This window comes from Anolis carolinensis, chromosome 2 (assembly GCF_035594765.1).
Source record: "Anolis carolinensis isolate JA03-04 chromosome 2, rAnoCar3.1.pri, whole genome shotgun sequence".
NCBI lineage: Eukaryota > Metazoa > Chordata > Lepidosauria > Squamata > Dactyloidae > Anolis > Anolis carolinensis.
This window is the reverse complement of record NC_085842.1, coordinates 256,360,362-256,504,540: the sequence shown is the minus strand read 5'-3', so window position 1 is coordinate 256,504,540 and position 144,179 is coordinate 256,360,362. Positions and strand designations below refer to the sequence as shown.

Genomic DNA, 144,179 nt, shown 5'->3' with positions numbered 1-144,179 from the left:
TTCAACAGGGGGAGAGTAGGTATATTGGTTGTTGACATAAGTGCATCCCAGGAAGTAACATGATTAATGGTTTGGCTGTAAATGTACCTGGCTGTATTGTACTATATTTAGTCCAAAATTTACATATCAGTGGGAGACGTATTTGTGACCAGACCATTAGATCACTATGAGAAACAACTCTTTCGACTATCGACCCCAGTGAGTTCTTTAGCTCATACATAACCGGTAATAGAAATACATAAATGTCAGAGGAAGGATATAAAGATAGCAAGACTGGCGGGATTAAAATGCAGCAGAGAGCAATTCTGCAACATGCATGGGAAATATACTATTTCCTGTCACAAACAGGGAACCCAGGAGCTCCATAAACTTTGTGGCAGTTGTATTATGCTTTCAGAAAACACAGCCGACTGATTTGTACACTTTCTCTTATCAGCCAAACAGCATAGTATGAAGAAACATAGTGCAGATTGGGGCTTTAATATTTTGCTATCATTCATACGTTTGTGTAATAATTTGCATCCTCAATTGTTGTTAAGCATTGGGAGACTGAAGAATATCAATCTGATGTGCTATATCTGTTTTCAGAGCAGTAGGTTTATCTCTGAAAGCAGCTCACAGTTTATCATCCCATTACCAGAGCTCTTAATGTGACTTCTTTGTATTACACCTTCCCAAGTCCCCCAGACATCATGTACAGTGATGTGCTGGTGCAGTTTTGGGGAGCTGTAGTCCAAAAAAGTCACACCTTCTATTTCTGGGTCCTAAAAAGACATAGGCCTCCCAATCCAACAATGCCGTAGTTTCCACTAGCCTAACCAGTGACTTTGCTGGCAGGAAGATTATAGAAATTGTAGTCCATAAAGTAGCTTTTGCCTTTGTAGTGTTGCCAGGTCAGCTACATCCCATTCCTTGAAATGCCCCAAACAATGAAGTAGGTTCTTGTGATGTCAAGATCTTCAGGATGATGTCATAAATATGATCTTTGTGGTATCACAGGAAAGGGTCAGGCAAGAATAAGAAGGTGAAGAACTGCTTCTGGCTCAATTGATTCTAGAAATGGGGAGGAGGAGAATCTGGTTAAATTAGCACAGAAATTAGGTAAAACCCAGCTTTGAGATAATATAGCAATTTACAGACAGAAGTGGATTGTGACAAAAGCCAACTTTCAGTGACTCAGCAGGTGGCACAAGGTGCTTTGTAGCTGCTGCAGTTGTTACATTTCTTGTTAGGGTTTACCTGTATGGCATTATCTACAGCATGCATAGAATAATAGAATCATAACTTGCAAAAGATCACATGACCCATCTAATCAAGATATAATCAGTACATGTCTGACAGATGACCATCCAGCCTTATGATATATCTGGAGTGTTTCCAAGCACTATCCTGTTGCTGGGGTTTATTGAAAAGTCACTTCTAGCTCAAGGAGTTTTATTCCCTGAATCCTTGTAACCCTGCCATTTATGGTTAGAATATCAACAAACTCCTACGCTATGGCATGGACACCCCACTCCCTAAAGAACTTAAATTCAGTGCTGCTATCTGAGTTGGAGTCTGGAGCTGATATTCAAAACCCTATTCAAAAAGGGCAAGCTGCAATGGGCAAACACTACTAATGTATGATTTGCATGAAGAAACAAAATCAATGCACACTACCCTCTAAAAATCCCCACTGTGAAACTCAAGCTTCAGTTGAAATGACTGAATTCCTGGAACCATTCTCAAAACAGGAACCCCTTTGTGTTCTTGTGTCTATTCCCCTTTCACATCTCAGTGAGAAGCTAGCTCTAGGTATTCCCCTGCTGAGTCTGAGATGCTGTGGCCAAGGGCAGAACCTCAGAGGGAGTGAGCCCAATATGTCACCTACCTTTTCACTGATTTCCCCAAAGAGAAATTAGGCCAACATGGGGATAAATGTAGCCTGTATTTAATTCAAGGAGAGGGATCAACAGGTGTTTCAGAAGTATTTTTCTCTTGACAGCATTACAGTGTAAATTTGTGTTTATGTGCAGAGAGCAGTAATTGGGTGACAGAGGCGATAGGTCAGTGGATGCAGGTTCTACATGAGTCTTCCAGACGATTCCCTTTCATGTGCCACAAAGACATACCTGCAACCCTTGCTGTGCTGCCTCCAGATGTGGTGGAGGACCCTATTCCATTTTTAATGAAAAAGTAAATTTTTATTGTGTCAGAAGCGACTTGAAGACATACTGCAAGTTGGTTCTGGTGTGAGATAATTGGCTGTCTACAGAGACATAGTCCAGGGTACGCCCGGATGTGTTACCATCCTGCTGGGAGGCTTCTCTCATGTCCTCGCAAGCTAGAGCTGACAGACAGGAGCTCACTGCATCTTACGGATTCGAATTGGCAACCTTCAGGTCAGCAACCCAACCTGCAGGTCAGCAGTCCAGCTGACACAAGGTTTAACCCATTGCGCCACCATGGCTCCACCATGGCAAATGAACATTATGAAAAGTAATGTTCATGTGCCAACCTAATCAGATTCTATACAGAGAATATACAGTAGTATATATGTGTGTTTGTTTGGTATTTCCATTTTCCAAGTCAGCAAAATATCTTGTATATGCCAAAGTCTAAATCCCAAATGTCTCTAACTAAACAATATGAACTAGATAAATCTAGGTGAGATGATGGATTAGGTGTACTTGTGCCAAAGTTCTTTTTATTTCCTTAAATAACTTCTTTTTCTTTAGTGTTCTGTTCTAAATTAACATTTGTAATCCCCTTCCTTTTCCCAAGCATCCTTATGGGTTTATTTAACATCTGTTTATGTTCCTTGCCCCATATATTTTACTAGGGAACATTATTCTTTCTGATGCCTATGTGATGCAGCTTAAAGGAATGGCTATTGCAACCAAAAGAGTTCAAAGCACTCTATAAACAAAAAGAAAGGGTTTGTTTTAGCATCATCCTCATGCCTTTTCAAGGTCTTTGCCTTCACCTAATGTAGAAAAGTTCAGTTTCTGGAGGCAGTTGTTTAGTATACAGGGTGTATTTCTCAAGCTATAAATAACACAAAGCAAGATAAATTTACTTGGTAACCTAAAGGCAATGGGTTTTCAGCTGCATCTTGAAATCAACAGTTATACTTGTTCAAGCATAAATTATGACGGGCCATCTGTTACAGATATTATCCAAAAAAAAAAAATCAAGTGATGTGATTCCTATTTATTACAGTCCTTGGGAACCAGTGTGGAAATGGCTTAAAGCCCAGTATAGCAATCTCCACAAGGATATGATAAATGCTTCTGTATGACAAATCTATTTGTCTCACCCTCATGCAATGTTCTCGTCATCAATAGTAATCTTAGATTTTGCAGCACCATCTAGAATTTTCACACTTCGGAATCTAGTGTGCATAGATGCAGCTCTGCTTCTGACTGGCAAGGAATGGAAGATAATTTCATTTTTAAAAAAAATCAGAAATGTACCTTTAAAATTGGACTGGGAAGAAATTAAAACTGACAGGTTTTTCTTCTTCATCCAAGTTCATGGCTATGAGTGAAAATGCTGATATTGACATTTGGTTTCTTGCAGAAATTTGTACATTTAGGGTTTTTTGTGTGTCAGAAGAATTGCAAGTTGCTTCTGGTGGGAGAGAAATTTGCTGTCTGCAAGGACGTTGCTCAGGGGATGCCCAGATGTTTTGATGTTTTTACTATCCTTGTGGGAAGCTTCTCTCATGTCCTGAAGTCACTGAAGAGGACTGTATTTGAGTTCTCCTTCATGTCTTGTAGTGAATATGACTTCTTGCGTACCTGAAAGGAGAGCATGATGTTCTGGGGGAGGGGGGGGGATGGATTGTATCTGAGGATACAAGATGCTTTAAAATAATTGCTATCTGCATTGGTGGAAGGTCTAGCTGAACTAATGGAATCATATATATTTGACATATGCAAGGGGACTCTTAGGGCCCTTCTACATAGCAATGGATGAAAAACACGTTACAAAGGTCTGCTTATATCCCAATTTTGTCCAGAAAATGTGCATATTTGTATCACTGTATATTTCTGCATTTCGAATAACACGTGTTTCCCTTCCCTCCCCCCTATGTAGACTGCTTCAGCAAACATGCGCTTTTTAAAAGACTGAAACAGCTGATCTGCTGATTGGGTTATCAAATGAAGACACAGGTGGCTCAAGGGAAGCCCAAGGGGAAAGCAAATAGCACTCTCTGATACTCATTATTTTTAACTTTATAATCTTTTTTTAGATTATAGACAAACTGGAATACTTCATATGACAATTGCATTAGTGTAGATACAGTATATCTCCCAAACCTAACCTTTTAATCTTAAACAGATGTTGAATTATCAATTGGGGGAAGAGATCCAACAGAAGTTTTTTTAAAAAAAAATCACTCCGTTATGTGCTGGACCTCATATGCGCACATGTGAATTTGTTTATATTTATATTAAGATATTTGCATGTGCACATATACAGTCCAGTGCATAACAGTGTGATTTTTTTAAAAAAAAACTACCTTCTGTTGGATGTCTCCCGTCTGCCCTCCATCTTGTTCTGATACAGAGGAAGCCTCTGAGGATGGTGAGGGACCCAGTCCCAGGACTAACAGATTTGTGTGGGGACCTGCAGTCAGATCCCAGGATTCTTTACCTCCCATTTAAAATGCAGATTTTGACGCTGTCTGGAAGCACACTTAGATGTATGTCTCTTTGAACAATGACCAAGTTTGAGAAATGGCATGGTTATATCCTCCTTCTTCATGGGGTACCACTTCCTTCTTCTTGGAGGTCTGGAGGAGGGGATGCAAGTCTTTCTACTGTGTTCCCTCCTTCTTTCAATCAGGCATCATTGGCAGATTTTTGGGGAGAGGTAAGAGCAACCCACAGTCGCCCTGGTACAGTGCACTTGCCCCCAGTTTGATGGCAGCCATTGCCATGCTTGACAGTGCTATTTATGAATGTCATGGTAGAATGGCTGCTTTGAATTACAATGATTTTTATTCCTGGGGTTGTTGTATGTTTTCCGGGCTGTATGGCCATGTTCCAGAAGTATTCTCTCCTGATGTTTCGCCCACATCTATGGCAGGCATCCTCAGAGGTTGTAAGGATGCCTGCCATAGATGTGGGCGAAACGTCAGGAGAGAATACTTCTGGAACATGGCCATACAGCCCGGAAAACATACAACAACCCTGTGATCCCGGCCATGAAAGCCTTCGACAACACATTTTTATTCCTCTTTGGGGGATTTTGTTGCTATTTTCACAGTGTACTAATTTCAATACATATTTATTCATTTTTACATTGCGAGTAATTCTCTGAGAGACTTGGAAGAGGTGCCCAGAAAGAGGTCTAATTAAAAGATAATTTGAGGAGCACTATCTTTATAAATGTGACCCTTATGGCTCAAGTGAAAAGGCATGACAGAGAGCCTAGATCAGAGCTGGACAACTGTGGGAGACTAGGAGGTTGAATGATGCTCCCCCTCCCCGCCCAGGAGTCATGCAGGACGTTGCTCCCAAATGTCCCTCAATGCCCTCTGGGACACATGGAAGGCTTGAGGGCCATAAGAAAACTGCCCTGAGGATGACATTTTGTCCACTCCTGGCCTAGAATATAGAAGAAAATAGCAAAATGCTATAGTTGATTATTCATGTAGACTTCTGAATTCTGTCTGTTGATCATAGTACACTTAGATGTTGCAATAAAGAAGGCCACCCTTTTATACTCCCTCATTTGGACCTTAAATCCTCAGTTTTCAGAGAACACTCCCCCCATCCTGGAGCCAAAAAACAGTCTTGTTCCACCTTGCAAAATTGCTTTTAAAGGCTTTGTCAGTCAGCACATCTGTGACCATTCCATAACATCCTTCCAAGGCAGATTTTCCAAACATAGTGCCTTCTAGATATTTTAGATTACTGCTTCAGTGATACCTGACTATTGGCCAAGCTACCTGGGAGATATAATCCCAAATATCTGGTCCCATAATCTGATATGTCATACGTTGTCCCATTCCCCTTTGGCTTTCATTCATACTTTGAGTTTGTAAGAATTATCCATACCCCCATGTTTCTAGATTTCCTGAAACTACATTTATTATAGTTGTCATGGGAACACAAATGAACTCCAAGTGAATGATGATATGTGTCACATTTTTTGTAAAGGTTGTGCTATATTTGTAAATTTGTTTCATAGGAGGAAAGGAAAGAATGACATGTTAAGAAAAATAAACACCCACAGAAGGGCTTCTGCAACAAAACAGCCACCTCTTGATTCCCATCATTAGTCAAAGAATGGCATGATATATTCTGCTATTAGCGAGTCTTTTCCTACAAGCAGTTCTAACAAATGGGACAGGATTGTCTGTTGGTAATAAAACTGATGGAAATTGTGATTCATCTTCTAATTATCTGGGTAAAGAGTCAATGTTCAAAGAAACAGCACATTGCTTTATGTTTAGAAAGTATTTGCGCGGAATAAACTGTTAATGTCTTTGTGTATCATTTGAATTATCTGGGCATAAGGGAGCCTTGGATTCCTGAAACATTTCCAAGTGCTTTCATCAAATTAAACTGGTCCAATACTAATTAGTGGAAAGATTCAAACTATTTTTCTGGCACTTTGGATCAACGTTATTACTAAGTTACAAGGCAAAGTACAAGTGCCCTGATCAAATAGTACTTAATTATGCACTTAGATGGTATAAATCTGGAATGCAGACAGACATACAAATGAATCCTCTTTATTAGCTTGTGAAGGGCAATTGTTGTATTTAAAATGTTAATGGTATAATATGTTGAAATTATTTTTTCTACAGGATACACAAGAACATGAGGAACAACATTTTTTAATTCAGAATGACAAATGGCAAGCCATCTACAATCTCACTGATATTTGGACTTTTCAAATAAAGCTCAGCCTCAGATAGGATGATCAAATACACACACACACACACACACAAATACAAATACAAATACATGCAAATATGGAAATTAACACATACCTTTTTGCCTTCTGAATTGATCTCATACAACTTAGGATAAAATTAGAACCATGGAATTGGAAAGGAATTCAAGGGTTAGTTATTATAACCTGTTCCCAAGTGCAGGAATCCACAGTTAAAGGGTTTGCAAAAGACAGCCATCTAAACTCTGTTTAAAACCCTACACTGAAGGAGAGTCAGAGTCCTAATGTTTCAAGCAGAAGCCAATTATTTCTGTACTGGCCCTAGAATTTTTGAATACTGCATATCTAAAAGTTTTTGCACAGAACCAAAGTTACTCCAGTATTTCAGTTGTGGAGCCATGCCTTCTTACACCCAGAATCATAGTTCAGTTGAACTAGCTAAATACCTTAGTGCTGCCATATGTCCTTATTAAAGGCATCATATCTCATTTGATCTTAGAAGCTAAATACAATTAGTTATGGTTAGTACTTGGATGGGAGACTGCCAATGAATACCAGGTGCTGTAGGGTACATTCCAGAGGAAAGAACAGGAAAAAACCCACCTCTCAGGATTTCTTGCCTAAGAAAAGCCTATGAAATTAATGGAGACATCATAAATTAACAGGCAACTTGATGGTGATTGCATACATATAATTTCTGAGCAGATGGTTAATTAAGAAACAAAGCCGTTTTTGGTTACAGAGGGATGCATTTAAGTCACTGAAGTTCTTCACCTGCCTATGAAAGGATAGCAGGAAAGGCACAAGTATAACCTCTCTGGAAAGGCAGTTTCAGAGCCTGGGAGCAGCCACTAAGGAGGTCCTCTCCCATGTTTCCCCCAGATATATTTGTGAGAGCAGTGGGAGAGTGAGAAGGTAGTCAGAAAACTTCAAACCATGGGCAAACTTACATAGAGCCTTCAAATACCGTGAACTGTATATCCAGTTCTTAGAATGAAATTCATTAAGCTGTTGGTTGGAATGACCCTAAAGACCTACACAGCTATCTGGAATCCAGCTATTAAAATATAGGAAGCTATTGTTTACTAAATCAGACCATGATCTACCTAGCCCAGCAGTTTCTACTATGGCTTATATATTTTATTTCTCATAACACACAAAACAGAAGTGGCATATTCACAACCAAAACTGTTTAACAGACACATATATACTGATAAAAGAGAAAGAATCCTTGCTGCTACGATTAAAGATTGTAACAAAACTGACTGAGTCCATATGATCTGCCTAAGATGCACTTGACATTTAACATCCCCATTGAAAATGTCATCTCTGAATGTCATCTGAATTTTTACATTCTTTTCATTAAGGTCAGGTGTCATATCAAAGCAATTAGCTACTCCCTTTGGTCAACAGTTGGAATACCATTTCCACAGAAGTGCCATTCAAACCTTGGGATAATTATTACACTTCCTCTAAAATGATATATGATAGAAATGAATGCAGTTCAGATGGCTATTAATCTATAAAAAGACAGTGTGTGAGATAATGGCCTTAATCTAGTTGGTTAGGTTAGTCTAGCTATATGTAATTCTATTAAATCAATTTTTGAATGTTGAGTCGACATATAAGTAAATTCATTCATTTCAGTGGATCTACGCTGTTCAAGACTAACAAGTACTTTAAACTCCCACGTACTTTGTAAGTATCACATAAAGTAGAGTCTCACTTATCCAACCTTAGCTCATCCAACATTCTGTATCATCTAATGCAGTCTGCCTCTTGCCCGGATCCACAGCTGTTTCTCTAGGCTGGCAAGGTCCACAGATTTTTACAAATCTTCACAGGACTGAACTGTTTACAGATTTAACTTCCAACAATGTTGTCACTTTAAGTTCATTTTATGCAATTCTATCTTTATTTGTAGTTAAATTTTAGTAGTCAATGTTTTTGTAGTCAATGTTTTCAATACATTGTGATGTTTTGGTGCTAAATTCATAAATAAAGTAATTACTACATAACGTTACCATGTATTGAACTGCCTTTTCTGTCGATTTGTTGTAAAACATGATGTTTTGGTGTTTAACTTGTAAAATCATGATGGAAATTGAGGTTTAATAGGCTTTTCCTTATTCCCGCCTTATTATCCAACGTTTTTGCTTATCCAACGTTCTGCCAGCCTGTTCATGTTGGATAAGCGAGTGGTTCTCAACCTGGGGTTCCCAGATGTTTTTGGCCTACAACTCCCAGAAATCCCATCCAGTTTATCAGCTGTTAGGCTTTCTGGGAGTTGAAGGCCAAACACATCTGGGGACCCACAGTTGAGAACTACTGCTTTACTGTATTGTAATATGCCTTGTTCAGTTAACACCTGGACCTCTTGGTGATTCTGGGAGCTATAGCCCTAAATATTTTCTAAGTGCTCTTCAAACATTACATGCTTTGCTCAACAGAAGTGAAGCATCACTTTGGAAACCCCAAAGCTTCAGAGGTCTCCTCACTGGTGAGCATGGCAAAATGCTCACCAGTGAGGAGCAATAAGTGATAATTATTTTTTTAAAAAACCTTTTTGACAGAATTAGATAGAATTTGTAGTCATATTTTCCTCTTCTGAGTGGATGAAACCTTCCATTTTCAGACAGGTTGAGAGGTTTAAAGTTTGAAATGCCACATTTCTGTAAGATTATACCAACTGAAACTTTACTATCTTTTCAGAGGTGGGACTGGAAAATTAAAACAGCAGTGATGGTGGGGAATACTTTCACTGCAACTTTCAGAATCCCCCAGCAACATGACTAAGTATTGGGAATCCGAGGACTGTACTCCAAAAGGTTATAAATAATTGGGGTAGATAGACTCAGTGTGCATCCACATTGTAGAATTAATGCAGTTCGACACCATTATAACTGCCATAGCTCAATGCTATGGAATTGTGGGAGTTGTATGTTTGTATCTTTAGCCTTCTCTGCTAGTGCCTCATCAAACCACCAATCCAGGATTCCACCGCATAGGGCCATGGCAGTTAAATTGTTGCTAAATTGCCTTAATCCTATAATATAGATGCACCCTCACTCAAAGAAGCCATGAGCCTAAATTTCCCAAATCTGAACAGGGTTGTATTGGGTGCTTTGGAGGTCTCTCACTCATGGGTTTGCCATAAGTCAACGTTGACTTGATGGCAGTAAACAAAAATGTCAAAGTCCCAAAAAGTAACTTTTTAAAGCCCCGGGCAACAATATAAGAAAAGGAACTGTACATATTGATTTAAATAAACCATTCAGTTCCTTAGCAAGTTTCTGGTTGCTGCTGTTATTATCATTCTTACTCTCATTCATAGTATGCTGTGTTTATACAAGCTTCTTCCTCTTTGTATGTTGTCTGGTAGTCAATAGAATTAGTGGGAACTAGTGCCAGATATTACTGTCATTAACTTTGTTTCCCAGAGTTGGAATACTCTGTGGGAATGCAAAGTCCTCGTCAATGAAAGACTCAGTGGTTCCTCAAAAAATCCAAATGGAAATGGCCCGCCAGAGATTTCCCAAAAGAATTGAAGCTCTGTTGTTGCTGTTACTTAACAGTGATGAAAAAATTGCAGACTTTGCAATGCTGACAAAAAGGAAATGCTCTGCAGATGTTTTCCCTAACCCTTAATGTAAAGTGTGGCAGTCTCTCTCTCTCCTTTTAACAGATTGCTTCTTTCTTACACTAATGGGAGTGCTCAGAGTTTTCTGCAAAAAGTCCCTATGAGGCAGAGGGATCACCACAGGAAGTGAGCATCACTTGGAATGTAGTATCCAGTATCTGTGAGAGAGTTTACCTCACATGTGATTCATTTGCTGACCAATGCAGTGAACACCCATAGTTGGTGGCATCGTGGGAAATGCTGCCCTGCCTCCCTGACAGAAATAACTGACCTAATTATGGAATTGGCGGCTGGTTCGCTTGTTGTCTCATCTGCACTCCAGTCACTTCTAATATGAGGAGCCTCCATGTTTGGACTGTAATATGAAGCAACTTTCGTCTCATTGAAATGTAGGACAGGGATTTTTTTCTCCAGTAGTCAACGCCCTGAGCAACATCAGGAAGTGAGGTCAACATCTTCTTTATATCATAGTGACCTAGAGCTGATAGAACAACATTTCCTTGGGGGAAAGAATAAACCACAGCAGGATGTTGCTCAACACTGGGAAGATGGGAGCAAGAGCTAATCCAGAACAGTTGATTTGGGGAATCATGACAAGAAGAGACTGCCAAAGCAATCCAGCTTGTTCCAAAGACTAATGGGGCTTCTGGAGACAGTGATGTCTATCTGGCTCACTCTCCCCACTCTCCCTATTATATGTTTCTTTTCCAACAAAATCCCTTAACCTTGGGCCCAGAAGCAGACGAAAGACTCTCCCTCCATCCTAACTGCCACTGCCTTAGCCTTGGAGAAAGAGAAGAAGAGGCAAGTAGAGTTTCATTATGATTATGCCCAAAAGGAGATAACAGATCCCTTTTCCACCCAAGCTGCTACTGCTCTTGCCTCAGAGGGAAAGAAAAGATAGGCAGAGCTTTATTGTGCCTATGCCAGGAAGCAGATGAAAGGCCCCATCTCTATTCCACCTGCCACTGCCCTAGCCTTGGATAGAGAGAACATACAGGCAGAGATTCATTGGGCCTGGCCCCAGAAGCAGATGAAAGGCCATCCCTCCATCCCAAATGTTCCTACCCTGACTTCAGAGAAAAGGAAGAGGAATTATGCCTTCCCTAACTGCCATCACATTTTCCTTGTGTTTGAATCCTTCATTAGATTGTAAACCCAAGGGCAGGGAATTGTTAAATTGATAATTTGTGAACAGCTCTGAGTCTTGGTGGCTGAGAGCAGAGTGTAAATACTCTTAATTATTTTCCCCAAATAATAATAATACAACTTTATTTTTATATCTGGCCTCCATCTCCCCGAAGGGACTTGGGACAGCTCACATGGGGACAAGCCCAATTAAACATGAGTTAAAAACATAATCAGCAGTTTAAAACATTATATCACATAAAATCACATAAAACAACATAAAACACATCAGTAGCAGTTTATAACCTGAGTAACGTAGTTACTGGAAATTCAGAGGGTCTGAGTTTGTGCAAGGAACTCTGGGTAGATCTTAATTGATGGAATCAAGCAACAAGAGTCTTCTAAGCAGCTGAGGAAAACCTCAAATTACTGAAACTGGAATACTTACTGGAGACAATTACAACAATCAGGGCCCTTCAACACAGGCCCTAAAATGCAAAAGTTACCAGATTAAAAGGGTAGTGGTGGCTAAATGATGCTAGTGCTAAATCCTCGCTGATTCGCAATAACAGAACAAAGGTAAAGGTAAAGGTTTCCCCTGACGTTAAGTCCAGTCATGTCTGACTCTGGGGGTTGGTGCTCATCTCCATTTCAGAACAAAAGCATGTGTTAAAAAGGTGGGCTTATATACTGATTCCAGAAAAAAATGCATATATTCAAATTACTGTATATCCTTGCAGTCACACAAAACATATGTTTTCCTTTCCTTCATTCATGTAGAGTACTCCAGCACACGTTTGCTTTTTAAAAGCCTGAAACAACAAATCAGCTGATCCGGCTTCAAACAGCCACACAGGTGGCTCATGGGAAGCACAAGTGGAAAACAATTAAAACTTTCGGAATCTCTTTCATTTAAACTTTATAATCTTAAATAGAGGTTGAATTAACAATTGGAGGAAGAGAGAGATCTGGCAGGAGTTTTTTTTTTTTAAAATCCCTCCGTTATGTGCTGAACCTCATATGTGTACATGCAAATTTGCTTATGTTTATAGTAAGATATTAGCATGTGTGCATATACAGTCCAGAGCATAATGGAGTGATTTTTTAAAAAAAAAAAATTCTGGGTATTCCTTGTCTTCCCTTCATATTGTTCAAAGGAAGCCTGTGAGGATGGCAGGGGACCCAATTTTGGGACGAATAGATCTGTGTGTGGACCTGCAGTCAGGTCTCAGGATTTTTTACCTCCTATTTTAAATATGGTTTTTGGCACTATCTGAAAGCACCCTCAATTACAACAGGCAGGAAGGGGAATGGAGAATTCTAGAAGATAGTACAGCTGTCTGACTCCAGTACTCTGAACAGAAGGCATGGAATGAATATTCTCTATAATTCATTTCCTAATTGAAAAATGGTGTTCTCAAAACTTAGCAATGTGGATTGAGACAAATAACAGGGCAACAAGACTCAATGTTCCACAGTATTCTGGACAATTGTTCTGTATGTAACCTTTTTTTATACACAATGGCCATTTTCTACACAGAATATGTGCACAAAATGCATTGGAACAGTTTTTTAAAGGATTTTTTTTTTAAAAAAAAAAACAAAACTCCACGATTCCCACAGAATACTTTGAAAAACAAGGAGAATGCTGTGCAAAATTGGGGTTTCTGCATCAGTGGAGAAATCTACAGTAATACTTGTCCTGTTATAAGAGGATAAAATAATCAAGGACTTACATCCCTTACATCATGCGGAAATATTTTGTTGCAGGTCTCACTTGTTGAATATCATAAATAGAATATAACCATCCTGCTCCCTATTTTTTATTTCCTCAGAAAAGATAACAGCTCTTGTTTCCAATCTTCTTTGTAAATCAAAGATGGGCAAGGGATGCCCCCTTCCATTTGTTACCGGACAGCAAATGGCACCATCCCTAAATGTTGACTATAACAGCAGGGAGTTAATGGAAATTGCAGACCAAAAATATCTGAAAGATCACAAACCTTTATGTTATGGGGCTATGGGTATGTGAAAGGGAACCTGGAGCAAAGAATGTTGTTTTCTGTGTTCTGTAGATTGGCTCTTGAGGAAGGATAGGAGGATAGCTCCAAGCAGACTGAACATTAGCTGTTGTGCTCAGTACTAGCAATTCAGTTAAAAGTGTCATATGAACCACCAGGAAATGGAAAAAAACAGCAATAAGAATTTTCAGTGAAGAATTTTCAGTCTTGGGGATACACTATCTATTGATTTCTTGGTGTTGGATAAATTGGCTTACTCTCTGATTCATTTCTTCATTTTAGCATATTGCATTCCTTCAGACATGAGATATTTCCTTGTTCATAGACACTTGTACAGAACCTTCAAATAACAGTACCATGTTTTTCTGATCCTATTCTTTTATGATATAGAGTGAAATCACTTTAAAAAATACAGCCTTCCCACTTTTAGATCTATTCAACTACTAATTTTACTATCCTCATCTACTATGCCCATTTGCTGTGTGTGATGAGAGTTTTAGTCTACATATCTGGAGGATATCAAATCAAGAGAAGGCTGATCTGATATTTCCTCTGTTGTTTTGAATCACTTCTCTCTCTAGGGAGCTGTATTGCTATGAGTGGCATGTTCTTTATGATAGAAAGAAAATAAGTGGAATAATTGAAGTGATTTGGCCCCATTCCCCTCCTTCCCTGCACCAGCCAGTGAGACAGCACGAGTGGACACTGTAATTCTCAGTTTAAGTACAGAGCAGGATCACAGTAGGGTGTGATTTAGTGAAAGGAAAATGACCAAGCATATATTGTAATCTGGTGTACATTGTCTTCAAAGCTGCTTACAAATCATACACTTCAAAATAGTTAGGTACTGTTTTCCTGTGGTTCCAGCGGTTTGGATTAGAACAACATGTGTACATCTGCATTTTATTGGTTGCTTTTGATCTCCTGCCATGTGGGGAGACACAAAAATATTTTAGCTGAACTTATCGAACTATTAAGGAAGTAGCATAAACCATCTCTAAAGATTTAATTTGATGTTACAAGACCAAACCAGACACAGTGTCATTTACACAATTAGCAATCAAGTGCATGCAGGTGCAAAAGTTCTGATTTAGATCAAGGCTTTGATAGCGAGTGGAAGGGTTTATCCCATCTGATCTTGGAAGCTAAGCAGAATCAGGACTGGTTAGTATTTGGATGGGAGAGTGCCAGTGAATACCTGGTGATGTAGGTTACATTTCAGAGCAGAGAACTGACAAAACCAACTCTGAGCAACTCTAAGAAAATCCAATGAAATTCACCGTTAATAGGTGAGCTAGAGCTCTGGTCCATCCCCATAGAATAAATTCCAAAGTTTCACAAGATGTTGCTATGGCAGTTAAATTTTGTAGTTAAGTAAGCCCAGCAACCTGAATATCAAAATGGTGGTTTGAATTGTAAAATACATTGCACTTAAGAAATCAACATATTAGTGAGATATAGGAAGCTTTCATAATCAGAAAAGGAAATGGCTTCTGGGTCTGAAGGAGTTTCTGGCATTTATCATAGAAAATAAGATAGTATGTAAGCGTTTTAGTGGTGACGGTGAGCACAATAAAGCGGTCTTGGATGCTCACTGTGCTAGTGCTACGGAAACAGATTCAAATCTGGTTAAATACAGAGTAGGTCAATCAAATTAATCTTAAAAGATTCATGACAGTGGTTTCAATGAATCTACTAATTTGACAGTTTTAAGTGTTTTAAGTTATTTTAATTGATTTGTATGCTTAATTCTTTTTTATTTGTATGTTGTAGATATTTGTACGTTGTCATTGGAGCTGCTATGTGTCTCGGTCAAGAGGTAAAAGCAGAATATCAGTCAGTCAATTGATAAAATTCTAACTATGACTAAATCTGAATCTTAATAAAAAAAAATAAGAGGGATATTATTAGTTCTACTTAGAGTCATGGCCCAGTATGATTGTCCTTCACATTGAGGACCTAGATTTCTATATGGAAAGCAGACACAACAAGGGTTTGCTTGATGTGCCTTTCTCTTGGCATGTTTGTTTCTTTCACCCTGTATTTCTGCCTCTTCAAAATCCATAGATAGAATACACTTAGAGTAAACCCATGGAATCAATGGGATTTACTTACGTGCTGACTGACTGGTCAGCTATTGATGCAATTGGTCTATTAATAGGATTGAAGTCTAAATATTGCAATCTTCTTTCTCATAAGGGAAAAATAGCATCAACATTATAATTATCATAGACATTATTTATGTTCTACATCCTTCTCAGAGAATCTGTGGGTGGAAGAGATGAAGAGAAGAGGAAAGAATTGACAACATTCAGTATTATTTCTCATCCTTCCCCTACAAACAGCTGGTGGGAACTATGCAGAGACTGAAAGAGTGAGAAATGCTACGGTAGTCCTGCAGACTTCTTTTCTCATTGATTTTCTTCTAAGTGTACAGACTAGAAAATACGCAATTTGTATTCCGGTATAATGATAAAAACAATCAACATGTGATTTGCTAGTAGAGGTGAAAAGTGCTCACATCTTCTCTAACAAAACTCAAATGATTTGTATCCTGCCATATCTAACAAAAATGCTCTGTTGTCAGCATTTCTGTTGACATCGGTGATAATATACGGCAACATGTCCATAAAACACGCAAGCAAAATTTAGCACGGTAAAGCTCTTTCAATTAATTCTTGAAAAGAACATCTTTACTGTGGGAGCTAAGCTGGTCTCATAGGAAATCCGTGAGAACAACACCCCTCCCCCAGCTCTCTTTAATGAGCACATCTGCTTAGCATCTGAATTTCTACATAACATAACACGAAATTGAATAAAGCCCAGCACTAAACCATTTCAAACCACATTGCTGGGGCCCACCGCATGAACAGCATTCTGAAATGCTTCATCTGTTTCTTCACTGGAAAAATGAAAATGCCAGAGGAAAACAATTTCCATGCTACATTTGATATACATTCAGAAAACCCAAGGACATGATCTGGAGCTCAGTTTTGCAGGGTTTCTAGAGCCGCAAAGTAAAATGTTGTGTTTATGGGGCTCAGATTTCATTACAGTTTATCTTTAGAACTGCTAAATGTTAACAAAAGCAATGTCTCATGCAAACAGCAAAAGATGAAGGGCTCTTCACCACCCCCAATCCAGTCCTTTTCAATATTTGCCTGGGTATGGAACAATTTACAGTTCTAAATTTATATAGGAAGAAATGAGGTAGAGTGGATTTTATCATGCTCTGCTTCGAGGTTTGGATGTTACACTTAAAAATGTACCTGTTCTGATTTACAAACAAATTCAATTTAAGGACAAACCTATGTAATCCATCTTGTTTGTAACTTGGGGACTGCCTGTAATCCAGTTTAAAGCAGTTAATCTGGATTCTGAAACTGAGGCTTTCTGTGTTCCATAGAGATCAATGGGGGGAAGCCAGGTGGCAGATGTTTCCCACAGTGGGATGAGATAAGGGGGAAACCAGGTGAAGTGGGGTGTGACGCGTCGGGCACTGCCGGATTCGCCATGACCCGTGGTGATTCCGGCAGAAAATGTGATGAGGTCCTTAGTCTTCATGTCCAATGGGTTAAAGAGTAATCCTCACATTTGGTCACAGTGGTGCAATTTCCAAATAGGAAGCCTCACAGTTGGTGGCACTGGTGGGATTGTTTGAATCGAAAACCCCACAGTTAGTGGGAAGAGGGTTGGAAGGACTCCATATTTGGTAATAACAGTAAAATGGCATGAAAGAGTTCATCCATAAATTAACAGCCTTTTGGGGCCAAAGGGTCTTGTGTCTGTGTTAATTCATTTGTTGCCTGCCCCAGTTCAGAATTCCAATATTTATCAATATATAAAAACACAATATTTAACATTTAACACTGTTTTCATGGCTGACAATCTGTTCCATGAACAGCACTCTGCCTCACTTATTTGCTGTTGTTTTTTTTAAAATCCACTATTTACTGCAGTTTTTATCTAAAGAAGCTTTGATTTGATCTCAGAGGTCGTGGTGACATGAAAAAAAAATCTGCACTTAATTTTTGTTCCCGATTTATCATGTCAACCAGATCCTCTTAATTAAAGGTTACATACTTTTGTGACAGTAGGACAAGGAACCAAAAAGGACCAAAAGGGCACTCCACACCAGGTTTAGCATAATACATCCCAGGAGAACTGTCCTAAACTTCTCATTGAAATACTGGTAAGTTTATGTTGGTTAAAACTATTCTTCATTTTAAATATTGTATTGTTCTTTTATGTTTTTTTTGTACTACAAATAAGATATGTGTAGTGTGCATAGGAATTCATTCACATTTTTTTTCATACTGCAGTCTGTCCCCCCAACCAGGCATGTAGCCGGCGGGGGGGGGGGGGGGGAGTTGAGGGGCTTCACCCCTCCCCCCCAAAATTCTCAGGGTGGTCCGTGAGAAGGCATTACTGGTACGTGGCATGTGGTACGTGGTTATTCATATCATGATCTGATCGCCATGCTCAATATATCCCATACGCATGGGGGTATTGGGATAACAATACAAAAGGTTTGCTAGGGTAGATCCTCTCTCACTCAGACTCACCCCCCCCCCCCCCCCGGAATCAAAATCCTGGCTACGGGGCTGTCCCCAACTATCTGAGGGACTACAAATTGGCTCTCAGCATACAAAGTTTGAGGATCCCTGCTTTAGAGTATTTAAGACATGAAATTCACCCAGTTGACGTGAGCCAATATGATACAGGAGTTAGAAATAAGTTAGGCAAGGATCAGAGGCTAGGTGGCAACATTAGTCTATGAGGAATCCTTTGAGTTTGTCACAAATGACTTCTAGGAATCACGGGGAGCATTGCCATCATGTTTTTGCAGCTCCTTGGTCCATTTATGTCTTTAAAAAAGGAAATAACCATGGTCTCATTCCTGGATACTTCCTGGTTTTAAAAAAGACCTCCTCTCATAACAGAAATCTCCCCAAGCTCCTAGAGGGCGCGTATATATATATATATATATATATATATATATATATATATTCAAAAGACAAAACTTTGTTTTGTTTTCGGAACCACATTTGTTCATTCAGCTGCCCTTTGCCCACTCTTGGAAAAAGGCTTTGACAAAGAATTGGGAAAAGCAGGTTCCAATCCTTTGTAAGCCATGAAGTTCAGTCCATGTCTGTAGACCAAATCCCTCTCTCTTGACCACTAGACAAAATGGTTGAAGGTGGTACTTTATATATGCTACCTCAGGTACCTAATTCATAAAGAACCCAATCAGATAGTCCAAGGATTCCTATAATTAAGTGTATCAATTTGGGTCTTAAGCCCTGCTCCACTCTGGAAGTTCCCAAAGCAAGGAAAAGGAGTATTAGCCTAACAAAATGCGGTGCTCTCATTTTATCTCTTGTAAGAAATACAGATTTCTAGTTCTCTATCCAGTTGGTCCTGTGCCCAGAGGAAAACACAGCTACCCCCTTCCCCCAAATTCTTAGAAAAAACAGTGTATTCACTACTGAACCATAACTGCTAATATGTTTACCTGAATGACACTGACTTCCCATTCCTTAATAATATGTCCTAACAAAGTTGCATCTCCACAAAATACTCTTATATAAGGCCAGCAAGAGGGAGAGAACTGTGGAAGCAGAAGAATAAGGGTCTTTCTGCTTTTCTGCCTGCCCTTTTAACATTTTTCTCTTTTGTACAGATCATACCAAATGCTTGGTTGTAAGGACAAGATATTTCATAAGATAGGCTGAACTTAACTCACTTACTGGATATATTCATTAACCCATCAGGAATAACAATCCTGGCTTTTTGACATTAGATTCTCTGTATGTTACCCCATCACTGTAGTGTCACAGTGACTGTTTCCTAAGAATATTTTTTTTTACAAAATCTCTCAACTTTGGCTTACCAAGGAAAAACATAACCCAATATTTTATTCAGCATTCACCCTTGCAACGGTCAGTGGCCTGTCTCTCTTCCTCAAGATTTATGTTTCTATTCAGACCCCCCCCCCCAGCTTCCCTTTTCTCTGAGGAGCCGCAAATGCAGACAAGACTTCTAAAATGCCAATCATTGACTCTGATGCCTTCCAGAAATGGTCTCTGAGTCTCTGTTTAAATCTAAATGTAGCTGCAGGAGAACTGAAAGCTTTATCCAAATGTTTGTTTGATTTTTAAATAAGACGTGTTGTGATTTGTGTAAACACTGCATCCTTTAACATCTTTTCTCTCTAACCAAACATTAAAGATACTCCCACAGTGTGGATACTCATGTGATTTAGTCTATTAATGTAGTTTGTGTCCTATCCTTGCTCTTAGAAACTTGGCTCTTGCTGATGCTAGAAAGGGTCAGTCTAAAGCATTTTGCTTGGAAGCAGGTCTGTCCCAAGACATTTTGCTGCCTAAAACAGCAAGTGATTTGACTCTCCGGATATATTTAATACAGCAAAGGACTCTGACACAGTGAATGATAGTGCTGATATCTTGCATAATTTATCTGCTCAAAGAAAATGATCAGCCACTAATGATCTGTGATGAGTTCAAATACTCCCAGATATGCCAGCATCTCTTGCTCTGATCAAATTGCAAATGTCTGCTTTTACTTCCTCCTTGAGATGTGTGTCTATCACTACTACCACCACCATCTCCTCCTCCTCCTCCATTCACTCAGTTACTTCTTTCCTCTAACATAGATGTGGGGGGGGGGGGGGGGGAAGCATCCAGATATCTTGTCTATGGTCTTTGGGCCCCAGCAGTTGGATTTATTAAAATCTTTCCATTGATTTCCAAAACCTAAATGCAGCATGGCATCAATGAGGAGTGGATGTCTTCAAAAATGGGAAGACAAAGGTTAACCTTCCCTTCCCCTATGAGCCATGCTGTCCTCCACCAAATCACATAGATTGATGTGATTTGGGTTGAAAAAAGCCTTACACTGAGGCTGATTGCAGTGCAAGCACTAAAAAGCCAAGCTCGATTGCAAGGTTCGAGGTTATGCTGTTGTGTTGTGCTGTATGAATGAGGGAGAGACTTATAATATGGATATTTTGGCCAATTTTGTATTTGGTACTTTATTGTTGCTGCTATTTGCTGCCAAGTTGACTTCAACTTATGGATATCCTAGGAATGAGAGGTTGCCAAGATCCCCAATCATCTTACTGGAGTCCTGCAAATTCAGGGCCAGGGTTTGGACTGAACCAATCCATCAGTGGTGCATTCTCCCTCTTTTTCTGCTGCCTTTTCCCTGACCAAGCCTTACTGTGTTTTCCAATGAGTCATGTTATGACATGTCCAAACTATGACAGTCTCACCTTCACTTTGAGGAAGATTTCAGATTCGATTTTCTCTAAGATAAATTAATTTGCCTTTTTAGCATTTGGTTCCTGGTAAACCCTTCTCCAGCAACACATTTCACATGTGCCAATTTTCAATACATTTTCAGCTTCATGAGACCTAGGCTATGACATATGATATATTTCATAAGATGTTGGATCATATGGGCTTTCAGTTCAGATATAATGCTTTCCAAATTGTTTCTAGTTAAAATTTAATTTAGAAGGAGGTTCCATGAAAGGAAATTTCACATAAGTATTGTCCCACATGAACTATGCATTCATTTCTTATCATGGTAGGATTCCCATGGTGCAAATAATGTATGAGTTCGTGCTTAGACATACAGCATGCCATTTCAGGTTCTGATGTTTTTTTTTCTCTATTTATACTTTAGATTTCATTAGCAGCCTCAAACTAAGTTGCTTTCTCTTATGATTTGTAATGATTTTAGACCAATGCACACAAACAAGCACAGCATGAAGATTGCTTGACATTACTCCCTGTGAACATTATGTGAGCAGTTGATCAGGATGCCAGTTCAAAACATCTTGAGGACCCTAGGCTGGAGAAAACTATTCTAGGAGGAGTTTATAGGAGATGGGGCTACCAATAATAATTATCAGTTTTACCGGGGTTATGCATGTGTTATGAGATTTTATTATTACCTTTATTCCATCCTAACTCAGATATGTACTAGCTGTCAAAGTTTACAAATAGGAAGAAGCCTTTCATGTTGGCTGAACTGACTTTCTGCCAGCTAAGTGAACCTTATGCCATCATACAAAGTACAAAGAATAGCTTATTAACTTTAAAGCCCCACATGATTTGGGTCCAGGTTACCTACAGGATTGCCTCCTCCCATATAATCCCATATACACTGAAGTCTTCTGGGGAAAGTTTGATTCTGTCATCCATGACTATGGCCACCCAGAAGACCTTTCCTTTAGCCACCCAAAGACTATGGAATGACCTGCTGAAAAAGCTTAGGCATCTGCCTGCATTTAAAACAGATTTAAAGACCAGCATACAAGTTAAAACTACATTCTAGGGCCCCTTCTACACATCAGAATAAAATCTAGATTATATGCTTTGAACTGGATTATATGGCAGTGTAGACTCAGATAATCCAGTTCAAAGCAGATAATGTGGATTATCTGTCTTGATATTCTGGATTCTATGGCAGTGTAGAAGGACCCTAGGTTGCGAAATGACAATCACAAACCTACAAAATTGAGGGTTACAAAACCTTTTTCAAAATGGTTTTATAGGAATCTGGTGTTCTAAATCAAAAATTATCTGAGACTTGCTTCTTCTTGCTTTGATGTTTTTATGTTACAATATGCAACTAAATGAAATTAGTAGTTTTATTAGTAATGAAATTTGTGAAAGGACTATGTGTAATATGACACAATGGACCCCAAAATACATTAAATGTAGCTACAATATTCAAAAGGCTTTCTCATCATAGTCCTGTGAATTAGTATAATATGATTCTATAGGGTCCATAAGTTTAAACTAATTTGGTCAGCCCCAGCTAGAGTCAATTATTGAATGATGAACGAACACATAATAAACCCCACTGAGTCAATGCAACAAGCAATCTTTCTTCTTATTTAGTTTCTCTTAAATAAATAGAATTTCGCACTTCATTTTCCTTGTAAGCCATGTTGACTCAGATTTTGCAAGAGGAATAGCTGTTGAAAAAATGACATATAAGTTATGGGTGGTGATGGCCTCTAGCAATCCCACAGTATCCCTCCCTCTCTCCCTCTCCCTCTCCCTCTCCCTCTCCCTCTCCCTCTCCCTCTCCCTCCCTCCCTCTCTCTCTCTCTCTCTCTCTCTCTCTCTCTCTCTCTCTCTCTCTCTCTCTCTCACACACACACACACACACACACACACACGCACACACGCACACACACAAACATATCTTCTATCTGTTCAGTAATATGTGCTCTATTATGGCAATAGTGATACATTTCCTTCAGCAGTTGGCTTCATTACATTTCTCCACATCCTTTCAACTAGATTTCTTGAAATAAATATTAAATTCTGCAGAGATAATCACTGGCTTAGAATGAACCAGCAGATCCAGTAGAAGATGTTAAGGTTCATTGCTTTGCTAATATTACAGCAATAAATAACTGTGGTCCTGGCATTGGGTGGGGGGAGGGGAATAATTCAGCACAATTCAGAAAATATGAGTCACATTGCTAAGCCCCCAGAAAACAATGAATAGTGCCCACTCTTTACAGATTTGCTAGGGTGTTCTTTCTGGGTCAATAAAAGTCAGTCAAGAACTGTGGCAGCGATTGTCTTTATTCACAGAAGTGGATTGTCCAGAAATTTTTAGTTTTGAGAAGACTAGTATGATTAAACCCTTTCACCCTTTTCATCTAAAGTACACACTGTACAAAAGTAGTCTCTAGACAGTGCCTTAGGCCATGTTCCACAGACATCTGTACCATTAGGGCAGGGTGGCAACTGTTAGAAGTTAGGAAGTCATATTGGTTTCCCAGTGGCCTATGAGAGATGTCCCTCAATTGACAAAATTTTATTTTTGCCCCAACCAAAGTACCCCCCCCCCTCCCCCCGTGCCTGTAAGGACTTGGGACAACTTTGCCATGTTTTGAGACATCTTCACCCGGGGCATTTTAGCTCCGTTTTGCCACTTTTGTTTGTGGCAAGAATGGAGCCTGCCATGTGCCATCACACAACACACGGCAGGCTCTGCCCACATTTCTCCGAAAGTGGAGGGGAAATGCCAAAAAGTGCTTCCTCTACCACTACGGGGGAGGAAAGTGTGAAAGAAATACAGCATCAAAGAAATACAGCATTTGATTAAATATCTAGCATTATTTTGCTCTTGTTAGATAAATAACAAGGTCTGTATTACTAGCCTAGTATTATCTGCCCTTATTAAAAACCTCTCTCTTTATGTCATTCGAAGTGTCCTATAAAAATACATATCATTTGTCTTGGAAAGAAGACAATTGGAGCTTTCCTCCCCTCTGAGTTTAACTGCAGCATAACTGGATGTTTGGAAGAACATAGTTAGAGAAGGAAGACATGAACCACTCTTCCCATACCATGTAGTCTTGATGAAACTTACTCTGGGTCCTTCTACACTACTATATAATCCAGAAGATCAAGATAGATAATCCACATTATCTGCTTTGGATTATCTAAATCTACACTACTATATAATCCAGTTCAAAGTAGATAATATGGATTTTATATAGCTGTATAGAAGGGGCCTCAGAAAACGAGGAATGATTTTTTAAAAGTCTCCCATATAATTATAAAAGCATGCAGTCCACAAGACACATGGTGATATACCTCTACTTGCTCCAGTTGGAGCAGGAACAGTTGGGTCAATTTCCTTCTTCGTGACTTTAGTCTACTTAGGTTTTAAACTGCCTGAACAGTTATTGCTTCTCACTTGGTTGGGGTCCAATTTAATATATGCAAATATAAGAAACTCTCAATGCGTACCAATCCCCTTAAGTGGTCCCTACTTCAGTAAAGAAGAATACTTTTAAGCCAAGCAATACAGTTATCGCCTACAGTGTGATATTTGAAGCTCAGCATTGAGTGCTAGATTAGGACTCTGGGATACCAGTTTTCAGCCATGCAAACCCACTGGGTACTTTTGGGCAAGTCATAATCTCTCAGCTTTAGAGAAAGACAAGGACAAACCTTCTTGGGATAAATCTTGCCAAGAAAATCCTATATGGTCACCATATCTTGGAGTCAGCTTGAAAGCACTTAACAGCAAATGGGATACTTATCGTATTTGGCACCTGAAATTCATGCCATTTGAAATGTTTCCTTGGAATGTATTCCCCGAAGAGCTCTCTGTGAAGTGGTTCCAGTAGAACTATTTGGAATTCGATGCACATAATTTTATGTTGGAGAACAGTTCATAAAGCAACTCCTCACCAAGAGTTAGATCCATTTCCAGTGCGAGAGCATTTCAAAGAACAAGAAAAGTTTATTGGAGGTATTCCAGTTTTGTATTATGTTTAACATGCTGAGAAAACAAAACAATTCTAACACACAGGAAATCAAAGCTACATCAGCTATGTATGCCACATCCTGTTGCAAATAAAATTGTGACCCATAGCAAATGGCCTGCATCAGTTGGCAAATGAAACATCAACAATAAAAAATTGTGGTGGACATGAAATGAATATTCAAAGCAATCCAATTGTTAGCCAAAAGTATTGCACACAGATAGTTTTTTAAACAGAACCTATTTTTGTTTTATAGCAGTAAACGCCAAATGGCTCACAGCATAAAGCAAACAAAAAAGGGGGAAATACACAACAGAATAAACTAAGAGCAAACTTGTTATAGAAAAAAATACATTCCCACAAAGCAGCAACATATATAATAGAAACTCAGAACAATTATGGGAAAAGTCTAAAACTCAAAGGCTAGATCTTAACCAAACACCTAATAATGTACAAAGTTAGGTACAACCCAAAACTATTTATTTATTTATTTATTTCCAATATTTCTACCCCACCCTTCTCCCTGAGGGGACTCAGGGCGGCTTACACAACTGGTAGGATCACTACCAGTACATCATAATACAATAAAATAAGAATAAAACAGTTAAAATAATTAAATAACATAGTACAAAACTACCAGTATTGTAATCCCATTCTATCGATGCACATAGAGTTGTCTTATGACATATTTATTTAAAACTCAGAAACCAGGCAATTTACATGAAAAAACAAAAACAAAGCATTTGGTTAAAAGGAATCCAGCAAGAATATTAAGACAGATTTATTTTAACATGACCTTATATGGATTTCTGTCCACATCAGATGCACAGGCCAGTTGCAGGGACCATTCTATCGTAGCAATGAAAGTCCAAATGTAATAGTCTTGATTAGAATGTACCCATCGAATCAATGGAAGGATATAAATATTGACTTAACAACCTCCTATTGAGCCAACGGGTCTGTTTTTATTAGGATTAACAACTGAGTTTAGGCTGAAGTAAAAGTATCCTAGGCTTTATTACACAGTGTGTCAAAGGTTGGAATGTAATTTGCCAGGGTCCCTCTAATTCCAGGAATCCTTGCCCTACGATTGATGTTTCATGGAGGTTATTGGTTTTAACTGCAAGAGATTTGGCTGAAAGTGAAGCAGCCAGATGGGAAGAGAGCTTTCCACAAACATGCTTTACTTGAAGCAGCTGTTCTGTCATTCAATTCTAGGAGAAATGAACTGGATTTTCATGTTCTTGGATCCATTGCAACCATTTCCAGTTCTGCTCAACAAGCATACTTTGTCTTAAATGCAGTTGTTAGAACTAACTAGAATAAAATCATTAGTGTGGTTAAACAATATACATATGTAGATTGTCTTCATGTGAAAAATAAATAGCAATGTTGCCTATAAAAAATCTAAAGTGAGTGGAAAAACCTGGAGGTATTTGATCTTAAAACAACATCTAAAGTCCATATTGCATGATATCTTAACAGGACAGCCAAAAAAGTACAGAACGCATCACTCATATTGCTACAATGCGTTACTTCCAGCTGTCCTGCTTTGGCAAGAACAGTCCAATCCCATTTTTTTCCAGATTGTTTAATCATGTGCCAGTGCCCTTTCACACAGCCATATAACCCAGAATATCAAGGCAGATAATCCACAATATCTACTTTGAACTGTTTATTTGAGAGTGTACTCATATAATCTACTTCAAAGCAGATAATCTTTGATTAGATCCTGGGCTATAGGACAGTATAGAGCCAACCTTAGGGCTCTTGTACACTGCCATATAATACAGAATATCAAGGCAGATAATCCACATTATCTGCTTTGAACTGGATTATCTGAGTCTATCTTGTTGTCTTTCCAGTGAAAACAACAAACACAAGTGTTTTCCATATCATTTGGGTGCCATGCCCTCTTTCTTCTGCCACTATCTGGAAAAATGTTTAGAGATATGCATAAAAAGGCAAGCAGGCATAATGCAGACACAGAAAGTCACCTCGTGAAAGTTGTCTATTGTCTACTATTGTCTACTCTGACTATAAATCCACTCCAGCAGTAGTTTTCCAGGGTTACCATTTGGCTTCCAAGGATAAATGTCCCCACCCACAAAGCTATGGTCCTACATCGATTTCTTGTTCTGGACTGCAGCTGCAGTGCCTTCAGGCAAAGAGCAGTTGGTGATACTACGTGGACAGAAAAGCTGGAAATGCCCTTTTCTCATACCCTATTAGGATTTATTTTGCTGGTACATTTTAAATCAGCTCAGGAATGTTTTGCTGCATATTTATTGCCAATTATATTCCTGACAAAGTACATGTTCTCCTTCACCTCATAAACTGGATCTACTCTAGCATGACGTCTTAATAACATATGGTTTCTCCAGATGTAACGTGCTGCAAACATTGTCAGAGCTGTTTTCGACGACTTTTCAAAAAAAGCTTATATATTTGGTATTTGTCCTTTCTGTGAACTCACTTTGCCATGTTTGGCTGGTATGTTAAAAGGCTGAGCTACAAATATTGCTTTATGTGATGTTTTTAGATGATTTGGAATGATGTTTGTGAATGTAGTGCCAATGGGAAAGTACAGCAATCATTTTAGGGAATTGTAGAAATCTTCAACATGTATAAACATCTATGATTTTATTACAGTTGGTGCAAAATAGTGGATATGTGCTAAAGAGGTAATTGTTCAGATTATGTTGAGTCATGAATATTGAATACTTTTGAGAAGATCGTTAACTCTAGTCTACCTCGCACGATTATAGTGAGGCTAAATGAGAACAGAAACAGCTTTGAGATCAGTTAGTGAGACTATGGAATACTTTCCCCTCTAATTTTTTTTTGTTAGAAAGATTGTGGTGAAATGGCGAAAAAGAACAGGAAATATATTTTGGAATATTTTCTTTTAGAATGATGAACAACATGCGTTAAACAAGGTATTAATATATTTACTTCCCCAAAATTGCTTCTAAAATCTAAATAGCAGGACAACTGTACAAATTTGTTCATTCACCTTAGTATCTTTATCACAACTCGTTTTAGGGAAATGAATGCTTTATCTCTGCTTGAAAATATAAAAGACTAGAGGAGACTAAATATTTTTCTTTGTTTTCTTTGTTGATGGTTTGGTCTTACTGGGGTTTTTTTCTGGTCTGAATAAAGTGGCAAAACCAAAGATATTCCTTATACTGTAGTTCAAGACCTTGCAGCTCCATACATGACAAAAATAATCTTAATTCTTAAATAAAAAGTTTTAAAATATTATTTGTCTAAGCTGTATTTTTAATATGTGCATGTGTATGTGTCTTCAAGTTACTTGGTGAGTTATGCAGATCCCAAGAATTTCATACAGTTTTCAGTCCATAAAGGATGCTTGTTTTTTTTTCTGGAAAAAAGTGGGTCCCTGTATGCCTTCAAAATTTCTGGAAATTTGTCATTCTAGGTGAGTAGTACATAAATAATTTATCTACAAGAGAGACTATCCTTTCTATACATTGATAGTAATTTGCATGATAAAGATTTTAATGATGACATTTATTGAGATAATGTACATGGAAACACTTGTAATACCCAGAAATTACTCAATACTTTTATCAATTAGTTTATTGTTATATGGTGAAATAGCAATTTTTTAAAGACTCAAAGAAAATAATATTTTATTTCTTTGAAATGTTGAAATCTACACTATCATTTAAAGTTTTTGTCTGTTTATCTGTTATACTATAAAATCTACATTTCAGTCAAGATCACCAATATTTTATCTAATGGCAGTAAAATGAAGACTATAGAAAAGTTTAGGATTCAGTCCATCAACTACCTTGGCCTTCTCCCAAACAAAAACATTTTTGACCCAATTTGGTATTGGACATCTTAGGGTCCTTCCACACAGCCATATAGCCCAGAATATCAAGGCAGAAAATCCCACAATATCTGCTTTGAACTGGGTTATCGGAGCCCACACTGTCATATATCCCAGTTCAAAGTAGAAAATGTGCGGTTTTATTCAGCGTAATCATTTTTCACAAGTCATGTTCCTGGTGCCTGAAACCATGTCTTGGGATGTAACCTATAGTTTAGTAGAATTTTTCAAAAATATTAGTATTTTTATCACAGGCAAAATCAACACACACATTTTAAGTCAATGCAGTCTAGATATAATCATAAAATAGAATGTGTTTCTAGCATATCTCCAAGACGTTGAAATGTAGACACGCGGAAACTTGGCATAGATGTTAGGAGTTCCCTTGGGTATGCATCTCAGGATTATTTTGTTTTTGAAAGCAACTAATCAAATTTGCTTAATTAAATTAAAATCTGCTTGTAGCCTGCAGTGCCATCTTTTGACACTAATTTACTCTACCAGGAAAGCTGGAAACAGGCCTGGAAGATTTATTTCCTTACAGGGCTACTGGAAACCTCTTAGATTCTGCTTCCCTTTGCAGGGTATTTTATTATGGGAGGTGTTCTCAGCGTGTTGAAGCACTGGTTGGTTTATGTTTCAGAGGATGCATTTTTATGAGTGGAGGTATAGCATTCTTGACCTTTACCCTTGATTCAAGCCTTCCCTATATATACACAACCTATATCACTAACAGATGTTCCTTTCACTGTTTGAAACCTCCGCTTTAGCACTAGTTGATGCTATTTAGTGAATGTGTTACAGATTTTTGCTTGGTTTCCCCTTTACCTAATAGTTTATTTATGTAATCTATTCCACTGTAGTTTTAGGCTGTCTCAAAGGGCAAAAGGCATGTGAATTTGAGGTAGGTACTTGATGGCTTTTACTTTTTTAATCTACGTGAACAGTCAAAGATGCTCATGACCAGTCTTTACTACTTAGATTGCTGAGCATTTTATATATCATTCTTTTTTATGTAACGATAGCAAAAGCAAAAGTGAAGAAGAAATATATCAATGAGAAAGAAAACAAAAGATTCATGACTTGGGGTCTCTGAGGTTCAACTCCCAAAGAATCATTGACCTTAACTTTTTAAGAGAACCATATCATATTCTGCTGAAGAGAGACCATCTCTCTAATATAACTTTGTCCTTTGTTCTTTTATGCAGTAAAATGCCATCATCTGGATAGCTAGTTTTCCAAATTGATCTAACCAATATAGAAATAAATCATTCCAGGTACAGTATCTCTTACTGCTGCTGTTGTGTGCCTTCAAATCATTTCACTTATGGAGACCCTACCACAGAGTTTTCTTGACAGAATTTGTTTAGTGAGTGTTTGTCCTTTGCTTACTCAAACTGAGAGAGTATGACTTGCCCAAAGTGATCCAGCGAGTTTCCATGGTCAAACTGGAATTTGAAACCTGGATTTTCAGAATCAGATCATTATACTGTTGGCTCTGCCCAGGGCCGGCCGGAGATATTTTTCAATGTTAAGCGGGGGTGCTGAAAAGCGCCCCTGCCACCGGCCCCGCCTTCCACGCCCTGGCCCCGCCCAGTGTGCCCTGGCCCCGCCTCCCACGCTGCGTGGGAGGCGGGGCCAGGGCGAATAGTGCGGGGGGTGGGGCCAGAGTTGGCCCCGCCCCCCACCCAGCGTGCCCTGGCTGCGACCAGGACATAAGGGCCAAATGGCCTATCTGTGCTGTGCGCATGCGCACAGCACAGATAGGCCATTTGGCCCTTAGTCTACAAACTAAGGGCAAAAAGGCCTATCTGGCTGTGCGCATGCGCACAGCACAGATAGGCCATTTTGCCCTTAGTCTACAAACTAAGCCCTTAGTCTACAAACTAAGCGACCAGGAAGTAAGGGCCAAATGGGCTATCTGTGCTGTGTGCACGGGCACAGCACAGATAGCCCATTTGGCCATTACTTCCTGGTCGCGGCCGCCGATCGCCCGGGCGATCGGCGGCCGCGACCAGGAAGTAAGGGCCAAATGGGCTATCCGTGCTGTACGCATGTGCACAGCACAGATAGCCCATTTTGCCCTTAGTCTACAAACTAAGGGCAAAATGGCCTATCTGTGCTGTGCGTACGGGCACAGCACAGATAGCCCATTTGGCCCTTACTTCCTGGTCGCGGCCGCCGATCGCCCGGGCGATCAGCGGCCGCGACCAGGAAGTCAGGGCCAAATGGGCTATCTGTACTGTGCGCATGCGCACAGCACAGATAGGCCATTTTGCCCTTAGTTTGTAGACTAAGAGCAAAATGGCCTATCTGTTTTGAGCGGTTTGGCGCGGGCGCGGGGATTGAAGCCCCGCGCCAACAGCGGAGGCGTCGGTGGCGCTACGGGCCGCTGTCGACGCCTCGACAGCGCCCCTAGCGGCCAGCGCCCGAGGCGGCCGCGTTAGCGGCCTCTTATAATCAACCGGCCCTGGCTCTGCCTAACATTTATTACAATATTTATATCCCACCCTTCTCACCCAACAGGGGACTCAGGGCGGCTTACAATAAAACGCATATATAAAATTTTTACAATACACTGTAAATCAGTTAAAAAATTAACTTACATCAGACATTCATAAACGCATTATAAAATACAGATAGGCGTGTTCAAGTTTAAAAGACTGGGTCTGTCAATTGAGTTCCAGCGTACATAATAGTAATTAATGCTGCTAATTGTTATTCGAAAGCCTGGCCCCACAACCAAGTTTTAAGTTTCCTACGGAAGGATAGGAGGGAGGGAGCCTGCCTGACTTCACTGGGGAGGGCATTTTAGAGCTTCATATCTATAGTTGTACTTTAAAGTGTATTCAAGTTCCTTCATTCTCTCCTCTCAAATACACACACATCAACATTTTACTCCTGAATGATTACAAATTTAGATGATCCATACCCTCCCAGATGTCCCAGTCATTAGTCCCATAGTTCACTCACTTTAATTGGATATGTTGCTGTTTTTTCTAAATTCCATTGCAGACTGTACTCCTTCAGCACAAGAATGACAAAGAAGCCGACAACAACAATGGGGAGTGTATGGCTCAGTGGTTGAAAATATGTCCTTCATCCATCCAATTCAATCCTTGATGTCTCTAGTTTGGATGTGGAGACACTTCTGTCTGAGATTCTGGAAAGCTGCTGCCAACCAGTGTCAACCATACTAGTCTAGATGGGCCAAGGTACAATCTCTGTAGAATCAACTTCTTATGGCCAGAAATCTGATCCATAAATTTCAAAGCTCATGCAGTAGTAATGAGAGAAGGCAAACATAATCGATGTGCTCTGTCTGTCTTACTTCTCCAGTGTCTTCCACTTTCATGGCCACTGTTCTTGGATCCTTTCCCTCTTGCTACCACTGCCACCACCAGCATAGTTACAACAGTGCAATGCACTAAGAACATTCCATGCTATTTTCCTATGATAGAATGCATGGGCCCAATGAGCTCGAATACCCATTCTTCAAACTGGTATTATTATTATTATTATTATTATTATTATTATTATTAAACTTTATTTGTACCCCGCTAGCATCTCCCGAAGGACTCGATGCGGCTTACAAAGGCCAAGGCCTCAACACACAATATAACAATATAAAACAAAAGGCAAATTATAACAATTAAAACAGTATAAACAACAAGCAGTAAACAATACGCTAAAACACAATAAAACTGGGCCGGGTAAGGCCCATTATGGTAAGGGCCATAATGTGAGAGCAGGAAGAGTGGTTTTATCTTCCAAAGGTGAGGTGGTCAATCATATGATTACTGTCTTCCCTTAATGAAAATCCAAAGCAGCAACCATTCAAAGATGGTGGTGCTGAAGGAGTGCAAAGACAAATCAAGATTCAGCATGAAGTTTGTTGCACATCTGTTTGCATTTCAGTGTGGCTGCAGACACAGAGATATTGCTCACATGTGAAGTACAAGAACACAAGATTAATTCCTCTGAGTTCTTTGGGGAATTCTTTTCTTTTTGCTTAGGTGAAAGTAGACATATGCTTCCTTAACTTTCTGGGAATAACTTCTGTGTGTGTGTGTGTGTATGTGAGAGAGAGGGGAGGGAAACTATGTCAGATTATAACTCTGCTAATGCTACTTCCCCAGGCTAGGTTCAATTACTACCCTCCTTAAGTGCCTGCACAATGTGTTTTCTTACCTTATTGTCTCTCATTTTTAGCTCCCCACTGAAGTTCTTACAAAGATAGTGCCTGAATTCATCATGCGAAGAAGACTTCTAGATGTGCTGGATTCAAAATGAATCACACTTTCCACAATGATACTGAATAATGTCTAATACAGTGATAGGGAACTCCAGATGGCCCTCCAGATGTTGGAATGCAACTCTCATCATGACTAGCAAGTATACCCAATGTCAAAGGATGATGGGAAGGGCCACATGTTGTCCAATTAGGCACAGCTGAATCATTGAATGTTTGCAGAAACATGTACGTATCAGAATGGCAAAGGATTAAATCCGTTATATTATGGCTGAGCCACAATTTCCCTGGATGAAGAAATATTCTCAAAACATGATAATAGTACTATTTGCACAGTTTTCTCTCTTTTCCAAATGATAAGGCAGATTAATATCAATGCAATTTTATGAACTGAGGGGAAGATATGAAAGTTTTACTGTGCACATTAGAGTGAAGTAATACTTCCCATTCAAATTCTGTGTTCAAATTAAACATCCCTTATCTGGAATTCCAAGATCTAAAATACTCAAAAATCCAAAAATGTCCACATTAATGGGTAAGATAGTGACACATTAACTTTCTGATGATTCAGTGTACACAAATTATATTTCATACACAAATTATTACCAATATGGCATAAAATTACTTTCAGGCTAATTGTATAAGGTATATATGAAACATCAACGAATTTCATGTTTAGACTTGAGCTCCATCTCCAAGGTATCTATGTATTGTGTATATAAATGCAGGTATTTCAAAATCTGAAAAATAAAATAAAATAAAATCCAAAGCACTTCTTGCCCCAAGTATTTAGGATGAGGAATATTCAAATTGTATTTGCATGTGGCTTTGGAGAGAAATCCATCATTGCAAAAAGACTGATACTGCACATTGGGACACATACATGTATCTTGTAGCTAGATTTCTATCGCTATAGCCCACCTCTACCACAAACAAATCCTTTACCTTGTAAGGAGCAAACATATTGCCAGTGAGCAATACAACCTACACTATCAGAATTCACTAACAGGGTGCCAGCTTGCTCTTATTAAAGCCGATTGTGTCATTATGGCCATTTTGGCATCAGTTTCATATCTGACAATTCAGTATGTTTACAGATAGACGTGATTGCAAGACAAAGCACTGTCTTTCAATGTGTCCAAAAATAATGAGATTCATAACAACTGTTGTTAGAATACCTGTCATTCAAACATGTTTGAGATTTCTGATGAGTATGAAAGAAAAATAATTGCTACATGATAACTACAGTATGGTACCGTATAGGTAAACTTTCTCCTTGAGGGTGGAAACCTTTCACGCAACCAGGGCCGGCCGGAGATATTTTTAAATGTTAAGCGGGGGTGCTGAAAAGCGCCCCCGCCACCGGCCCCGCCTTCCACGCCCTGGCCCCGCCCAGCGTGCCCTGGCCCCGCCCAGCGTGCCCTGGCCCGGGCGATCGGCGGCCGCGACCAGGAAGTAAGGGCCAAATGGCCTATCTGTACTATGCGCATGCGCACAGCACAGATAGGCTATTTTGCCCTTAGTTTGTAGACTAAGGGCAAAATGGGCTATCTGTGCTGTGCGCATGCGTACAGCACGGATAGCCCATTTGGCCCTTACTTCCTGGTCGCGGCCGCCGATCGCCCGGGAAATCGGCGGCCGCGACCAGGAAGTAAGGGCCAAATGGGCTATCTGTGCTGTGCCCGTGCGCACAGCACAGATAGGCCATTTTGCCCTTAGTTTGTAGACTAAGGGCAAAATGGCCTATCTGTTTTGAGCGGTTTGGCGCGGGCGCGGGGATTGAAGCCCCGCGCCAACAGCGGAGGCGTCGGTGGCGCTACGGGCCGCTGTCGACGCCTCGACAGCGCCCCTAGCGGCTAGCGCCCGAGGTGGCCGCGTCAGCGGCCTCTTATAATCAACCAGCCCTGCACGCAACTGATAAAAAGCACTAATAGTAATTTATATAATTTAAGGCAATTTTTCTCCCAAACTGCTCTCTCTTTCCACTTTATTTTTTAAATTTTTGCAACTACTCATAATGTTCTGTAGAAGACCTGTGAAGTCTGGTGTCTTAGAATCTATAGGATATTATGCTGAAGCAAAAGCTGAGCCTGTCAGATAAAAAATGTTGCATACTTGTTCACAGCAGGTGTACATAACTGCATCATAAAAAAGGAAATACATAACTAGAAAAGGAAGAGAAAGGAGGACACAGATTTCATAAAAATGTATGTTGATTTATTTCTACAAATGAAAATCCATAATTGTACTTTAACGTGTCTTCAGGTTCCTTTATTCTCTTCTCTCAAATACACACACATCAATATTTTACTCCTGCATGACTACAAATTCAGATGATCCACCCCCTCCCAGATGTCCCAGTCATGATACATTCCTCCTCACTATAAATAACACTCCATGTTTCTTAGATTTTCTTTTATTGAGTTAGCTCTTTCTTTTTCTTCAGCATTTGTCCTACTTGGTGGCAGGGCCCGCTTCACTGGTTTGTTGGCTCCATTTCACCCGGTCATGTGCCTGATCAGGGCGTTGGTTCCTACGGATCCACAGGCACCATAGCTTTTATGTCTGATCCATTGGCAACAACCACATGATGTGATACTGATGAACTTCCATCGGCTGGCCTGTCACTTAGGCCTGTCACCGGAATGTCCACGTTCAGCTCACCCCAACAGTTGTCAGGGAGTCTCCAATGGCAGGAACGGACGCACCACCATTTATTGAGTAAAACACTGTGCCATTATTTAACTCAGAATGTCTCACTCCTGTCCACTTTAGCTCACTTTAGTTTATATATTCCTTTTCTTGTTTTACTGTTGTAGCTTCTCCTGATTTATGCTTCTCACATTCCATGTTCCTAAAATATATATTGTGCAGATTTGCATTAATTTTCCCCTCTGGTACATCAACATCTGAACATTCTTTTGGCTTCAGTCCAATTGCATCATGAGCCACAGCGCTACTCATAGTTGTGCTCTGCTCTGTCTCAGTAGCTTGTTAAGTGGCATATGACCTGGAAGTTTCATCTTCTCTCACAATCTCTTGTCTCATCATAAGGTTTGTGTGGTAAAAGACATTCAGAAATGAGTTTTATTGTGCAATTTTGCTGCCCTTCCCTTTTAAGTTATTGATGTTTAAGATTGGCTTTATTGTACATATTTTTTTGAAGCTTTCGGATAAGAGAACTGTGTTCTGCCAACCCTTCAAAGAGAGGGATAATCTCAGCAAGGTAAGACACATGCCCCCCATGATAGGGTTCCCTTAAAACTGAAAGACAACAAGAAAACAGGTATCCCAACACTGAGAAACCATTTCATGGCTTTGCAAAGAAAATTATACTCTGTCTTAAAACCATGGGCTCCCTGTTCTGGAAGAACTGGGTATGTACCAAGTATAATTGCTCACAATTTTACCATGCATGTAATTATTGTTGTGGTGACATGTGCAATGGGCCAAAATGTTTAATGGTTTGTTTTCTTCAAATATACTCAAAAATACCATAATCATAACTTTGCCTACTGCAAAAGCATGCATTGCCTCTGACACATGGGCATGGCATGGGGCAGCTAGGTGGCCCTGCCAAAGCCTGAAGGATCTTGGCTTGTTTTTGTTTTTCTGAAATGTTTGGTTAACTGAGCAACTGATCATATGGCTGCATAAGTCAGAACATGAGAAAGTCACCTCTACTGACTTTCAAAAGATGAGCCAATGGGAGCCAGCCTGCACTGCTGGGAAGGAACTATGCAGAACAAAAAGTGAAAGACTTTGTGGGAGAGGGTGAGGAAGGGGACATCGGAAAATAGTATATGCCACACTGCTCAAGTTTTGACAAGATGCAGATACGGCAAGGTTATAGATGGCCAGTTAAAAGGGCACAAATTTGTTGATGTTAGCATGCAACCTTTTATATACATCAATGGCAGTTAGATTGCATGCCACTCTCTAGGAGTTTAGGGACATCGTGCTTATGTAACTTCCTATTTGCTTGATATGTTTGTTTACACCCACTCTCTTCCTGCATTACATAGCCTTTCCTTTGTTCTCTAGAGTCTCATCTGATCTCTGCCCTCCCCTCTCCCTGATTGTCCTCCATGAAGCAAGTGTGATCTCTGGGTTAGATGTTGTAACTCTCCTGATACAATGTAGTACCCTTTGTTTTCTTACTTTCCTTGAACCTGCATTAGTTATATACAAGTATTTGTGAGTAAAACTACTTCTTCATACTTTACAAAGAATACTAAGTTTAGTGTCTTTCTCTCCTGGACCATGTATGGGCTGGTAAGCTGTTCAACATATGTCTAGTGCATTAGCCATTTTGCTTGAGAAATGTATTATAATCTCTCATATTTCCCAATAGTATTTATCTGTGCAAACAGGGGTGACAGGCCACACCAGCATATTCTAGTGATCTGAGTGATCTAACATTAATTCCAGCTGTAATGTTGGCTCATTCGCAGCCATTTTTGTGTGTGTTTTGGGTACTTACGTATAAGGATGTTTTGGAGGGTCAGAGGAAGCAAACCACTGCATTTTAAACCAGTGTTGAAAGTTTTTGGGTAGGGTGTTTTTTTGGTGGGAGGAGAAATAATCTGCAATTCACCCTAAAATTAAAAAGAAAAGGGGGCATAGAGGCTTTGAGGGGCTTCTGGAGGTGAAAGCCCAAGAGCTACACAGGTTTGTGGGTTATATAATACTTGTCTGTGTTCTTTGCTTTAATATATAGCTAAGTACTGTATTAGGAAAGTTCTACTGAGATATGGATAATCTAAAAAGACAAATGAATGGGCCTTAAATCAAATATCCAACCTCTCCCTGCAAGCCAGGCTGTTATACTTTGGACATAAAATAAGACAACACAATTCACAGGAATATGTTAATGTAAAGTGGAAAACAGTAGGACTTAGGGTGACTTAATACCATCAAGAAAGTCATGTCCTTGAATTTGCAAGATCTGAGCAGATGGTTGACGGCTAGGACTCTTGGGATTCTCTGCATCATAGATGTGCTATAAGTCAAAGTGTTATGTAACCTACAGTTTCTAGTCCTGTAGACAGCAGGAAACTGTCATGACTTATTGTCCCCAATAGCATTATTTTTAATGACTTTGCCTACTAATCCTTCCTTGAAACCACTCAATAGGTGAAATCTTACTTTAAGTATAGATAGATTTTATGATGCTTTCAATGACAATTGGTGACTCTGGTGATAGTGAATCTGCTCCTGAATTTGAAAGGAACTAATTGTTCAAGTGTTGCATTCATTAAGGACTGGGATCAGCTTTTTGGACCAGCCTCTTAAAATTCAGACTAAAACTCTAAGCAGGTTAACATGACCCAATACCACAATTCATTGATTAAACAGATACAGAACAATAGTTTTTGTTTTTATTTGTTTACTTCATGATCCAGGACTTTGTTTTACTGATGTATAAAGTACCTCTTCTGTATAGTCCCATTGAAACAAATGGGAATAATTTAGGAGCAAAATGGATCTCCTTTACACTCCCACACATATAGACTTATTCCAAGGGTGCTGGGAAACTACTGATGAATTGCACCTTTTAGCTATAGAGCTAAAAATACCCAATATACTGTTTATATTCTATACATCAGGGGGAGAATTTTACATTTAATATGCTTGGTGCTTTTATTTCAAGAAATATGCTGACTTACTTTATCCTAGCAAGGGGTGAGGTAATTGCCCTTAGGCTACAAGCTTGTTAACAAAAAGCAGATGAGGACAGAAGGAAATTTAATCACGGAAAGAAATGGCTTAATTTTTTTTAAAAAATAAAGAACTAATTTATATGTTCAGACAGGATGCCTGGCAAAGTTATGCACATTCAGAGTAAATCTCAAATTTAGGCCTGAACAAAATCTAGGAATATCATTTTTGTGACATGTGTTGATTACTCATTGAGGAGAACAATGGCATTGTGAAAAGATTCAGGATCAGGAGAAAGCTGTGGCTTGTGTTGCCTTAGCTAAGCATTTATGGAAATACACAGTTCATCTTTACTACCAGGAAGCAAGTTGAGTCAAATACCAAAGCTTTCCATTAGGTTCCATTAGGAAATGTAATGAAAAGAAGTGGAAGCATCAAATAGGCAAGGCAGAAAATGATCAATAACCAGTCCCACACCCACAGTTTCACACTTACCGTTTAGCAGAAAAAAGAGCTTAGTCTTTTTCCTGGAACTTTGCTTTATCTACAATATTTGTCTATAATCAAGGAGACAGAATGAAGGAAAAATGGCTGAAGGTTAGAGTGATGTCCAAAGAGATTGAGTACAGGGGAAAAACAAGGAACCACAATTAATATCTATGATCTAAACTCCTACTCATACCAGTCTCTTCTCTCTTACTGGCTGCCTTTAGCACTGCAGTTCTTGCTCCAGATAAAACATTGAGGGAAAAGCCATCCCATCTAGTAATTATGCTGCAGTCTAGAAAAATAACTTCCCCAAACTCTTAGTAAGAGGCAAGATTGGAGATGAAACTCAGTTGTGACAGCTCCCAAATGTTGTTAAATTGCGCTGCCCGGAATAATCTAAAAACAGTTGCTAATGACCTTATCACATGAGGTCCTTTTTGATAGCATGTGCCAGTTTGCTTATAATTTTACAACAGAGCCTTCTGGCTCCCATCCCATGACGTAGAGCAACTTCTGGTGGGGCTCTGTCATAAAATTATAGGCAAACCATCATATGGCATAGAAGCAGCAACACGGAGGACTTCCAATATTGAATAGAAGTCAATGGGAGGAAGCCAAGTGACTGTCATTTCCCCCATGGCATGGGACTTGGGTGAGTTGGGCAATGCGGGGCATGGGGTGTCCCCCACGCTCCCTGATGGGCATTGGGCATCACCAGATATGCTACAATGTATAGTGATTCTGGCAGCCCATCTGATGAGGTTGTTAGTGGAAGCATCATAAAAGATAAGGGCATTCTCCCCCCTCTAGGCATTAAATAATAATATATCCAGATAAACAGATTGAGTAACCATAGCACAGCAGAGCAGAAGGTGGTTAGGCTCAGGTCTGGTGAAAATATATGATACTGTCAGGGGAAAGGGAAATTTGGCATTGTAAATAGATGTAAAGACAAACGAAAGTTGAACACAGCAATTCAGGTCTACACTTGGAGGACACCAAAATGTCACAAAAGAATGTGCAAGTTTTCAAATCTTCCAGAATACTTCATCAGATCAGGTGGTATAAGTAACAAGAAAGGAACAAAAACACAAAAAGGAAAACAATTAGGTCAGAGGTTGAACCCATCTGCATTTTAAACCTACTTTGAAGAATTCCAGGCAACCCAAGAATTTTGAGTATATGTTCAAAAAGCTTAAATTCCATCATGGACAATTAATGTATCACTTCTAAGAAGAAGAAAAATCTGATTTTTTAAAAAAATACCAAGGTGCACTCTTTCTTTTATTGGGCAGATTGAAATAACAATGTAGGAGTGCTATTCCTATCTAAAGCTGAATGCTTGTGTAATGAGAATGCAATGGAAAACAGGCAAGACTGCAAAAGTCTAGCCTATAAAAGCACTCCTATTTCATGTTTGAATAAGAAAAACAATTGCCTTTTTAATAACACAAGCAAAGGCCCTCTGTTTTCTTTTCAAATTCTTATTTAAAAGTTTTTTATGCCACAGGTCAGAGAGAAAAAAACGGTGCTTTGTAGTATTCCCCACTTTAATAAATTTGACCATCCACTTGAAGAGGTTTTGGAGCTTTGATGGAGGGTCTAAATTTCAGAAGAAAGATCTGAGATTCTGTTTCAAAATGTCTGTGTGGAATAGGTTTTATGGCTATTGACTTATGCAGCATTTCTCATGGTCTATGAGAGATGACAGTAGATAAACACATCTAAACAGGGTAAAATTCATTCTTGGAAATCTACAAGTTGCTTGACTTGGATTCCTTCCACCACTGTGTCTAGTTAAAAATAGAGTCACAGCTGGAATATAAGATGGAGTGATATCAGGCTAACACTTCATCATCAGATATGTTTACTCTCGATCCTGCCTCTTTTTTGCTATTAAAAAAATGAAAAGTTTCAATCGTCCACTAGAAAGAACAATTTTTGAAAAGTAGGGTGAGAAGCACAACACAATGAACACATTACTATAATTTTAGGTCATTAACATTTTGTATTATTATTTTAGGGGTGGCCCTAAGCCATTCTGAAGCATTTGCACTTATGTTCACATTACAGTAGCCACTTTTACATTGCTCAAAATGTGGAAAGGCATCATCAAAAAAAGAAGACAGGTGGATCCTTATGCTGACATAATGGTCCATCCTACTGAATATGGTACTTTTCAGTGAAGTATGTAGGACAGTAAGCTGGTGTGTGTTTCTCAGGGCAGGAATCTACACTGCCATCATTCAAGCTGATCATCCTGGTAGAGATGGCTTTCATTTAGCCTTTTGGAAGCACAATACCAATGATCATACCGCCTATGCCATCACTTTCATGCGTAAGTACCTTAAAGTCACCTGTTGACTTATGGTGACCTCATGAATTTCAAAGTGACTATTCCTTGTTTGTTCCCCATTCAAGAACTCACCAAACCCGACCCTGCTTAGCTTCCAGGACCAAATGTGATCTGGTGCCTTCAGAGTATTTAGGTCTATGCCACCATCAATGCTGGTGTTAACATCAACCAAGCATCATCATCCATGTCCATTACTACTGCTCATCCCATTTTTCCTAACTTCCACTTGTTAGAGGTCCCACCTACACAAAAGTCAAACATGCTCTCAACATACAGTTCTATGGCCTCTACCTAATTAATATGAACAACTGCAAAGCTAAAAACAATTGCAATAATTTACAATATTTTGGGCAATAATTCATAATCATTTAACTTTTAAAAAGACTGTCACTAGGAGCCTGGTCAAGGCCTCTTCTCTTCTGTCTTATTGTTCTAGACCGGACTAAAGCTGATTAGCTCTTCATAATTGTGTGTTCCTTCATGGCAAGGGGTTGGACTGGATGGTACTTGCATTGTCCGGATGATTCTAAGTAGATGACTTTTCTTGGTAAATTAGGACATATCAGCATAATAGGGAACCTAGTATGCTCATTCACAACTCATTGTCTCCCTGTTGAATATAAATATTTGCAACTGGTCTTAGCACAGGGTGAGGGGATCAGAGATTGAGGACGTTCTCCATTCCTTTCCTCTTAGAGTCCAGACCAATCTATACAAGCCTTGGAGCTCAGATTTGAAATCTCTGGAAGGGATTTTTTAATGGGGAATGAAGGTGTATATTTTAATCATTGTTCTCTCTGTGTGTGTATATATATATAGTAGAAATACATTTTAATATGTGTATTTTAATATAATGATTGTGTGTTTTAGCTATGTTGTAACCTGCCTTCAGCCACAAGGAGAAATAATAATAATAATAATAATAATAATAATAATAATAATAATAATAATAATCGTGGAAAATGAACACGCAAAGATACTGTGGGACTTCCGAATCCAGACTGACAAAGTTCTGGAACACAACACACCAGACATCACAGTTGTGGAAAAGAACAAGGTTTGGATAATTGATGTTGCCATCCCAGGTGACAGTCGCATTGACGAAAAACAACAGGAAAAACTCAGCCACTATCAAGACCTCAAGATTGAACTTCAAAGACTCTGGCAGAAACCAGTGCAGGCGGTCCCGGTGGTGATGGGCACACTGGGTGCCATGCCAAAAGATCTCAGCCGGCATTTGGAAACAATAGACATTGACAAAATTACAATCTGCCAACTGCAAAAGGCCACCCTGCTGGGATCTGCACGCATCATCCGAAAATACATCACACAGTCCTAGACACTTGGGAAGTGTTCGACTGGTGGTTTTGTGAAACGAAATCCAGCATGTCTATCTTGTTTGCTGTGTCATACAACGTCATTGTGTCAATTATTATTATTATTATTATTATTATTATTATTATTATTATTGACACAAAGACATACATTAGAGTTCTGGTTATCCGACTTAAACAGGCAGGCCCAATCTCTGATTCCCGGATCTGTCAAATAACCGGATCTGTGGAAGTATGTGGTGTGCCACTTCTTAGCGACATGCTCCTCGCTTCTCAAAAGGCCCAGGCCACTGCCAACGGGAGAAGTTTTCTCCCTCCGGCAGGGCCTGGGCCTTTGAGAAGCACGGAGCATGTTGCTATGAAGCAGCACCCCCCGCGCTTCCCTTGGCTGGGGCGCCTGCCAAAGGGAGAAGTTTCCTCCCTTTGGCAGGCACCCCAGCCTAGGGAAGTGCAGTGGGTGCCGCTTCTTAGCGACACACTCCACGCTTCTCAAAAGGCCCAGGCCTCAAAGGTGAGCAAGCAAGGTGTGGGGAGAATACGATGCACCACCAAGCCCCTGGCGGTGCATCGGATAATACAGAGTGTCGGATAAACGGAGCTCAGATAAGATATGTCATACTGTAGTATGACATAGCGAACAAGATAGATATGCTGGATTTTGTATCACAAAATCGCAGGTCGAACATTTCCCAAGTGTTTAGGACTATGTGATGTGTTTTCGGATGATGCGTGCAGATCCCAGTAAGGTGGCCTTTTGCAGTTGACAGATCGTAATTTTGTCAATGTTTATTGTTTCCAAATGCCAGTTGAGATCTTTTGGCACGGCACCCAGTATTTTATTATTATTATTATTATTATTATTATTATTATTATTATTATTATTATTATTATTATTATTAAATGATAGTTCCCATGCTTCAAAAAGAGACATACATACGACTAATCCACACTCCAATTTACATATGCCACTAACAGGATGCTCCTGGATGTGTTCCTCTTTGACAACTGCATAAGCTTGTTTTAAAATTTTGACATATTAATCTAAAAACTGTTTTTAATTTCCAGTAATTATTAGTACTCAGGTTCTAAATTGCTGCTGATGTTGTTTTATATTGTTTTATGTGGCTATAATGTTTCAATTTTGCTGATTGTGTTTTAATCCATGTTGATCAGGCTTGTCCTCATGTGAGCCGCTCCGAGTCCCCTCGGTGAGATGGAGGCAGGATACAAAAATAAAAATTTCATATATTGAATAGTTATAACCTCAAACTGTTCTTATAATGGGAAAATTCAATATGGCACTGATCACTGGCTTTCTATTAAATCCTCTGATTAATCCAACTGATTTTGGCTGACCGTCTAATGACTGGACTTTGGAGACCTGACATTTGAATCCAAGTAGCCTACTAATCAATGTCCTGGAAGTTATATTAGCTAGAAAAATTCTCAGAGGATCTAGTTTGCTTTAAAAAAAAAAGTCAGGGAACATACTATAGCAGAATTTCTGATTCTCTTTTATGATGGGGGTCAGCCAAGAATATATCAGGAAAGAGAAACAAATGACTGTTGACAGTAGCTACACCTATAAAAAATTCCAAAGGAAGATTTGCCCATGAGCAATGGGAATTGTATTTAATTATTTAAAGCACCCTTAGCATGGTTTTCAAGGTGGTTTTCAAATCTCTGAGCAATGGGTTTGCTCCTGAGAAAAAGGCCTTTAATAGGTGAAGGCTGACCTTTAAAAAATAGTTTTTTAAAAAAAACAATTCTAATTCAATTATATTTTAATATTGTAGCCTGTGAAATTGTCTTTTAAAAGCTTAATTCCTGTTTTATTCCAGTTGTAAACTTTCCTAAGTCCCAGCCAGATGGATAGGCACAGACAGACGGACAGATAGATGGATTGAAGTATGGGAAGAAAGTTGAGAGAGAAGTTTCCAAGATGCACTCTTATGGTCTCTGGTACAATGGCCCAAAAACATGCAAACATACCTATCTACAGTGCAGAAGATGGTCTGCCGGTTGGGCTTCTCTGTGAAAGAGTTCACATGGCTAGTTCTGCACAGTTTCACAACTGTAGGTAATATTCCTTGGGTGGCATTCCTTGGGTGATTAGTGAGAAAGCAGGGTATCTCAACACTATGTCAGTGGCAAAAGACTGTGATTTTTGGTTCTGGCAGATCAAAAGTTCCATAGAGTTTTATGAAAACTTTCTTCAAATGGGAAGAGGGTAATATATTACATAGTGTTCTTATTGTGTGGTGGGGTGGAGAGAAAGAAAGACTGCTCATGAATAAAGAGGAACTTTAAGGTAAAAGGAAAAAATAGAAATATTAAAAAGTTGAAAAAGGAATTGCTGTTCTAATTAAATCATTCATTGAACACTGATGTTTAAATAGCTGAAAAGCAAGTTTACTAATGTAAGTATTTTAATATATATTACTAGCTGTGCCCGGCCACGCGTTGCTGTGGCAAAGTGGTGGTGGTATTGGTTAAAAATTGTTGTGTAATTTTTATTTGACGTTATTTGTATTTTTATTAATTTTATTGTAAGTTATCTTTTTATTTATTATATTTTATTATTTTCTTGTATTATTTTTAGTTATTTTCTGTTATTATAGTATTTTATTGTATTAATCTTTTAGTGTTTTTAATTATTTTTTAGTGTTTTTTATTATTTTTATTGGGTTGCTAGGAGACCAAGTTGGAGGAGCTTAGCCTTCTAACTGGCAGCAATTGGATAAAAGCAATTATTCCTCTCTCTCTAATTAGGACTTTATTTTTCTTTTCTTTTTGTTGTATCAACCTAGAGGCGTGGATGATGGGTTGTGTTGTCAAATTTTGAGGTTGGGGGGCCTGTAGTTTTGTTGTTTTGTCGGTCACCGTGATGCCATCACTCTTTTATATATATATAGATATCATGCTTTAGCAAAGCCCTTCACATAGTCAATTTAAAAAGTTAGCCCTTGACCATAAACTTACCATTGTAGAGATGTGATACAAGGAGGAAGTACAAGCTCAAAGCATTGGTTCTTCGTGTGATACATGAGTTCACATGACAAGCAATTGGAAATGGAACAGTTCTACAACAGGCAGAGCTAAATGGAAATGGTTTCTTAGCAGCAATCCAACTTCTTTCCTTCTGATAGAGTTTGATGAACTAGCAAATCAGTACAGTTGTTGTTGTTGTTGTTGTTGTTGTTGTTGTTGTTGTTGTTGTTATGCTGGCCACCAAGCTGATACTGACTTGGGCAAATTCTACACGGAAGAGCTACATGTATATACTAGTTTCACCCTAGACTGACTCAAGGCTAAAGCAGTTTTAAAGTATACACGCAGATGCACTTAAACATGGTTACTCTATTTGTAAACATATTGAGAATAAATACAATGTGAGAATAAATAAACTTATTCCTGAAAGTGACAGGATTACTGTTATGGTTGAGCCTTCGGGCTCCGATAATAGAAGAATGGGGTATAAGACTCCTCGAGAGTCAGACTCTTTCGAGGAGCGTGAACGAAAATGGCTCCGGGATTTGTTTACAGACCCGACAGATGAGGACTCATTTGAGGGTTTTTCTGAGGGTTTGGAGGAAGAGATGGCCAGCTCGGAGGAGGATGACATGGAATGGACTCGTATGAGGGAGGATTTGGGTGTTGGGGAAACAGGCAATGAAAGCATGGGAGGTGAGTGGCGGGTTGCAGGATCAGACCCATGGACTGGCTGGAGGGATGGAGCGGGATCCACAGCTGGGGATGCTGTGGGGCGTAGTCAAAGGTGCTTTAGCTCTGATGAGGATGATGAGTTTGGGGCGCCTGGAATTGGGATGGCAGCTGACAGCAATGATGAGCTTGAACTGGGATAAATTGGGGTTTGGGATCAATGTCTAATTGCGTTGGGCAAGGTAATCTGGACGGACGCTTGGGCTTTTGTTGGGGAACTTCCTGAAGACGGGTGTGATTCGTTGCTGGATACGTAAGTTTACCAAGGACACTGGGCATCGACGGCGGGAGGAACTGTGCGGGGTTTTTCTCTGTGCAACTTGTGTTTAATCTCAATAGCTTGGACCTCCGTCGTCTTTTTGACGGGCAATACCTACTCACACTGGATTGACGCTGGACTGACTGACTTCGATTCTGGATTATCCCTTCTGCTGCTTATCGGTGAGACCTTTGGATTCCTAGACGGCTACGTTTGGCTATTGACCTCTGGACCGGATTGGGACCCTGCTGACTGCCGTTTCCCTGACTGCTGAGCCTGGACCTGGATATCGTTGGCTGTTGAACCTTAAATTGAATCCTGACTACAACCACGTTTTCCTTCGCTGCAGGGAGGAATAAACAAGCCTGGTTTAGTCTCCTGCTGTTTCTGAGTAGCAGAGAGGAATCTGCTACCAGTCTGTTGTTTACATTCTGACTCCTGTTGATCCTCCTTTGTTTGCATTGTTGCCAGGCTGAAGTAAGCACTTTTGATTTAATCCGGATTATACTTCTGTTTAACCCGGTTTTTTCCCTTTGAGTTGTTTAAGCTCAATCTGAGTTGTTTTTGTTACCTATCACACTGAAGTCAAGTGTTTCCCCTGTTTTTTGTCTCCTACGGGCATTTTTAGTTTTGTAACCTCAATAAACTGAGTTTTGCTTTACTCACTGGTGTTCTGTCTCTGACAATTACTCCGTATTGCTTTATCCTTTAAGCAACAGAAAAAATCCCCTGTCATTATAAATGCCATGGTTAATACATAATATATACAAGGGCTGGAGATCTTAGTTCCCTTGACGTCAACTGTGTTTTCCCACCAGATTTAACAAAGTGTCTTCAGCTAAAGTCTACATTTCCCAAACGGGTCCTCTTCACATTTTGTCCATATTCTGTCTACATTGTGGGTAAATTACAGCTTATTTAGTATATTTGCTAAATATAGTGAAGAGTGCTGGTATAGCATCTTTGTATTTTCCACCTTTGCACATAGAAACTGAAGTATAAAGACAGAATATGTGTTTGTCTTTTTTGCCTGTACAGGCAGTCCCGAGTTACAAACATCTGACTTACAAATGACTCATAGTTAAGAATGAAGGAAGTGAGAGAAATCTACCCCCAGGAAGGGAAATTACTCCTGAAAGAGTTATCATGGAAAAAAGGTGTCTCACCTGAAGCTTTCTCAGGCCCCTTCTACACTGTCATATGAAATCCACATTAGCTGCTTTGAACTGGATTACAGGGCTAATTACAAGGATAATCCAGTTCAAATCAGATAATGTGGACTTTCTGCTATGATAACCTGGGTTATCTGGCAGTGTAGAAGAGGCCTCACTAATCCTCCCCCCATTTATCCTGGAGACACAAGCACTGTCCGATCACTCTCCTCCATCCCATCTCCACCCACTTGAGTGAGTAGTGAGTGAGTGAGTACTTATAGGAATGTATGTATATCTGGGCCTAATCATCCCACTACTAGAGGTACTTTTTGTGCATTAAATATAGTTTGGGGGGGGGGCTAGAGGTATTTTGTAGATATCACGCACTCATAATCCCTATGAAAGCAGAGGGCTGACTGTAAGATTGGTTAATCATTGGTTCATTCTGTTTTGCATCATACTATTGAGCAAGATGACCCTTTAGTCTTTTCCAGTTCTTGTGATTATATAAAAAGTCCCCATGAATTATAAAAGGAACATTTATTTTGGAAAATGAATAGTTTTTGTATGACTTTAAAATATACTACAAAGAGCTAAAGCATCTCCATAGAAGCTAAGAAAACATGTTAAGTTATTGTGATGATTTTTTTTTGTTTCTGCCTGGATTATGTTCTTAGTGTCACTTCATCAGTGCCAATGAAAAAGACTCACAGTTGTACTGACACATTCATATTTATGGCATGTGGCTATAGAAAATGTGTTTGGATAGTGACAGCTAATGCAAGTGAGTCCAATTTATCCTCTGACATTCCTTTCAACTACCAGTCACTTCTAGTTTATGACTGAATGGCAATCAGATAATGTAAAGTTGTTTGTTCTTAAATCTTGTTTATGTGGTCATTGAAAACCAGCTGAAGCTCTGTGCCATTATATTACCAATGTGTCAGTGTGAACCACACAGATTGGATGGGCTCATCATCTATCCCTAGCTAATTATACATTGGGTTAAATCCAAATTTAGATACTGGAAACACTTCCCAATTCCCTCTTCTCAGTAACCATGTTCCCAACATTCCCCAAATGTTACATCATTGTTGTTATTGTTGGACTGAAACTCACATAGTCCTTGCCAACAATATATGGAGGGGCCCAGTTGTTTGCCTCCAGTCTAGCACTAAGTTTTCAACAGCTAATATACACAATGCAATCCAGTGCCTACATGATCTGGTTCTAGCTTAATAAAAATCAAACCTGCAAAATCCAATGGCAGGTTTTGAGTTTCAAGTGGCTAGCTCTGCTCAGGAGATCCTTCTAATGTAGGCATGGGCAAACTAAGGCTCAGGGGCAGGATGCGGCCCCCCGGGTGCCTACCTCAGGCCCTCCTCATTTCCCCTGTCCTCTTGGCCTAAGGATGCCTGCCACATCCTTATGCAGAAAGGACGGGGGAGGAAGGCACACAGCAGCTGAGAGCCCTCTGGAGCTCTCTCAGTCACCTCCTGGCATAAGGACGGTGTGAGCAGTCCTGTACTTATGCCGGGAGGACGGCTTGGGAAAGGCACACAGCCCTCTGGAGCGTTCTTGGACGTCGCCTTTCTCACACTCCTCCTGGCATAATGCTGAGAGGACAGCCCAAAGTTCAAGGGAGTAGTATTGGGGAGGAGGATCAGGGCAATTGCTGCATGTTTTCCTCCCGACATAAGGATGGGGTGAGCATCCTTGTCCTTATGTCAGGAGAACAACCTGAGGATGACTTAGGCCCTGCCCCACCCCCTCCTGTTCCCTCCCTCTCCCAGGCCCTCTCCCTCCCAGGCCCGTACCACCCAGTGTGTGCCCAGCTGTCCTCTCTCCTGGCCGGGCCCACATTGTAGCCCCAAGGCAAAAAAAGTTTGCCCATGCCTGTTCTAATGGGACTGGCTGCAATGTAAATATTAATGTTGAAAGGATAGCAATGTTGCAGTAAAGGCTGGAATAAAACCAGTTTGCTGTGATCTTACTGTTGTGTTACTACTTTTCTCAGTTGAGTTGCACACTTCTCAATCTGGTGTCAATTTATTATTTTAAATTCTCCTCTATGAGAATGGCTTTGAATGCTAGGATATGTAGGAAACAAGAAATGAATGGTTTTTCCTGCCCCCCTGGGTTACTTTGCAGTTTATCTTTCTGTAGTAAAACTTTCTCAATTGCCATTTCTTCATTGCATGTATATTATGCCCTTCTTCCATGTCAGAGCACAAGCCAGTGTGTCTATGGGTTTTCCAGGAAGTCTGTCTTCCACTCAGGTGCTAGCCAGACCCAGTCCAGATTTGCTCTGGCATAGTGGTTGCAATCATTTGGTCTGGGGCACTTTATACTTATCCCACCATGAAGGAATATATAAGTTCTGTCTTAGCTAATGGGAGTGAGAAGTCGTGCGATACAGCCGTCTACTGACTACTTAGTTTCTCTCTGACTGCCCTCCTTGAAAACATCTTTTGATCAAAAATAGACCTGACCAAAACTTTGTTTCTAAACTTCTTTTATTATACAGTAAGACCCCTGTGTCTGCATACCCGCAATTTCACTTAAACTGCCCTATAATGTAGTTTGGAGTATATTATATGATCAGTATAGACCCATATAATATAGCTGGAACTGCACTGAACTGCATTATATGTGTCTAAACTGACCATATAATGTGGTTCAAACTGCATTACATAGCAATGTAGATCCAGCCTTACCTGTGTCAGCAAAAAATGATCTCTCCAGGAAATGGCTAGATGCTCCAGGCAATTCTATGATATGCTTCCTTGGAAGTTTGTAGAGTAGTACTGGAGGATCTAGCAAATTTCTAGGGATTATACCCCTATAGGAATATTTGGGTCTTCCAGCACAACTCTATGATAGGCAAAGACAGAATATTAAGTAATGTAATGGTGTTTGGTTGCATATGAGGTTTCAGGTAACTGTGACTAAGTTGGGAACATATTCACCCAGATACAGATGTCTTACTTGATAATTCATTGTTGGAATACATACATGAATCTGACTAAAAAGCATTGCAGAGGTGATGTTGAGAAATGGTACATTAGTTTTTTTAACACTGTTATATATGAGACATCACATTGTCAAAGAAAAGACTCAATGGTACCATTACATGTTCATTGTAATGTAGTCCCACTTAGCCCCCCCCCCCCCACCACCATTGAGGAATCCTGTAGTACAATCAAGTGATGAGCATGAATGTGTGAACCAAGTCAGATTTGTGACTAACTTCAATTTGACTGCCTGCTATTTGTACTGATGGTTTGAATGCCATACAATTAGAGCTGTAAAGTTGAAACATTTGACAGCAATGATCCTTCACTGGGACCATAAACATGAGTGAGCATCCGTGAGTGTGTGTATTGCTTAGTGGGGGAGGCAATTTCTGTTGACTTAACTGCTTTGGTTGGTGGAATGAACAATAGTTTAGAGGTAGGAGAGGGTTGTCTTCAGGCTGAATAAACAGAACCATTTCTCACCCAGAACACACTCCAGTGGCAGCTGTTTGCACTATAGAGAATTAGTCTTTTGTCTATTCATGATGAGCATCTTCAACTGGGGGAAGGGTGGGAGTGGACAGTTTATTTTTTCTCCTCCCCTTTTATGTTTTCTGGCAAAAAAAGCCAAATGCAGTGATCTGAAGTAGCAAATGAAGTCAAGGCTCAGCACAGCTCTTTCATATCCACTGGGGGAGGACACAATGGGCAGAACAAGTAAGTTGTCCCACTGGCTGCATTCCTCTTGTCAAAGGCCGCTGAATGAAACAGCATGCAGTCTGGGGCCTCGGGAATCCTGAAGCTGCCCTGCCCTAATTCATTTAGAACACAATTGTTCCTTCTTACAAAGGGAAAATAAATGTTTAGAGGGGCTCTATTAGGCACCATACTATAAGGACCATGTGGTATTTATTAAAATATACATAGGGTAAAGGGGGAGGGATAGAAAGAGTTCCCTTAGTTAATGGTGCAGCTACTTGTAATTACTGAGAAAGGAGGGAGGGAGTGGGCAAAAACCTACAGATGATGCAAAACTATGGCAAATGCCTGATGTTGCACTTTAAAAAACTTAACAGGAGAACAATAACCTATTCTGAAGTTTAAACAACCAAACAACAAAAGAACTATTTTTTTAAAAAAAGGTGTTTGTTTTATCTGCTATTTAACTATTCCTTAAATCCACAATGTCAATGCTATAAATAAATAACAACAGGACTGGTGTTAGGGAAATCTACTAATGAGCCTTGTACCCTTAAGAAGCTTAGTAACATTGTTTAAAATAATAAAACAATACATTATGGCAATATTGATTATTTTAAGAACAGAGATAGATGATAGACATATTAATAAAAAAGGAAGGGGTTAAGGCAGCTAGCCTTTCCATGTAAGTTTGAGTGAATTATTGGAAGATGGTTTATTTGATTATTTGTAGTATAAGCTATCAAGGAGTGTCAAACCTCCCATGTTTCCAGTGCAGTATCATAGGACGCTTGCACCCCAGTTGAGCCACGGAAACCCCACCAGAAGTGAACTTACATCGTCTGATAGGCAGTGTGGGGCTCTGTGGCTCAACTGGGGCAGAAGTGTCCTACGACACTTACTGTACTGAAGCTGGTCTCAGAGGCATACAAGAAACTTAGTGTTATCTTGAATGTTCTGCCAATAGAGACTAGTTTCTAATTGAACCAGTCTTCATCTTTCTCAGAAAAGGGACTAACACTCAGAATTGATTGCCTGGGTTGCTTTTCTCCCCCTCCCTGCATTTATAAAATGGTGGCATAGGCAAAACTTGGCAGCTGATGGGTTGAAAATTGGTGAACACATGCACATGTGAATTGTGCAAGAATGATTCAGGATCTCGGCCCACATTAATATATAGTATTAGTCAGGATTGAAAAGAAAATATTTTTAATTCCTTTTGTATGTTGTATGTTATAATAATAGAATAAGGCTTACATTTTCACCGCCTTTTCATAACAAAACCATCTTTTTACAAAAAGCAAAGGCTAAGCTACTGAAAATCATTATCCCTCCAGCATTCCATCTCCCCCCCTCCCTCCCTCCCCCCCCCCCTTCTTCTCTCTTCTTTCATTCACACATGTACCATATCCCATGTTCCTCAGGACAAATGTTGATGCAATTTATGCCAGGGCTCAGCCCTGGGGCAGTTTGATATCCATCTGAGTCACCAGTAATAAATTCCTGCTTGACCCTTTATGACAGCAGAAGGAATTGTAAGGCTTGTGGATTACTTATTTTGGGGAGCCTTGGGCACTTTTTGTACCCACTCCAGTTAAAATATATGACCTGCCTTTTTCCTGGAATGGGACCCAATAAAACTTGTTCTATGGAATCAGAAAGAGATCTAACAGACACTTCCAGATTTGTTTTAGGGTGATGATGAAATCCACCATGTGTCCCAGAAGTCATCCCTGCACCTATGATCCACCTCAGCTCTTCATTTATTTTGAGGACAAGCCTTGTTTGTCCACAGTAAACAGATCAAATTAAATTGTGGAGTTCTCAGAACAGGTGGCAGTTTTAAATTTTGAGTCTATACACTCCCCTTAGAATTGAAGCCCTGGCCTGTGAATATGAGACAAATTCCCACTGCATATCTCAGATATTTTGTGGATATATTTTTTTCCAGAAAGCATGGCAGTTTGTATACTATAGATCCTATGATTTTCTGTGTAAAGTTGTGCTTATATATTATACTGATTGTATTCATTTTAACTCAAATGTATTTCCCCTTGTTAATATTTCAGTAGTTTGAATATGTGTTCTTAATTCATTGATGAAAAAGTATGTGTTCATTTGTCTCCAATGGCATGTGTTCAAAAGCTAGGACTCGATGTCTCTTTTGACACACAACTATTCTCTTTAAAATGACTTGGCTACTATGTAATACTTTTATTTGTGAAACTCATTTCTTACTGAACTTTTACAAATCTAAATCTCTTATAAATATTGTTATCCTTTGGAGCATGCATGTAAATTACTCCAGTGCGTTTACACAAATCTGAGACATGAGTTTCATTATGCACTCATTAAAATGTCACCATGTCTATTTCAGGGGCTCCTGCTGATGAACAACATGTTTGAAATGTCAGCTTGAATAATAGCTGCTTGGTTCTGGCCAATACATCTTGGAATTTAGTGAGGCCAAAGCATTTCAGTTTGATCAGTCTAATGTAGCCAAGCAAAATATGCTGAACAAGTTCAAGTTTTCCCTTCAGTGGATACCTAATCCATTCCTTCTTTCACCCAGATCAGAGTCTCTATGGATACTGCAATTGTCCATAGATGATGAACCTTGAGTGATGTCACGTGAAATCAGAATTGCGAAGCTAAACACATTTTGTTCAGAGCTTTGAAAAGTTACTTTGGAAGGACTCTCTTGGAGCAGAGTTGCAGAATTAATAGGGTTTCAAAATAGATGATAAATAGATACAATACAATATAATGTGCAAAATTAAGACAATTAAAAACAATTCATTTACAGCACAACAAGCTTAAAATATACTCAGACGCCAGTTCTCCCCATCTAACAGAACACTAAAGGCATTCTGTACAAGCACTTCACAGTATCTCCACCATTCATCCCATTGAAAATCATAGGGTTTCACGTAACTGTGCAAAAACCAGGAATAGACCCCGCCCGCATGGATATGGGGATAGTACAGTAGCCTAAAGGATTACTATGGCCCCTTCTACATTGCCATATAATCCAGTTTCTAATCCCAGATTATCTACTTTGAACTGGATTATATGGCAGTGTAGACTCATATAACTCAGTTCAAAGCAGATAATCTGGGTTCAGAAACTGGATTATATGGCAGTGCGGATCTAGTCTAAGATGCCTTCTCATTCTCCCATATTAAAAATCCTAAAAATCCAATACTAAGAATGCTTAAGCGGAGACTTGATGTTAAATCTGCTTACTTGGGTTACAGCATTGTCAGGTCTGAGAAAACCAGGTAACTAGAAGGTCATAGGCTGGATTCTACACTGCCATATAATCCAAATTATCAAAGCAGATGATCTACATGATCTACTTTGAATGGGAGTATATCAGTCTACAATGCCATATAACCCAGTTCAAAGCAGATAATCTGGATTTTATATGGCAGTGTAGATGGGGACATAGGTTCCTAAGTTTACAGCATTGGAAGAGACTACAGTCAAACCCACTGCCACACTGAAAGACACAATTAAAGTACTTCTGACAGATGGCCATCCAGACTCTGTTTAAAAATCCCCAGAGAAGGAGACTCTACATTCAGGCAGAATATTCCATTGTCAAACAGCCTCTTACCATCAGGAAATTCCTCCAAATATTCAGGTACATTTCCTATAGTTTGAATTCATTGCTTCATGTCCTTCTTTTCTGCAAGCTAAATATACCCATCTCTTGAAGCCACTCCTCATAGAGAATGGCTTTCAAATCTTTGATCATTTTGGTAGCCCTCCTCTGGACATATCCCAGCTTGTCAATATCTTTCCAGAACTGTGGTGACCAGAACTGGACAAAAAATTCTTGACCAAAGCAAAATAGAGTAGGAGATACAAAGCACCTGCAAACAAATGGCAATGAACCATAAGTTGTTCAGCATAAAGAGACAGAGGCAAGGAACCGCACCTTGTTTCAGGTTTGGTACACAAGGATTCCTATGGCATGGGAGCTCTCTCTGGTGCCATTATTTGAGGTCTTCATTATTTGGTTATGCTACCTCCCTAAGCTCTAAAATTGAAAATAACCTTCTGTAAAATCTGTGGTCTGAATTCGTCAAGAAAAATTTATGGGGATACAGATGACCCCCTCCCTTTGACATGTTCAAGGGTGGTTTTTAGCAATGTCTTTTTTTTTTTAGCAATGTCTTGAGCCTCCGGTGGCCTAGGGGATAAAAGCATTGTGACTTGAAGGTTGGGTTGCTGACCTGAAGGCTGCCAGGTTCGAATCCCACCCGGGGAGAGCGCGGATGAGCTCCCTCTATCAGCTCCAGCTCCATGAGAGAAGCCTCCCACAAGGATGGTAAAACATCATAAACATTCGGGCGTCCCCTGGGCAACGTCCTTGCAGACGGCCAATTCTCTTACTCCAGAAGCAACTCAGGTTGCTCCTGACACGAAAAAAAGCAATGTCTTATACAAAGAAACCATGTAGTCTTCAGGCTCCAAGTATATAAAATGAGCAACTACATTGATGAAAACAAAAACATGTGATTTGCTACAATGCATATTATACACCAATATTGTATTTGGTTTAGATTACTGTAACACTTTGGTTTACATCACTCTTACATTTAAGATAAATTCTTTCAGGTATTTCTGTCTCTTATCTTACTTGTGGTATACTGGAGGAACAAAGCCATCCAGTTTTAATAGCATGCAGCTTACAGTTTCTGGATATACTGAACATATACAAAGGAAAGAAGAGGCAAACCTAACCCTTTATCTTCTCATATTTCACAAGTACTATAAGAGTTTTAAATGTTTTTTTTTCCATTTGTTTTTTTCTATGTAATTTCAAAATCTCACATTTAGCTCTTTCTAGTGCTATTAAGAAAACGATGTCTGGACTTTGTTAAATGCATATAAAACAAACTATTATAAATATTGTGGTAGTGTGATGAATTTCACCCATGTATAGTTTATATATATTCAAAGGGAGTAAAAGACAGTAATAAATCACACAGCAGAAGCATACTTGAAATAATAACATGTAATAAAATTTGTAATAAAAACATGTCAAGTCCATACTTTGCTTCTGATGGAAGTCCAGTTTTTTATAAGTAACCATCTAAAAACCAAAAATAGTTTTCCCCACTTCAGTTATACAGAACATATTGGTTTTTAAAAAAAATGTTATGGTATGCAACAGCCAACAAATATAAATATGGAAATAAATAGAATGTATTTACAAGAAGAGAGTTTCCAGAATATATAACATCTGCATGATATCTAGTTAATCAAGAATTTTAAGTCAGATGGACATTTTTAGGGATTTTGAGATGTTCTGGGCCTTTGTGGTCACACTTTTCCCACCCCCATCCAACACTTATTCCTATTATGCTATCAATTGATACTATTTTAGCCATTCATAAATTATTGGCAGCATTGGATGCTTCCCACAATGACTCCAAATTTATTTGGCTGATGGTAAACTTTTTTAAATGTGTAGTTATATTTTCTCCTAATAGCAGGGCTGCTAGGAAAAGGAATACACAGAAAATCTTGAACTGCTAGTCTTATGCTGTTTGGGAAGATTTAATAAGTGTAACTACAGGAGGCTTTGGAAATTAAAATGCAGGAAAGAATGGATATTCTGCATCCGGAGATATGTTTGGCTTGGAATCTATTTGCTTGGGGTAGGGAATGTTGTATTTTCTTTCAACCATTGTTTACAATGGCAATGACTATGAAATCATAATGATGCATCACTTTGTTACTTTTCTATTTGACAGTTCATTGGATTCCTGACAATAGTAAAGTCAGGGCTTTCCTTGAGGGCAACATAAGGCAACCCACTCCCATCAGACCCAGATTAAGTAATCCCAGTAGAGAAGCAAACCAGGCCTGAAGCCAGAAATGCTGGCATGGACTTGAATGTAACAAGTGTGATCAACTTAAATCAGAGGAGCTCGGCCATTGAGGAGGCAATTTTCAGTCCCTCCTCCTGGGTTGCCCCCATCCCTGTTTTCAAAACCACTGCAAAACATCACATCCTGTTTCAACTTTGGCTGATTTTGGCCAATTTTGAAGAGGTTCTGGCATGTTTTTAAGATGTGTGGGAGGCTGGGTAACTCATAGAGTAAAACCGCAGCATTTTGCAACAGTTTTGAACAATTTGGGAATGTGTGTGTGAAAAAGACATGTCTGCTCTCCTTTTATAGGTCTGTGAAGTCTCTTGTTTCAGTGAGACTTCAAGCTCATGGGAAAGGGCCTTTAAGAATGCCCTTTAAGAATGCCTTTAATAATTGTCTATGCTTGTTTCCTTCTTATTTTTAGATATATATCCTTTTAATTACTTTCCTTTCATTTAAATCTTTGTATAATGCAAATATTTAGTTGGACCTATTTTAACATTTGTAAGTTACATTTGTAAGGGTGGAGGAAGGATAGGATATCAATTGCTGTTGTGTTGTTTGGCATCCACCAAGTTGTGTAATCTAGACTTATACTTTCATTAGTCTCATATTTACAATTCTTAAACACTATCTAGTTCAGGAAATACATAGGAATTGTCAAGAGCCCTCCATCCCCACTTACTGTGATCAATGGGGTCTGTTACACTGTTGATTAGGAAGCAGGCGATTGATGTTCTCAACTATCTGCATGCAAGAAATCTTCAGTGTGAGGGGGTTTCCACAGGGACCCTGTCGCAATGGAGATTACTCACAGGACGGGATAGAAACATCAATCAATGGTTTCCCAATAGACATAAATAAATTCCTGTCAATCACAGTAGCTGCTGCCCAGTAGGTAAGAACTGGGGTGGAAGTTGGGTTTAGAGTAACTTCATAGCCCAAGTGAATTCCTGTCATTATTATTCATATCTCTGAAATATCACATAGTCCAGGCCAACCCTACCATGAGACAGAGAGAAGCAACTGCCTTAGGTGATAGGGGAAACGCTTGTGTCAACCTCTTGTCTGTTCTGCACGAGCTTTATAACCTTTCTTCTCCACTGAAAGACAGGATTGTACATGCCCCCAATAAACTAGTCTGTTGCATCAACTCAGCTGAATGCAAGCTTTGGACCCTCTCCTTATGCTGATTTCAGTTGGCCCCATGATTAAACAAGAGCAACAGGGGAGAGGCAAGCTTTAAACCAGAAATTGCAGGCTTACAAAACTTTGTTGCTTGGGCACAGTAAACTATGACCCTTTGTTTGACCATTACAAGCAACTATTCCCTCTCATTTATTAGTTTACCGAGAACAGTCAAACATACAGTTATGGTGTTTTACACTTTATATTTTAGTTTAGTGTGCTATTTGAATAAAGTTTGAAAGCGATTTTCAAAATGCATGTCCCTTGTTTCAATTCCAACTTTTCCATCTTTTTTTCTTATTGGAGAAAATCCATTAAGCAGGAAGACAAAAATGGCAGAACTTCACTGAGCAGGGACTAGTGCTCTACTTAGAAATGCCCTCAAATCATTTCTATGCTGAAATTGCTGAAAACTCCTCAACAATTAAAGAAATAGAATAGCTAAACATACAATATGAACAGAAAGTTCTATTTCTTTCATATTAGATCCTTTGGCAAAAGCATGAAAAACGACAACAATTCTTGAGAGTATTTAAATTCCAAAGGACTGAGAAATAATTATTTTCCCTCAAACCTTCCTCTGTTCATTTGTAAATCTTCAGAATGCCTACAGAAACTTGGGCAAACATTTTCCTCTAGTAATGTAAGTCTTTACTGAATAGCTGAGACCTCTTTTGGTCTCATACCAACTACGTCTCCAGCTGAGGGCAGGAAATCCAAATTGCTTTTCCAATTAAACCACAGGAAAAACCCTGGCCTTTACTTATCTCCAGGAAAGTTAATAGCAAACAGATGCATTGCCTATGTTAAGCCATTTTTAGTGTATATTTATCCAATATTCATTAAATCTTCAGGCTTCTGGGCTAAAAATACATTCTTCAATGCTCATTTACTCTTTAGAATTGGCTTCTAAATAAGCCAAAAGATTTTTTTATTACTAATCAGTGGCCATCTTCCTCTAACTTACTTTGAAATAACCCCATTTGCTAACACAGTGTTAAAGGCTCCAGGCATTTCAGCACCCTAATTCAATTATTATGGATGTAATTCCAGAATGTATTGGTGCTGTTGTTGTTGTTGTTGTTGTTGTTTTGCTAATTTGCAATATACGTTACAAAAAATCTACTGTGTCAATGTATTATTGTGGTCAGAAATTGTATAAAGCACTAAGAAATGGAATAAATATAAAGCTTTTTGGAGTAATTTGTCCTTTTTGGATACCACTTTTCCTCCAAGGAATTCTAAGACCCAATTCTCAATGACTCTGGGATACATCAGGCTAAGTGATGATCATCACTACCTTACGGTCACCTTGTCCCAATAATGTCCCACAAACGGTGCTACATGGCATAGCTATGTTTAAATATTTGAGGAATGTCATATTCAGGATGGAAGAAACTTGCTTTCTGAAGTTAGAAAGAGAAGAATGTACTCAAACTACAGGAAAAGGGATTTTATCATTAGGAAAAACTTCTTGATGATAAGAGTGGAAGTTGATGCCTCAGGTCCCATCTATATCTATACTGCTTTATAAAATCCAAATTATCTGGATTGAACTGGATTATATGCAGTGTAATAATAATAATAATAATAATAATAATAATAATAATAATAATAATTGTATTTCTTACCTACTTCTCCTCACAGCTTGAAGTGGGTTACAACATCACAAAAAACACACAATCATATGAAAACATTATGTAAAATACACATATTAAAATATATTTCTACAAAATACATATTAAAATACACAAAACAAAGATTAAACATAAGACACAAGTTTAACATTTGTAATTAAAATTGGCAGGGTAGGCCTGCAGGAAGAGATAGGTCTTCAAATGTGTTTTAAATTCTGACAGCTGATCTAGCTATTGGAGCTCTTCCAGTAGGTCATTCCACACTCTTGGGGCAGCCAATGAAAAAGTCCACTGAGTGATGGTTGCTAGTCGAATTTTGTTAGGCTGAAGTAGCCACCCCCCAGAGGAACTAAATTTTTCGGCTGCTTGTATGGGAGAAGGTAATCCTGTAGGTAACCTGGACCCAACCCTGTAGAGCTTTAAAAGTAAAAACCAACACTTTATACTTTGCCAGGAAACTAATTGGCAGCTAGTGGAATGACTTTAGTATAGGTGTAATATGTTCACTCCTAGATGTTCCTGTAACCAATCCAGCTGCCATATTTTGAACCAACTGGAGTTTCTGAACTTGCAACAATGGTAGCCCAATGTAAAGGGCATTGTAGAAGTCCAACCTTACCAGTGCATGTACTACCATCTTCAGGTCCTCCAAATCTAGGACGGGGTACAGCTGGTATATCAGATGAAGCTGATAATAGGCACTTCTGATCGTCACATCTACCTGGGCTGACATTTGGAGAGCCAGATCCAGGAGCACTCCCAAGCTGTGAATATAGTCTTTCAGGAGGAGTGTAACCTCAACCAGGAATGGTTGACATACCTCCATCCCCAGATTAGGACCCTTGATGGCAAGCACCTCTGTCTTGTCTGGATGCAGTTTCAATTTGTTTTCCCTCATCCAGCCCATTATCTCCTCCAGGCATTCATTCAGATGAAACATGTTATCCTTAGCTGGATTGTTTTTGAAGGCATGGAGAAATATATTTAGATGTATCAGCATACTGATAACTCCCCGCCTCATTTCTCTGGATGTTGTATCCCAGCAGTTTCGTGGGATGCATCTAACAACTTCTTTTTTGAGGAGCAGCTATTCCCAAGCACCACCATCTGGAACCTGCCGGAGAGGTACGACCTCAACCACTGCAACTCGGATTCCCAGCCCCTTCAGGTGCTCCAGAAGGAAACCATGGTTGATAGTATTGAAAGCCACTGAGAGGCCTAGAAGCACCAACATGGACATCAGTGTTAAGATGGACATCATCCACAAAGATGACCATAGCAGTCTCAGCTCCATATCCTGCACTGAAGCCAGTTTGAAATGGTTCAAGGAAATGTATGTCATCCAAGATTGCCTTAAACTGGAGGGAAATTGCCTACTCAATAACTTTGTCCAAAAAAGGAAGATTAGAGACTGGCTTGTAATTATTAAGGTCCAAGGGATCCAGGGAAGCCTTTTTCAGCAGTGGAGTGCTTCTTTTAAACAGGATGGAAAATTCCCCTCCCTGAGAGAAGCATTAATAATTTGTTGTATTTGAAATTGAATTGCATCTCCTCCCTAGACGACCAGCCAAGAAGGACAGGGATCAAGTTTAGATGGGGCCTATGAGCATGTCCATCAGGAAATTGTGAGAAGATCTAGGTTGCATTTAATGGTGAAACAGAAATTATGAGTATGTGTCAAAATACTGGAGCAAGTCAAACATGTTTGTTATTCCATTTACATGTTTACTAGCATCTCTTAGACATTTTCACATAAAATATGAAATGGAGCAAATATTATACCTTCCATACATAATGGACAGGAACTGTATTTTGTACTCTGGTATTTACTTGTTATTGTTGCGGTATGACTTTGGATAGTTTCCAACTTATGATGACTCCATTGTGGGGCTTTCTTAGTAAGATTTGTTTTAGAAAGACTTTGTCATTGCCTTCCATGTCTTTGAAGTCTGGTTTTCTGGAGTCCTGACTAAGTCCAACACTCGAACTACTACATATTGATACAAAGTCCAGTTGATAAAAAGACTCTTAAGATGAAAGCAGCCTTTAGATTGAAGTTCCATCAATTCCTAGGTGTTCTGTAGGTCATCAGATTAAGATTTATCTGGCATTTCTGTGCAAGATAAAGCAGAAATGAAAAAAGAAAGAGATAGCAAAGGAAAGGAAGGAAAAATATCATGGGCATATGTCACTACTAGATGAAAAGCAAGAGAAATCAGAGAAATGTACAAATATATTGTTTGGATATCCTCGCATGAAATCATCATCTCTGCACATGATGATTTCAAATATATCTCCAGTATTTATCTATGAGCATTGTCTATTTCAAATAACAATGAAAAGAACAGAATATCAGATAATTTTGAAATGCTTTAGTTCTGTAGCAAACTGCAAAGCCCAGGATTCCATAGGCTAAAGCTATGACAGTTAAAGTGGAATCATAGTGCTATAAAGTGTGTGATGGCTTTCTGTCTCACAAGATGCAAGTTCTAGGCTCAATGTATATGCTGTGTTAAACACTTAGTATGCAGTGCACTTATATGGTAGTGTAGATGGGGCCTCATTCCCATGCTCAAACCACTATGCCATTCTGGCTCCCTTAAAAAATTAAACTCATCATAACTGAAAAGACCCATGCCATGACCTTTGTTGCAGCTGATCTGCTTAGACCCATTCATGCTTTGACACAAGCAATGAGCTCATCCTTTTGTGCTTGCTCACAATCCTTACAAGTGTTGCCAACATCTCTCCGTGAAATGAGTGATGGCTCTTTGAAATAATTTTACTAAATTACTTCAATGTGTGTGTTAGATGTTAGAGCACAGAACTATCCCAAATGTAATATTCCTCCCCAAATCCCAAATTGGTGCATGTCCTTTAGCCCAGATCTTTGATACCCTAAAGAAAGTCAGGCTAGCTCAATCCTTTGTAAACTTTCAGTAGGCAGTCCAAACAGTTCTGTTCCATACGGCATTCAGTGACTATAATTTTAAACTAGTTTAAAACTAGATTCTATAATTTTTAGACTGCTTTGAGAGCTTTTAAAGAGTATTTTAGTGTGTGTGTGTGTGTGTGTGTGTGGTTTTAATTGGCTTTTGTTTGTTCATCATCTTGGGAGTGCTTATGGCTGGGGGAGTAATACAGAAATACTTTAAATAATTTTTTAAAATGCCATCCAAGAGATCATGGAGGTTCCAAAGGAACAATGGAATGCCAAGAAATAATATGCGTCTGTAAAGGTGTCACTTGACCCAGGATTAAATTACTAAATCAAGTTTTACAGTCTGAGAATAATACCAGTGTTTTATGACTTTCCTACTGTGAGTTGTAGTTTGGCGAGACATCAGCACTTTTTAGCAGAGAAGGCTGAAGACTTTGCAAAACTCCCAGGATCTCATGGCACTCAAAGTGCATTAATTTTGCAGTGTAGATGCACCCTACATCATTGTATGCTTGGTCACGATATCCACTTAATGCTGTGCAGTTGAGCAATTTAAATGTCTTTTGCTATGTATAAAATTGAGGACAGATTATTTTGTAAGCCAGTGGCAAGTGATGACTAGCTTGCTGGTGCATGTGTTCCAAGTTTTTGATTAAACTTTAAGAGAACTATTGAATGTGTGGAATTGGTCCCTAAAATAGGCTTAGAACCTTGAGTTGTTCCTGGATTAACATGGAGCCAAGTCACCACCATAATGAGGTGAAAGTAACTGGTCGCTATTGAAAGTATTGTCCCAAACAAATGCTTGATGATATTTACATGGAACCCATGTGATGCTGATTCTATTGGCTATCTCTTCTAAATGAAAGCTTCTAGGTCTGCAGCTTGAAAGATCCATCCACAGATTGCTTAATCAGGGAAAAAAGAAGTACTTAACGTAGTATGGCTCATTTTGGGGCTGAGATGTACATTGTAAGAAGTTTACCAGTCTGGGGGACAGTGTAAGAAGAAGCTACATTTACTGAAGCTTTCCCCAATCTGCATTAGGACTGGCAACATCACTGGCCAGGAGAGGGAGATGGAAGTACACTGTGGTTATGAAAACACCAGCTAGAAATGAGGAGAGCTGAATGAAGACATGACAGAAGCCAGATGTACACATCCACAGAAGAGCTCCTGGCTGCTCTTTCACACCTGGGAAAAAAGCAGGGAAGAAGGGGTCCTCTCTACCCCTTGGATAATCTGGTCAACAGACAGATTACTAACCAGGGTGAGCTTTAGAGAGCATACCATGCCCCTCCTAAAGCTGCTGCACTGGCTCCCAACAAGTTTCCAGGTCCAATTCAAAGTGCAGGTGATTACTTATAAAGCCCTATACACTTCGGGTCCAACCTTTTTCAGACTGCATTTCCTTCTATGAACCAGCATGGGTATTGAGACCTGCTGGGGAGGCCTTTCTCTCAGTTCCACCACCGTCTCAAATACGGTTGGTGGGGATGAGAGAGAGGGCCTTCTCCGTGGTGGTGCCCTGGCTCTGGAACACCCTCCCTAGAGAGATCAGGATAGCCCCTTCGCTTCAAGCCTTCCATTCCAGCTTTAAAACATGGCTTTTTAAGCAAGCCTTTGATCTTACGTAGGTTTTTAAGGATTAGTCTGAGGACTTACTGTGGGCATTGCATGGGCACTAGGCTGTGCCAATCCAAACAACTTGTTTTTATCGGCAGGTATGACTGCATTTTATGAATTTTAATGTTTTACATTGTAATTATGTGTATGATTGTAATTCTGTGGTTTTATCATTTTAGATTTATGTATTGTCTATATACAGCACTTTGTTGTATTTTATTAGCCACCCCAAGTCCCTTCGGGGAGGTGGTGGCAGAGTAGAAATAAAGTTATTATTATTGCATGATCAGTAGAAGAACCCTGATGGTGGCTTATGCTCTGCCAGACTTCTAACTGGATATCAGCCAGTTGTGTATGTATGTGCCTTCAAGTTGCCTGTTGACTGACTTATGGCAACCCTATGGCTTCCGCAAGGTGTTCTCAGTGAAAGCAATGCTCAGAGACGGTTTTGCTAGTTCTTTCCTCTAAACCCCCATATTCACTGGGGTTAAGGAGTGCAAATCTGTTCAAAAGTGGGAACAATGCAAATAAAAATATTATTATTTTACTTGAGGAAACACCTCTCCCAGAATCTCTAGGTCCTCTAGCATAATTCTGTGGTCAATTTCAGGTGAAAATTGACAATAAAGTTGGAATGGAGGGCCCTGAGATCATATTAATTGAAGAATACTCAAATTCATAATAATTAAACCCACAAATGTGAAGGACAAGCTATATAGCCTACACTATCTGGTCTTTGTTGGTAGTCTCCTGTCCAAGTACTCACCAGGATTGAGCTGCTTAGCTTCCAGATGGTATTTTGTACCTTTAGCATATTTAATCCTTAATACTGCTTAAAAACAGCCAGCATTAAAATGGGGAGGGGGGGATTTGCAAAGCTTGAGCCATCTTGAACCATTTTGAAAAGAAATCTGACCTCCCTCTTTTTTTCAAAAAAGTAATATAAACTAATGAGTCATACCAAACACATTGTAGACACTTTCTTTTACCATCAAGAAAATGTTTTAAAAACAATTATGTAATTTATGAATTATCTGCATGTTATAAATAATTATAAACATATTTAAATGGACACTGAAATAGTACTTTAAAAAAAGTGTTTCTTTATTTTCTTGGATATTTTAAATGAGTAGAAACATCAAGTCATAAATACTGAAATGTATGATAGGATATCCTGGGGCAAGATCATGAAAACAGGCTATTATTTATGGAATATGATAAGAATGAAAGGGGAGAAAGGACTGTTGTGTGTTTGCGTATTCATGTGTGCTTCTCAATGCTATTGTTGTAATAGCTCATTGTTTCCCACCAGCGTTTGTGTTCAGTTTATTTACAAGTTTTTCAGCACGTCACATAGCTTCTGGTTGTAGAAACACTATACTGTATTCATACTTCCAAATTGATATTCCCTTCACATATGTTCTTTAAAATATTTTTAAGATGACAATACATTTTACAATTCTCATATTTTTGTAGAAATATGGTGTTACAATTTAGTAAAGAATTCTGGAGTTTAAAAAAAAAATTTAAGCATAACATTGCCCTCTTGTGGACAAACGGTTACGTAGTAATTTCAAAACTGCATTAAAAAGTTCTGCTAACAAATGTTCTGAAAAACATAAAAAGTTTTGACTCAAACACTTTTATTTCTGCACTTCTCTTGGAATATACAACAAGTTGGGTCACTTTTTATGATCGGCCCCTGACTCATTTACGTTTACTATCAGAGAGATTGAATAACTATTAATCCAATGAGGCTGTGACAGATGAAACCTTCCTAAAAGAAGACAGATTGGCACTGATAAGATATGATCCAAAATAAAAGCCATAAGTGTGTCAGAATATGAATGTCTTGATATTGAAATAATATATATCTTCTCTAAAGTTGATGTAGGCTCATTTTGGTTAGTCTGACAAACTATTTGGATTATAATTCCAAGGACACCTCCCAGCCATCACAGACAAGTGACTTTTCCAAATTCTGGAAAGGACTCAAGCAATTTTTCACTTTCTTTCAACCATATGTAGTTAGAACTGAATTACTCCCTCCTATATAATTCAGGCTTTCCCCCCCCAGCCATTAAAGACACACATACTGAATGAGGTACAAGCGAGCAGCAAAACCAGTTTGCAACATATGGAAATGATTTTGTGGCATATAATGAGAAGTCTGGCATGGAGTTTGAAAAGAAGCATTGTTTTATTGCCAGTCTGGTACATATTCACTTATAAACATAGTTAGCTTCTGGAAAGTAATGTGACTGCTTTGATGGATCAGAGGAAATGGAAAATAGTCAGACTTCCCTATTATCTAGAACTGGGTGGGTTAGGGATCATCTACACTTGCAATAAACTCCGAGGCCAGTCTGGAGTAGCAATGCATTGGGATCAGCTACACTGTCTATTTCTATCCCACAGTGGCAGCAGGGTCAAAAACCATTCCCCCCAATTTTGCTGATCATCCCCCCTCCCATATCATAAAGGAGGGTTGTTTCCACAATGGGGACATGGGTGGGGGGAATAACAGGAAAATGGGGGAAAATGGTTTTCCTCCTTCAACCCACCTTCCACCCCAATAAAATGCACTGTCCTTTCTCTAGTGCTCCCTGGTGGTCTCTGCCCAGATAACGGAACAGTCCCAGAAAAAGAATGTTTTTGTGAAATTATATATGATAGTTGGTATCATGTATCATGTTCCACAGTTGATGGTGGTTGGGATATGTCAGGCCTAGCAGTTGGTGATGGAAGGGGTTAATGTAAGTCTTTGTTCTACAGGGCTGAGTAATCTGTGAGTTACAGGTGAAAGCAAGTAAGGATGGAGACATACAACAGATAGGTTGCAGCTGGGTTGCACTGGATATAAGGAGCTAGCCTGGAGAATGATCTTTAGGAGAAAAGTATTTGTTTTATGTTGGCTGTGGATACTGCTGGTTTTCCCCCAGGTTTGTGGATTTTCTGTATCCTGACCTGTCTCTTGAACTCTTGGAACCTGGAACCTCTGGACTGGCCATTGTCTATGGTATAGACACTTGATCCTTGGACTTTACTCATTGAACTCTTGGTGTTTGACCATTGGACTGGACTTTTTTTTTTACTATGGTGTCTTTTTGTTATCTGTATTGGTGTTTAATGTCAGTTTTGTTTTGATTTTGTGGCTGAATGCGATCTTTATGTTTTACATTGGGACTTTGAAAACAGTCAGTAAGTGCTGCTTTAAATAAACAATTTAACACAAGCTGGGTGTTTGTTTTAGTTCACCTCGGCCTGCATACTGGCATTATGACAGTTGGCATGGTGAAGATCATTGTGGCAAAGAGAAGGAGTTGCTGGTCATGCCTCTGTGTGTCTATGTGTGTGTGTTTGTGCCTGGACCTTCAGGTCACCTGTTGACTTACAGTGACTCCATTAATTTCATGGGGTTTTATTAGGAAATGAATACTCAGATGTGGTTTTGCTGGTTCCTTCCTCTGAAATCTGACCTCCAGCACCTGAATACTTTGATTAATCTCGTTGCCTCAGATAAGTAACTATTAACTAACCAAATGATTAGTGAACATATAAGAACAAATAACCCTCAGACTTTACATTCACTCTGTGCAATTGATAACTTCCATGTTATTCTTTGTATTTGCAAGGAGTTGCCTTTCTCTCTGTTGGTTCCCCCATGTAACTGCTATTTGCTCTAATATTCTTTGTAGGTTTTGATGTATTCAGACTTCAAACCATCTGTGTTCTCAGGTGAACAAGAAATGCTAAATCAAGCAGACAACCTTCCCTTTGATCTGTGCCTTTCAACTGCAAATCTTTCAGGATGTTTCTGGATGAGCCTTGCATTGTTCCAGTGACCCTGCCTCAAGCTGGGAAGTCTGCAAGGGCCAGGGAAACAATAGTAGTTTCCATTTGTTGTCTTTCATCTTTTTAATCATTTATCATCGATTAAAGAGTGAAAGATGGGCCAAGTACTCCTATAAATCTCTCTTTCTAAGTCAAATTAGTATATGGGAGGGACTTTCATTTTCCTGACATACACCCTGAATACAAGAATACATCAGGGCCACAAGTGTTAAATTTCAAGCTACACATGTGTAACCACCATAGAAAATTCCAACCAATATCATCTTTCTTCTCATCATCGTTATTTGGATGTTCCTAGGGTTGAACAAGATAGCCATTATGGTCTCCTCCAACTCTATGCTTCTGTCATCATCATCATCATCATCATTTTACCTTTTACTCAGTTCAGGACTCAGCCCCTCACCCCGGTCCCTCTCATCAGCTTTGGAGATAAGGGAACAGCAGCATATTTTTTTGGAAAACCTATTTTTTACTCCTATGTCTTTATTTCCTGTGTCTTTATCATCGCATCTGCTTCCCTGACTTTCTCCTTAATTTATTCATTCTCATATGGCCCTCCACAAATATATATATATGTATATATTTAAGACATTCATAATTTAGTTTCCTGGAACAATTTGCTGTATGCAAAACAAGAAGACCCAACCATGAGGGACTACCAAAAGATAAGAAACCATCTACCCACACAGTAAAAAAATCTGGGCTTTGTGTGAAGTATCAGTTGAGAAATGTGGAATTTATTGGCTCTCTAGCATGCTCTCTCAATTAATAAGTTCCTTATTAAATCAATGCTAGAATCATGTTAATACCAACATTCTAATTTAAGTTAATCAGTTAAGATAATCAAGTTGCCCATTTTGTTAGAACATTGCTAATTTAATTTATAAAAATTAATTGATAACAATTAGTTGTCTCTATTAGTGTGTGTAACATTCATTGGTGAGTAGGATTGTAACCTTGTGCTATGAGCCACAATAGAACAGTTAGTTTCTTGAGTCAGTGTCTGTGTTGGTTTTGCTTCAACAAAAGAGCATAGCTATTTCTCCAGAATAATTTAATATTTACCTGACATAAGAACAGCCTGCTGTGCTTCAATTAGATGAGAAGGGCCATTTATCATGGTAACCTTTCCACCCTGACTTTTACCTTCTCCTCAAAAATGCATCCTTCATTTCTTAAAGCCAGAGAAAATAATCATAAACATGGTTTCATGTCTAAAGCTTTGGATTAAATATGTTATAGAGTAAAACAAAGAGAAAGATGGCTGCAATAAATCTTTCTATGAGTAGGCATCTGTTTATTTGTCTTTATAGCAGTTGACAGCAGAGAATCTGTAGCCACCAACACAGTTCAGCGGGAGGGGAAAGCTTTAACCTATGCTTGCTACAAATATCTGTCTGAATTAACCCTTTCTAATGCTTTCAACTGACATTCTGTAAACAATGAAAAAAATGTATGTTACACTGTAATAAAAATTAAGATTTAGATTTTTTTAAAAAAAATCAAGAACACATTTTTCAGTTTGGATACAATATCCATTTGGTGTCCACTGGGATTTGGTTCCTAGAGCCCATGGATACCAAAATCCATGGATGCTCCTCCCATTATATATAATAGTGTAGTAAAATGGTGTCTTCTTACTTAAAATGGCAAAATCAAGTTTTGCTTTTTTGATTTTTAAAAAATATGTTCAAACTTTGGATGGTTGAATCTGTGGATGCAGAATATGTAGATACAGAGGGCCAACTCTTTTATGACATTGCCAGGCATCCTGTCATGCTGTTTTTGCATGTTTTGTTGCTTATTATTAGACATGTGCGCAAAATTCTTTCCTACTGGTTCTACCGTTTCTTTTGTGTCTTCTGTTTATTCGGAAGCACCAAACGGGAAGCCCTCTCCCCACATGAAAATCTGCTTGACAGGAAAACCTGCTTTCGTGTGCATCCGATCTTGCCTCCTTGCCTTGGAAAGAGAGTGCGTGTGTGGTGGGGTGTGCAGGCAGGCAGGCAGGCCAGGAGCTTGGCTCCAGGCCTGCCTGCACGCCCTGCCACACACACACACTTGGAGAGTGTGGCAGGGCATGTGTGGTGGGGCATGCATGCAGGTCTGGAGCGCGCCTGCAGCTGAGCACCTCTTACTCTAGAGTTAGAGGTGCTCGGCTGCAGCCACTGGCAGGCAGGCATGCTTTCTGGGCCTGCCTGCACACCTTGCCACACATGCACACTCTTTACAAGGAGAATGCATGTGTGGTGGGGCATGCAGGCAGGCCCGGAAAGTGAACGCCTCCCAGTTCCTACAGCCGAGCATCTCATACTCTAGAGTAGAAATGGCAGGTGCCAGGTAAGAGCTCACACTGGGAAGGGGAGCCAGTGAGTGGGAAGCCCCCCACTATAATGATCCAATTTTTGGGGTCCAATACAAAAGATACAAAAATGGATCGGGGGCCCCAATGTAAGTTGGGACATGAAACAGGACAAGGTTTTCCCCAAATACACATGCCTACTTATTATTTCAGTTGTGTTTCCTATAAATCTATGATTTCAGATCTCATCAGTTCTGACAACAGTAGTGGTATGGATTGCTTTTCATGGTTATCTTAAATATAGCTTTACTACCTTAAGTGATCTTATTTTTTGAACCAAGTACGTCTGCACTGGATAGGCATAATACAGCAAAAATGAGAATGATGGGCATGATTACTACTTTTAATAATAACAATAAGTACTGCTTTCAGTAGCAATGATAACAATATTTTGGTAATAAATGCGTCATTGGTATGGTCATCCTTGGAATCATCTATCTTGGGTCTTCTCCTTGGCTGTTTTCACAATGGAAAATTTCCACTTAATGGAAAGAAGTTTGGCCTCCTTTGCAGTGTCCCTCCATCACTAAGTAAACTCCCTTTTATTCAGGCAGGTCTTTATCAGCTTAAGTGGATTTACTGTGGACTGTACTTTAAATTGGATGAGCATTTTCTAATTCTTACTTCTCTTTTTTTATTCAGGGCATTTGGAGAAGAGAATTGCATTCAGTCCTTACTCCTTCATGCCTGGGCTCCAGCAGCCAGTAAGGCTTTTTCCCTCCATGTTCCAGCAAGGGCTAGATTTAAACCTCAGCCCTCTGCCTCCTTGTCTCTGTGTGTTCTGTCTTGTTTAGTGTGTAAGCCTCCAGGCAAAAAAAATGTCAAACTATTTTATTCAAAGTCAGGCTGGGAAACCATATGCTTGGAAGGTGAAAAATAAATACTCTCAATAAAAGTACAAGTGCTCTAAATAAATAAAAAGATTAGATACTTGACAGATGATAGATAGATGAGAGAGTTTCATTTTGTTTTAAGTCTGTAAGTTTTCATTGTAGTTGCCTTATGTGATTTAGTCTTTCTTAATCACCTTGAGGGCCACTATTTGGGAGAAAAGCAGACTGTAAGTCTAATAAATAGATCTTTTCTTTCAGAACCTGAAGGTAAATATTCACATTATGATAAATATAGGGCTGCCAATGAATGCAAGAGCCCCATGTTGCTTTCTCCTATTTTCTTGTATGATGTCTAGTAAAATATATCCGACCTGATATATATTTTACACTGTGTTTCCCAGCTCCTGCTTTGTATCATTGGCCATGGCAGCTGCTGGGGGTAATAGGGAAACATTGATTACACATTACAGAGAGGGTGAACTTGACTTAGAGCTGTTAGTCTGGATAGCAATCCTTCCCGTATTGAACGGAATGGCTACGTACTACATATATCTAGTCTCTGTCATGTCTGTCATCCAGGCACTGACCAGAATAAGTCTTGCTTGCTGAGCAGCAGTGTAGTGGGCTTTTGGTATCTACTGGAGATTGGTTCCAGGATCTTCATGGATATCAAAATCTGTGGATGCTCAAGGCCCATTATATACAATGTTGTTTCTTATAAAAATAGCAAAATCAAAGCTTGCTTTTTAGAGTTTTCCAAAAGTACCTTCAAGCTGAATTTATGGATACAGAGGGTCAACTGCATAGACCCTCAAAACATTGGTTGAATATGGCAAAACTCACCACAGTTTAAAACTCTCCCACTTTGTATGTGATGTGTGGGAGACAAAAAGAAACTATTACTTGTCATAAGAGAAAGCAATCACATGGGCATTCACTAAATACTGCATTTTATGGAGGTCAGTGTATACCTACCTGCATTCTTAATGGGGTCAGGCATTTGGAAGAGTGAAGCAAGTATCTTAGTGGGCAGCTTCTAGAAGGCAAGAGTGTGGAATGGGAAACCAGCAGCTATGTGCATCGGGTAGCCTGCTTTGCTGGTGGAATGAAAGGCTTGCTGGTTGCTGTTGCCAAAGCAATCTAGTGAGGAGTAAGCACTATCTTAACTTCTTTCTCAGTCAGCAAAATGGAACTGAGACCGACTCCGAACCTTTCACTTACATGATGTGCATTCATATTGTTTTTGTTCTTTATCACTATATGTACTAGTGTTTAGAAGATACTAGGGGCAAAATTATGGATTTTGATATGACCAATGGATAAGTCAAGAGTTATTCTGCAGAGGTGGTAAATCACCACTATTGCCCAAGGGCCAGCTGCCCCTGGGCACTACTGCTGCCATTTCCCTATCCAAGCATTCAAAAAAGCCAGAAGTGGCACCACAACAGTTAGAGTATATAGACTGAATACTTATTTTAGATTATCTCAGGTTGGACTAAGTTCTTGCCTTTTGCCAATCTACTCAGAGAAGAGGGTGGTTTCTTTTTTTATAAGATGTAAGGGGCCAGGCTGTGGTGCAGGCTGGTGAGCAGCCAGCTGCAATTAATCACTCTGACCATGAGGTCATGAGTTCGAGGCCAGCCCGTGGCAGGGTGAGCACCTGTCAATTAATTTAAAAAAAAATAGCCCCTGCTCGTTGTTGACCTAGCAACCCGAAAGATATTTGCATCTATCAAGTAGGAAATAAGGTACCATTTATAAAGTGGGGAGGCAAATTTAACTAATTTACGACATTGGAATGAGGAAGTACCATCACAGTGAATGATGAAGCAGCTGCTCCTCCCTGTGGCCAGAATTGAACATCCCCTCAGGAGAAGGTTAAATTGCCTCTGCGTCTGTCTCGGTTCTATGTGTATATGGGCATTGAATGTTTGCCCTATATGTATATAATGTGATCCGCCCTGAGTCCCCTTCGGGGTGAGAAGGGCAGAATATAAATACTGTAAATAAAAATAAATAAATAATACAGTACACTTACACTGACTCATAGATAAAGCAACCCATGTTTTTTGGTTTGATATTTTGACTAAAATTTCTAGGCTAGTACATGAGTATATAAAGTATTTCTTTTTTATATTTTTTTTAAAAAAAGGCCTGGGGGCTAAAAACTAATACAATAAAGCCTGAGCTGTTGTTGACTATAGTTGATGCCTTCAGAAATGTGATGAAAAAGTATCCAGGAATTCAGTTTATAGGACGGTGGTGCATATAGTTGGGAGTGAGATATGCAATGAGCAGGGCCATAGCCAAAGTAGGGTTTAAGGGTTCAAAACCCCCCAAAAGGGTTCAACCCCCCCCTCCCAGCTATAGTCATGACAATGAGGTTAGTGCAGTGAGGTGGGTGGGGGGATACATTATTATATGATTACATTATTAAGATATCTTTGCAACTGTTTTAAAAGTTAACTAGAAACCTAGAAACCTCTGTGGTTGTTATGTTTTTGCCTTCTGGGACAACAGATTGAAAAAAGGCAATGGGTGGATTATTTTTAAAAGGGAAATAATTTTTACCTAAACCAGGATGCTCTGACAATAAAAGTAGTTCTGTAGATCCGGGATGTGCTGGGGGGTGGTCAACACCTGGATAGCAGACTGCTGAGTCTATTTTAAGAAAGAAAAGGCATGATGATGATGCAATCCAGGCGACAGCAGGATTGACGAGAAGCAACTGGAAAAGCTTACACAATATGAGGATTTAGAGACTAAACTGCAAAGACTCTGGCACAAGCCAGTAAAGATGGTCCCAGTAGTGATCGGCACACTGGGTGTAGTGCCTCAAGACCTTGGCCAGCACTTGAAAACAATTGATGCTGACAAAATTACCATCTGTCAGCTGTAAAAGGCTACCCTACTTAGATCTGCACTCATTATTCGCCAATACATCACATAGTCCTAGATCCAATACAAAAGCCAGCATAGTGATCTTGTTTGCTGTTGTGTATAGCAAACAAGATCACAAATAATTTTGTTTTGTATCAAAGAATAACATCATTATTATTATTATTATTATTATTATTATTATTATTAATAATAATAATAATACAGTAGAGTCTCCCTTATTCAACATTCGCTTATCCAACGTTCTGGATTATCCAACGCATTTTTGTAGTTAATTTTTTCAATATATCATAATATTTTGGTGCTAAATTCGTAAATACAGTAATTACTATGTAGCATTACTGCCTATTGAACTACTTTTTCTGTCAAATTTGTTGTATAACATGATGTTTTGGTGCTTAATTTGTAAAATCATAACCTAATATGATGTTTAATAGGCTTCTCCTTAATCTCTCCTTATTATCCAACACATTCACTTATCCAATGTTCTGCCGGCCCGTTTATGTTGGATAAGTGAGACTCTACTGTAATAATAGTTTTCAAATGTTGGGAAATTCAAAAGCTGTTTGGAAAGGTCAGCTTTCAAAGAAAAAGTGCAAAAGTTTCACTATATTCATGCATGTGTTTTCCATTGGGATGCCTGCCACAGATATATTAACCAGTCAGGCAAAACTGAAATCATCCTCCTTCTATACCTTAAACTTTCTGTGCCTTGCAGATTGCTTATGATCAGTTGCTTTATTGATTTAGTTTTCAGATTTGTAGCATAAATAACCTCTTGTTTTCATACGTGAGGGTATTTTATTTGGTAACACTGCATATCTGATTGCAATGCTTCTGATTAACAATATCAAGTATGAACTTTAACAGGAGAAATATGAGCCATTTGTTCCCAAAGCACAGATGGCTGCTGCTAACCAGAGGCTGCATCCACATCAATTAAACCTCCAGAGATTGGTATCTGTGAGACAGTTTGTATATGTTTGTGTATGTGTCTCCCTCACACAGAGCGAGAGGGAGAGAAATCTTGTAAGGGCCTTTTCTTTACCAGATGCACAGCTTGTAGACTGTAAATGTGAATTACTCCTTGGAGGTTTGACAAATAAAGAGATGAAGATTGTTCCTCGCTTTGTTACATGCGTGAATATTTTCCCTGAAGAAAGACAGCAGAGGGAAATGTTGGATTTGTTGGATCCTGTACTTTGCAGTGGCAGCTGACAGCTTCTTTGTTAGTGGAAGCCAGTTTGGGGTTTAATCCAAACTTCTAATGAGCTATCCAAGGTATTGAAGCTATGTAGAGGATAGGGTTTAGAACCTTGGATAGTTAGGTTGTTGTGAGTTTTCTGGGCTGTATGGCCATGTTCTAGAAGCATTCTCTCCTGATGTTGTGCCCACATCTATGGCAGGCATCCTCAGAGGTTGAGAGGTCTGTTGGAAGCTAAGTAAATGAGGTGTATTATTAGGTAAAGGTAAAGGTTTTCCCCTGACTTAATGTCCAGTCGTGTCCAAATCTGGGGGTTGGTGCTCATCTCCATTTCTAAGCCGAAGAGCCAGCGTTATCTGTAGACATGTCCAAGGTCATGTGGCAGTCATGACTGCATGGAGCGCCGTTACCTTCCCGCTGCAGCAGTACCTATTGATCTACTCACATTTGCATGTTTTCGAACTGCTAGGTTGGCAGAAGCTGGAGCTAACAGCGGGCGCTCACTGTGTTCCTAGGATTTGAACCTGTGACCTTTCGGTCCGCAAGTTCAGCAGCTCAGGGCTTTAACACACTGCACCACTGGGGCTCCTGAGGTGTGTGTGCGTGTGCGTGTGTATATATATATATATATGCAAAACTTCAGAAGAGAATGCTTCTGGAACATATCCATACAGCCCTGAAAATTCGCAACAACCCAGTGATTCTGGCCATGAAAGCCTTTGACAACACCTTGGATAGTATTTTTAAAGTTCAAACTAAACCTGGAATAGAATGACTGCCCTTCTAACAAGGACTACATCAGCGGGCTCTGACTTCTATAGAAAAGAAGCTCAATTGGTTAAGATTTATGTTCACACAAATGTAAAGACAGAGGGATCGAATGCATTCAATGACAGATGCTCCTTCAACGAAACGAATTTTTCTGAGCCAACCATTCTTTTTTAGTCCTGTGTTTTATGTCTCCTCAAATGACATGCTCAGAGGTCCCAAGGGAGTTTCTAGCAATCTTAGATTCCAGCATAATAAAGATTACTTCACCATCCTTTCAGCTATGAGATGCTAATCAGGCATTAACTTGTAAGTCTTTGTGCATATTTATGAGAAGATATGATATAATGTCTTATGAAAATGCTATGATACATTGGTAGGCTATGCAGTTTGCCAGTGAAACTTCCTTATTAGTCAGTTCCAATGTAGAACAACAAATGTACACAAGGGGCAACTGCTGTGCAATAGATTTACTGCATTGTTTTATTGTATTGTTTTGTATGTCTAGAAAATGCACAATATGGGGAGATGGACTACAAAGGTCTCGTCTATCTTCCCTTTGCCTCTTGTTCCCTTTCTTATCTAACCCCTTCCCTTTCTTCTACTTTTTGAAGAAATTCACAGAAAGACAAGAAAACCAAATAAGACATTTTTCTATCATTTAAAGTGCACCTGCACTGTAGAGTTAATGCAGTTTTGACACCACGTTCACTATCATGGTATCATTTTATGGAATTATGGGAGTTGTGGTTTCACAAAGTTTTTAACGTTCTCTGTCAAACAGTGCTGGTGCCTCACCCAGCTACAAATCCCAGGATTCCATAACATTGAGCCCTGGCAGTTAAAGTGGTGTCAAATTGTATTAATTCTACAGTGTAGATGCACTCTAGGATTCTAGGTGTGTGTATTCCTCCCTGGATCAAGAGCCACATGTGGAAATCAGACAAACCACAAAATGCACTCAAATGCAGATGCTATCTTACATAGATTTGGGAAAGTTATGTGGTTAAAAAGAGAAAGTGCCATTTTATTGTGGAAATTACCTATTCTCATACTGAAGTCAAAGACCCAAATCTCCATCCCTAGAAGTGAGATGGTCACATAGGCAACAAATCACACACCCCACCCCCACTGGTTGATTCCATGTTATGATTTAACACATAGGTGAGAAAAGGAGTTTCCTGCTTGATTTACAACTGTTAGTCTGTCATTTTAAACAAGGGATGCAATTATCTGAAATAAACAACCTGAAGTTCCTATTGATTAATTTTTCACATACTGCAACCATATTATCTCCTATGATAAACCATTGAGAACAAAAGCACCATCTCCAGAAGAGTTTGGAAATGTTTATAGAGTGCATACATAGAGGATGTTATTGTGAAGTAGTTATTAATATTTTTCGGAATACTTAATAAACCATGTCTTCATATTTTCTACTTCTTGGCAGAAATTGACCAATTAGCTAGGCAATGCTCTTCACTCTTAAGATGGTTACTTTAAAAGGTAAGTACTTGCGGTTTTAAGATAAGTTAGTCACCACTGCAGCTTCAATTTTTCGAAAGTAATTTTGCCTTCAAAACAACTGGTTACTTTTTACAGTCCACTCTTCACAGTCACAGAGAGTTAAAAAAACCTGTAAATACTGTTCAATAGAGCTAGGGCATCCTAGTTTGAAGTGAGCATGAAAGCACCTCTGGCTGCCAGGCTCCATTGGGACAGCCACCTTCCCAAAAATGAGCTATGTGCATGTTCGTACAGGAACCAGTTCTCAGGTTGGTAGAGGGGCAAGTCATCTTTGATGCCAACATGTCCACCTCCTGAAGATGGGCCTTCATCTTCAATATTCACACAGTGTCCCAGGGGGTGAAGGAAGGATAAAGGATCATCACTGCCATCATGTCTTTCTCACAGAAATGGGGCTGCCCTGTGAACATCCACTCATCAGCTTCATCTTCTGGAGGTGGAATAGGACACCAACTTTTCCTATGCCATAGGTTGCATAATTTTTGGACCCATCCATTAAGGCCAGCAGGAGATCAGTGGTTATAATGGCTGTGGTTGTGACCCACCTCCCATCCCATAGCCCATTAGTAAACAGAGAAAGATTAACCAAACAACAGGAGAGTGTGCATTTTGTACTCAGGTGTCAGAAAGATAAAACATATACTAGGTTTCATTTGTTTCATGGAGGTGGAGGTTAGAATATGGGGATCAAATCCCTTGAGAATGGATAGAAAAATAATTCTAAATATATAACCAATAAAGAAAAGAGGGGACAGAATGCTAGCTGCTACGTAGTTATTTGCCCCACTAGTTTGTTTTTTTAAAAGAAAAGCTATGAGGAAAATGGCTAGCAAAAACTATTTGCATCAAATGCACTTTCTTTTATGGCACCCTAGATATTTTTAATTGCTGTCAAGTGTTTAATATATAAGGTTTTATTGAATATATTAGAAGTTATCATATTATCCAGATGGTTAAATTTTGTGGGCAACGAAAGGAAGAATCCTGTGTTCATTAGGAACTGACTTTTTGAGGAGCTGAACATACAAATGTCTGTCTCTTGAGAAGATGGGTGAATGAAATAAAAACAAATAAAAAGCACATCAATTGTTTTAGTTCATTTTTCATAGCATCATACAAACAGCATAATTCCTTTATTCCTTCATTCATATTGACACATGTCCAGGTTTTCTTTTTCCTTCTCCAGCTTTTTCTTCATAGTCTTTTCTGCCACTGTCCGTTTCTTATTTAAGAGAGACAGTAAAGTTATTCTGGTTGGTATGTCTTCTAGGCTGGAGTAAGTGATATTTTGAATTTGAATTTCCAGAAGCTCCAGAAAGTACAGCACAGCCAGTTTCAAGGATTAGAGTGGTAAACCAAAGCATGTGGAAAGCTAAAGGTGCTCCACCCGTGCTGAGCTTTCCATGAATAGTACCAACCCTCTATGGCTTTTGAGGATGGGAATTATAGTTTTTGTCATTTCAAAGGGCATTGTGTTGGGGAAATTGTCTCAATGGGAAAACCTTATGAATGAAATAGAAAAAATAGTTCTGGGCTTTAGAACTACTGTTTCTGTTCTCCCATGTTGTACTTTATGTAGGAAGATTTTATATCAATTGCAGTCATCCTTTGTGTCTGTACTTACTGAGTATTGGTGGATGGATTAGGATTTTGAACACAAAAATAAATTGAAACCACACAATTGGAAGTAATGTTAATATCTCATTTTTACTCAGCTATCATTCACTTCAGGAGCTGATATTTCTGTTGTACCCCTGCCAGACAAGCTCCAGTTTTGAAATTATGCCAAGATCTATTTTGGACTTTTATTTTGAACACGGTTGATGGAGCAGAGGGAATTAATGATGTTTGATCTATGTGCCTTTCTCAAATATGTATTTCATCTGTTTCCAGTAAGGCAAGTAGTTCAAGTCCTATTGAAAGTTAATTGCAGATAAAGCTGTTTGAGTTTTCAGCATTATTCTGAATATGTTTCCCAGAAATTTTGGAGGAGATGCTAGAAACTGACAAATGTTGGTTACTTGAGTGGTAAAAGGAATTATATTTGGAAATATTTTGATTTTTAATATTAGGATTTCTCAAGAAATCAAACATTCTTAATAAGAAGAAAGTCCAGCTGCTGACATTTTGAAGCGTAAAAGAGAAAAATTATTTCATCAAGTTTTCTGACTCACCCAAAGCAAAACGCAAATATATAAACACACATGGTATTATGTACCTTCTTGGCACTGATTTAGGTGTATCTATTAATACTTGAATATAGTTGGAGCCCTTTTTTGTTGAACATCTGTATATAACAGAACATCAAGTCTCGACAAGTGCACAAATAAATCAGGAAAAGAAAAATGTAGATATAGCCACAAGTATTTCTCATAAAGCATGAGCCCAAAATCTAAAGGCATACTTATGCATCCAGTGCCAACAGAATCAGGAGTTTGTTCTCTTTGCCACATCTTTGTGCCAAAACTTTCTTGAGATTATTTTTGCAGCCTTCTGCTGCTTTTTTGTCCCATTGGAGGGGGGGATTGTTGTTTCTCTTGGAAATAAATCACTGGATTATGGTAATAACACCCTCTTGGAAATAAATCACTGGATTTTGGTAATACAGTAGAGTCTCACTTATCCAACACTCGCTTATCCAACATTCTGGATTATCCAACACATTTTTGTAGTCAATGTTTTCAATACATCGTGATATTTTGGTGCTAAATTCGTAAGTACAGTAATTACTACATAGCATTACTGCGTATTGAACTACTTTTTCTGACAAATTTGTTGTATAACATGATGTTTTGGTGCTTAGTTTGTAAAATCATAACCTAATTTGACATTTAATAGGCTTTTGCTTAATGGCTCCTTATTATCCAACATATTCGCTTATCCAACATTCTGTCGGCCCGTTTATGTTGGATAAGTGAGACTCTACAGTACTAGTAAAAACTTCATTACAGCCACATATTTCCGTGTTCAGTTGTTGTATATCATGAAAGAAGACAGGAACATGCAGGTAAACTACAAACAGGTTTAATAAAGCAAGTACTCTCTCATATATATAAGAAAATTATAGACCAAAGTGGTGTTGTCAAGAAATATAAAGTTTTCCCTGTCGTATGTTTGGCTTTGGAAGCAATGCTTGCATAGACCTGAGAGGGCAGCCTTTTTAACCCCAGTGAGGCAAAGCTGATCTTTATCAAATAGTTCAGTAATGTTAGAACTGCTTTGGTTATTTACTATGGAATATAAATAGGAGGAACAATAATATGGAACAAAAAGACAAGTGCCTCGTGGAAACCTATGTCTAACTAACTATTCCAGCCAAAACCAATTTGAAATTAAAGCAAAACAAAACTAAACCAAGAATACTGCAATTTCCTCTGTTTGTGGTAGCTGTAACAATGGGACCTCTGAATGTATGAAAGGTGTAGCAAAGCCATCATTTCTGCAAGTTTCATCCCAGTTCAGCTAGAAAAATTCTGGAAGACGTTGGCCCCTTCAAGCCAGTTTCGGAAACAATTTAGCCCTCTTTCTCGGATTTGTTTTCTTCCTTTATCAGTAATGACTTCTCCAGTTTGTTTAACAATCACAAGTTTAGGAATAGCCGTGATGTTGTATTTCTTTTTCAACTCACTGTAAATAAAGAGAAAAGAAAAGTTAAACACACCATTATGAACCAAGTAATAAGGATAAAAAAAATATTCTTAAAGGAGACTTGCATCATGATTTTTTAATTTTAAAAATGGTATTCTAAAATATAAAACTGTGTTTATATATATAATTTAAGATGGCAATTCTCAACATCAAATCACACACCTTTTCTATGAAGACTGCCCTGAGCAGTATACAAATAAAGTTTTATTATTATATTAACATGAAGCAAAGTTTTCAATATCCATAAAGGCAACCTCTAATTTTGCAGCAAGCAGAAACCCACACATATTTAGTAAGAAGTAATAGCACTGCAGCCGAATTATGAGTCTGCAAACAAAACAAGGAGCTGTGCATTAATTCCAAATGTCAAATTCAAAGGACCTTGGGAAGGCAGGAGTAAGAAGTTATTTATAGAGTGGATCCAGGCAACCTAGCTATTAGCCTCTGGGGACCTCAATTTTCAACCTTTTACTTGTTTCAGATGTGTTGCATTTCTAAAATGGGTACATGTTTCTAGCCTGCCCATTTAACACTTGCTTATTTCCTGATAATATGCTCCATATATTTATTAGACACATTTCTGCCCTGTAACCTCAAAGTGACATACATAGCACTGCTTCTTCCTACTTTATCAAAGGAATATCTATTTTTGTAGTATTCCCCATTTTATCCTGGTTTAAAGGTCCACATTAAATGGTCAGTGTAGATATGTCCCATACCATAAGGAAAAAGATCAGTTCAAGAGAAGTCACTATCAACTATTATGATTTTTTGTATAATGACATGGACCAACTACCATATCACACTGATTTGATGCATGTTATAAGTTTTGTGACTTGAAATGTATTCTATGGTTAAGATAAGGTGCCTGGTTATTGTGTTTTGTGCTTGTAATTATGTTGCATTAGTCTGAATAACCATGGTAGACTGGTAATGATGCCTTACACAATCTGTGGGGACCTATTATTAGAGGCATAACAAATATGCTGCACACAAGATATCTCAGATTTAATCCCTGGAATTGCTGCAGGGCAGTGGTTTTCAACCTGGGGTCCTTGGATGTTTTTGGCTACAACTCCAAATTCCAGCCAGTTTTCCATCTATTAGGATTTCTGGGAGTTGAAGGCCAAAACATCTGGGGACCCCAAGTTGAGAACCACTGCTGTAGGGCCTTTCAATCAGTGTGAACTCAGTATGAACAATGGATGCACCAATGTCTAATTTGGCAAAATCCCGACTCAAAAGGCAATGCTCTCAGGCAATCTAGTGTCTTCCATGTGTTTTGGGGTCATAGTTCCCACCTGCTATTGTGCAGGTATGGGTACTTGCTAATAGATAATTCCTGTTTCCTCACGTGGAACTACTAGATTTCTGTAGGATGGAGCCATGGCAATTAAAGTGGCATCTCACTACTTTGTGAAATGTAATGTGGAGAATATATGCCAATATGTGGATAAGTAAAGCTCAGGAACAAATCTCAATAAGGATTATGCAACCTCTTTTCTTTTGCTGAGATCCCCACTCTACTAGGGCAATATCTCAGTGGTTAGAAGGGAGTCAGAATTCCATCCTGATGCTCAAAGACCTACTCTCAAGGGGACATATTACTCTTTCTGTGGTTATCTGACTGACTAAGGAATACATTTGAAATGAGGCTAAGCCCACGTGAAATCACAGAGAAGACCATAAAGAGGATAACTTTCCCATGGTGTGAAACTGTGATTTGTGGCCCATTAAATCCATGCAGCTATCCCAATTCCTGCTTCAATTACCTTTACAGGTAACAGTATAGAATAGAGCATCATTTGATACCGGCTGGTCTCCATCAATTCCTGTTACCTTGTTTAGTTCATCTCTTCCTGTTTGTCCCCGTCTCTACCTGCTGAGTTCAAAAGTGGCTCAAGAAAGCATCAACTGTAAAATGAAGCTGATAAAAAATATCAGGTGACTCAGAATTACATAACTTGTTATTGTGAGCACCACTGGGGAAGGCCTATAAGGAAAAACAGAAGCGCAAGTTTACCTCGGGGGGATTTTAGAACAAGAAAACTAAGGTTGTTGAAGCAGCTCCATATGTGATAAAACTAATTTTGTTTCCTTGGTACCAAGATCCTGTCTTGAATGGAAGCTTCAGACAGACTGACAGTTAAGATGCTTAAGGGGCCATTCACACTAACCAATAATCATGCTGTTATTCCATGGTCCGTGGAGTCCTGGAACTTGTAGTTTGATAGGAGTGTAGAGCTGGTTGAGAATGGTAAAGCCTCCCCCTAAACTACATACCCCAGGATTCCAGAGTATGGAACTATGGCATCACAGTGCTATAATTCTGTAGTGTGAATAGCACCCTGAGGTTCTCTCCATACTCTTGCTATCTGAAATTAAGAAAGGTAAATCTGGGGGAAAGATCTTTCCCACTACATTTCAGGTGAGCAATTTCACCACCATTCCCGATTACAATCATTCAATATATCAATATACCATCTGGATTTCCTGAGTCTTGTTTGAAGCTTTCATTTGGTTAAATCAATCAAAAATAAAAAAACATCAAAATGCCATTTCTAATTCCTACATCTAAGACTGGTGTCTCTAAGGTTTTATTGCCCTGCTTGTGGTGATGGCTGTTTATTGCTGGGTTTTGTTTCCTTGATTATGTTTCATTGCCCTGTCAGTCTGTGTTTTCTCATGGCAGAATTCTTAAATTGATTCCTTCTTAGTGTCTTAAGAAAAACTAATAATTATTAATTAAATTAAACCAGGTGTCCCTTGTTCCCTTCAATGGCGCCCAGTTTTTATATTTTGAAACTACATATATTTGATGCCTTTCCTCCCAGGAATTCAAAATGGTACTGCAATGAAATCCTGTGAGTTAACTTAAAATGAAAAATAAGACTGGCTAAAGTGGGGACTTGAAATGAGATATCCCCTAATCTTACTCTGTTATAAGAGGACTGGAATTCTTAGCATTCTGGAGCACTTGCAATGCTAGCTGGAATGCATGAAATGTACAATCAAATTCTGATCTTTTGGACCTGATCAGCATGTTTATGTTTCATATTTTAAATTCTCTCAGCATACACCCATTTTCTGACCTTATACAGTCAAAACCCCACAATGAACATGTTAACAACAGGTAGGAGGCAATCGTTCCCAACCTTTTTTTGACCAGGGACTACATTGACCAGGGACCACTCTCCAACATTAGTACCAAATGGGCTACAAATCAGTTTTTGGTCAACTTTAGATTCGTTTTGGTTATTTAGGATTCAGAAAATTGCATTGGATAGACCACATCAGCTCTAGTTTCTGATGCAGAACATATGCCATCCAGTAGTTGCCATCTGCTCACCCACGGAAAACCATATTTAATAATGTAGAGCTGATTTTCCGCCATGTCTTGTGGACCTTATTTTAGGTTTTGGGCCCACTAGTGGGCTGTGGCCCACAGGTTGGGAACCACTGGTATAGTGAAACAATAGTTCATGTGACCAGAGTCCCAGGATGCCTTGATAAATAGGATCCATAATATCAATACCATTTGTCACTCTCCCCACTCTGACTGTATGACTTCATCTTTTACCAATTTTAATCTTCCCTCTGAGTTTAGTAGCAAAGTCCATAATAAGTAGGATTCCCCATAACCACAGAACCCATAAATCTGTAGTTTTACTTATCTGCACCCAGAAAGAAATCCTACATTAATGGCTTTTGGCCATATCCAGAGTTTTAGGTAATTGTGGTCCAACCAGAATGTATCCTCTATGCATACTGGGGTCTTGGTGTAGTCAGAGTGGAAACAAATTTTGCCAGTAAAAATATTTTATTATGAGCTATTATTGTTAAATTCTAAAATATTAGTGACTGACTATTCTTTGTGGGTTTATTATTCTGTCCTTCCGAACAGTTGGGTATCATATTTTTTTGAAATGGGAACAAATAATAACAAATATTTTCTGCCCTCTTAGTGTAATGAGAAATACTACATTACAGGTGGAGTGATTCAGTCAAGAAAGTCGCTGTCTTGAGTATGCAATACTGGAACATTAATAACATATTCTCTCAGGGGGTCTCTCTTTCATAGGGTCATTATAAATTGAAGATGATTTGAGTCGCTTGAATGATTTGAGAGAGACAAAAAATTCCTATGGTTTTTGAACAAAATATGTTGGAGTTCAAACTGCAATTGTGTACAGACAATGAGCGCATGATTGGTAAAATGTATAAACATCAGTTAAGAGTTGAAATGGAAGAACAAGTGAAAGAGTGTTATGAGAAAATGGGCTAGGAATTTTAGACATAATATACAAATTGAGAAATGAGAAAAGGTATGGTCAAAGGGCTTGAAGTTTACATTGAGTTAAATCTATTTTTATATAAAATGATATATATCAAAACAAGGTATATGACTCCAAAAAAGTTGTATAGAATGTACATGGGAGTTCCAAATGTGTATTGGAAATGTGAACAACAGGAAGGGACAAGGATATTGTTATACACTCAAAAATGGAAAAAATTCAGAAGTTCCTACAGTGGAAGAATATTGGTTAAAGTTAAAGGAGTTAGCAGAAATAGATAAATTAGCTATTTTGGTTGGGGGAAAAAATCATTAGATACATTCTTAAAAGACTCTTGTTAATCACGTTGGGGGGGGAGAGAAAATGATTTAATAACTGTTGGTTTTGGGAATTAATATGAATTAGTAATCAGAAGAAATACGCATATGACATAATTTAATGGAGAATATAGTAGTATTACTTTATAGGTATGTATATAGCAAATTAAAAGAAGGTAAGGAGTAACTTATCTTTATTTATATATGCCCAGCTATATTATTTTCTATACAGGCAGTTCCCGGGTTACAAACAAGATAGGTTCTGTCGGTTTGTTCTTAAATTGAATTTGTATGTACATTTTACACAGTTACATTTTTAACTGCAACTCTAGCTAAAAATATTGTTTTTAGTTTTGGATACCACAGGGAAGAATTAACATGCCTGTAATATTTTTTTTGCTGTCTGTGCCCCTGTTCAAAAGATTTCACCTCACTTTCTGTCCCTGTGAGAATTGAATTTTGAACATTTAGGGTTGTTGTAGAAATGTGGATTGGTGATAAAGCTTCAGTTGAGATACCTTTTTCCCATGATAACTCTTTCAGGAGTGAATTTCTCTTCCTAGAGGTAGATTTCCTGTCACTCCCTATTGTCTCACTCCCTGTTTGTAACTAGATGTTGGATGTAAGTAGGATGTTTATTACTCAGGGACTGCTTGTTCATTACTTTTATCTATTTCTCTGTTTGTTGTTTGACTGAAATATATATAAGTTTTTTGCATGTAGAAAAATATTAATTAAAAACATGAAATGATGAAGAGAACATGATGGCACCTAGGAAATGCAAACTATGACAACTTTTATTTCCATCTTGTCTGTCAAACATTTCACACACAAACTTTCCCTCTGTCTCGGAGCTTGAAGAAGTTACTTTCATGGGACTGCAGCTACCAGAATGCCATAGTCATGCTAGCTGAGGGATTCTGGGAACTGCAGTCATAAATGTAACTTTTTTGAACTCTAACCCCATCCATTATCATGGATTATTTTCTTCCACTCCATAAATTTCTTACTGAGCCTTCCCCTCCTGCTCCACTGCTTTGTTCTTGGCATAACCTTTAGCTACAATCATCAGCAAAGATGCCACCACTTCTGATTTTGGAAAACAGGTATATTTATGTTAAATGATCCTGATAAACAAATGATACCATGCAACTTATTTTAAAAGTGAATTGATGAATGAATGTGTAAAAGTCTTAACTCTTTTGTTAGACTGCTATTTCTCGGATTTTGGAAATATAGAATAAATGTATGTCATACCAATAAGACCTCTCAGTAAAATTCTAGACATATGAATAATAAGATATGATTAAAGAGTGGCTTCAGAAAGCAGCCAAACAGACTTCAGTGCCACGTAACAGGCAGTTGTCAAGGGAGATTGTAACTGACAGCGAAGGTGACCTTCCCCTTTTCTTCCCAATAGTTAAACTGGAGAAAAATCTATTCATACCATCAAAATTTCTTGAATTGGGGGAGGAGGGGAGAATAATTACCATAAAGGGAGATAAGGAAGAAAGAGTGTGCTCTTCTCGTATGTTATGGACTCTCAACCTCCATTTAAAAAAGAAAAATAATTTCACTGGTTTCCTTAACCCTGCTACCCTGTTTTGCAAAAATAAGACTTCCCCTGAAAATAAGAACTAGAAGAGGTTTTGCTGAATTGCTAAATATAAGGCCTTCCCCAAAAGTAAGACCTAGCAAAGTTTTTGTTTGGAAGCATGCCCGCCAAACAGAACACCAGAGCAATGAGCAGTAGTGCAGTTATGTCAAAAGTCTGATGCAAGGAGATACTCTCTCCTGTTAAGAGACTCAAGAACAGAAACAATCTCTGTACGTATCTTTAATTTTGACTTTGCCTTAATTTTTATTACTCTTCTCCCAATTCCTGCTATCATCCCTTACTCCTCTTTCTATGCTATAAGGTTTTTCAAATCCTCTTCTAATAGTATGTACATATACATTTTTCAAAAGAGAAAACATTTTTGTGCAACTTATCTAAAAGTACTAAAACTGCCATAACCTGTGGTTGCACTAGCATAGACCTGGCAATAGGGGTGTGGCATAAATTTATATGCACACACAGACAACGCATTCCACACTCATATGCAAAGTCAATGCAAAGACCAGGACACCAAAACTTTACATTTCAAGCAGTATTCCTGCCCCAAGATGTGTTATTTACTCATTTCAAGATGCACGGTGAGGTGAACTGCAAACACTACAACCTTTCTATCTCTGTGCAATGAACTCACCCCACCCTCTGGATGGATCATGGATTATCCAGACAAACTGGAGGGCAATATGAGTTCAGGAGCTATTATCTCTGTTAAGAACTCAAGCAAAGGAGAGATTAATCATTCTGGGTCCAAGTTCCTTGCTATAGCTGCAAGCAAAATGGCTTCTCTTCGCACAGTAATTTATATGTCTACGTCTTGGGGCAAAGTTAACAAGACTACCATGTGTAGCAACATGGTCATGAGAAGAATGATGGATTAAATAACTTCACCAGTTCCCTTTCTAATGCCCATTTTACAGTGTTCGTATGTTTTATCATTTATATTTTGGTGGTTAAATATTTCACACCCCTATACCAATCCATAACAAGCTTTTGCAACAGAGGGAAGGAGTGGGATCAATCTCAGCTCCAAAAGGCAAGCCCGTCCCATCTCCTCACAGCACCATTTCTGTAGGCTTTTCTTCACAAATGTGCAGAAGTGCATTATATTAAAAAGTGTAAATCACTCACAGCATGTCTATTTCCACCTGGAACTTCATTCGGCTGTTTTAGCAGAGACAGGATATTATATTATCAAACCAATTTGGGCTTAATTTTTAAAAGAAAACCCAGAAATCCTACCTGTACAGTACTCATTTGACTGTAAACCCACTGATGATAAAGTAAGCACCACTGAGAACAAATATGATATAACAGTGGCTAGTAAACAGAAACAGGGAGAATACAATTCAAAACCTAAGTAATCCATTAAACTGATTGAGCACGTCAAATGAAGCCAAACTGATACTTAAAGGAGTGCTGGGAGGATAAAATGAGAAACATGTTCTTCTGCTGCTCCACAGAGGATGTGATAAATAACTACACAAACTCAAGATGAAGTGTCAGTTTGAAACCAGCACTGGGACGTTTTTGAAAGCAGGCTTTCTCATAGAAGTGTTAGGTAAGGGTAAAGGTCTCCACTGACATTAAGTCCACTTGTGTCCGACTCTGGAGGTTGGTGCTCATCTCCATTTCTAAGCGAAAGAAGCTGGCATTGTCTATAGACACCGCCTAGATCATGTGGTCAACATGACTGCATGGAGCGCCATTACCTTCCCGCAGAAGCGTTACCTGCTGATCTACTCATATTTGCATGTTTTCGAACTGCTAGGTTGGCAGAAGCTGAGTCTAATAGTGGGAGCTCATTCCGCTTCCGAGATTCAAACTGCCATCCTTTCGGTCAGCAAGTCCAGCAGCTCAGCGATTTAATCTGCTGCACCACCGGGGGCTGTAAGGCAAGACAATCCCTCCTATACTATACTAGATACCACACACCTAATTTCAGCTGTTTCTTTGAACTAGAGTACTGGTTCCCAAACTTTGATCCTCTCGATGTCTTCGACTTTGAGTGGCTATTGGGTCAAAATCCCTGCTTAATGCAAGATCTCCAGCTAAGGTATCCCCAAGAGGTTGTCCATCCCCCTTTGCAAGCCATTCAGAGAAAGAGACAGCAACACTTCCCTAGGTAATTGATTCTATTGCAAAACCACTTTGTCAAGAGTTTCATAATAAAATCTATTCTTCTCCACCTTAAAGTCACTGGACCATTCCTAACTTCTGGGGAAGCAGAGGACAGATCTATCTTCCCAGTCCCTGAGACTCCAAGGAAAAAACTTAAGTGCTACACGTGTCCCTTTCTGATGTCATAAAAATACAACCTGGTCATGTCATTCAGCATGAAACATGATGTCTCAACTATAGCTGGACATACAGCACTCAAGTAAGAAACATGGGATCTAAGGGCCCTTCCACACAGCCATATAACCCAGAATATCAATACCTGCTTTGAACTGGGTTATCTGAGTTCACACTGCCACATATTCCAGTTCAAAGCAGAAAATGTGGGATTTTATTCAGCTGTGTGGAAGGGGCCTAAGAAATGAGGGAAACATAAGTGCAAACGTCTTAATCTGGTTGTCATCACTCCTCCCGTGCATCTGGAATTGCATTTTAAAGTACGCACCTTGAACCTCTAGCAAACCAATGGCAAAGAGGGCATTAAAGAAAAGGGAATAACCTCCCTTCACAGCAAATGCATTTTATATGAACATGGGAAACCAGTGCCAGCTCTCTTTCCCCTTCATCCCACTTTTGTGCATGTGTAGAAATTTGGTCCCCTGTATCCATGGATTTTGCATCCATGACTTGAAAATACATATTTTAAATTTCAAAAAACAAGTCTTGATTTTGCCGTTTTATATAAGGAACATCATTCTACTGCACCATTAATATAATGAGACGTGTGTGTCCATCTTGAAACCAAATTCCAGTGGATACTTAGGGCCTTAAAGTCACCGGTTGACTTATGGTTGCGAACTAATTAAGTATAAAGTATTGATTATTACCTTTGAAACCATAGACGTAGGTCCTCTAGGCGATGCTTATTTCAACCAGCCAGAATCCAACTGGCAACTGTCACCCAGAGGGCCTTTTTATCAGTTGCCCCTAGACTGTGGAATGGCCATGCTGGACGAGCTCTGACAGCCAAATGAGTTGTTAGAATTTAAGACACAATTAGAGGCCTATCTCTTCCAGCAGGCCTATTCAGTCAGTTTTAAACTATGCATTCTAAATTTACATTTTATTAGTGTCGGAGTTTTGATCTTTATTCTATGTTTTAAATATATGTAGATTCTCAGATAGCCAGCATCCATAGGAATTGGCTGGTGTAAGATACATGTAGTTTCTGGTTGCTTGAGAGTTGCTATTTAAAATAGGCCTAATACTATCCCCCATACTAAATCATACAATAAACTCTGTACTGTCTTAACATTAATGTTGAAACCCAATAGTTAAAAGCAAAGCAGAGAAACTTAACTTAATCTAACACAGTTTTACTATTTTACAAAACAGCTGTTTTTTAAACAAGTATTATTAAATCCCAATTCAAAGTACAGGTTTTCACCTATAAAGCCCTATACGGTTCAGGTCCTGCCTACCTACACGACCACATTCCCTCCTATGAACCTGCTCGGGCTCTGAGATTGGCCGAGAGAACGAAAGGCCCTCCTTTCGGTCCCACTTTTGTCTCAAGTATGGTTGGTAGGGACGAGGGAGAGGGCCTTCTTGGTGGTGGCCCCCAGGCTCTGGAATGCCCTCCCCAGGGAAATCAGGCAAGCCCCCACACTGTCCTCTTTCCATAGGGACCTGAATACTGGCTGTTCAAACAAGATTTTGAGATTGTCTAGGCTTAGTTGACCAACATAATTTTTTTACGGAGCCTTGCACTTCATCCCGTGCCCTTGACCCATGGTCGTAGTTGTGTCCCTTGCCCTTGCCCTAGTGTTACAGCCTGGCTACATTTATCACAGCTAATTGTTATTGGATTGATTGATGCCATCTTAAACTGAATTTTAAGTTGTGGTTTTATATGCTTGTTTTATTCTATTTGTGTTTTTTAATTTTAGATTTACTTCTTTTATGTTTTTAGGCACTTTGTGCCGGGTGTAAGCCGCCCTGAGTCCCTTTGGGAAGATGGTGGCAGGATACAAGAATAAATTTATTATTATTTTATCATGACACAGCAAACAAGATAGATATGCTGGATTTCGTATCACAAAATCACAAGTCGAACACTTCCCAAGTGTCTAGGACTGTGTGATATATTTTCGGATGATGCGCGCAGATCCCAGTAGGGTGGCCTTTTGCAGTTGGCAGATCGTAATTTTGTCAATGTCTGTTGTTTCCAAATGCCAGTTGAGATCTTTTGGCACGGCACCCATGAGCCCATCACCACCGGGACCACCTGCACTGGTTTCTGCCAGAGTCTTTGAAGTTCAATCTTGAGGTCCTGATAGCGGCTGAGTTTTTCCTGTTGTTTTTCATCAATGCGACGGTCACCTAGCATCATCATCATCATTATTATTTTATTATGACACAGCAAACAAGATAGATATGCTGGATTTCATATCACAAAATCACAAGTCAAACACTTCCCAAGTGTCTAGGACTGTGTGATGTATTTTCGGATGATGCATGCAGATCCCAGCAGGGTGGCCTTTTGCAGTTGGCAGATCGTAATTTTGTCAATGTCTATTGTTTCCAAATGCCGGTTGAGATCTTTTGGCATGGCACCCAGTTTTGGTCCAACCAAGCCAGAAAGGCCTCAGCTGAGGAATGGAACCAAGAGCATCTAACCCATTAGCATTATGGAGAATCAAACCAAAACGAAGTCTATACTGGCTCGGTCGTTGCCCAGGATAAAAAGGACCGCAGTGGATGCTGTTGATTCTGGACATCCATCGACAAGTGGGCTATGGAATCATCAAAACCCAAATGAACAGTCACAGAAGCGGCAGAAATATACAACGCCAGAAAACCGCACAATTATGAAATGCTATTACAACTCTGAACCTGAAAAGCGCGGCTACCAAAAAAGGATGCATCAGCTATGGAAACAAGAGTACCCTGACTCACAGGTAACAGAACCCTGACTGGCTGACCAACGAAGATTCATAATCATTATTATTATTATTGTTATTATTATTATTATTATTATTATTATTATTTCATTGATGTTTTTGCCAGTTTGAGAGTTCTGGTTAACTGAGAGTCTACTGTATTTTTATGGTCCTTTGTTTTATCTATGTATTTTAATTATTATACCCAGCTTTGAGCTGTGACAAGAGTCAGGTAACAAATTACATGCATTACTACTACTACTACTACACCCTATGAGACTTCAGCAGCCAATGATTTTGGTATCAAAAATCTCAGTGGATTTGGTTTTGGATACTAAAATCCTTCGCTGCTTAAGAATCCAATTCCAGCTGAAACCAAGGGTCCCCAAGTCACCTATCCAGGTTGATGCCTTGGTTTTGACATTTTATATATGGAACACCATTTTACTACAGGCAGTCCCCGAGTCACAAACCTCTGATTTACAAACAAGTCATGGTTAAGAATGGGGATGAGACAACAGGAAGTGAGAGAAATCTACATCCCGGAAGGGAAATTCACTCCTGGAAGAGTTATCATGGAGAAAGGATGTCTCCACTGAAGCTTTCCTCCCAATCCCTGTTTCCACAACGAGCCACATTGTTCAAAATCCAATTGTCACAGGGACAGAAGGTGAGGTGACATCTTCTGAATAGAGGCATAGACAGCAAAACAAACATCACAAGGGTGTCAACTCTTCCATATGCTATCCAAGGCTAATATATATTTGGCTGGAGTTACACTTTGAAAATGTACCTGTTCTGACTTATAACAAATTCAACTTAAGAACAAACCCACAGAAGCAATGTTGGGTTGGTGTGAGTTTTTGGGGCTGTATGGCCATGTTCCAGAAGCATTCTCTCCTGACATTTCACCCACATCTATGGCAGGCATTCCCAGAGGTTGAGGGATCTGTTGGAAACCAAGTAAGTGAGGTTTATATATCTGTGGAATATCCAGGGTGGGGGAAAGACCTCTTGTCTGCTTGAGGTATGGGTGAATAAATTTGCCACCTTCATTAGCATTTTAATGGCCCGCAGTTTCAAGGCCTGACTGGTAGCTGCTGAGAGGTGTTGTTTGTTTATTTGTTCAGTCGCTTCTCAGTCTTTGTGACTTCATGGACCCGTCTATGTGGGCTGTCACCACCCCCAACTCCATCAAGCTCAAGCCAGTCACTTCAAGGATACCATCCATCCATCTTTCCCTTGGTCGGCCCCTCTTCCTTTTTCCTTCTTTTCCTCCCCAGCATCATCCTCTTCTCCAAGCTTTCCTGCCTTCTCATGATGTGGCCAAAGTACTTCATCTTTGCCTCTACTATCCTTCCCTCCAGTCAGGCATTATTTCCTGGAGTATGAATGTTGGGGCCCCTGGTGGTGGCGCAGCATGTTAAAGCGCTAAGTTGCTGAACTTGCAGACTGAAAGGTCCCAGGTTCAAATCCCGAGAGCGGAATGAGCGCCCGCTGTTAGCCCCAGCTCCTGCCAACCTAGCAGTTCGAAAACATGCAAATGTGAGTAGATCAATAGGTACCGCTCCGGCGGGAAGGTAAGGGTGCTCCAGCAATCATGCCGGCCACATGACCTTGGAGGTGTCTACGGAAAACGCTGGCTCTTTGGCTTAGAAATGGAGATGAGCACCAACCTCCCGAGTCAGACACGACTGGACTTAACGTCAGGGGAAAACCTTTACCTTTTACTAGTGGACTAAGTGACTTGAAGGTTGGGTTGCTGACCTGAAAGCTGCCAGGTTCGAATCCCACCTGGGGAGAGTGTGGATGAGCTCCCTCTATCAGCTCCAGCTCCATGCGGGGACATGAGAGAAGCCTCCCACAAGGATGATAAAAACATCAAAAACATCCGGGCGGCCCCTGGGCAACGTCCTTGCAGACGGCCAATTCTCTCACTCCAGAAGCCACTCCGGTTGCTCCTGACACGAAAAAAAAAAACCTATGAGAGGTGTTAGCTGGCCCTGATTGATTCTTGTCTGGAATTCCCTTGCGTTTTGAGTCTTGTTCTTTATTCACTGTTATGATTTTGGAGTTTTCAAATACTGGTAGCCAGTCAGGAGAGAATGCTTCTCAAACATGGCCCTATAGCCCGGAAAACTCGCAACGACCCAGTGATTCCGGCCATGAAAGCCTTCGACAACACACAGAAGCGATGTTGTTCATAGCCTGTGACGGGATTTGAGCTTCCGTGGATGGGGATATCCTTGGCACCCAACCCCAGCGGATAGCGAGGGAGGCCAAGAGGTGGCCCTGCTGCCCTTTCCTCCCTCCGGCGGGAGGCGCCCAGGCCCTTCCACCCACTGCGCAGCCCCCCCCCCTCCCCCGCAAGTGCTACTCACTGTCGGAGGGGGTCGTGGAAGGGCAGGGCCAGCCAGTCGCCGTGCGCGCCCTGCATGTGCTGGGCCATCTCCTCGGGGCTGCGGTCGGAGGAGACGAAGACCACCTCGAAGGGGGCGGCGGGGCTGGCCTCGGCCACCAGCTCGCCGTAGAAGTCGCCCAGGAGCGGGGTGAACTCGCGGCAGAGCGAGCACCAGGCGGCGGCGAAGTACAAGCCCACCACCTTGTTCTCCAGCGCCGGCTCCGGCTCCACCGCCCGGCCCTGGCGGTTCACCAGCAGCCGCCCGCTGAACAGGTCCACCATCCTCCTCCTCCTCAGACGTGGAGGGAGACGGCCCTTAACAGAAGAGGAGCCTTGCCAGGAGAACAAGCCTTTCCCGCGGGGAAACTTCTCCAGAAAGGACGCAGGAACGAGGGGAAAGCGACAGAGACGGGAAAGAAACCCTCCCTTCGCCTCTCTAGTCTCTCAAGAAGCTCCTTTCCTTTCCTGGAGGAGCTTAAGTGCCCGAAGCGCCTTGGGTTGAGAAGCCAAAATCCTTTCCGGCTGAGAAGCGTCTTCCCAAGTTAAGACAGAACGAGGGAAAGGAGGGAGAGGGAGACATAAATCCTTTCTCCCTCTCTTTAAGTCTCTGAAGAAGCTTAGGAAGGAGCCTTGGGTTGAGAAGCAACCATGCCTTCCAGTAGAGAGACTTCTCCCGAAGGAAAAGAAGGAAGGAGGCGAAAGGGAGAGGATTCCTTGCTTCCTATTTGCGCCCTGAAGAGCCTTTGGGTTGAGGAGCAGCAATCCTTTCCAGCGGGGAAACTTCAGAAGGAAAGGGGGAGAAAGGGAGAGAGAGGCACCCAAATCCCTTTGAGTTTCCCTCTTTTTCTTCTCAGGAGGAGCCTCTTTCCATCCCTGTCCTCAGTGGGAAGCCAAGCGCTACAAGAGCCTGGGCTTGATGAATGAAATCCAGCAGGAAAGAGGGAGGGAGGGAGGGGAGGACGCCAAGCTTTCCCGCTTCCCCTCTTTTTCTTCCCCTGGAAAGGGACCGGCAACAAGTGGCCTCCCACGCTCCTGCCCCGAGGCAACCAGCCCAGGCACCAAACGCGAGAGAAGGCGAAAATGTCCGGAAAGTGCGCTCTGCCCTCCTGCCGGAGTGATAAATGGATTAAGCGCCGCCAAGAATAGCCCTCCAACGCCCGACTTAAGGCGCAGAAGGGCTCAGGAGGCGGGCGTTTGTCTTCTTCGAATTTCCCTCGCAGGAGTCCCTTGCCTTGGCTGGACAGAGGCGACTCTTGACTGTGCCTCAAAGCCCCCAAAAGCGTAGCAGAGCAGTCCTGAGAAAAGAAAAGAAAAGAAAAAGGCATGGTTGAGGGATAAAGTCTGAACCCACTTTGGCTCCTTTTAGACAGCTTTCATAGAATCGTAGAATAGTAGAGTTGGAAGAGACCTCATGGGCCATCCAGTCCAACCCCCTGCCAAGAAGCAGGAAATCACATTCAAAGCACCGCCGACAGATGGCCATCCAGCCTCTGCTTAAAAGCCTCCAAAGAAGGAGCCTCCACCACACTCCAGAGCAGAGGGTTCCACAGCCCTCGCAACGAGGAAATTCTTCCTGATGTTCAGGTGGAATCTCCTTTCCTGTAGTTTGAAGCCATTGTTCCGCGTCCTAGTCTGCAGGGCAGCAGAAAACAAGCTATGACTTCCCTTCATGTACAGTAGAGTCTCACTTATCCAACATAAACGGGCCGGCAGAACGTTGGATAAGGAAATATGTTGGATAATAAGGAGGGATTAAGGAAAAGCCTATTAAACATCAAATTACCTTAAGATTTTACAAATTAAGCACCCAAACATCATGTTATACAACAGATTTGACAGAAAAAGTAGTTCAATACGAAATAATGGTATGTAGTAATTACTGTATTTACGAATTTAGCACCAAAATATCACGATTTATTGAAAACATCGACTACAAAAATGCATTGGATAATCCAGAACGTTGGATAAGCGAGTGTTGGATAAGTGAGACTCTACTGTATTTGGACATGGCTATCATGTCTCCTCTCAGCCTTCTCTTCTGCAGGCTAAACATGCCTAGTTATTTAAGCTGCTCCTCATAGGGCTCGTTCTCCAGACCCTTGATCATTTGAGTTGCCCTTCTCTGGACGCTTTCCAGCTTGTCAACATCTCCCTTCAATTGCAGTGCCCAGAATTGGACACAGTATTCCAGATGTGGTCTGACCAAGGCAGAATAGAGGGGGAGCATGACTTCCCTGAATCTAGATGCTATACCTCTATTTATGCAGGCCAGAATCTCGTTGGCTTTTTTAGCAGCTGCATCATATTGTAGGCTCATATTTAACTTGTTGTCCACAAGGACTCCAAGATCTTTTTCACACGTACTGCTGTTGAGCCAGGAGTCCCCCATTCTGTATCTTTGCATTCCATATTTTCTGCGGAAATTAAGTATCTTGCATTTGTCCCTGTTGAACTTCATTTTGTTAGTTTCGGCCCATCTCTCTAGTCTGTCAAGATCATTTTGAATTCTGCTCCTGTCTTCTGGAGTGTTAGCTATCCCTCTTAGTTTGGTGTCATCTGCAAACTTGATGATCGTGCCTAAGTCGTCTAAGTCGTCATCTCAGCCACAGGGATTGAAGAAACCCAAATGATCTTGTCATCTAACATGTCTGAGAATTTAGACCAATCTGCCTTTCTGAAGACGAATCTTTGTTTAAATCGAGGCCTTATAGTTGGGAACAATTGGCATACTATTGGCGATGTTGTGTGTTTGGTATTGGTGGTCCCATTGATTTAGTGCATTGCTGCACAATGCTGTCACTCACAAATAATTCTCAAAGGAACACTTCAGCAAGCAAGAGTCCAAAAGTGGCAGGCTAAAACTACACCTTGCACTTTATTTTACTCTCTGTGGAAGTAACTTGAATTCCAACCTCACTCAAATTCTCTTAGAGAAAGTTTAGCTCTTTGACTTCTTATGCTCCCAAATGACATTACAATACATATCTTTGCACTTTTGCCTAGACCACCCTCCCATTTTATTCACTTCGTTACTAAACAGTGGTTCTTTTATGTTGTCATTTTATGTTTTAAATGTTTCCTACTATTATTATATTGTATTACTTTGGTTTTAAAGTGTTTTATCTGGTTGAATATACTGTTTTACATGTATTTTATTTTGCTCATTATTTGTTCTTTGGGCTTGGCCCCCTATTAGCCGCCCTGAATCCCAGCGGGGAGATGGAGGTGGGATAGAAAAATAAAGTTGTTGTTGTTGTTGTTGTTGTTGTTGTTGTTATTATTATTATTATTATTATTATTATTATTATTATTATTATAAAACCCAGAATCTCATTCAGTGGCTGATACCAAATGAGAGACTCCCTTTTGGGCACACAGTTAGGGTTAGTTGTAAATAACATATGTTGCACATTCAGCTCTTTATCTGGTTCGTGAATTGATCTCACTTCCCACAAAGGTCTTTGCCTGGGCAACTTGGAAGGCGCTGAACAGACTACGCTCTGGCACCATGAGATGCAGAGCCAATCTTCAGAAATGGGGCTACAAAGTGGAGTCCACAACATACGAGTGTAGAGAAGAGCAAACCACAGACCACCTATTACAATGCATCCTGAGCCCTGCCACATACACAATGAAGGACCTTCTAATAGCAACACCAGAGGCACTCCAAGTGGCCAGCTAATGGGCAAAAGACATTTAGTATAATGCCATGTTTTTAAAACTTGCTTTGTGTTTGCAAATACATTACAACTTGTACCTTCAGTTCACTTCTGACACGATAAATAAATAAAATCGCAGCCACAGTAATACAGGGTTAGGATGGTAACACATCCAGGCATTCCCTGGGCATCGTCTCTGTAGATGGCCAATTCAAGCGACTTGACTTGCCGTATGTTCTCAAGTCACTTCTGACACAATAAAAAAAAAATACAGGGACCCACCACCTAGCTTTGGAAGAGGAACAAGTCTTGGTAGGGGTGAAAATGGTGGATAGTTTCAACAGAAAGGAGGGAACCATGAAAATGAACAAAATCTGGCTACCAGTATTTAAAAAAACCTCTAAAATCCAAACAGTAAATAAAGAACAACACTCTGAAAACAGAATCAGGGCCAGCTAACACCTCCAAACTAAGGATTCTCCCAGGAAGAGACACCCAGTCTCCGGGCCATCAAATGCTAATCAAGGTGATTAATTACAACATCCACACCTGCCTCCAACAGACAAGAGTTCTTTCTCCCACCCTGGACCTTACACAGATATATAAATCCCACTTGCCTAGTTTCAATATACTTCACAGCCTCTGAGGATGCCTACCATATATTTGGTGAAACATCAGGAGAGAATGCTTCTGGAACATGGCCATACAGCCCGGAAAACTCATAGCAACCCATTGATTCTGGCCATTAAAGCCTTTGAAAACACAGTTATAATGTATTTAAAAACATAAAGATAAAAACTTGGCATTATACTAGATTTCCTTTGACCAGCAGCTGGCCACTTGGAGTACCTCTGGTGTCACTGTGAGAAGGTCCTCCATTGTGCATGTGACAGGGCTCAGTTTGCATTGTAGTAAGTGGCCTGTGGTTTGCTCTTCTCCACACTTGCATGTTGTGGACTCCACTTTGTAGCTCCATTTTTTAAGATCAGTTCTGCATCTCATGGTGCCCAGCCTGTTCAATGCCATGGGTTAAACCCTTGTGCCAGGTGTACTGCTGACCTGAAGGTTGGGTTGCTGACCTGAAGGTTGCTGGTTCAAATCTGCGAGATGGGATGAGCTCCCATCTGTTAGCTCTAGCTTGCAGGGACATGAGAGAAGACTCCCAGTAGGATGGTAAAACATCCAGGCGTCCCTTGGGTAACGTCTCTGTAGACAGCCAATTCTCCCACACTAGAAGCAACTTGCAGTATGTTCTCAAGTCACTTCTGATAATTTTAAAAAGCACCTTCCAAGTCACCCAGTCTTCTGTGTGCCCGGGAGGGAGTTTCTCAGTATCAGCCATTGATTGAGGTTCTGGGTTTTAGCCTGCCACTTTTGGACTTTCACTTGCTGAGCTGTTCCTGCGAGTTTCTCTGTGGATCTTAGGAAGCTGTTTCTTGATTTAAGGCATTGGTATGCTGGCTGATATCCAAACAGAGGATGGGCCAGAGATGTCAATGCCTTGGTCTTTTCATTATAGGCTGCTACTTCCCCAGGGATGTATGTAGTGCAATACCGGCTAAACAGTTTAATTTCTGCAGCGGTGTAGGGCGTAGACATCCTGTGATAATGCAGCATGTCTCATTAAGAGCCACATCCACTGTTTTAACATGGTGAGATGTGTTCCACACTGGACATGTCTATTTAGCAGTAGAATAGCAAAGCGCAAGGGCAGATGGCTTCACTGTATCTGGTTGTGATCCCTAGGTTGTATCTATACTAAAAATCATGCAGTTTGACATCACTTTGACTGTCTTGACTCAATGCTACGGAATCCTGGGTCTTGTAGATTCCATAGCATTGAGCCACAATGGTCAAAGGGGTATCAAACTGCATGATTTGTACAGTGTAGATCAGGCATGGGCAAACTTCGTCCCTCCAGATGTTTTGGATGTCAACTCCCACAATTCCTTACAGCCACTAAGCTTGAAAACTGCTTTGGAAGATCCTGACATTCTGATGGGTTCCTCATACAATAGGTGCAACCACACTATAAATCTCTTCTTGGGCAGACTTCAGGAGCACATGGCTATATATACACGGTAGAAATAATAGTTTGACACCACTTTAAGGGCAATGATTAAGCACTATGAAATCATGAGAGCCTTAGTTTTACAAGATCTTTCACCTTCTCTGCTAAAGAGTGTTGGTGCCCCACCAAACAACAGCTCCCAGGAGTCTAGCATTGAAATAGCAGGAAAAAAAAAACATTTCTGTTACATGCGGGGTATAGCAACATCTGGGAGGAAGAAGAGGGCATTGAATATTACTTCAGTCCCCTAATTTCTAGCATTGCATTTTCTAGTGCTCTATACCAATAAGAAATCGCGTTGTTATCATTTCAATTACTTTTGTGTATTATAATTCTAACTATGTAGCGAGCAGCATGGTGTAGCAGTTTGAGCATTGGACTCACAAATTCTGGGCTTGAATCCCCACGCAGCCATGGAAAAAGACCTATTAACTATTGTGAAATATATTTTAATGGTATTCTTATCTCTTTATCTTCTACAACTTGTAGTAGAGTGTATAGAATGCGCTAGGTGTTTTGCATCAATTTGCAGAAATACCATAATGCAAACAGTTCATAGAAAACATTGGGGATATTGCTCTACTTGAGACCGATCTGCTATTCACAGAGAACAATTTCTATATGTACTTTTTAAGTCTGGCAATAGGTTTTCAAAGCCTCACTGAGGTTTATCAGCATAGTGTTTTTTATGCAAAGCCCCTGAAGGAACGAATTAGTTTACATATGTGAATAAAGGCAAGCTTCAGTAGGTGAACTGTTATAGTTCAAAGGCTTGTTTATGTTCTTATTCTTTGTATTTTCTTAGTTACAATTTATATCACCCATATATCCTTTTGATTGGGTTGTTGTGAGTTTTCCAGGCTTTATGGCCATAGTCCAGAAGCATTCTCTTGTCTGCTTGAGGTACGGGTAAATGTTGCAATTTGCCACCTTGATTAGCATTTTCATGGCCTGAAGTTTCAAGGCCTGGCTGGTAGCTGCCTGGGAGAATCCTTTGTTGAGTGGTGTTAGCTGGCCCTAATTGATTCTTGTCTGGATTTCCCCTGCTTTGTGAGTCTTGCTCTTTATTTACTATTCTTTATTTACTATTTTAGAGTTTTTTAAATACTGGTAACCAGATTTTGTTCATTTTATGGTTTCCTCCTTTCTGCTGAAATTGTCCATATGCTTGTGGATTTCACATGTACCTCAAGCAGACAAGAGTTCTTTCCCCCACCCTGGACATTCCACAGATATATAAACCTCACTTAGTTTCCAACAAACCCCTCAACCTCTGAGGATGCCTGCCATAGATCTGGGCAAAACGTCAGGAGAGAATGCTTCTGAAACATGGCCATACAGTTTGGAAAACTCACAACAACCCAGTGATTCCGGCCATGAAAGCCTTTGACAACATCCTTTTGAGTATCCAAAGCCATTTTTGCTGGCATAAACAGCTGGCTCTTTTTTAAAAAACAAAACAAAACAAAATCTATACCAATTTGGACAATTTAACAGCCCTATGTTCTGGTAGCCAGCACAGTGTAATAGTTTGTGTATACTGGACCAGGGATGCATCTACACTGCAGAAAGTGGTTTAACACCACTTTAACTGCCATGGCTCAATTCCATGTAATTATGGGAGTTGCGGTTTGGTTAGGCAGGAGTCTTTGGCAGAAAATGCTAAAGATCTTGTAAAACTATAATTTCTGTGATTCCATAGCATTGAGTAATTGCAGTTAAAGTGGTATAAAACTGCATTAATGCTACAGTTTAAATCAGTGGTTCTCAACCTGTGGGTACTTAGGTGTTTTGGCCTACAACTCCCAGAAATCCCAGCCAGTTTACAAGGTGTTAGGATTTCTGGGAGTTGAAGACCAAAACATATAGGGACCCATAGGTTGAGAACCACTGGTTTAAATGCATCCTAGGATTCTGGGAGACCAAGGCTTCGAATTCTCACCTGGCCATGGAACCTCACTGGACTCCAGTACTTCAGCATAGTGCTCCATGTATGGAAAAATCAAGGTTTGCTTTAGAGATTTCCACCCAAATATTTTGGAGCCCTTACATCTGAGCTGTCGACTGTACTGCAAACCGCCACTTTCACAATGGGTCTTTCTCCTGATGTTGTAGGATTGATTATAAAGATAAGAGTCCTGAACTACGTTTTCCCATATTCTCACCTAGTTTCTGATAATTGCTCCTGCAAGATAATTGAAAATCAATGACAGGGGAAATGTACCTGCAAGATAAACTAGCACTCCATCTAGTGGTAGTAGTTTGACATACATCAAAAATGTATTAATTTGGATGACCATTTTGGGAAGCAGGTATGAGGTTTGCAGCATGGCAAGGGATTAGATTAGATGGCCCATAGCATCCTGCCAACTACATGATTTGATTATTGCTGTTGCTTAGATCTAACTTTTAACCCCCTCTCCAAAACTGAAAATTTATCTGGAAAACGTGTCTTGTTAATGGGACTGAAACTTGCAACATTTGTTTTTCAATTTAGCATAAACTATTCCTAGTTGTAATAAATTGTGCATTAGTATCAGTAGGCTCGGACACAAATCAGTTTGAATGAAAATGATTTGTAATTTTTGGTGGTCTGTTGCATATAATTTTCAAAAACAAAACAGGGAGGAGGGGATCGAAATTATTGGCTACAGAGAGGAAAGAGTTAAGTCTGCAATATACCTGAGGCAGGGGCTGCTGCAGGGCTCCTAGAGAAGATGGAATTATTGCAGTGTCTTTTCCTCACTCCCCTGGCAACAGCAGTGTCTGTCCATTGCTTTTTGGAAAGTTTCCTAGGCTCCTTCTCCAGAGAGGGCCCTGCTGGGAATTGCTTTCCCAGCAGCACTTGCATGGGGCAGGCATTGAAAAGTCTCCGAGTTCCTCTTGGAGCATGATGGGAGTTGAAATTTTTCTCTCTCTGTTTATCAGCCAATAAAAAGACTGGTTGTGTCCATGCTCTGATTGGCTGAGAATGAACACAACCGGCAACTACAATTCTCAGAACCCTCTCTTGTGGTTTGTCTTATTTTAAAAAATGTTATGGTAAAAACTTAAAATAATTCTTTAAAAATCTGTAGATTGGGGAATTGTTTTGAGACTTCACAGGCCTGCAGTTGTAAATGGGTCTAAAACTGAGGTAGGTTTCATGCAGTTAGGGCTTAAAATGATTGAGGATTGAGCTTTTAAAGCAGTGGTCCCCAAACTTATTTGGCCTACTGCCCCCTTTCCAGGAAAAAATTACTCAGTGCCCCCTGGAAATTATGTTTTTTAATTTAATAGCAATTAAACAGAAAGATATACAGTTATTCATCGCCCCCAAATGCACCTGTTGCCATCGCTGCCCCCCTGGATCACTGCAGCGGCCACCAGGGGGCGGTAGTGCCAACTTTGGGAATTACTGCTTTAGTTTCCCGTTGTGGCCAGTGGGCCGAATCTTTGCCGAATGAAAACGGCAACACAACTCCCAATTCAAGTAACTTCCCAGTAAACAGAATGAGGGGTCAGCTGATAATGGATCCCGAAACAGCATGCGTTTTGGCCGAATTGCATACCCCTCATATACAGCGGATCTGCCAAAGACCCATTGCCAAATACAAGCAAATCTGGACAAAGATAATTTTAAAAATTGAAATCCAAAAGATATGCATGAGTAGTTGGCAATAGTGAAAGAAAAAAAAGAATGTGATTACGATAGGGTTAAAGTAATAATGGATTAAGAAAGCCTCCGCCAATGGGCATAAAGATAAGACAGTTTGTTATAGAACATTTTGAAAGAACAAACATTTTATTGAAATAGGATAGTTAAAATGGAATAAAATGAAGAAAGGTGCCACAATGCAGAAATACTTGGCTATATTTTAGCAGTGCCAGAGACATTTTAAGATAGTTAATATACCAGGATTGTGAGTGGCATGGTGGCTTGAATATGAGATCGGAGCGCTCAACTACTGACACAGCAGCGTCCATATTCCTCATTGTGAATGGAAAATGAGTTAGCTGCAAGCAACATTATTAAATTTGCCATCTGATTAGGAATAAGGAAAGTGTGTATGTGTATATACTTCAAGTCTCCTGCCAACTTAGTGACCTCATGAATTTCATAGGTTTTTCTGAAGGCAGGAAGTACCTGGGAAATGTATAAAGAGATCTAGTCTACAGCACCTGGGATTCATTGGTAGTCTCTCATCCAAGTACTAACTGGAGCAGAGCCTGCATAGCTTTCAAGATCAGATGAGATCTGGTGCCTTAGGGTATTCTCCAAATATATAATAGAACATGTTCTTTCCTTTTCCTCATCTAGATTTCTATGAATGTACAAAGAGGTCTGTAGCCATCATTTTCACTTCTTTGAACCAATCACTCTACCATAGCACATTTGCTATCCTACTATAATCACATACCTGTTTCTTATTAAAGTCAATGAATATCCTCTTTGAATTATTTAATTCCAAAGCTTCAGTGATATCCTACAAAGAAGTGTCTTGTCAGCCTGTCCAAATTCCTTCACAACTTGAATGTACTGGTTTCTGCTTATTCCAAACTCGGCAGTTTTTTCCACATTTGAAACACAAGCATCATAACAGGCAGTTTAGAACTTTAGTAGTATGTTGTCAATGTGATGCTTCCGATACCTTTATAAAGGGAACTTACTTACCAAAAGACTGTATTATTGATACAAATTTTGTATTTTTAAGACCAACTGCATGGGCTGTTGTAATTTATATTAGATATTGTAACCTATATTTTGTAATTAATTGATTTCTAAAGATCTCAGAGAATTTTAATCTGCAGTTTATCAGTGAATTTTAACTTGTATTTTAACTGTGTATCTTGTTGTATATATTTTAATAGTGTTTTATCTCTTGTTCCGCCTTGAGCCACAGGGAGAGGCGGGTAATAAATTCATTATATAATAATAATAATAATAATAATAATAATAATAATAATAATAATAATAATAATGTGTGTGTGTGTGTTGGCACAGAAGTGGCCATATTGCAAAGGCTTTCTCTGCTCTTTTGGATACAGAAGCTGAAAGGACATTCTAGCTATTTAGCATCTCATTTTTAAAAAAGCTCTGGTAGAACTCCTGCTTTCTTTGAAAGTCTTAAATCATTTGGAAATAGATTATCTTCTAAACAGGTCAAATTGCATGTTATCATAGTGGTATGTAATTTGTACATTGCAAAGTCTTTCTGTTACCATATTTTACTTACCTTTGCCCTTTTTTTTGTCAACATGCTAAATCCTTTCGGCAGGCCTTTAAAAGGCTTGTTTTGTTTTTTGTTTTTGCTCTCCTCAAAACTGCCAACTACTTTAAAACAAGAAATTGCATTTTATTTATTATGGGCTACTTTGTGCACAATTGCTGGAGAAGCAGGATGTTGATACTGAGAAGAAAGATCTAACATTGCTGTATCAATGGGAAAAACAGACCAGAATTTGTGTTCAAAATATTAGAGGAATGTTATTAGTGGAAGACTAATTATAATAATTAGAATTGTTACATATGGCTCAGGTTTAGTTAATTTGAAGGACAGTATTCTCCCTTACAAACCAGTCCATGTTTTGACGCCTGCTGGGGAGGTACATCTGGTGGCAGCATGGGAGAGGGCCTTCAGAGTTGGTTTCCCGCAAAATCTGGAACTTCCTTCCCAAAAAGGTTAAGACTGGAACCTTCCATACTTTCATTTCAAAGATATTTTTCTATTCTGAGAAGCATTTCATGAGTTACTATATAAGTCACATTTCACCTAAGATAAATCTTGCTAACTCTTGTGCTGGTGTGTATTTAATGATAGAGGTTTTAGTCAGGTTTCTTTTTTGTTTGTTTGTTACATTTCTGGAATTTTAATGAGCTGTATTTTAATTTGTTGTAAGCTGCTTTGAGTCCTGAACTTAAAAAGGTGGGATAGAAAATAAAAATATTACTCTGAAACATATTAAGCATAGAATTAGAAGGTTCTTGTCCTTGTTTATCCATTTTTTTCCCTTAACAAATGAAAATAAAACTCTTAACATACGCAATTACTTTGCAAATCTCCTTACTTACCTTTAGCATAGCCTCTACAACCTGGCTAAGAGACGATGAGAGTTGTGAGTGATACATCTGAAATGCACTATGGTGAGGGGAAGTGCTCTACTGCAAATCAATTTGGATTTCAGGCTTCATTTAATGTTCCCTGTTCTCCCTACACTCGGGAGTTCATTCGCTTTTAAAGGTAAGAGAGAGTACAAATAAAACCTCAATAACTTTGTAATAAGTAGGAATAGGTGTCGAAAGTATCCAGTCAGCTGACAACAAATCCAGCCATCCTTATGTCTAGATTTTATGGTTTAAAGGAGGTATTGCTGTGTGCCTACAACAAGGCCACTGATGGGACTGCTTCCCTCAATAGAGATGTGAGAAAGGTAATTCATTCACCTCCTTACAGATTTCAATGCATTGTTAGACCCCTATTCTAGAAAAGAACTCCAAAGCAGTTTTGGGCAGGACAGAGGGTTGGTTGGGGAAGAGGGAGGGGAAGCTAAGTATTGCTTTGCTACTAAATATTCAATAGCATTAACATTGGATTTAAAGCTAAGTATATAATGTAAATTAGCAAATATATTAAGACTACTTTACTTCCATACATTGTATATGTCAATATAATTCTCATAGCGTCATATTTAGGAATGTAAAGTAAAATCATGTTCAGCTGCTAAAAAATTACATTACATTTAAAGGGACATTCTAATTTATCATTCTTGGCCAAAGGTACTGCCTAATCAGCATATCTGCCTAGGTAAGATATATATCAGCATAAATTCTCATTGTTAAAATAATTTTAATTATAAAATGGAAGAAATTCCTGTTCAGTTTTAAACACAACACTACATTTGCCTGTGAGAACAAGATTTACAGTCATATGTTGCACATAAAGGGTTTATTTTAAATGTTTTAAGGATAGAGTTACATCATAATTATAAAAATTACTTACAGAATTAACAGATTTAAAGTGTTTATACTTCTAAATGCAGAGAACAGGGAACTGTCTACATTGTTAAAAAATGAAACCAAGCTCTAGCGATGAAGTCATTTACCTAATTTTAAATGTGAACACGAAGACCTTTGAACTATACACATATCAATAACCATCCAAATTGCACTAATGATGTAAAATACAAAAAGCACAGCATTTTCAAGGAACCACAAACTGTTGAAACTTTTCCTCCTATTCTCTGAAATTGTAACAATTGAAGTTTCTGCAGAGAAGCCTTTTATTATTTTTAATGGTTCCAATTTAAGAAGGTAAAAAAGATATCCAGTGAAAAAGGCTTTTTCCCATTATTGTTTGAGGTTTCGATATGACTCTACTTTGAACTTAAGATTTGGCACAAAAAATCATAAGGGTTGAATTCAACTGATTTTATTTTATTCTGAGGAGAGTACATGGTCCCTTCAAACGCTGCATGACACATACAACTGGAAAGTTACCTCCTGTTGGCACTATGTTTGCCTCACCAGTGCATTTAATCCTACTAACCACCATTAAAACAGCACAATAAGCAAATCCACAAAAAACACAAAAAGAAAATAAAAAACTAAGAACCTAAACATTTTTAAACATGCAACTTTTAAGTTTGTTACATTGAACATTCTACTTTCTAAGCATGCAAAAAAGGGATGGTCTGCATTTTTAAGTTCATCGTTTAAAATTGTACAGGGCAGCCTGACATCACGCAAAACACACAATATACAATACTACAGCAGGTAAATGGAGAAAGGCCAGTAACTTTTATACACAGATCCATAGCTTGTGCCACCACAAGCCCCATGATAACTTGAAAACCATGTTGAATCCCTCGAGCAAGGAACCAACATTTAGTTACCAGGGTAACAAGCACTGCATGCAGATCTGAAACATGAGCCTAAAACAAAGCCCAAAAGCAGATGGGCAGGGAGTAGAATTAAGTCTCAAGCCTCTGAAAAACAAAAGCAAAAGGAGTTCTACGCTATCAAAAAGGCAGACAATGTGGACATTTAAAAAACCATAAAATTTATACAGAATATAGATTACTCTAAACTGGCAGAATGTAGTGTATTAAGAGACTCGCAGAAAACCCCCTCCCTCATTGCAAGCTCTCTGACATTTTCGGTCTACTTAATCCTCAGCAAGTATCTTGAATCATACCTTGGCTTCATTGTTTATGTAGCCACAATTTTCGAAGTACTACATTTATGTGTGTCTTGTGTATGTTCAAATACACTCACTCATTCTTGTGCCACAAATATCAACTTGGGCTCATGGAGCCAGGCTCAGCTTTGAGATTTACATGCAGGACTCGAAAGAGTCAATAGAAAACATACAGATCTGCAGGATGAAAAACACTGGGTTGCAAATCTGCTCACTTTGTTCAAGAACACAGGGACATTTATGACTCAGGTATTTAGGGCTTAAGGACTGCATTTGAGAAGCTCTTCATGGAAAAGACAATAGCCTGCCTTTGGTTGCCCATGATGAAATACTGGACATAATGCAACAGTAGCAATGGACAAGAGATTTTAAGATACTGTATTTATATGGTGAGCATTTATTACCATTAGAGCATAATGAGGCACAAGCCTTAAGGCTACAATATGATTTCAGGCAAAAAATAAAAATAAGAAGGGTTTAAAACCATGTGAAGTTTAATATGTATAGTCAACACCAGAGATAATCTGGGCCTCAGTAAGTAAGCTGATCAGCAACAGTTTTTTTTAATTCTCTTCTAAATAGCATATAAACAATGGTGTTTGGCTTTTATTTAATTGTGCAAGGCAGTCCTTTAATAACTGCAATGCCCTGTCTCAGTTTGTTACTTTACTATTTTCACACTGATTTCTTTATAAAGCTACCATATCAGCCTACCATGTTACAAAAAAGGAGGGGAAAAGAAGAGGAATAAAAATAAAGACTGAATTCTGTGGCTGTGGGCTGCTTATTTACTTTCCCAGTCTGCTGCAGATAACTGAACCACGGAGACTCTCCAGCTTTAGCTAGATAGTACGTCCATGGCATGCAGAACCCTAGTGTTCTTTTAATGAAGTTCACATAAACAGCATACTCGAGCAAATACAATGTACAGCACAAAAGGTGACAATAGATTTGAGTTATATGTCTTATCTGGACACATTCCTAGAAGAAAGGCCAGGGAAAAGGTAGATGCCTTCTTTAACAAAACACTATTAAATACAAAGGAATGCAACAGATCAAAACAGAAGGCAACAAATGATTTTCCTTCTCTGCAACACAAGTTTTAATGTATGAGGACTCTTTTGTAAGGTTTGTCTTTACATGAAACATGTTTCAGTCCACACACAAGTAATCTAGGTTGCTAGCCTTGATATGGAAACACCCAGTAGTTGCCATGTAGAACTCCTTCAATATTACACGAATGATTAAACTGATATGGCACCAAGCACCTGAGTTCTACTAAAGAAACAGAAGTCCCTCCAACATTTAGAACTGAAGGCATTAGTGTTTTACTTAGTTTGACCAGATCCTACATTTGCCAATATGGGCTCTTGCTCTGCATTTTCTCATCAACAGTGAAACAGTTATTCAATGTTCTACTTTCTGTAACTAAAATGTAAAAGTAGCTTATCTACTAACCTGAATGGAGTACAAAGATGTTAATTGGGTTAGGCACTCCTTAACACTGCTTTAAATATTTTATATTCATTTCTGCCCAAACTCTGGAAACAAGGACTGCCGGACAAGAAAACTTAATGTTACACATATGAAAGCAATATAATACCAAGAAACATTTGCATGTGGCAGTTGAACAGTTAAGTGAGAAGCTGCAGAAAAGTTATAACTGGGGGGAGGAGGGGAATCAAATCCATGATTACACTGCTAGATCCGCTTACACAGCTTGAATTTGCAGCTGCTGTTTTTCCTAACTTCATCCACATACCGCCCCAAACCAGGAGACTTCCTTCAAGAAAAGGAGTTCCCCTACACAAAATGTGTCATGTTCACATAGAAGTCTATTTGTACAGTTCACAATGGAATAGTTTTCCTGGCAGAGATTGTGGGCTCGCAGGGACATTTAAGCTTTCAAATAAACTGGAAAGCAGTTAAGTCTTTTGTGTCTACAAATTTTACATTGAAGTTCCACAAGTTTGGCAAAAGTTTGAATGGTGTCTAGGATGTCTTCACCAAATCATAAACATAAATATGGAAATCATCATCAAATTTGATGAAATAGACTGAGGGTTTGGCTTCCACTTGATGAATGACCATGCCAGTCCTTTTTGAGCCATCTTCTTTGGCATATTCCACTTGTTTTCCCACTAGGCTGTCCACAACTTCACCAGGTTCCCGTTCGGCTGGCGGCGAATCATCTGAGAACACAAAGTTTATGCTCAGATACAAGATCCCTTTGCATGCTTAACCAGCCTAACATAGCTATATTTTGAGATATATATATATATATATATATATATATATATATATATATCTCTTCAGGTTTTATTTAATTGATTTTAATGACCAAGAAGAATGAGCACTTCAGATTATACCAGTAATGAAGATAACTTGAAAAGAAGTAAAAAGTGCCAAGAAAGTTACATTTTAAGAAAAGTAGTTTTTCATCATCTAACACTACAAAACTTAAAATATACAATGTCTCTCCAAAATATTTTTTTTATAGTAACAAGTAAACTTTCTGTTTGGCTTGACTTTTTAAAAAAAATAAAAAGTGATCAGTGTCTCATACTTATCCATAGCCACAATACCAAAATGAAGAGGTGAATTAAAAGTGTAAAACCTAACAGTGCATGTAATTTACAGGAATAAGTAGCTACCTATCCAAGACTGTACACTGAATACAACTGCGCCAACTGCAGAAAGTATTTTAAGAGTATTCCAGAAATTTAGATACATAGTATTCTGCTGCCTGTGGGCCTAAATCCAGTGATTTGCTGAAGAATATTTGCTGATGTGATGGGATTTACTCTCCTTTATTTCTTTACCAGTATTTATATTCCGCCCTTCTCACCCCGAAGGGGTGCGTGAAACTAGCTCTGAAAGCATGGAGGAGGAAATATTGAGCTCTACCAGCAGAATCACAGGCTTGCAAAACTGAGGGTCATGAAAACTTTTAAAAAACATATTCTGTAAGAATTTGGTATTTTAAATCTGAAAAATGACCACAGATTTGCCCCACCATGTAATTTTTTTCACAACTTGCTTTGATGTTTTCATATTACAATATGAGACTGAATGAAACTAGTACTGAATCTTGTGAAATAATTGTTTGTGGTAAGAGATTTTATCATGTTTTTTAATTCAGCATCTAAAAATATATTAAAAATAGCTACAATATTGGAAAAGGTTTTTTTTTCATTGCAAACTGACCACAGCCTACATGCAAACTTTTGTTTACAGCTACAATCATTTCACTAGTAGTAATGAGTGATTTATTACAATAAAAAATGTAACAACAAATCTCAATGTCAGGATATTTAAAGAAAGTTATTCAGTTCATTGGAATTACTAGAAGTCCATAGGGAAATTGCTATCTTGCCTTTTTTACAGCAATGTAAATGGTGATGCTGTTAAATATCAAATAAAGACCAAATGAACATGCTTAACAATACAAAATTATTCATAAGATATCTAAAAATGTTTTTGATGGTCTATGTTTAAAGAGGATCATTTTGAGTAAAGAGCTTCCTCAGTGGAGTAACAATCTCATCTCACCTAGCTTGAAAAATGCATATATAATATTTTTCTAAATGATTTAAATTTTAGATTTTTTAGGAGGTAACATGGTTGTTAATATGATCCTATAGTTATAATTATTGCAAAGGAGTACTATATATACTTATATATAAGTCTAGAAATTGTAAAATTTTACAAGTCTAGAATTGTAAAAATTGACCCCAAAAATCCTGGCTCATTGTATCCATGCGCCAATATGAATACTGTACCTTAATTTTTATATAAAAAAGAACCCTTCCTCTTCTCTGAATAAAATAGTGAAAGGTGAGAGTATAGTCTGTCTTGGGAGAACCCAAAGAAGCAATGGCCCCTCTATTGTCTCCACTGCAACACACTCCACTGGTCTTTTTGAATGTTGGGGTAGGAAATGGAAACAACCAGGGGCAGCTGGCTTCCTGAGGTGGCACCAAGCCTTCCCCTTTCTGCTGAATGACTTATCCACAAATTGCATCAAAATCCATAATTTTGGCTCCCAAACTTGTTCTCGATTCATACATGTGGTTAACTTATACACAAGTCTATACAGTAATCTAAAAAACTTTCCCCTAAAAGCTCACAAAATATGTGTGTTTATTAAATGTTCAGAGCTGAGTAAAACATTGTCTTTTTAGACTATTAAAACTTAAAAATACGGGAGCCAACTTGTTATTTAAGCTGAATCCCACTGTTTCTACCAAACTGCCCACAACCCAGCCCTGCAGTCTCCAATGCATTTGCTCCAGAGTACTCAATAACTCTTTGGATCAGGTTTTTAGGGTATGCAGATGACTTCAGGAGGGAAGGGTGACTTGCCATTTCTAGCAGAAGCCATGCAATCTATGTCAAGTACCCAACTGGATTCTGACCAGTAAGGATTCAGGAAATGTTATCACAATACAGCAAATTCTCAACGTAATATAAAACAAGAATCATTTCTTAGCATTGTAATTGTTCCAGAAATTATAACCTATTTTATTCCCTTATATACAGGATCAATGATGAGTCAACTTACTGGAATCAGGCATTATACGGAGATCGCCTTCTTTGTAGTCATCTAAAAGTTGATACATGTATAAGACAGGATCCTTTTCATAGGTAATATAAAACCATGTGTTCATTATAGGTGCTCGAGCCAAAACCATTCCCCTCCATTCATCTTTTGAACCATCTTCTGTTTCAAACATATGTTCCACTGCTTTGCCAATCATTGTATCTGCCAGGTGGGCATCACTGATTCGAGATGAGGCTGGAAGACATAGACCAGTATTTGGTTAGTATTTTGTGAGAATGCCAGCTGCTACATTTTTCAACTGTAACTGTAACCCATTAGCTAACACTTGTACTGCCTGGTTTCACTATCAGACATTATCTGTATATTGAAAAAGACCAAAACAAACAAACAAAAGTGGTGTTAACCAAATAAATGTCTTCTTGGGCATTGGCATTTATAAGCTCTTAATACACACCCATAGTTGTTTGCCTTATTATTGCCCTGGAAATTATTATTAACCATTATCCAGGCAGAAACGATGTTTAAATCTTGTTATTAAATCAATAAAAATGTGCATATATAATACAATTGTGTAGTATTGTTAAAGAGGTCTGTTTATCCTCCCTGTTTTGCAAACTATATGCGTTGAAAATTGTTCAGAACACTTTTTGGGGAGGGGCTTGTGAGTGTAATAAAACACCTTTGACTCTTCACCCATAAACATGGCTGTGGACATGGGACATTTTTATACCTGCAATACAGCCGGGCTGTGGCGCAGGCTGTTGAGCAACCAGCTGCAACAAATCACTCTGACCAAGAGGTCATGAGTTCGAGGCCAGCTCGGAGCCCCGTGTTTGTCTTGTCTTTGTTCTATGTTAAGGCACTGAATGTTTGCCTTATATGTGTAATGTGATCCGCCCTGAGTCCCCTTCGGGGTGAGAAGGGTGGAATATAAATACTGTAAATAAATAAATAAATACATTGCAATATCTTGAGTCAAAAAGTAACTGAAGATTTTCTTTTTTTTTAAATCACCAAAAATAAACTATCTGAATAAGGGATAAATAAATTATGATCAATACTACTTTGAGACTTCTCAGTTGGAAATAGCCATTAGTAAGTTTGGAGAGAAAAAAAGGAGATCAGTTCCTGTGGAATGTTAATTCACTAAAAATCTTCCAAATATAGTTATTTGCTTATTATTGGAAGTTACTGGGACCATTTCACACTTGAGCTAAGAGATCTGTATTAGCTTCCAATCTATTTTGGAACAGAATTCTCTTAAATGTGTTTTAATTCATGAACGTTTTGACAGATTTGTCTTACGTTAATTATAATTTTGTATTTTATTTTTCTTTTAGTACTGTTAGCCATCTGAAGCACTATTTTTAGCAGACAAGCAAAACATAAATACATGTTGTTGATTTTGTTTATTCCAGGGCATTCGTCTTCCCTTTTTTCTGTGCAGGGCAGTGTTTCTGTTTGTTTGAGTGTACAATAGAGTTAACTGGTACCCATGGGGACTGATAGGTTCAAGATACATTTAGTTTCTGGTTTCTTGAGAGTTATTAATAAAAGTAGGCCTGACTAATGCTATACCACATACTGTATCATACTATAACCTCTGTATTGACTTGATATTAATATTGAAATACAACAATTAAAAGCAAATAAAGACAAACACAACTTAATGTAACAGTTATTTTACTTACAAAAACAGCTTTTTAATTCTAAGTATTATTTCTTTGATTTTGTTGCTAGTTACTTGAAAGTTCTAGTAGGTTAATTTCTGTTAACTGAGAGTATACTGTATATGGAAGAGGCAGTTCTTGTTATTTATAGAACTAAGGTATGGCTATATATTATGTGAAGCTTGCCAGACAGATTTTTTTTATATTTGGTCTTGATGCTCTGCAGTTTACAAAAACATTTCTTTTTCATATTTCAAGTTGGCAGTATGTCTTCTATTTTCTCAAATTATATTGCTATCCTGAAGGCACTGTAAAATTGTGCTTGTGATGCAATTTAAAGGAAGAACACTCTTTGCTTCTTATGCCATTCTGAGTATTATTCTTTATCTACTTCAATAATTGAGAATGCAATACCAAAAGCAATACATCTAGATACTATCAAGACCACTTACCAACTCTATCTGGAAGGACTTCAAGTGCCGAAACCCTCTCATCTTTGTGCAGTTCTAGTCCATAGACACAATCAAATCCATCGTATTTAATAAGATAAAGAGAAGGATTTACAGGAACCTGGTCCAGGACTGTTCCTTTCCACTGTGTTACAGGTCCACTCCCTTCTTTCCATCCATGTTGTATTCTGCAGCCTACAATGTTTCTTCTGGGTTGAGACATTGGTTTGCTTGGTCCCATGTTGTTTCGATGCTTTCTGTATATTTAAAGCAGTAATTGTTAGTGTTCAAATCTTCTAATACAAACCTTACAATACAACACCTCAAACCAAACCTTTCCATTTGAAGAATCAGGGAGTTGGAAGGAAGCATGAAAGTTCCTGTTATGAAGGAATGCACAAGTAAAAGTACTGCACAGTGATGGCTTTCCTATCTTTGTTTAAAGACCTCCAAAGGACAGTCTACCACCCTCTGAGGTAGTCTATTCCACTGAGAACAGTCAATCTTCCTAATGACTCTGTGGGATTTCTTTTCTTGTAATTTGAATGATAGGTTTTTGTATTAGTCTCTCAAGCAGCATAAAAGCAACTAATTCCATCTTCAATAGGACATTCTTTCAGATACGTATACATAGCCATTCATGTCAGAAATATTAAAAATTAATTAGGTATTTTTAATTTAAAAATGTGAGTCAAGCACTGAAAGGGTTAAAATGATGCAATTACTCAGCAAAAGCTGCAGTCCAATATAAGCAGATGTGCCTGTATCTCAGCATGTGAGAAGGCCCCAGTGAGAGGTGGGCCTCAGTATGAGAGAGGCCTGGTGTGAGAAGCTTCAGTGAGAGACGCCCCAGGTTGAAGGCCTCGTGTGTAAAGCTACGGTGTGAACCTCCTATGTAAGTTCGGTGTGAGAGGAGGCACTGTGAGAGCAAAGCTGTTTATATGCATGAGAAAGAAGCCCAGCATGGAAGCAAAGATGGAAGTATAATAAACTCTGTGTTATAGAAACCTTGTTTTTGTATATAGTGCAACCATATTATTTTGCTACAAAGAAAGGTTCCAAAGGAAGAGATAACATTGGTCTGTGTTTTTTTGTTCTTTTTTATCACTTTTGGCTACTGGTGCTGGGCACACTACTGCTAATAAGTTACTCTGCTATGTTTATGGGAACAGTCTTTTGTTAATAAGCCCACTCGCCCAACAATTTATTCATTCAAATTATATCTCACTTTTCTCCTGGGATAGGACCCAAGTCACATCACATCACTTTTCAGTCTCTACTGCTCCAAACTAAGTATATACAGTACAGCTTAAGTCACTCCTCATAGGGCTTGGTTTCCAGACTTTTTATCTTCTTGGTCACCCTACCCTGGACATGTTCCAGCCTGTCAATATCCTTCCTGAATAGCTACTTCCCTTAAAGCTGGACATTACATGCTTGTGAATGCAGCCTATAATTGCACTGGCTTTTCTCGCCACTGTAGACACATGCTTAGCCTGTGGTCTATTAAGACCCCTTAATCTTTTTCTGTGACTATTATACCCTTTTGTAAGACCCATCTAAATCCTTTAGTCACCTTAAATTTGTTCTCCAGAACATATTCTAGTCACAAAGACCTATGCTGGAAGAAATTACAAACTAAGAGGGCAACACTGCATCACTGATGCCCAGTGTCTCAAGACAGATAGTGGAAATATTCTGGGTTGCACTTTCAGGTACTTCTGAATTCCTTGGACACTACAAATGAATTAAAAATGCTTCCACCCTAATTGTGAGCTATAGTTTGTATCACAGAAATTCCAGCTTACACACACACAGCTGTTTAGTCATTCACATAATGGCAAATATAAAATTTATAAATAGGGAGGGGGCAGAAGAAGGAAGACCTGTCTAAATGACCATGGCAGAGAAACATGCCTTATTCTTGCACTAGAATACCCAAAATTTAATCAAATATCCTTTTTCCTCCAAGATTTTCCCAACTGTAAACAGAGTATTTACTTTGCACTGTAGATAACTACTAATACCTTTTTTTTACCTACTTCTCAAACTGGTCCACATAACGTTTTCCACCCCTTGCTTTCCGAAGTCTTTATTTCCCCAAGTGGAACACAACATGTAAACCATATACATCTGGGTAAGAAAGGTCTATAAGTGAGAGATCATCATATTTTACATCTTGCTACATCAGGTCTCAATAAAGTCAGAATTTGAGACTAAGCATCCCTTGAGAGCTGTAAAGAATGGGCTAGCAATGACAAAAATACTTACTTGTGGGAAGCTCTCTTCTTCATCATGCTAGCAGACACACCGGCATGCCCTACAAGAAAGAGGTTAACAATGACTAACACATATGGTGGTATCAGACTTTATTCTTATATCTCATATGTGTTTGTTATGATTACAAATGCCAGCTATAACAGGTGCTGGTTCAAGTTTAATGGATTAACCCATTCAGTAATTTTCCCATTCTTTATCAAAGCAGCATCTTTTATGCACAATTCAGTAGCATATTATTCTTCCTGTGAAATGTAAAACACAAACTCCCCATGGCTACCTTATCTCTAGGGTCAAGATGTGTATTGATATGGATAAAGTAAACACTGTAAATAGTGTCAGTCACATGTATGAACTTCCATTTGTTTAAAATGTGCTCATGGATAATATGCAGCAATACTACCTTGCGATTCAATCACAGCAAAATGCACTTGCAGTGAAACCTAGATGGAGTAAATTTAGGGACAAATGGAACAATCTTACTGTAAATAGGGTGGCACTGGCCATATATACTCAGTTAAATACATTGATGACTTCTTCAGTTCTTCTGGAAAAAGAATCTGTTACTACCGTGTTTCCCCGAAAATAAGACAGTGTCTTATATTAATTTTTGCTCCCGAAGATGCTCTAGGTCTTATTTTCAGGGGATGTCTTATTTTTCCATGAAGAAGAATTCACATTTATTGTTGAACAAAAAATGAACATTTATTATATACTGTACAGTAGATGTCATCATAAACCAGCATAACCAGACAAACTGTGAATCCTATCAAGAATTTCTTGTTACTACCAATATTTCCATGTACAACACTTTATGGTATGTACATAAAGTGTTCTATTTGGCGGGCATGCTTCCAAACAAAAACTTTGCTAGGTCTTACTTTCAGGGGAGGCCTTATATTTAGCAATTCAGTAAAACCTCTACTAGGTCTTATTTTCTGGGGATGTCTTATTTTAGGGGAAACAGGGTAGTATTCATGCAAACTTTCAAAAACTACCAGAAGTCTGTTATTTCTACAAATTGTAAAAGATGCAACATTACCACAACTATTTCTAGCATTGGAAGTTATGTTTCCAGAAATAAATGGTAACAATATTCATTACATTTACAAACAAATACCAGGACATTACACTTTCAGTTTTTCTTCTTCTTCAAGGGAAACATTTACAGATGCTTTACTAGCTTCAAGCTGCAGAATTCACCCAATCATCTTGAAGGAGAAACTATATCAATTTCCAACCCTGAGAATGGGTGACTTTTTCCTGTTGGGCTTATCAAACCTGAATTAAGTTTCAGCTCAGTTGAACTAATGCAGAACACAGCACTATGCAATACAGAAAATAGGAAGGCTACTTGATTTGGAAATCTGCACAAACATAGTATCAAAGTTGCAGATACATTTTTCTTATTTTTATATCCACTAAGGGACAAACCAAAACTCTTGACAATTAAGTTCCAGAGGCTATGGGCCACTTGGTTTCAAATAATGCGAACTGTCAGTTTTACAAACACAGTGTAATATTAAGAAAAAGGGATTTCATCTGCTTATTCCACTTAAACCTCAGAATGTAATCAATGGTCAGGTTTTGCATATATATCAGTTGTGAATGAAGATGAAATTTGATCTAAAACTGTGTGGGAACCAGATTTAAGGATATTAAGAATATTTGTAACAGATACGCAATGGGACAAATTATGTATTACCCCACAAGTACATTTTTCCCTGCTTAACATAGGCCATGAAGTACTTCACAGATGGAATAGCACTCCTTCCAAGACTAATAATCAACTACATCTCCAATATGCTGGTATTGATGTAGAGACTGCTTCCCCACTATATGGTGGCTTGCTTTTGATACCATGTCTTGAAAAACCAGCTTATAATCAATAGTGAATTCCCTCAATTTGAATGGGATAAGCAACTGTGCCAAGACATTTAATCAACTATTTTAATAGCAGCCAGGCATGGACTGTGAATATATTAACAATTACTCTTTTATAGAAGTATGGTAACTCTTTAGTATGTTTTATATTTAGAACTATTGTTTCCATGGACCTCAGGGGACCAGGTGATGCTCTGGAAAAAATAATTTTAAATGTTCTTGTAAGCAGGTTATTTTAATAGGTTTGAATTGATGTTCTGGCTGTATGATCGTTTGTCTTCTATTATACTTTGCTCTTTTAGTTTCTTCTATAATTAAAAAGCTCAGATTTATAATTTGACAGAAACTGAAAACTTACTTCAAACTATTTTAGAAAAGTGAAGCATAATTTAGGCATTGACTAGTACAAATATCACAGAAGGAATGTTGACAAATTTCACTTATAATTTTTTTGGGGGGAAAAAACAAACATAATCTGAGATGGAATAACACTAAAAGGCAATACACAGTTTCTATAGCATTTCAACCTGTGTAAAAGTGAAAAACAGCATCATGTCAACAAGAAAGGGGACAAGAATTCTATGAATAAAACAAATTTATTTATAAACAGTGGAATAATTTCAGAGTGAAATAGTGTCAATAGAGTCTTCATATGGATCCAGAAATAAGTATGTACAGATCTACAGCAACCAATATCTCTCATCCACTTGTTGAATGAATGCATTTACCTACCTGCATCAGCTCTGGATCGCTGACCTGGTGCCTTTCCAAAGGGGGTCTTCATTCATCAGTATTTATGTGAGCAGCAAAGCTGCCAAACTAGGGTGAAAATCCAGTTCTAGGGGATGCTGTAAAGTCCTTCTCAGTCTTAGAGTAACAGATACAACAGTCCAGACTCCAAACCAGGACTCTCTTCCCCACAATCTTAGTAGATTCACTTTCAATGAATATATTCTGCAAGAGAAAGACAAACACATTAAGGATTGCTAATCGGTAACTTGTAGAATAGTGATCAGACTATGAGAGTTTAAGTGGAGCATTACAAAACTCCCTGTTTGTCAGAGTGCAATTATTGAAATCAAACTGATTTAAAAGAAAATCTCAAACTGGTGATTTAAAGAAGAGTGTGCTGATATGTTGTTGTTGCATATATTTTTAGAAGAATGGTGCAAATGTTCTAACAAGTTGTGTTATAACATCTAGAAGAGGCAGGAATCATGTGGGCCTCCAAGGGGTGTCCAATTACAACTTTCAGCATTCCTGAGCATCGGCCATGTTGACTAGAGCAGGGCTTTTAGACTTTTTTCATTCATGCCTGTTAGGCTTGCTAAACAGGTTGGGTTTTTTTCACATGAAGTACAACTGAAGCATTTTCTGCAGAGAGTCCACTGTAAACACTGCACAACAGATTCATAGACGTGTCGAGATGGTTTTCAGAAACCTTTTACTGTTGCCAATTTTTTCGCGACCTCAACACTGAGCTAAGGGGATTGATTCCATTTGGAGTCGGGACCCACACTTAGGAAGCAGTGGACTGGGGCCATGAATATATGTGTAATTCATTGATGAGGAAACATAGTGGAACACAATGTATTCATTATATTTATCAAACGGTATATTTTGTGTAAGAAGATGTAAACTGCGCACATAGAAACATCACTAATAGGTATGCTGCTGCTGTGTGCAAGGTCCCAGTGTCATGGCTGAGGTTTAATTAAACAAAAGCAAAATAAGCCAAATATCATTTTTTATTTATAAAGCAAACTAAAGTTCTGTCTTTCCAGGTCTGGTCCAGATAACAGAATTGCCAAACACATACCGAGAATGATGAGACTATACCAAAATTAGTGAAAACAAGCCAAAGAGTAGTCAGGTCAGGAACACTTAGAAACAACAGCCGAAGTAAAAGCCTAATAGTCAAATGAAGCCTAATAGTCAAATGCCAGGAGTTTAATTGTTAGGGTTCACAAATCAAAGGCCAGATATTCAGGAATACACACAGAAGTCAGAATTCAGAAGTCAAGCATACAAACAAAATCAAAGTCAGGAATTTAGTTGTCACGGTTCAGAAGTCAAAGCCAGGAATACCAACAGGGTCTGAAGCAGGAGTGCAAAGAATCCAAGTCCAAAGTCCAGATATCTAACCAAGGGTCAACAAAGCCAAGGTCTAGGACAGTGGTGGCAAACCTATGGCACACATGCCAGAAGAAAAAGCACGCAACACTCTCTCCTGGTAAGCGTACCATCGTCCATTCCCCCACTTGCCATCCCCCCCCCCCGCTTGCCTTTCCCCCTCACCAACCCCAGTTTGAACATCTCTAAAAAGTTCAACATCACTGGTCTAAGACAGGGATACAAAGTTGTCTGTTCTTCCAGATCTACTCCACAGAGGCTTCTTTACTTAGACAGTAGTTAATTTGGGCAGAAATACTTAATCTTCCTCCAAAATCTGGGACATATTTTTGATTTTATGGAAAGCTGGATGATGAATTCTTCCAAGATGATATGGTGACTGCTCTAGTAACCAGCAGTGTGGATTGAGTCTGGAATCTGCTGAACCCAGGTTTGTAACTAGAACCACTGGAACTCTATTTTCAAGGATGGGAAAGAATGAAAACACTAAGGGAAGTTCTTATAATCCAAATTAATATTCTGATTAGGTTGTGATATCTGTTTGGGAGTGGCTCTGGAGAGAGTAATTCAGATTGGACTGAAGAATTTGTAAGCAATATAGTCACTGAAGGTGCAAACATTGTGGTGGGATTAAATTCAGAAACTGATCTAGGCTATGAAATAAATGGATAGGAGGCATCAAGGAACCCTCACACTAAAGCAGAATCATGTCTGAAGTTGGGTCAGTGTCACTCCTGTTGAAAGGACAAGTTAAGATGAAAACAAAACTATCCAGGCAAACATAGACATGGAGGTTGGTATCTGTCCTAGTGTGGGGGCTGAGGTAGTTAAAATGACAGTTTGTTGCAACCTTGGCAGTAGTGACACTATTAAACAATGCAATCTTTTTCCTAAGGAAACAGTGAGAGTGGGAATTGGACTGGGAGATTTTGTTGCCCGATTCTGTATGCTTTCTGAAGATAGGCTCTATGCCATGAATCTGAAAGTTGAAATATAGAAACACTAACCCAGAAAATGAGAAAACAAAGCAGATTAAGACAGTAAAGGAGAACCTGAAAAAAAAGAAGAATCTTCAGCTGTCACACAAAATAAAGGCCAAAAAAGCAGAGATGTTCCAAATTTGCTGCTACAGATGAAAAAGAATGGAATTGGGGCGGGAGAGGTAGTACAGGACCAATCTAGACACCTGCATCTGGCTATAGAAAGGGTTCCTCCCTCACATACTCTGCTAAACTCTAGTCTAGTAGTTCCCAACCTGTACTCCCAATTGCACTTCCCAGGGGCTCCACAAATGCTCCAGAAAAAAAAACCTGAATGAAAATAAAGAATGAGAAACAAAAGGTAGAATCAAAATAAGAAAACTGGACGTTGCATTCTGAACAGAAATTTGCCAAGTTGGATTTTGCGCCTACTCTAGCAGAGGATATTTGGTTATTTTGCTGCCAGAATGGTGGTAGTTGAGAATAAATTGTGATATTATGGTAAATTTAAAGGTTCTAAAATACAATTTTATTGCATACTTTTCAGTTCTGGTTAGACAAAGTGGGACAAAGACTGTGTGTAGAGGCACATATATATCATCCACTGAACATTATTTGGTCAGATATGGATGTGTCCTGCTTTCATCTTCCATAGAAGTGGGAAGCCTATCGTGACAAACTGATTTTGGAGACAAATATTATATAGGACAGCTCAATCTATACTGTTTCATAGCATCACTGCAAAGCTTTACTTCCGGATTTGGTTAAGGGGCCCACCAAGATGCTGGCCCTTCTAGAATGAGATGACCCAGGCATTTGAAATGATTGCTCCTAAATATCCCTACCGCAACAAGTCAAAATTATTTAGCACAAACACTGGAAAACTTGAAAACAATGATATACATGTTTCGAAATACAGTAGAGTCTCACTTATCTATCTTAAATGGGCTGGCAGAACATTGGATAAGTGAAAATGTTGTATAATAAGGAGGGATTAAGGAAAAGCCTATTAAACATCAAACTACATTATGATTTTACAAATTAAGCACCAAAACATCATGTTTTACAACAAATTGACAGAAAAAGCAGTCCAATACATGGTAACGTTATGTAGTAATTACTGTATTTATGTATTTAGCACCAAAACATCACAAGGAATTGAAAACACTGACTACAAAAATATTGACTACTAAAAGGCAAACTGCGTTGGATAATACAGAACACTGGATAAGCGAAGGTTGGATAAGCGAGACTCTACTGTACTTGAAAACAATGATATGCATGATATACAGCTCATCTTAGGCATTAATAGTAGTAATGCAAGATTTTCTGCCATTATTCCATCTGTTTAATGCAGAGCTCTTTGTGATTGGAAGCTAGTCTTCTTCAACCCAGAGGAACAACATCTGGAAGCCTAAGGAACCTACTCCGACTAGGTCACATTGCATTTTGCAAGTAATAATCACTTGTAACAGCTCAAGATTGGAATTAGTACTGTATTTTAAAATGATATCTACTGTATCACTTTGTGCAGGATTATTCTAAAAGTCAATAGTTTAAAATACTATAACAATTAAGAGCTTCACACAACAGAAATATAGTAATTGTACCCTTAGAAGCAAGTATGTTAGCACCCTCTAGTGGTTGACTCTTAACAGCTTTTGGATTCTATACTAATTGCTTCTTCTTCCCAGGTGCTTTGACAATGGTTCCCTAAAATATCAAGGCATATAGAAGCTTAAAGACTTAACACATTTATTATAACATATAGCCCATTTAATCAGATGCATGAAGCATTGCCCAAAATTTCAGATATACACACACAAGGGTTGCCAAGAAAAATAAAGGAAAAATACTGCACATTTATTTGTTATGTAGAACAGGGAATGCCATAATAATAATAATAATAATAATAATAATAATAATAATAATAATAATAATAATAATAAATAATAATAATAATAATTCGATTTGTGATTTTGTGATATGAAATCCAGCATATTTATCTTGTTTGCTGTGTCAAAATAAATAAATAAATAAATAAAACTTTATTTATACCCCGCCACCATCTCCCTGCGGGGACTCGGGGCGGCTTACATGGGGCAAAGGCCCAAACAACATAAGGACAAAATATAAGCAACATAATACAGATCACAATATAAAAAAGATAAAACAGTAATACAATATATCAATTAAAACAACAATACAAGGATACAAAATGCATTTAAAACACATAAATAGTAAGACTGTAATAAATACAGGATAGATTATTAAAAACCCTCTGGGGCTGATTAATTCATGACTGTCTCACCGAAGGCCTGCCGAAACATCCAAGTCTTCAGTTGTTTCCTGAAGGAAGCTAGAGAGGGAGCTAACCTAATCATGACAAGCAACACCTGTTGAAGTTTCCTCTTCTTCACAACTAATTATAGTATAGTCCCCACTGCTTATTTTGCCTACCTACTCTATCATACATACAGAAAGAGTATTTTTGGTTGGTCTGTGATGTTCATAGAGGTAAATTAAATGTAGAACATGCCGATAACAATAATTACATTATTAAAATGCACAGAAATTCTCCTGATTCCAATTCTAGTGATACACTGGAACCTCCTGGCAACTTTTAAGTAATCATCCTCTTGCACGAATATTTCAATTTAAAGTATCTTTACTCCACACAGAGGATACTTTAATACTTTATAGTTCCTCATTCATCCTATGCTTTTATAAATTAATACTACTCAAACCTGCTGGTCTATGGACTGGTGCCTGTCCACAAACCATTGACTGATGTTTCCTGATGAGTTTCCAGGAAAGTAAAATAAGTTGTAGCAAAAGGTAGAATGTTATGAATCCCTGGCACACTGAAAAAAGTACCGGTAACTGCCAGTTCATTACATTCGATAGTTTTTGAAGTACTGGTCTGGACCTATATGATGGGAATGCAGAATACATGTGTTTTTCATTCTACTTCAATTAAATTATTTTTAAGTGTACATGAGATGTACCTGAACTTTTTGGTATATTACAAATATTTACTTACAATGTCAAAGTACAGTAGAGTCTCACTTATCCAACATTCGCTTATCCAACGTTCTGGATTATCCAACACATTTTTGTAGTCAATGTTTTCAATACATCGTGATATTTTGGTGCTAAATTCGTAAATACACTAATTACTACGTAGCATTACTGCGTACTGAACTACTTTTTCTGTCAAATTTGTTGTATAACATGATGTTTTGGTGCTTAATTTGTAAAATCATAACCCAATTTGGTGTTTAATAGTCTTCTCCATAATCTCTCCTTATTATCCAACATATTCGCTTATCCAACGTTCTTCCAGCCCATTTATGTTGGATAAGTGAGACTCTACTGTACTAGAAGCACTAGAAGACAAGTCAAACAAAACTCCTAACACAGTTCTGATACTGATATCCTTAACTGAGACTTTTATAGTAGTTTCTGAGCAATACTGTAGTTACAAAAAAAAAATCTTCCAAATCTTACATGTGATTTGTTTTACCTTCTACATCTGCACTTCGCTATGAAAAAGCAGCCTGGTGGCTTCTTATCATCCCAACAGAAATCACTGGCACCTGTTTTGACATAATGGAAGTGATCTATACACTAAATACATTGCATAATTGCAAGTGTTCGCTATTTTAGTAAATGACAGCCAAACTCTAGGAGTTATTTGGAATTACTTACATACCAGCTTTTTTATCACTAGACTCCTTGAATGAGTCTATCCACCTGTAGTGTTGTCTCCCTCTTTTCCCACTAAGAGCCATGGATGGACAAAGTTAGGAAAGGTTTTGTATTTAGATTGAACTTCTTCACATGTGAGAGTGAACAGACTCAGCTGCTAAAAAATGAAACATCATTTACATGGCTGATTTCAATACAGTATCTTTACCTCATTATACTTCTGCATATTTATTTGTATTGCTTTTCTAGTGTTAATGATTATGTCATTCTGCATATATGCTGCTAAAATCATACTGATGAACTGAGCTTGTGTGAGATGGTTTAGGAATACAGTGTTACCTCACTTATTGTGGGGGTTCAGTTCCAGGACCTACAGCGATAAGTGGAAATCCGCAAAGTAGGGATACCATTTTAATTTTAATATTTATACATTATTGTAATTGTTATGTGGCCTTTCTCCCCCTTGCAAGCCCCGGAGAAATAGTGAACCCTTCCTACCAACGTCGGCTGAGCCCTTGCTCTAAGCCCATCATGTTGCTCTGGCTGCTTCCCTGAAGCCAGGGAAGAAAGAACCTGGCTCCAGCTGGATGAGGGAGGGAGGGTGGGTGAGAGAGGGAAGGCCAGTGGTGGCAGCAAAAGCCTGGAAGAGGCAGCTAGGTCCAGCTTCTGCCTCCGGTCCAGCCAGGCTATGCCGGGAAACGTGGAGGACTTGGAAGAGGGGGCGGAGCGGAGGCAGAAGCCAGACCTGGCTGCCTCTTCCAGGCTTTTGCTGCCGGCAGCAGCCTTCACTCTATCACCCACCCTCCCTCGCTCACTCTTCCGGCTGGAGCAGCGTTCTTTCTTCCGGAGCAAGGGCCCAGCAGGTGCTGGCAGGGAAGGGTTCACTAGCTCCCTGGGGCTTGCAAGGGGGAGAAAGGCCACATAACAATTAAAATAATGTTTAAATATATCCGTTTCCCTGCAAAACAGCGAGTCCGCGAAAAGCGAACTGCCAAGTAGCGGAGGAACACTATAAGTACTTGCAAATTATGATACTACATCTTATCCTGGCTGTTAGTTTAAGATTTCATATTCTGAATGAAGTTAATTGCCACTAGAGACAAAAAAACTGTTAAAAGACACAGACACCAATGAGACTATCAAAATCACTAAAAAAATTTAAAAGGGAGATTACCAGCCAGAACTATGAGTTTGGTTGACGAAGTTGGATAGATTTGCAATCATTAGCACTGTTGTATATCCTAAGAGCAAGCAAATAATCAGAACTTTTGAAGACAAGAAATAATAAGTAGATTGTAAAATGGATGTGACAGGTTCTTAACTGTGAGATGTGAGGGAAGCTCACTGTTTTGTACATCTGGATGTATATAGTGATGTATTTTCAAACGTATTTTAGGTTAGCAATTAATGTATGTCAACATACACTATCATTTCATAGCCTTCTTTATCTGTAGAAGAGCTTCCTATTTGTGATTCAATCTATACTACAAATGAGAATGGCTGTAAATGAAGTCAAATTATTTGTCACTGCAATAGCTATCATTCAACAACAGTCATTTCATTCAAGTTTTGAAGGTCTATTAGAACTAATCAACTTGGCTCATCAGATTATTCAGCATAATCAATCATGTCAAACTGCACTCAAAAACTCTTCTTTCCATTTCATCAAGTCTTCAAGTTTGTATCACATATCTCATTGTGGGTATACATACACAGAACCTTTTTAGGTCTATAGTCTATTTGACAACTTAAAGCTCAATACTTTCATATGATCTGATCTTGATAGTATGAACTAGAGCTTAGTACACACTACCTGTGTATAAGTGGTAGACATTATATATTTATTTTATTTCATAAAATCCTGCTTTCTCATGAAATAGTGCTCAAAGGAGAAGAACAAAATACAAAAACAAAGCAGTGAAAGCTTCAACAAAATCAATGAAGACAAAGTTTACTTACAATGTCCTCTGACATTTCCCTCATACACTTTCTCCCCCTTTCTTTTGTCCCTTCTTTCCCACTTTCTCTTATACACATTCCCCTCTTCTTTCTTTCCTTTCTCTTCCCTTTTTTCTTTCTTCTGTGTCTCTTCCTTCCTTTTTCTTTTTCTTCCCCTCTTCCTTTTCCCTTTTATTTTGCTTTCTTCCCTCCCCTTCCCTCTTATCTTTCCCTTTCCTTTCTTTGCCTTCCTTCTCTTTTTCTTTCTTCCCCTCCCTCCCTTTTTTATTGCCTTCCTCTTGTTCATACACATCACCTAACAACAGCTAATCTGTCTCACTCCATTTATTTCCCAGTCACATGACAGAGGGCTACTTCACCTAGCCACAGCCATTCCACTTTATTCCTTTTCTTTCCCTCTGATCTGGTTCCAAAAGCGATGGGTTTTTAAATCCTCAATTTTATGTTGGATAATGAAGGGAACCCCGGTGGTGAAGTGTGTTAAAGCACTGAGCTGCTGAATTTGCACCGAAAGGTCCCAGGTTCAAATCCTGGGAGCGGAGTGAGAGCCCGCTGTTGCTCCAGCTTCTGCTAACCTAGCAGTTCGAAAACATGCCAATGTGAGTAGATCACTAGGTATCGCTCAGGCGAGAAGGTAATGGCGCTCCATGCAGTCACACCGGCCACATGACTTTGGAGGTGTCTACGGACAACACCGGCTCTTCGGCTTAGAAATGGAGATGAGCACCAACCCCCAGAGTCAGACATGACTGGACTTAATGTCAGGGGAAACCTTGACCTTTACCTAATGAAGGATAAGTGTGGCAAGTTTGGTCCAGATCCATGAAGCCATGTCTTTTTGGTACAAACCAGCAACATACTTTTATACAGAGAAGATAACAAACAAAACATTCAACAAAAATGTTTTCCTTCTGGGTTGTTTCTTTTAAAAAATAGTATAAGTTACAAAGATAGCAGCAGACATCACATAAGGATCCATCTCCTTACCTAAAAATTCCACAACCCTAGGGTAATATTCAGTAAAAATAGGCTCATACAAACCAGCTTTTTATATATCAGATTGGGCCACAATTTAAGTTGATTTGTTTCCAATCAGGTAAAAATCAGAACAAGAGTAGAACTGATGTACAACCTTGTAATGTTCCAGCCATTCTAGTTCTGAAGTAAAGCTACAAGAAACATCAAGCAGCTTTATTCAGAAAACACAAAACACTGTAGTCGCTGTCAGGGCTGGAATCCTTTTAGCTTGTACAGTATAATAAAGCTCAAAGCATGTCAAACATTTGGTGGGCTTTTCCCTCATTCGCCCTTAAAAGCACAACATTCGCTCTTTCTAGCTCATGCCTCCCCTCCCCTCCCTTAACACCCTTCCCACAGGAATGACCTTGAAGCAGGCTTTGCCAGGCAAAGCGGTACTTCAGCATACCACACACAGTACAGTATCAAAGCAGCAGATAACATTGACAAAAGCATTGCATGTCCCATCATTCTGGTGTAAAAGCTAATAGCAGGATTTTAACATCATGACAAACCTTTTATTATTTACTACGGGGACTTTCCAATTTTTTATTTTAGAAGCCAGTGAGTTGTGATTTACATGGCTTGGAGTAAAGCAATGCTTCTTAGGCTACCTCATATAGCAGAAAAGTGGTATTATTTTTCTTCCATTGTGCCATATTATCAATATACTGTATTTGCACTGTGTCCTGGAAGTTTGTTGCAGGTGGCTCACAGACAGGCACATTGAGGAGCACTGGACCAATACGCAAGATTGCAAAAGACAACTAGAAGTGGACTGCTTGGGGAACAAAAGCTCTGCAAGCACTTATAGAAATAAAAAGCACTGCATTTTTATCAATGTAGCTTTTCTGACTTTGATGGTGGAAGGAAGATATTTATATACAAGTTGGTCTGAACGTCTGGCAACAAACCAAATTTAAGTTGTTAATGAAAAAGTGTGTTCTACTAGACGTGCATACCGAAGTTCTTCTTTATAAGTTCTCAAATTTCAGAAGTAGCTAGAGATTATGTGAGTTACACACCATTTCAGCAATGTGTCAAAACTTACAAAGGAATGGGCATGCTCAGGAGGTTGAAGAACTGAAGCAGCCAGTATTCAGCTCATTAATAACTCTGGAGGGCTGTAACAAGCTGTCATAGCCATCATTTTGGAAACCGGAAGTGATGTCACATTACTTCTAGTGGCCTTTTGAGGGTTTTTTGTTTGTTTGTTTTTACACTGTTCTGACAGTTCTGGGTATACAAATCCACAAAGGAGGATTTACTCAAAGGTCCTCTAAACGGTGAGATTAAAAATGAGCCTCCATTTGGCTGGAAAGAACACTAAGGGGATCTTGGGACATGAGGGAACAATAAGGGGATCCTGCAACATGGGGGAATCAGTGGAGATCCCACAGGCCACAACTGACATTATTTCTGCCTACTGAATATGTTGTATGGACTAATGGGAGCTATAATTCAAAATATCTTGAGGATTCAGTGAGGGGAAAGACTGGAAGAAACAAGAGAAGACAGGCAGGTTGGCACAGAATAAATCTGTGACTTTGACAGCTTTACATTAAAAGATGGTATAAAGTTATTCAGAATATGACCATGCTATTGTATATTTTGTTTTAGAAAGTCAATTTAATAAAACTTTACAAGCAAGAAATTGTAGACAGGCAAATGTAAGACACAGAATCAAGTCAGGAAACCAAACTGCTGTTTTATACAGGTAACTGCAAACCACTGATAATTGCCATGACACATTTTGGGCACCCAGACATGCAAGTTTCTTTTTTGGGACTTAAGTAATAATAATAATAATAATAATAATAATAATAATAATAATAATAATAATAATAATAATAAACTATCTCCCCAAATACAGCAATATTCAGTTTTATTGACGAAGTATCGTTCCATCTTCCATTACTGGTCTTCCCTGTCTCATCTCCTCATAGAAAAGCAAGTCAAACATCTTCTTGGCATTCTAGAAATCAGACTTCTTGAGAAATTGCTGCTCTCTCCCCATCAGTCCAAGAATATAATCTTTTTGCCAGCAAACACATCTTTCAAGCTTACTTTTGCTTCATCCTTTATGAGTGATCCTCCATTCATGGGAATATCTTAACAAAAGAATGGCCAAAAAAGGGAAGATAGCATCCAACATAAGGGCACTGGTTTGAAGCAAAGAACAAAATGAAGTCAACAGTAACTTAATTAACAATGTATCTTACCTGCCTCTGCAGTCCAGAATAATGTATGTTATTCTTCATTTGCCATGGAAAATTATTGAAATGTGATGTATAGAAATTTGTCCAGGTTTGTGGGACTCATTAAGAACCCATGCTACCTTGTCTAGTATCACTCAGTATTTGGTCTCTGATATCGCCAGTCTGGTAGAGGAAATGTCCCATTAGGTCCCAAGTTGACAACAGATGAAGAAAGCCATTCAGCCTCAGGGGAATGCTGCATCCAGTTTGTACTAATGGATCAGTAAGCTGGAAAAGCACTTTTGGCAGTCTTTAGCCACAGATGTAGCAGCCAGAGGCTCATGGAGTAGCATCAGCCCACAGGCAACACTTTGAGTAACAGATTCCAAGATTCTAAGAGATACAGGTGGCCAGAGGGGCCTGTCCAATGGTAACTTAAAACAAAAGCAATAATTACTGGCTTTCTAATACAGTAGAGTCTCACTTATCCAAGCTAAACGGGCCGGCAGAAGCTTGGATAAGCGAATATCTTGGATAATAAGGAGGGATTAAGGAAAAGCCTATTAAACATCAAATTAGTTTATAATTTTACAAATTAAGCACCAAAACATCATGTTTTACAACAAATTTGACAGAAAAAGCAGTTCAATACGCAGTAATGTTATGTTGTAATTACTGTATTTACGAATTTAGCACCAAAATATCACGATATATTGAAAACATTGACAACAAAAATGGCTTGGATAATCCACAAACTTGGATAAGCAAGGCTTGGAAAAGTGAGACTCTACTGTATGTTGTACTACTTATTTTGTTCAACTTCCAAGAAAAAGATATCTCTACTGATCAGTAAGTAGAGAAGAAGCACTGCTAGCAACCATTATTATTGTTATTCTTCTAGAATATACTTGCCCATTCCAATTTGGTGGATAGAACCAATTCTGTGTTTCAGCACCCAAATTCTATATATCAGGGGTCCCCAAACTAAGGCTCAGACCCTGAATAGGTGTTCGGCAGCTGTAATGGACTGGATGAAGAACAAATTGAAATTGAATCCAGACAAGACAGAGGTCCTTCTGGTCAATCGTAAGGCAGATCAAGGTATAGGGTGGCAACCTGTTTTGGATGGGATTACACTCCCCTTGAAGATTCAGTTCTGCAGTTTGGGGGTCCTTCTGGACTCATTGCTAAGCCTGGAGGCCCAGGTGTTGGTGGTGGCCAGGAGGGCCTTTTCATAATTAAAACTTGTGCGCCAACTGTGCCCATACCTTGAGAAGCTAGACTTGGCCTTGGTCACATCCCACTTAGATTACTGTAATGGATAATATGTGGGGCTACCCGTGGAGAGTGAAACTTCAATTAGTCCAAAGAGTTGCAGCCAGGTTACTTACAGGTGCTGGACCCAGAGAGAGGACAACCCCTATGCTATAGCACCTGCACTGGCTGCCAATCTGTTTCCAAGCCCAATTCAAGGTGCTGGTTTTGGCCTTTAAAGCTCTAAACTGTTCCAGTCCAACTTACTTATCTGACCGCATCTCCTCATACCAACCAGCCCGCTCTTTAAGATCTTCTGGCGAGGCCCTACTCTCACTTCCACCACCGTCATAAATGCGACTGAAAACGATGAGGGAGAGGGCATTTTCGGTGGCCGCCCCAACCCTGTGGGACACCCTCCCAAAAGAAATTAAAACAGCTCCCCCTTTCTTCTTTCAAGAACCAACTAAAAACTTTCCTGTTTAAACAGGCTTTTAGTGAAGAAAACTAAGCTGGAGTGATAAGAAACACCATAGAAACACAAAGATCTGACACGATGCCACAAGAATGTGAATGTATATTACTGTTGTTTAAACTGTTTATTTTATGATACATTTTTATACAATGTATTTGGATTGTTGTTTACATTATTTTAATGTTGTAAGTCACTTTGGGTCCCGTAAGGGAGAAAAGTATATAAAGATTTATTATTATTAATTAACTTGAGTATCTCATCAGCCAAAAACAGGCCCATACTTCCCACTGAAATAATGGTATGTTTATGTTGATTAAAATTGTTCTTCATTTTAAATATTGTGTGGTTCTTTCATTTTTTTTCCACTACAATCAAATATATGTAGTGTGCATTCGTGTTTTTTCAAATTGTAGTTTGGTACCCCAACAGTCTGTGATCCGTGATCCAGCCCTCTGCTTAAAATTTTTGTGGACCCTTGCTATACATTAAACCACATTTCCATATTGCGCTAGCCTTTTCTCCTCCGGTGATAATTAGATATTGGCAGGCCCCAAGTGATGAACAATATGGGCTCTGTAGGTTTGTTCTTAAATTGTAAGTTGTAACAGGTACAGTATTTAAGTGTAACTCCAGCCAGCCAACCACACAAATACACAAAAGTTTTGGATAGCATAGGGAAGGGTTAACACCCCTGTGGTGTTTGTTTTGCTGTCTGTGCCCCTGTTTAGAAGATTTCACCTCATTTTCTGTCCCTGTAACCACTGGATTTTGAAAAAATTGGCTTGGTATGGAAACAAGGATTTGTGATAAAGCTTCAGTTGAAACACCTTTTCCCCCACGATAATTCTTTCAAGAGTACATTCCCCTTCCGAGGGGTAGATTTTTCTTACTTCCTGTTGTCTCCTCCCCTGTTCTTAACTATGAGTCATTTGTAAGTCAGATGTTTGAACTCTGAGACTGTATATAGTGCTACTAAGATGAAACATTTTTTCAGTTTTCTAATACAACTTACTCTTAGTTAACCAGAACTCATGGGGATGTGTAGGTGTTGGATGAATGTAGTGTCTCCTTGCTTGATACTATCAAAAATAGACCTAACTAATACTATACCCCATATATCATAAACTATATCATAAACTCTGTATTGCCTTGATATTAATATTGAAATATAATTAAAAGGAAATAAAGACAAATAAAGACATACTTAACTTAATGTGGCGGTTTTACTGTATTATAAAAACAGCTTTTTGAAAACGTGAAACATTATTTTTCAATTTCTTTTCTGGTTACTTGAGAGTTCCAGTTGCTGAGAGTCTACTGTATAATAATGGCACTCATTCAGAACACCAAAACAGCTACCAGTATCGATTTAGAATTTTCAAATAATTAATCAAGAATAAAATGAGCATGATTTTTTCAATAAACAAATTATAATTGATAAAGAAGTTACATGTGAACACAAGATATACACACATTAGAAAACAGCCTGGCAACATCCGATCTAGGTAACGACTGTCTATAATAGCTTGATAATTCAAAAGCAATGAAACAGGAAAAAGTGTTTCTCATATCCAAATTTCAAAAATTAGGTAGGATCTTGTCAGCTGGCGAGAAAGGTCTAGGCTTGGTATACAGGGCAGGACTGGAAAATGTGCAGTCACCAGACACTTTGCACTACAACTTTCATAAACCCTAGCCAATGTTTTGTGCCTATTTTATGAATGGTAGTCATACAGATATCTGGTAACCTACTAAAATGTGTGTGAACTAATTACAGATACAGAGAAGTTGATAGAAAGGGTTCATATACTGAATTGTTAAAAGCTCAAATTACAATTCAGTTCCTTAAAATCTGGAATTAAGTTATTCCTGAAATTCCAACTTAATTGCTTTTAATTAAATATAAATCCAATTAGATTGCCATTTTACATGACAAAGTTTTCAACTTTACTTATAATTCACATTTCTGCTAGATACTGTTTTATGCCTTGTTTTGAATATATCATTTAAAATTTAAGCTTTTCATATAAGACACAGAAATTCTTTCAGCAATGATTCTAGAATCCAGATGATCCAAGGAACTATCCAAATATTGAAATAGTATATTGTTAACATGCCTTTTTATATTCTTAACTTGTTCTCCATACTCAGTTCTATTTCAAATAGAAAATAAAAAATGTTATTTGGTATTTGAAATAGAACTGATCACGGGCAAATCACCACTGCGGCTACAATACCAAGGAATAATATACATTTTACCTCAGTATTCTATCACAATACATAACAGGCAGAATTGGCACACTATTAGGCCATTTCAGGATACATTCAGGCAGCAAAAGAAGGAAGGAAAAATACTCACTGTAGCAGAAAGAGACCCCCACTCTGAGAGAAACTCCAAGCTTGCCTACAAACGTTGTGGTACTCAACTGGACATATTGAAAGATGCTCACAGTATTCTACAACACTGATTCAAACTGATTATTAGATGAAATGAAAGTAATTACAGGTCAATGTATCCAATCAAAGGTTTGTCTCAGAGTGACAGGTAGTTTTGTCTGCAAACAGACTAATTTATGTTCTTACTCAAATGTAATACCAAGCTTAATTCAATGTCAACACACATTGCTTTGTAAAAATCAGCTTTCATAAATCTTAGTAAGTTCAAAATGAAACATTCAAGACTATTCAATTATATTCCTAAACTAGTGTGCAACATGGAAGACCATCCATCACACTGGTTTTCTGGAAATGTGTACCTGCCATTACTTGCATTGAGAATTCTAAGTTAAGTAAAATTTTCATTTTCTGATTTGCAGGACAAGCAGCATACCAATGTTAGAGTTACTGAAACGACAAAGAAAGCAGCTGTGTATGTGTGGTTCCAGATTTCCAACTGCCTTATAGTTCAAGAGGCAATGAATAACCATGTCAACAATCCACTCTGGTCCTTCCCATGACAGTGACTAATCCTTGCTCAAAGAATCACCACATGTCTGTTGCCTAAGCTCCCATTATTTTAGCATTTCAGATCTAACTCTTTCCTCTATAAAGAGTTGACTGAAAATTACTGGTAACATAGGCAAATTCGTGTTTATGTTATATCTTCTTCATGTTTATGTTTATGTTATGGCATCTTCAAAGAAATCCATTAGGAGGAACCCTAAAATCTTTAATTCAAGTTGTCTCTTGTGGCTGTAAACTCACATACATCTTCTAGTCCATACACAGTTATCTGAGAGGTTTTGTTTCAATTTTTGTTACTATAGCAGGAAAGGGAACAGAGGCTACAAGCCTGCAAATGTCACGATTCTGTACCACGACTTATGCTGTCTACTGTTGCTGATGGGAACTGAAATCCAACAGCATCTGAAGGATCACATTTCTCTGAAGGTGCTGGCAGCAGAATTACAAGAGCAGTTCATTTGTAAGTTCTTTTGGACCCAGTGACTTTCATTTACAGATGATACTCAACCAAAATATGATTTAACCATAGTTTACAAATCTTGCCAACTGTGTTGCGCAAGCAACCAAAATAATCATGGCTTGTTTAGCTAGTTCCTGGCTTGCTTTCCTTTAGTCTTACACCAGCATGCAGATGTTATCCCATATGCCTTGGAAGTAGTAAACACATTTTGATTCTAAGTTGGTGATGAATGTGTGTTTGTGGGTGTTAAGTTTGAGAAGGTTTGTATGTGTTGGAGCTTTTTTTTTTTTTTTTGAGAGAGAGAGAGAGAATATCTAGCTTTCATTTCACCTTGTGTGTGCATAATGCGGGGATTATCTGTCTATTTTTTCTAATGTATGTTTTGCATATTGGGTTCTGGGAATGCTTCGTTGCTCTATTTTACCCCTCTGTGAAATTATAGGAGATTGTATGCTTTTGGGGGGGTGACATAACTTTAGAAAGTCAACATGGTTTAATGGCCTGAATGCTGGACTACAAATCATGAGAGCAGGGTTCATTCAAATAAGCACTCATTCATGTAAATCCACTGGATCACCTTGGGCAAGTCACACTTTCTCAGCTTCAGAAGATGGCAAATATGGTCTCTGAACAAATCTCGTCAAGAAAAACCATGACAGATTTGATATTACTATAAATTAGAAATGACTTAAAAGGCAAATAACAAGTCATAACTTTATCTAGTATACACAAAGAAGTTGAGGGTAGAAAAAGGACTGTTGCCAGAGAAAAGGAAAAGCAGTTAATTATTCAGGAAAATAATAAGTGAAATAGTTCCTTTGTTTGCCTAATGTATTTTGGATTAGTAAAAACCTAGGTAGAATACAGAAGTAAATCAGCAATGAGGATTCTGACATAAGCTTTGTCAAGAAATGGTTATAAATTACCATTTGTTGCCATAAATAAACCATTATTTGTTAATTGATGTGGATTGAGCCTATTGGGTTTCATCCTTGGGCTGCACATGTTTCTTGTGTCATCAAGTTTCCAGATCTCAATGAATAGCTAGACTACAGATAGGGCTAGGCTGAGGGATTCTTTTCCCCACATTCCCATGCAGGTTTCCCAAAAAAAGCTTTGTCTTTACTCTTCACTGTTAGCCACTGTCTCCTCCCCTTTGATGACTTAGTAATGGAATTTCTGTCAGTGAACTTACTCTTCTGTTTAAACTGCCCTGGGTTGACCATGCGGTCCCCCTCCATTTTTAGGGTCTTTTCTGCTTTTCCTTTCTCACTGTGAAGGTGCACATTTTGCCTCTCTCTAGGCCAGTGGTTCTCAACCTGTGGGTCCCCAGCTGTTTTAGCCTTCAACTCCCAGAAATCCTAACAGCTGATAAACTGGCTGGGATTTGTGGGAGTTGTGGCCAAAACACCTGGGGACCCACAGGTTGAGAACCACTACTCTAGGTAAAATGTAGCTGCATTGATACTTTTACCCTTTATCTCCTTTAGAAGATGAGATTAGTAAGCCAGATAGCTCCAAGACCTTTTCTATCAAGAATGTATTTCTTTTCACTTCAATAAATATTTTGAACCAAAGTTCTGACTCTGCAATCCTGAACCATCCTAAGGAATAGAAGCTTATCCTTTCAAATCACATGTAAGTTTCTGCTGGTTAAGGAGTTTACTCCTAGTACTCTCCTATATTTTGGTGGAATTGCCCCAACAAAGCCTAACAGCTCAGATTCCCCAACAGAGACATTCAAACAAACTAGAATTAGTATAAACAAATCAGTTTAGTGTTATGTGATAACCAGTCCTGTGTTTTAAATTCTGAGATTATAATTTTTTCTTTAATGTTTTTAGAACTGAAATTACCATATATACTCAAATATAAATCAAGGGCAGGATTTGGGGCCAAAATATGTATTTTGTCATGACGTATGGATAAGTCGAGGCTCATTCCACAGAGAAGAGAAAGCACCAATGGCAACTCAGAGGGCCAGCCACCCCTGGCCACCACCAGCTCTTACTTGCCAAAAAGAACTTTTTCTTGCCAAAGGGCTCTCCTAGGTCTTGCATTTTGCTATTCTATTGAAGAAGATAGTTCTTTTTTTTATAAGTGTGAAAATAATGTACTCACATTGACCCATGCATAAGTCAATCCAAGTCTTCTGGGCTGATTATTTTTATGAAAATTACATGAATATATAGATTACATGTTTTTTTCTCAGAAGCCAGAACTTTCTTATTGTATTGTAGTGTACTGTACTGTGCCAGAACCACAAACGCTTCTCCTCAAACATCATTGGTAAAGATCTTCATCATTTTATAAGTCTGACTTATGGATTGCTGACAACAAATTTGACAAATATATGCGAAGTTATTCCTAACAAACCCTAAATATAATCTCTGGATGTGCACTGAAAACACTATACACATTCAGTGTGTAGCTTTAAAAAAAACCTCTCTGAAGCATAGTATTAATTGTAGTACCATCAACTATGTTCACTGACATCATAGATTTAACTAAAAAAAGAAAAGTGTACAAGGCACCATCTCCTCATCTCAACAAGTGGTTGGTGAAGCTCCAAAATGCTAACAAAAAAGTACTTCAAGAACAGAAGCAACATTTCCATACTGTAACCCTGGGATACAAGTGATTTCACATTTCTGTATTTGTTTACACTAAACCTTTATTTCTGTGGGGTTCAATACTTCTTTTCAGGACCTGAAGTTATCCATCCAATATGACAATTTTGAAAGTACTTTGTAATGTATACTAACATAATAATGTTTCTAAACAAGGTACTTGACTACACAACTTCAGCCATGTGACAATTAATGCAAGAGTTACTCATTCCTTAACCTTGGCTAAAAATGTCATGTATCCATCAACTTACTTGACAATTTCAAAGCAGTTTTAACAATCACCATTCTAAAGTTGGCATGCCAACAGGTTATACTGCTAATTTTTGAAAGATGACCAAGTACAGTGATAATAAATTATGCAGACTACAGAAGGATTTTAAGCACATACTACATAAGAGACACTACACTTGATTTTGCCAAAAGGTTAAAAAATAGGCGACCATCATAAAGAGTGGGTCTGAAGTCTGACAATACCCTCAAAATATGATATATCAATAAAATGTAGTGAAAAACACTTTTTAGCAGTCACAATTACTCACAGGCAATCGCTTGTGTATTATCATGCTTTAAAGTTAAATATGCAATTATACCCAAGGTCATTTTATCACAGAAGAGTGTAAAGAGAAAAAAAAACTTGTGTAAGGATTTGCATGAAAGTAGCTCAAAACTGTTTCATGGAAGTTTTGTGCAAGCCAGGAAGAAATAGTGGTAGCTGGTCAGGATCTTGGGGGCAAAACATCTCCAGCTGTAATATATGTGTGTGTGTACCACACACTACCACCATCAAACCCAGAATGGTAAGCAATATGAAATCTGTGCATCCTGTGAAACCCCAAAGAACCAGGCACAAGCCTTCACCGTATCCAAGTATTTCAGTCATCCTAGGGGTCATCATGAGGGCAAATTTGTTGTACAAAACTATCTACTCTGATGGTAGTTTAAAGTTTTGTCTTCCAGGGCACAACAGTAATCTGAATGGAGAGTTAGATCAGATTGTGGGGAAGAAAAACCTGTACTTTTTTACTGTTCAGGGGCTCCCATATTGGCCAATATTAGGTAATGAAGCATATCCCAAAATAAAAGGAATAGCCTCGAGCAGCCTGCTAATGTAATGCCTATTTAATCACCGCCAACGTTTTTTGGTGCATCGGCCTCCCTTCCCCCATACCTAGCAGAGACAGAGACGCACATTCCAGTCAAGCTTCTCAGCAGAGGTCGCCCCACTCCCCACCCTCCCCTTCCACAAGTCCTCACTAAGCTTCCAGAATCTTTCAGATTCCCCCCACCACTCATCATATTGTGTGCAACAAATCACAAAGAAATCTGCAGACCCTAGATATGCTACCACACAAAAACATACATATACCAGGGAAGATGGTGAAATGCCTTTCCTTTCTTTACAGAAAGGGGAAAAAGAACCCAAGTAGATGAAAGGCTAAGAAGCAGAAACAAAACGAGTTCTACAGAAAGGGGGGGGGGGGGAGAGAAAAACAGAGTCAGCCATGTTTTTGCTCTGTGTGTTTGTGTGCGCCTAGGAGTGTGTCTCCCCCAGTATTTACAAACCTGCAGCAGCTCTTGGAGTCTGTGAAGGGAGAAAAGGGAGGAGGGAAGGAAGAGGAGGGGGAAGGAAGAGCGAGGAGGAAAGGGAAGGGAGAAAAGCAGAAAAGAAAGAAGGGAGGAGAGGCAGCAACAGCAGACAAAGGAACTCAGCAATGCCTGACACACACACACACACAGAGTAGGGTAGTATGGAGAGTACGTTTCTCTTTCTCACGCTGTTGTGCTTCCTAGGGCCCTTCCACACAGCCATATAACCCAGAATATCAAGGCGGAAAATCCCACAGTATCTGCTTAGAACTGGGTAGTCCACACTGCCATATATTCCAGTTCAAAGCAGATATTGTGAGATTCTTGTCTTGGTATTCTGGCTGTGTGGAAGGGCCCCTAGGTTTTTTTTTAAAAACCTCAGAAAATATGTTGTTGTTGTTTGGGGGGGGGGGGGGTGAACCACATTTCTCAGGTTAGCAACAGCCCTCCACACCCGCCTACAACCCATCCTTGGATTCAGTTCAGGGGATAAAAGAGAAAAAAAATTTAGCTGGGGGTGGGCAGGGAAGACATAGTGGGGGAATGTGGGCTCCCCTGCAGGGGCCCCTGCCTGACACACAATAGAGGCTTGGAGGGAAGCAAATTTTCGGGCTGGAGGGGGGCGAAAAGGAGCAGAGAATGGCGCCACCCTCTCTCTCTCCGCCACCCTCTAAATCTCCCCCCCCCCTTCAGAGGAGGAGCCATTAAAAAGAGAGGGAAGGGCTCTGCCTCCCTCCCCCAGCTGGGGTGCTTGGGGCTCCTCTCCCTCTTTCTTCTTGGCAACAGCTTCCGGGAGGGAGGGGGGCTGGTTGTTAGGAAAAAGAGGGAGGAGAGGCGGGAATGACTAATAAATAACGCCAGCCCCCAGGGACGGGAGCGGAGCCTCAGCGGCGGCCTCCCCACAGCGGCCCCTTGCGGCGGTGGCTGGAAGTGCAGCGCGGCCTACGCCTCCTCTTCTTCCTCTCCCTCAACGCGCCCCCCTCCTCCCCAACCGTCACAACCGCCGCTTGGCCTGCCTCACCTGCCTCCCGAGGGCCCTTCGTCGCCGCCGCCTCCTCCGCCGCTGCTCCTCCGCCACCTCCGCCTCCGCCCGGGCGGGGTGGCGGCGTCGGCGGGGGTGCCAGTGCTGCAGAGGCTTCGCCACCGCCGCTTGGCCCCTCGGACAAGGCCGCTCAGCTCCTCAGCGGCGCCTCTCCTCGCCTCCTTCCTTCTCTTCGGACGCCGCTTAGCCCTCCTCCGCCTTGCCACATTGGGAGCCGCGCCTCGGCTTGTCAGGCGAGAGAGGCCTCCGCACCTTCCTGCCAAATAGTGATCCGCTCCACAAGAGGCGGCCCCGCCTCCCTCGCGCCGTTTCCTCGCCGCGCAGGCGCACTTTGCCTATTGAACTGCGACAGGGAGAGAGACAGAGAGAGCGAGCGAGCGCGGGCTCTCTGGCTCGGCTGGGAAGCGGAGGCCCCAGTGCGCCTGCGCGGGCTCAACCTGATTCCTGCTTTGCCTGGGAGCCTGAGGAAAGAAACTTCCGTCACAGTGGAGCATGGAAACTATCTTGCTAAGTACAGTAGAGTCTCACTTATCCAACGTTCTGGATTATCCAGCGCATTTTTGTAGTCAATATTTTCAATACATCGTGATATTTTGGTGCTAAATTCGTAAATACAGTTATTACTACTCAGCATTACTGCATATTGAACTACTTTTTCTGTCAAATTTGTTGTATAACGCGATGTTTTGGTGCTAATTTGTAAAATCATAACCTAATTTGATGTTTAATAGGCTTTTCCTTAATGCCTCCTTATTATCCAACATATTCGCTTATCCAACGTTCTGCTGGCCCGTTTATGTTGGATAAGTGAGACTCTACTGTAGCAACTATCATGTTAGACTACACAGAGAAGCCATTGAAATCCACAAGCATGTGGACAATTTCAGAAAGGAGGAAACCATGAAAATGAACAAAATCTGGCTGCCAGTATAAAAAAAACCCCTCTAAAATCAGAACAGTAAATAAAGAACAACACTCTGAAAACAGAGGAAATACAGATATGAGTCAATCAGTGGCCGCTAACACCTCAGAACAAAGAATTCCCCCAGGCAGGAATGATGCTGGCAAGGCCATTAATGCTAATCAAGGTGATTAATTACAACATTCACACTGGCCTCCAACAAACAAGAGTTATTTCTC

The 144,179-nt window shown here is 39.2% G+C and overlaps 2 protein-coding genes across 2 annotated transcripts; both read right to left on the bottom strand.

Annotated features, from left to right (window-relative positions):
• Nucleotides 1–81,553: 81,553 nt before the first annotated feature.
• On the bottom strand, nt 81,554–104,386 carry nxnl2 (nucleoredoxin like 2). The gene is made up of 3 exons (XM_003216498.4): nt 104,291–104,386; nt 95,859–97,173; nt 81,554–82,172 (listed from the first exon to the last, which is right to left on the bottom strand). Exons 2-3 carry the CDS (start codon nt 96,158–96,160, stop codon nt 82,004–82,006), a joined length of 471 nt encoding a protein of 156 aa, XP_003216546.1. The 5' UTR covers nt 96,161–97,173; nt 104,291–104,386; the 3' UTR covers nt 81,554–82,003.
• A 4,131-nt stretch (nt 104,387–108,517) lies between these two features.
• Nucleotides 108,518–143,159, bottom strand: spin1 (spindlin 1). Its single transcript, XM_003216445.4, has 6 exons — nt 143,019–143,159; nt 121,362–121,583; nt 118,740–118,788; nt 116,472–116,725; nt 114,350–114,583; nt 108,518–111,977 (listed from the first exon to the last, which is right to left on the bottom strand). The coding sequence occupies exons 2-6, from the start codon at nt 121,411–121,413 to the stop codon at nt 111,778–111,780; spliced, it is 789 nt and encodes a 262-aa protein (XP_003216493.1). The 5' UTR covers nt 121,414–121,583; nt 143,019–143,159; the 3' UTR covers nt 108,518–111,777.
• Nucleotides 143,160–144,179: the final 1,020 nt, after the last annotated feature.

Excerpts from the sequence above, each read along its gene's own strand:
- nxnl2 (XM_003216498.4), bottom strand. The coding sequence starts at position 96,160 with ATGGTGGACCTGTTCAGCGGGCGGCTGCTGGTGAACCGCCAGGGCCGG. Across the intron at positions 82,173-95,858 it reads TTCCACGACCCCCTCCGACA|TGAGTTGAAAAAGAAATACA; the intron begins GTGAGTAGCACT and ends CTTTATTTACAG.
- spin1 (XM_003216445.4), bottom strand. The coding sequence starts at position 121,413 with ATGAAGACCCCCTTTGGAAAGGCACCAGGTCAGCGATCCAGAGCTGAT. Across the intron at positions 118,789-121,361 it reads GCGATCCAGAGCTGATGCAG|GGCATGCCGGTGTGTCTGCT; the intron begins GTAGGTAAATGC and ends TCTTTCTTGTAG. Across the intron at positions 114,584-116,471 it reads AGTCCTTCCAGATAGAGTTG|CCTCATCTCGAATCAGTGAT; the intron begins GTAAGTGGTCTT and ends TATGTCTTCCAG.